The sequence below is a fragment of the Paramormyrops kingsleyae genome, chromosome 10, assembly GCF_048594095.1.
Source record: "Paramormyrops kingsleyae isolate MSU_618 chromosome 10, PKINGS_0.4, whole genome shotgun sequence".
Taxonomy (NCBI): domain Eukaryota; kingdom Metazoa; phylum Chordata; class Actinopteri; order Osteoglossiformes; family Mormyridae; genus Paramormyrops; species Paramormyrops kingsleyae.
Genome location: NC_132806.1, coordinates 7,691,379 through 7,794,410, shown reverse-complemented (window position 1 = coordinate 7,794,410; position 103,032 = coordinate 7,691,379). Strand labels below are relative to the sequence as shown.

At 44.9% G+C, this 103,032-nt stretch overlaps 4 protein-coding genes, 2 long non-coding RNA genes and 1 pseudogene across 15 annotated transcripts; 2 read left to right on the top strand and 5 right to left on the bottom strand.

The window, feature by feature from the left end:
• Positions 1–1,647: 1,647 nt before the first annotated feature.
• On the bottom strand, positions 1,648–2,929 carry LOC111838977 (uncharacterized). Its single transcript, XR_002837003.2, has 3 exons — positions 2,412–2,929; positions 2,051–2,167; positions 1,648–1,814 (listed from the first exon to the last, which is right to left on the bottom strand). It is a non-coding gene; the product is annotated as an uncharacterized lncRNA (long non-coding RNA).
• Positions 2,930–29,763: 26,834 nt separating this feature from the next.
• On the bottom strand, positions 29,764–32,299 carry LOC111838975 (sodium-coupled neutral amino acid transporter 3-like). Its single transcript, XM_072717100.1, has 9 exons — positions 32,293–32,299; positions 31,641–31,733; positions 31,428–31,509; positions 31,016–31,098; positions 30,791–30,849; positions 30,550–30,681; positions 30,372–30,451; positions 29,980–30,083; positions 29,764–29,885 (listed from the first exon to the last, which is right to left on the bottom strand). Exons 1-8 carry the CDS (start codon positions 32,297–32,299, stop codon positions 30,029–30,031), a joined length of 591 nt encoding a protein of 196 aa, XP_072573201.1. The 3' UTR covers positions 29,764–29,885; positions 29,980–30,028.
• Positions 32,300–38,480: 6,181 nt separating this feature from the next.
• On the bottom strand, positions 38,481–45,410 carry LOC111839487 (sodium-coupled neutral amino acid transporter 3-like; annotated as a pseudogene).
• A 1,560-nt stretch (positions 45,411–46,970) lies between these two features.
• Positions 46,971–55,325, bottom strand: LOC140593262 (uncharacterized). 2 transcript variants are annotated; one of them, XR_011993516.1, is made up of 9 exons: positions 55,169–55,325; positions 51,274–53,980; positions 50,910–51,160; positions 50,623–50,700; positions 50,368–50,436; positions 49,728–49,823; positions 48,639–48,829; positions 48,299–48,458; positions 46,971–47,357 (listed from the first exon to the last, which is right to left on the bottom strand). It is a non-coding gene; the product is annotated as an uncharacterized lncRNA (long non-coding RNA). The 2 variants fall into 2 exon arrangements; XR_011993515.1 differs by having other exon boundaries at positions 51,274–55,325.
• A 5,535-nt stretch (positions 55,326–60,860) lies between these two features.
• gpc2 (glypican 2) lies at positions 60,861–76,789 on the bottom strand. 6 transcript variants are annotated; one of them, XM_072717235.1, is made up of 13 exons: positions 76,454–76,584; positions 75,156–76,060; positions 74,891–75,085; positions 72,979–73,137; positions 72,507–72,641; positions 72,153–72,328; positions 68,122–68,202; positions 67,840–68,005; positions 67,540–67,670; positions 66,329–66,475; positions 65,782–65,918; positions 64,513–64,685; positions 60,861–64,351 (listed from the first exon to the last, which is right to left on the bottom strand). In XM_072717235.1, the coding sequence occupies exons 3-13, from the start codon at positions 75,060–75,062 to the stop codon at positions 64,077–64,079; spliced, it is 1,752 nt and encodes a 583-aa protein (XP_072573336.1). In that variant the 5' UTR covers positions 75,063–75,085; positions 75,156–76,060; positions 76,454–76,584; the 3' UTR covers positions 60,861–64,076. The 6 variants fall into 6 exon arrangements, with proteins under 6 accessions (XP_072573336.1, XP_072573335.1, XP_072573334.1 ...); XM_072717234.1 differs by having other exon boundaries at positions 74,891–75,118; positions 75,424–76,060; XM_072717233.1 differs by having other exon boundaries at positions 75,424–76,060.
• Positions 76,790–76,791: 2 nt separating this feature from the next.
• On the top strand, positions 76,792–91,086 carry LOC111839485 (cohesin subunit SA-3). Of its 3 annotated transcripts, none has more exons than XM_023803432.2 (31): positions 76,792–76,935; positions 77,501–77,576; positions 77,707–77,806; positions 78,063–78,233; positions 78,583–78,679; positions 81,006–81,082; positions 81,251–81,455; positions 81,696–81,847; positions 82,427–82,624; positions 82,707–82,805; positions 82,898–82,977; positions 83,067–83,174; positions 83,257–83,350; positions 83,442–83,556; positions 83,672–83,775; positions 83,909–84,001; positions 84,332–84,424; positions 84,533–84,733; positions 84,856–84,923; positions 84,992–85,079; positions 85,149–85,247; positions 85,340–85,432; positions 85,846–86,011; positions 86,840–86,979; positions 87,163–87,264; positions 87,538–87,686; positions 88,531–88,653; positions 88,920–89,095; positions 89,591–89,783; positions 90,406–90,507; positions 90,589–90,858. In XM_023803432.2, the coding sequence occupies exons 2-31, from the start codon at positions 77,545–77,547 to the stop codon at positions 90,779–90,781; spliced, it is 3,711 nt and encodes a 1,236-aa protein (XP_023659200.2). In that variant the 5' UTR covers positions 76,792–76,935; positions 77,501–77,544; the 3' UTR covers positions 90,782–90,858. The 3 variants fall into 3 exon arrangements, with proteins under 3 accessions (XP_023659200.2, XP_023659202.2, XP_023659201.2); XM_023803434.2 differs by lacking the exon at positions 76,792–76,935 and adding an exon at positions 90,865–91,086 and having other exon boundaries at positions 77,329–77,576; positions 90,589–90,661; XM_023803433.2 differs by lacking the exon at positions 76,792–76,935 and having other exon boundaries at positions 77,329–77,576; positions 85,170–85,247.
• A 1,678-nt stretch (positions 91,087–92,764) lies between these two features.
• mcm7 (minichromosome maintenance complex component 7) lies at positions 92,765–102,822 on the top strand. 2 transcript variants are annotated; one of them, XM_023803426.2, is made up of 15 exons: positions 92,765–93,015; positions 96,190–96,269; positions 96,586–96,750; positions 97,420–97,544; positions 97,728–97,908; positions 98,010–98,147; positions 98,409–98,558; positions 98,638–98,752; positions 98,848–98,979; positions 99,071–99,154; positions 99,724–99,935; positions 100,274–100,539; positions 100,725–100,893; positions 101,979–102,088; positions 102,180–102,822. In XM_023803426.2, the coding sequence occupies exons 1-15, from the start codon at positions 92,985–92,987 to the stop codon at positions 102,403–102,405; spliced, it is 2,184 nt and encodes a 727-aa protein (XP_023659194.1). In that variant the 5' UTR covers positions 92,765–92,984; the 3' UTR covers positions 102,406–102,822. The 2 variants fall into 2 exon arrangements, with proteins under 2 accessions (XP_023659194.1, XP_023659195.1); XM_023803427.2 differs by lacking the exon at positions 92,765–93,015 and adding an exon at positions 93,434–94,488.
• The last annotated feature ends 210 nt before the right edge of the window (positions 102,823–103,032 follow it).

Genomic DNA, 103,032 nt, shown 5'->3' with positions numbered 1-103,032 from the left:
GTACTGTACCATAGAAGTACGAGGTCGGGAGGGGGCGGCCGTGGGTTGGCCTCAGATCGCCCCACTGGAAGCCCGAAGTAGCGAGAATGTGGGAATCTATAAAAGAGCGCACCTCTACCTTTGCACAGTACTGATGCAATTAGGAAAATCAGTCACACTAAAAATGCTACAAAATAAACCACAAGTCATTCATAATGTTGCAAAAATGTAGTTTCACAGACATATTGTTAGATTTTTTTTAGATTTTTGTGAAATCGTTATGAATAACATAAAATCAAGGTGGATTTGTTCAGTTTTTACTCTTGACTGATTGTGTTGGGGGATAGGTAATGGCTCGAGTGGCAAATTTTTCGAGTGGAAAAAAGGAAAGAGAGGAGAAATGCGTGAAAGAAAGGTATTCAGCTCTGTCATCTCTTTGTGAGTATAATAGGTCTATTATGCATGCAACGAAACAAGCTAGTATAAAACGTAATATAACATGTTCGTTAGCCAATAGTTTCGGGGGGAGAAGGGGGTGGGAGACACACAATTTTTGTTGATGGGGGCAGGGGGTGAGCGCTGAACCCCAGGGTGCCATACAAGGTAGAACCACCACTGCCAGTAACTAACTACTGTATGCATAATTATAATATTAATTATGCTATAATTATCAAAATAAACTTGGGTCCTCTTCCAGGCAGGTTTGTAACAGTTCCAGTTGTTGTCCAATTTGTTTATTATTTCCCTAACAGTATAAATGGCCATTTTCAGGCGAGTAGCTATTTTTCATACCCATTCCCTGACTTATGAAGGTCAGCACACTTCTCCCTCATTTGGTTTGTATGTTCTCTTATCTTTCCTATGTTGATGGATAACTAAGGGAATTTGGCCTCTGTGTCACCTCATATGTGTACCTCTGTTAACCAGGAAGTCATGGATTACAACTAGAACGTTCCAATCAGCTAAAAAATGTACAATTTACAAGGGAAAGATGCTTCAGTCACATAGTGTTCACTATAATTTCCAGGGGTGCCAATAATCGTGGCACATGTGTTTTTGCTGAAAATAATTGTTTCTTGATGAAGGATTTGATTTTATTTGAATAAATTTATTTAAATGAAAGTTTGGATTTTTCTCTTTTTTTTCAAAGTGAGATTGTGATGTGCAGCGAGAATGGAGGAGGCAGACCCCAGAATGTGGAGGTAGACAGGTTTATTGAATAAACCGGGTGCAGACAAAACCAAGGGGGCAATCCAGAGACGTTGTCAGGTCACAGGCGGAGGTCGGTTACCGGGGAGATCAGTACTACACCGAGAGACAGGACTAGGTGACGACGGGAAGGGAGGAACAGGGCCAACGAGGAAACGGGGCAGGCAAGACAGGTGGGCAGGAGACAGCAGGCAAGATGAACCGTGAGAACAAAAGACAAAGAGAATGCTTAGCAAGGCTCATTTGGGAGTGGCAACAATACTTCACGATGAAGATCAGCTATGCTGATCTTAAATAATGAGCTGGTGATCGCCTGCCGGTGCTTGGTCCAGGATGAAGCTACTTCACCAACAGGTGGATTTTTACAAATCTTTACTTAGGGGTGCCAGGGTGCCAATGATTGTGGAGGGCACAGTGTATACTGTATTATACTTACTGTACCTAAATAAAGTTTCCAAACTCAGAGCCAGTGCAACCTGTATAAAATATTACAAAACGAAACATTACCAAATTCATATTATATTTTCGAAACTATTTATTGCCCTGCGTTGGGTTGATGCCCCATCCGGGTTTATTTCCTGCTTTGAACTCGTAGCCTCCGGGATAGACTCCAGGCCCCCACTACCCTGAATAGGAAACACAGTTTCTGAAAATGATCAAAATAATAAAATAATTTAAGACCAAATCTTTCTATGAAAGGATAAAAGATTTACCCATATACATGGAAACAAAGAGGAACTGTCAAGCAGAGCTACTCAATGACCAGTTGATTCCTGTTTGTAGATCTCTTACCCTTGTTTGCTTATACAACCTTATCATTTGCTTCATCTAATCGTAATCATAGCTCACATACTTCACATACCTCATAGGCAGTAGTGCAGCTCTTGTTACCATTGACTGCTTGGGGCCTGGCCTGCTGATGATGCGTGCAGAAAGCCTGTCCGCATTGGTCTGCACAGTTTGGGATGTGCAGTTTTTCCTGAGAGTGTGTTCTTGTTAATAAAGTTAAATTTTCCTTAATTCTATTGTCATGACAGAAGACTGAGCAACAAAAATGGACTCAGTCGAATTTTGAATTTTTAGAAATGACTACCTAAACAGTCCTACATGGTCTTTTACAGCAGGTCTCAGAATCTGCCTCCTGACTTGTCAATAGACTGCAGAGTTGCAGAAAAACTACCAGCACAACTTTAGTAGAAACTATGGTGATAATATTAATTTACCTGCTGTAACTTCCATGATGGGGATCTATGTGGGATGATTCATCTAGCCTCTAAAAGGAGTAAAGCAGGGTCCTAGGTATTTTAGCCTATTCATCACTGAATGAATAACCCTGTTATTTCCTCTTTCTAACTATATGCAGATTAACCTGTTATTCTCGTTTCCATGCCTGTAAACCCTAAACTCCTAAACTTCTGGATGTGTATTCCATATATACACTCACCTAAAGGATTATTAGGAACACATGTTCAATTTCTCATTAATGCAATTATCTAATCAACCAATCACATGGCAGTTGCTTCAATGCATTTAGGGGTGTGGTCCTGGTCAAGACAATCTCCTGAACTCCAAACTGAATGTCAGAATGGGAAAGAAAGGTGATTTAAGCAATTTTGAGCGTGGCATGGTTGTTGGTGCCAGACGGGCCGGTCTGAGTATTTCACAATCTGCTCAGTTACTGGGATTTTCACGCACAACCATTTCTAGGGTTTACAAAGAATGGTGTGCAAAGGGAAAAACATTCAGTATGCGGCAGTCCTGTGGGCGAAAATGCCTTGTTGATGCTAGAGGTCAGAGGAGAATGGGCCGACTGATTCAAGCTGATAGAAGAGCAACTTTGACTGAAATAACCACTCGTTACAACCGAGGTATGCAGCAAAGTATTTGTGAAGCCACAACACGCACAACCTTGAGGCGGATGGGCTACAACAGCAGAAGACCCCACCGGGTACCACTCATCTCCACTACAAATAGGAAAAAGAGGCTACAATTTGCACGAGCTCACCAAAATTGGACAGTTGAAGACTGGAAAAATGTTGCCTGGTCTGATGAGTCTCGATTTCTCTTGAGACATTCAAATGGTAGAGTCAGAATTTGGCGTAAACAGAATGAGAACATGGATCCATCATGCCTTGTTACCACTGTGCAGGCTGGTGGTGGTGGTGTAATGGTGTGGGGGATGTTTTCTTGGCACACTTTAGGCCCCTTAGTGCCAATTGGGCATCGTTTAAATGCCACGGCCTACCTGAGCATTGTTTCTGACCATGTCCATCCCTTTATGACCACCATGTACCCATCCTCTGATGGCTACTTCCAGCAGGATAATGCACCATGTCACAAAGCTCGAATCATTTCAAATTGGTTTCTTGAACATGACAATGAGTTCGCTGTACTAAAATGGCCCCCACAGTCACCAGATCTCAACCCAATAGAGCATCTTTGGGATGTGGTGGAACGGGAGCTTCGTGCCCTGGATGTGCATCCAACAAATCTCCATCAACTGCAAGATGCTATCCTATCAATATAGGCCAACATTTCTAAAGAATGCTTTCAGCACCTTGTTGAATCAATACCACGTAGAATTAAGGCAGTTCTGAAGGCGAAAGGGGGTCAAACACCGTATTAGTATGGTGTTCCTAATAATCCTTTAGGTGAGTGTATATACTGTATATTGTAAATGAAATTCAGTACTTTTAAGGTTTTATTTTGAGAATAGAAAATTAAATGCTTTTTAATACGTTCAAGACCCCGCGGGTACCCTGATTAAAATAGCAACATAACATTAATATGATACTACCAAATACTTTAAAATTTAAAAATCAGTGTGAGTAGATTCATCAAGTTGAATCTGACAGTGACATTTCCTTCATTTTTCCAGCGGCATCTGTTGTGGTTTTTTCTTCCCTGCCAATCAGGAGTCAAGAGCCGCTTCTGTAGATATTCAGAGTCAGCCATTATTGCAACAATGACGTTACAACCAAGGCCGGACACTTACAAGTGTGTCCGATACTGTTTTACACCAATTTTTATACATTTTCTTATTATGTAACAATACCTCGTCACTTAAGCATCATCATTCCCTCAACCATTCACCATCATTGTTTTCTCCCTTAGTCCACACTCCTATATGATAAGTTTGTCAATCATCTCTTTTACTGTTTGGTGCCTCGGCTGAACATAACGGTGGTGTGACCATCTGTACTCAGTTTTTTTAATACCCAGCCCCAGATCCTTCTCGGGTTGGGACGGGGGGTGCTGCGGTGGGGGGCGGTGGTGCTCCCCTCGGTGTTGGCGCCGCGTGTCCGGGCGTGCCTTGCCTGATGCCCGCTGCCCTGCAGCTACACCCCCCCCCCAGCCCGCATTCCCTACACCACACATAGGTAATGAGGGGTGATCAGCTATTCACCTTATTTTTGTGTACTGCTGTGTTAGAAATTTTGAACCTGGAAGCTGCCTGCTGCTCAGCACAGCCTTCTGCCAGACTCACGATTAAACCAGGTTTTGAAAATGCAGATTTGATTAAAAATGAAAAGTTGTCTCTTAATTTTTTCCATGGCTGTATATTATTATAATACAGTGGTGCCTGAAGTTCACGAACACAATCTATTCCAGGAAAGTGGTCGTGAACCAATTTGTACATGAAGCAAGGCATTTTTTCCCATAAGAAAGAACTGAATTTCAATGAATTTGTTCACAATCCTACCAAATAATAATTTTTGTTAATTAATTTTCTGGTTTTTGGAGTAAAAACTTTAAAGAAAAAATATAGTGTGGTGACGGGTGGACCGAGGCATCGTGGGAGCAGAGAGAGACATGTGGCCTGTACTGCAAAGTGGGGTTACTGGCTTATCGGGGTAACTTGTCGGATTTAAGGTACCGCAGCTTAAATGGGCTTCACGAAATACGTAAAGCAAAATTAGAATTAAATGAAATTATTAATAAAAGAACTCAATTCTTAGCACAAAGACTTCACTGGCAAAATTATGAACATGGTAACAAATCAGGGAAATTTCACCGCTTTATGCATTGCTAAGAAGACTGTCCTCATGAACTGGAAAAATAAAAATAATCTTAATATCACCAATATAGAGAGAGTTTGCTGGACCATATTAGTCTTGATACAGCTTCTGCCGCCACATTAGACCAATCTCTCTGGGCTCCTTTGATCAGCTCCATCACCTAGTGGCGGTGGGGGGTCGCAGGTTTGTCCCACTTCGGTCTTTGTTGTTGGTGTGGGGGGGGCATATGGGCTTGGGGCATCTGGGAGTTCCCTGGGGGGGGGGGGGTTCTGGGGGGTTCGGCGCTGGGACTGCGGTGGCTCTTGGGTGCAGCGCTGCTGGGGTAGCCTGTGCCGGCGGACGTAGGTTACCGGCCTGGCGGCCATGCTGCTCCTGGGTAGGTCTGGGGCGGGCTTGGGGTTCTGGGGGCGCTCTGCCTCTGGGCTGGGGTTCTGGCTGGGCTGGGGGGGCTTTAGCCCTGCTGGGTGTGTCGCCAGGATGTGGGTTGGCGTGTGCACTGGGGCCCGGCCCCAGCGCGGGAGCCTTCGGCGCGTCGGAGGGGCTGGGGGCCTCTTTAGCTGGCAGGGAGGTTGTTACCATCTGTCCGCAGGTGGTCCCTGCCTTAGGGGTATCCACTCTGCGGGGGTGGGGGGGGGGGGAATCCAATAGAGGAGGAGAATGGACCCAACCTGGGTGTGTATTGTCTTATGAAGTCTGGGAGTTGACTGAATGGTAGGGTGGGTGTAGTTTTCCTCTGTGGTGGGGTCTGGTTGGCTGCCCCGGGCTCTGTGGTGCCCGGTGGTGCCGCTGCTCTGGGCCCCGGTCTGGATGGGCCTGGGCCCCCCCGCCCTGGGTGGATTTCAGGGAATGGGGGTGCTTATGGGGGTCAGCGGGGGAGCTGGCTCCAGAGGGGGGGTACTTTGCCCCCCCCCCGATCCTTTCCTCCCCGTCCCTAAATGCTTCCCTCCTCCCGCTCCGTCACCCCAACACACATGTAGGGCTTTGAGGTGCAGGTGCGTCGCTGGGATGCAGGGGAGGTATTCCTCCTCTGTCCCCCCGTGACCACCTGTGTCTCAATCATACACCACAACTTAGACACTCTCATTACTTACTCTCTCATGACACATACATTTAGGGCCTTGGGGGTGGGCACACAAAATGGCGTCCAGAGGGCGGTCTGTTCACTCAGCCTTACCTCTGGTGCCAGTGCCCACTTCTCAATTTTAAGTTGCACATAGACATTGAGGGTTCTGGGGAGGGGCCGAGCTGACACCAGCTGCTGATTGGCAGAGGGTGGTTAGCACCATGCCCTTCCCCTGTTTTAAAGCACTTTAGAACAACACGCAGCAACACCACATATGAGCGGGCGGAGGGAAGCATGGGGTCTTTTCACACCCCCGTTCTCTGTTCGCTATCTGGAGCTGGGGGCTGAGAAGAGCTGGCTGTCCGGTCGGGGTCTGGGCTGGTGGGCTTCTCGACTGCTGCGGGGTCTTCTTGTCCCCACGCCAGAGGAAAAAAGAGATAAATCTTCGGGGTCTGGTGTTGGATTGCCCCTCTGGGGGTGGTGGTGCCTGAATCTCGGAGTATAGAGTATATATGGGGCGTGTGAGTGTGTGGACGGCGTTCATTTCTGTGTGTCTTCATGTTGGGCGAATGGGTGAATATTTGTTTATGTGTGCATGAGGGTGGGAACGTATGCTTGTGTATGTGTACGCCTGTTTGTCTATAAGCATGTGTCAGGTTGGGTCTTAGACTCCACCTGAAATAACATCTCGGGCTCTATTGCCCCCTGCCACACTCCCTGCCGGTGGATGAGGACCCCGGCTGCCGATGCGTTGGTGGTTCTCGATGTCCGTGGCTGGATGCTCTGGTGTGTGCTGGCTCACTCTCGGCGGTTGCCTGTCGGGGCCTGGTCCTTCCGGCTCTGTCGGGTCCCGGATGGGGGGTGGGGGGGCCCTTGGACCTCTGGGCCCGGGGTCCGGTCTGCCCTGGTGTGGTCGCCGCCATGGCCCTCTGGGGCTCCTGCGATGTGGCTGCAGGATGGCCCCCCTCCAGGAGCGCTCCTCTGCCCTTTTCTGGGTGGGGGCTGCAATTGTCCCTGCGGTGGTCCTCCTGGGGTTCCCGTGCCCAGGGGGACTCTGGATGTCTGGGGCCCGGGTCTCCTCCATGTCGGCTTCATGTCCTGGGTTGGCGGGGCTGTGGCTCCCCACACACACTACTAGACAGTTACATGGAGGAACCTTAGGAACACCAGCGCGCTGACACACACAGGTGTGCACACAGGTGCTCACGGACACGTGCTCACGGACACACACTGTCTTGATCGGCTGTTGCTTCTGGGCATGTGTTGTAATGCTGGTTGTGTGTGCTGTTCAACAACATTTACGTTTGATGGTCGTTGTAATTAGTACAGATGTTGTATGTAGTCTTTCTCTTTTCAGCAGACATGGAAGTAGATTATCTGTTTTGTTTTTTTCTTTTTTTTCCCCCTCTCTCTCCTTCCCCCTTCTTCTCCTTTGTTTCCCCCCCCCCTCCTTCTTTTGAGGAAGTAAATAAAAATATAAAATAAATAATAAAATACATAAATAAATAAATACAAATAAATTATTCCTCCGCAGAGGGGGGGGGGTGGAGGAGGGAATATAAAATAATAATAATAATAATAATAATAATAATAATAATAATAGTAATAATAATAAAAAATAAATGGGCTTCATATTTCTTCACTTACATTTTGCCCAGACTACCTTAAGGTCTGACAAGTTAACCCAATAAGCCAGTAACCCCGATTTGTAGTACAGGCCAATGGAGATTTGCTTGCCGGGCAAATCACGCTTTTTATTAACTTTTATTAAGTACTTAACCCTTGTATTTTTGTTGTTGTTAATGTTAACGGTTGCGTTTTCCTATTGTTGCACAGGTGTTTGCCCGTGTCTTGTGTGTACCCAGTCCAATCCTCGCGTGTATTTAGCGTATGTAAATCTTGCAGTTCAGCGTCTTACAACCTTGTGTTTCCCATCTGTGTATTTGGGTTCGGTGCTCATTGGGTGCCTGTTGTGGTTCTTCTATTTACAATTGCACGCCGGGCATGCTGGGACACGAGTGCCACACCACTGCTACACTAGTATAAAAAAAAGGAATCCGGTCGAGGAATCTGTTCATAAACTAAATTTTGTACCAATGCATTTTTTTCACAAAATTTTTGGTCGTGAACCAAATTATTCGTAGACCACAGCATTCATGAACCGCAGGCACCACTGTATATATTATACTGTATACATGTGTTGTTCCATTAAGCTAGATTCAACACAGGTGACATCTGTCTTATTAACACACCTCAGAGTTGAATCAATAGGCTTTAAAATTGATTGAAAAAAAAATGCTTTAATTAAGATAAGTACTGTGTCCTTGCAATCCTATGCCAGAATACATGCACTGGTTGCACTAGTTATGCTCTGGTGAAAGTGGGATAGAGAAGGGTGCAAAGGAGATGACTGAAAATATTTTGCCCTTGTTATGATGTACTTCCAACTGATGGAGACTGAATGCATCACTGGTAGGAAATTAAGGTAAAATTTTACTGGATGGCTGGCTTCACAAATGTCCTCGAGGCCATACTGATGAAAAATACAGAAACAAGAACAACACAACATTAACATGCAAGTTGTGTGTGATTGTGTGTAAAGAGAAAATGATGCACAATTTCATGCTCAAGCCATGACTCATTTATTCAGTGCAGTTCCACCTTGGCACAAAGACTTGAGGAAATACCTGACAAAGACACTTGCCTATCTGGTAACCATTTTGTGCTTTACATGGTGGATGTGTGGATTTCAGTGGTAGTGACTAGAAATTGCTTTGGAAAAATACAGAGCAGCCTATGCTGTAACGTATAAACTTGTTTGGACTTTGCAGGTGATTGTTCTTCTATCAGCAATGCATTCTAAACTTTCAGAAAACATTGCTTATATTGTTAACATCTTACTAATAGTACAAAGATAACACCATATTATAAAAAACGTTGCAAGGGTCGTTGAGCTGAACTATCCATGTTTAATTGAAAACACAAAGCCGAAAAATAATCCAGAAATCAAAATCAGGAAAAGCTAAAAAGTTGGAAAACCAAGTTGGGACAAATACAGAGCCAAAATCAGAATAAAATAAGCAAAGTCAGACAAAGGGTCTGAATACACATCAAGATCAGTACAGAACGAATGTCATAGGGAAACCACCTGGTATGTAGTGACTCACAATACCTCACCTCAGGGAAACCTGATGAATGGGTTTTTGTGGATGCACCCAGCAGCACTGTTGTGCAAGTTCACACTTAAGAGTTACCTCAAAGTTCAATTGGTGTTCATAGTTCACAATTTTGAATTTTGAACTATCCACAGTCCCAAAGATAAAGTAATTCACATTCATTTTTATGTTTTTTTTTAATGAGCTGCTCTGAGCTTCTGTTTTTCATTAACCATCTCCTCTCCATCCATCCCCAGCCCCCAATCACTGCCACTTCCAACTAAACAAATTACCACTACAGAATCACAGACAAATATTACTTTTAAAAGCAGAGAATAACCAACCTGGATAGGTTTTACCACTAAATGTATCATGAAGCAGAACAACTCTGTAGGAATCAGTATAACTGTAATTCAGCTCTATATAATTGTTTTATTATGCAGAAAGTGGAAAAAGCAATAGATCCACTGGTAGGCACATCCACTGACAGACAGGAAGTCCATGGTGGGACCTTTAATCCACTGCGGTATTGGTCACACATATCCATTATTTAAATCACACTTTGAGCAATGCTACGCAAGATATTGTAGAAGGAAAGAGAAATGCTAAGTACACTTTGGTGTTAATTGTTTAAATGAATTTAATTAATAGTTCTTCAAGAAGGATGGGAACCTTCTTGTTTGCTATGTTTAGAAGAAGAGTGGTTTTTGTTTACTATTGTTTGGCTGCTACAAAACACACCTCATGCTGATGTTACTGCTTTTGGTCAATAGTTAATGTATCATCAGACTCTTGTAGCACCTCCCAGAGGGCAGGAGGGAGAACAGTTTGGGGTGGGTGGGGTCTCTGCTGATGCTGAGACCTCTACGAAGGCACTGTTTGTGATAGATGTCTTTTATTGCAGGGAGCTCAGTACCGATGATGTGCTGGGCTGACCTGACGGCCCACTGCAGAGTCCTCCTCAGCCTCCTCAGAAAATGAAGGCATTGTTGTGCTTTTTTCACAAGGTAAAGATTCAATATTCTTTATTTGTCACATGCATAGGTATACAGGTACAACATGCAGTGAAATGTGTCCTGAACCGCTCTTTTTGACTGTGCATCTATTAGAATAATTTCAGAAGGAATAAGCAAGAATACAGTTACAAGGAATATGAAAAAAATACAATTTTTAAAAAAAAATAGAATATACACTCACCTAAAGGATTATTAGGAACACCATACTAATACGGTGTTTGACCCCCTTTCGCCTTCAGAACTGCCTTAATTCTACGTGGCATTGATTCAACAAGGTGCTGAAAGCATTCTTTAGAAATGTTGGCCCGTATTGATAGGATAGCATCTTGCAGTTGATGGAGATTTGTGGGATGCACATCCAGGGCATGAAGCTCCCGTTCCACCACATCCCAAAGATGCTCTATTGGGTTGAGATCTGGTGACTGTGGGGGGCATTTTAGTACAGTGAACTCATTGTCATGTTCAAGAAACCAATTTGAAATGATTCGAGCTTTGTGACATGGTGCATTATCCTGCTGGAAGTAACCATCAGAGGATGGGTACATGGTGGTCATAAAGGAATGGACATGGTCAGAAACAATGCTCAGGTAGGCCGTGGCATTTAAACGATGCCCAATTGGCACTAAGGGGCCTAAAGTGTACCAAGAAAACATCCCCCACACCATTACACCACCACCACCAGCCTGCACAGTGGTAACAAGGCATGATGGATCCATGTTCTCATTCTGTTTACGCCAAATTCTGACTCTACCATTTGAATGTCTCAACAGAAATCGAGACTCAGCAGACCAGGCAACATTTTTCCAGTCTTCAACTGTCCAATTTTGGTGAGCTCGTGCAAATTGTAGCCTCTTTTTCCTATTTGTAGTGGAGATTAGTGGTACCCGGTGGGGTCTTCTGCTGTTGTAGCCCATCCACCTCAAGGTTGTGCGTGTTGTGGCTTCACAAATGCTTTGCTGCATACCTCGGTTGTAACGAGTGGTTATTTCAGTCAAAGTTGCTCTTCTATCAGCTTGAATCAGTCGGCCCATTCTCCTCTGACCTCTAGCATCAACAAGGCATTTTCGCCCACAGGACTGCCGCATACTGGATGTTTTTCCCTTTGCACACCATTCTTTGTAAACCCTAGAAATGGTTGTGCGTGAAAATCCCAGTAACTGAGCAGATTGTGAAATACTCAGACCGGTCCGTCTGGCACCAACAACCATGCCACTCTCAAAATTGCTTAAATCACCTTTCTTTCCCATTCTGACATTCAGTTTGGAGTTCAGGAGATTGTCTTGACCAGGACCACACCCCTAAATGCATTGAAACAACTGCCATGTGATTGGTGGATTAGATAATTGCATTAATGAGAAATTGAACAGGTGTTACTAATAATCCTTTAGGTGAGTGTATATATATATATTTGAATATAATACAGATTTAAAACAGATTTACAGATGTGCAATATGCAGTTATAAAGTTAAAGTGCATTGTGCAATGACAGCATTACAGTATAAACAGTAAGAAACCTGAGTGACAGTGTAGCGGCATGAACAGTACAGTAATAATGACAGAAACAATATGGAGTGATGACAATGAGACCCTGAGAAGGTTGCTGTCCAGTGATCATGAACTGAATACTATACTATAATACTATAATAATATACAATAATACTATAATAATATACTATAATACTATTGGATACTATACTATCTACTATAGAGAGGGGGGGGTGTCCTGATTGAGGAGTTGAATGGTCTGAGGATAAAAACTTCTCCTGAGTCTTTCTGTCTTGGCCATGATGGTGCGGAACCTCCTGCCTGACTGTACCTGAAACAGTTAATTACCGGGATGAGACAAGTCTTTTACAATCCTTATAGCTCTGGATTTACATCTCCTGGTGTAAATGTCCTGCAATGAAGGGAGAGCTGACCTGCAGCAGCGTTCCACTGCATGGATTATTCTCTGAAGGGTTTTTTGGTCCAAAACGCAGCTGTTGCCGTACCAGGATGAGATGTTCTGTGAGGATGCTCTCCACAGCGCCAGAGTAGAAAGTCTTTTGGACAGCAGGGGAGACCCCAAACTTCCTCAGCTGTCTGAGGTGGTACAGCTGCTTTGCCTGAACGTGAGGTCCTCAGAGATGTAGACGCTCAGGTACTTGATTTTGCTCACACTCTCTACTAGAGCTCCATTGATGATGAGGGGCTTGTAATCACGCTACTGTCTCCTTCTGAAATCTACCACCAACTCCTTGTTCTTACTGATGTTCGGCTGGAGGCAGAATGATGTATTTGATGTGGGCCATGACCAGTCTCTCAAAGCACTTCATGGCAATTGGGGTGAGTGCTATAAGTCTGTAGTCATCCAGAAGAACTTGCCATTGTCTGAGCTTGTACAGTAAATTGAAACTAACAGAACAAAGAAAACAAGGTAAACATTGCGGAGTTCTAGCAGCCATAAAAGCCACTGCGTAGTACACACCGCCATCTTAGGGGAAAAAAAGGTCAAAGTCTTTGGTTCTAAAAACCTAAAAATATCTGACAAATTTTCATATTAAAACAGGGAAACTTTTTTTAATTCACTTGCATTTCTTTTTCATAGACGGTCTATATCCTTGTTGCTTTCAGCGCCCTTGTGCAAAAAGTAATCCATTTTATTTGTGATGTATCCATGCTCAGCTACATGATGGCTACTCAGTACTGCTCGAGGCTCAGTACTCTCGACTAATGATGGTTAAAATGACGCTTCATGAACCATTTGCTGTCTTTTCTGACCGCACTAAATGCTGCACTCTGTTAAAAAAAAGGGCTCAAAACATGCCCCAAAGCAAACCAAGAAGAAAATACAACAAATGGTTTGTGGAACGTCATTTTGTCCATCGCTCCTCCCAACAACCGACAATTAACAAGTTAGTGAGTTCCGCACATTCCAAATAAGTGTCAGTTTTTCTGGAATTATGGGGGTTTTAGTTACATTTGAAAAATTTATGCTGCAGTATCTTGTTAATGTTACCTCTGGACTGGGTTTGATTAGAGCTTCTTTCTTCTAAGTCATTAGAGTTAATGTTTCTTGTTTCAAGTTCACATGGTACTCTAGGTGTTTCTCCTCATCTTCCATCCAATTGAGCATAGTTGCCAAAATGTGTTCCTTTTTCTCAAGCAAGCCTTCCAGTCTTGTTCTCAGTGACTACATGGTATTTTGTATAAGGGGACACCATGTAATCTGGCCTTCTGTAGGAGTGGGCTTTGTGGACTTACCCAACAGACCATTCAGCAGGGTTGGGGCCATTCCAAAATGTATTCATCAATTCCAATCCAAATCAGGAAATGGAACTGGAGTTGATAGCAAGGATGAGAATGATTATTAGTGTCTCAAAAGAGATCATCTTGGGACTTATTTTTTAAGATAAACTAGATAATCCTGAATAGGATTAAAATGAAAATTACAACGCTTTCTAAATTTTGCTCCTCTGACTGACCAAAACTATTTTGTGTGCTTGGTTTTACTGTGGATTCTCCTGTGTCCTTCCACGGTCCAGAAACATGCAACTTAATTGGAGTGCCTAAATTTACCGTGTGTGTGTGACTGTGTGTGTGACTGTAGTTGCACCCTGCAATATTTCACTGATTCCTGCCTTGGCCCGGTTACAATGCATATATTGAGGGATTTCCCTAGTTAATTTGTAGTTATTTAATTATTTCCATTTAGTTCACTCATTTATACCTTTTATATTTCTTCCTTTTTATTTTTCTTTCTATCCTTGATTGTGGCGGTTTATGTAGGGGGCAAAGAGGACAATGTCGCGGAATCAGGTGCAGGTGATTCTTTAATAAATGAGCAAATAACTGTCTGAAGACCAGAAGGTTTTTACTGGCAGATGTATCGCTCAGGATAAACAGAAGGAGCAGGCTGGATCGTAGTCGTGGGACAGGCTGGGGTCGGGCGATGTACGTAGTTGGTGTTGAGGGCTGGGCAGGTCTCGTAGTCGGGGTACAGGCGGAGGTCAGGCGATTCACGACGGGCATCAAAGGGGCTGGACAGAAACTCGGGGTCAAAACGGCAGAACAACGGTCAAAGAACACGGAGAGACAAAAACTAGGAAAACGCTCAAACTCAGGAGTAAATCTTGAAGATCTCGCATCAGGGTGCAAGAACCGATAACTAAAATAGTCTCCCTAATCTAGAAATGATCTGTAACAGCTTGTGGTAGGTGGATGCAAAGAGAACCGGAGAAACCGGACAACCCGGTATAGCGGCGTAGACGCTACGGGGAAGGTAGAATCAGTTCTCATTTTGATTAGTTACAGCCTTATAGAATCATTCCCTTTATTTCCCCTTATAGAATTATTCCCTCAGCACTTAAGTGGTCCAATATAAACTACCATTTGTGTATTCCAGGGGTGGGTAATCTTATCGGCAAAGGGCCAGTGTGTATGCAGGTTTTTGAGATAACCTTTAGGTCAGCTGTTCAAGCTCAAGTGTGAGGACTCTTCTGCCAATCAGTAATCTAATTTGTGACCTAATTAGGGAGTTGCAGTGAAAACCAGCATACACACCGGCCCTTATCGGATAAGATTACCCAACCATGGTGTATTCCAACCAAAAAGCGGGTCGCAATCGGAGATACATTCATGGATGAACCACAGTTCATCCATGAATGTATCTCCAATTGCGACCCGCTTTACTTGCATGCTAATATGCAAGTAAGGCACACTGAAGGAACTACAATAGAAGCTGCATTAAAATGGACTATTTAGGGAACATAAGATTTTGGTTGGACTTTTATTTTTTCAAATATATAAATAATCAAGAAGTATGTACATGTCATGATCTGCTCGTTCGATCTTTGTGTGTGCCACGCCCACCTCATTACCTCATGTTGATTCCCGATTGTCATCACCTGTTGCCTATTGTTTTCTGCCTATCCTGTGTATTTAATCTGCGTCTGAGTCAGTATTCCCCAGTCCGGTCATTAACGTTGTGTTGCCGTGTAGTTTGGTCTGTCTTCGAATAGACCCTGTTTCTTGGATATCAGTGTGACCGATCCTGATTCCCCGCTCGCTCGCCCACACAGATCGTGACATGTACATCTTTCACATGGAATAAATAAATATAAAAAGTGATGCTCCAGTCCATCTGCATTCTCTTCACCTGAATGAAAACAAGCACACATAGACAGAATAGGTATGTTTTACTTAAATTACTAACACTGATAAAAATATTGACCTTAATCTACTTAAAAAAGGTAAGGCAACTTTTTGCATCAGATTATTGTGTAGATAAAGCAAGACTAATCTTTGTATAAGATACTTAATTTATTGTGTGTAAGACCTATGGTTTTAAAGTAAATCCAACTTGAATTTACTAAGTAAAATCAACGTTATTTTTCAAGTAAAGCCAACTTAGTTTATCAAATGAGTTAACTTAATTTTATGAGTAACATCTATTTAATAAAGCCAAGTTTTCTTTACTTGTAAAATTAAGTTGCAATTACTACCAAAACTCATTTCTTACATACAAAAAGTCAAGTAGTCTACACAAAGACTAGCTTTACTTTATCTACATAATAAAGTGATGCAAAAAGTTGCCTTACCTTTTTTAAGTAGATCAGATACAACAACTCAAATCATGTTTGGTTTACTCAAAAAGTATATGTCCTCTATCTGTGACAATCCCCATCACAAATCAATGTGCATGGAGCCAAGACTTGACCATAATGATAAATAACCAAGAGCTGCAACTATTAGTTGATTAATGAATTAGTTGCTAACAACAATTTGTATAATTTTCTTTGAGTCATATTTTGAAGAACAAAAATCAAATTATCTGATGTGAAAGTTTTAAATTGTGGACTGTTAACACCAAACAAGAGATACTGGGTTGCATCTTTGGCTTTGGCAAACCAGTGATTTATTTTCACCATTTTCTTACAAATTGATTTATCACACATACTATTAACGAGACCCACAAGAGTCAATCTCAGGTTTATTTATGCATCTAAACCCAAAACAAAACTTGTCAGTTAGCTCAAATAAAATAAAAGTTTTGACAATAAAAGAAAAAAATCTATTCCACAGAGCTATGAACACTGACTGAATGGATAATTGCTGTCAGTACAAGACATGCTATCAGAACAAAACTGACAGTTTTTCTTAGAGGTCAGAACACCATAACAGTAACGTTCATATTCACGGTTACAGATACTGTACACTGATGAGGCAAAAATCAAAGCAAAATCCAGCAGCTCTCAAAAATTAAATTAACAATACATAACAAAATAAGGCATGTGCCAGCATGCTCTTTTTAAATTAAATTTAATATTTTTCTGCATATTAGAGATACGAAAATAACAAAGGCACAGATCTTGCAATCCATCCCATAAAAAGTAAAAGTTGAGGTTTTACTAGGTGGCTGTGTGGTGCTGGTGTACTGGAGTGCAATATATGTTCTATTAGTTTTTATATTTTATCCCCATTAAATATGTTAATGGGTTGGACAAAAATACACACATTTCTGTTCAGTAGAATGCAACACAAATGTATGAGTTGTAAAAAAAAATAAAAAATTATATATATATATATATATATGTGCGCAACTTCTTGTCAGGCTCAAGAGTAAACAAACTAATTTTTGCCTCACATTCAATACTACAATTAACCAAGTGTTTGTATATACAGACCTTAATCCGTAGTTAGAATATCTTCATCCAGTTTAGAGACAGCTGATAAAGAAAAGTCATAGTTACTGACCATGGCAATTAACCAAAACCACACTATAATAAAACACCCAAAATCCATGACAACTAGCGACTGAACTTTACAGATTTGACCTAAATTTCATCATTAAACATCTTCCACATTTATCATTTCCGTAGTGTTACTTCTATATTTTCTGCAGAACATTCAGTAGCAAACTATCAGGTTGGAATAAATTATGGATTTACAGACCAGGCTATGAGGAATTCAGAGGCCTAGATGTAGACTGCAGTAGATTACAAACACAGTGTCACGCTCGTGGGTCAGCAGGCGGATAAACAGGCTCACGGAGTCGGAGGTTCGGGTAAACGAGACTTTAATGACGAGCAGGGTAGAAGAGAAGGGACAACACGTAACAACACTCAATGACCAACCCCGGAAACTGACACTGACAAGGACTAAATACGCTACACAAGCTAAGGAAAACGAGCAACAGGTGAGATCCATTCAGGGAAAAACACGAGGTAATGAGGGGGGCGTGGCACACATGAGGGTCGGACGGAGCCGGGTGTGACAGAACCCCCCCCCAAAGGCGCGCACACCGGGCGCGCCAGGGGAGAGGCGACGGACGAGACGAACCGGGAAAACAGGACCTGGAAAACAAAGCAGAACGTCAACCAAAAACAGGGAACAGAACGGAGACGCAGAACAAGAACAGGGACGAGAAGAAGGACAAGACACGACACAGAACCGGGAAGGCAGACAGGCAGACAAGGACGGGAGACACAGAAGGAGGGGAGAAAGGCGGAACAAAAGGGCCAGGCGTGAACGGAGGAGACAGAGAGGGACGAGGAACAAAGGCAGGAGGGACAGACGGGAACGGAGGAGGAACAAGGGGAGCACCAGGGAGCCCAGGCGGGCGACGGGCAGCGGCCGGAGGGGCCGCAGGGGAGAGGGAGGAGGGAGCAGGAGGGGACCACCCAGGGGCCAAGGGAACGGGGCGAGGGAGTGACGGAGGGGACACGGAGGGAGCAGAAGGGAACACCAGTGAAGGCAGGCAGGAGGGGGAAGCCGCGGCAGGCGGAGGCGCAACCGGAGCCGGCGAAGGCGCCGTCCGACGCTCAGCCGGAACAGGGGGGCCCGGAGGCGACCGACAAGGAGCCGGAGGCGCGACCGAGGACCGGCACCGCGGAACCAGGGGGGGACCCGGAGGCGACCGCCGACCCCGAGCCGGAGGAACCGCAGGCGGCCCCGGAGCCCCAGCCAAGGCGAGCGAGGGTGAGCCAGGGGGCAGGGCGGGCGGGAACCGGGCCCCACGCCTATGGCCCCGTCCCTTTCGGGACACTGACAGGCGGGGTCCTAAGGGGCGTGGGTCCCTGCAGGGAGAGGGATCTGGGGTCCATAGGACGGTCCCCGAGGGATCCCACTCAAGGTCCTCCTCGGGGACAGGAGTCTGAGTCTCGGGCGGGGCCACGGGCGTGGCCATAGCAGCAGGCGGAGCCGCCGCAAGCCGGCCTGGACCGCCTGGACAGGCAAGCAGGGCTGGACCGGCGAGCAGGGCTGGACCGGAAAGCAGGGCTGGACCGGAAAGCAGGGCTGGACCGGGGAGCTGCCAACACGGGATGCCGCGGGCAGAGCAGCGGCAGCAGCTGGCAATGCAGTCCCGGGCGCAGCCTCAGGCGGTGCAGCCAGAGGCAAGACGGGTGAGACGGGCAAGTCAGGTACGTGGCCAGCAGAGGGTGCTGCAGGCAGAGCAGGGACCCCTGCAGGCGCCTCGGGCGTACGGTCAGCAGGGGGCGCCTCAGCGGGCGCCACCAGCACGCGACCAGCAGGAAGTGCCGCAGCGGGCGTACGGTCAGCAGGGGGCGCCTCAGCGGGCGCTGCCAGCACGCAACCAGCAGGGAGTGCCGCAGTGGGCGTCACCATCACGCGGCCAGCAGGGGGCGCCGCAGCGGGCACCGCCATCACGCAGCCAGCAGGGGGCGTCGCAGCGGCCATCTCAGGCAGCTCAGGAGCCAGCAGGACCGGCAAGACCGGGAGTTCAGGAGCCGGCAGGACAGGCGAGACAGGTAGTTCAGGTGCCGGCAGGACAGGCGAGACAGGTAGTTCAGGTGCCGGCAGGACAGGCGAGACAGGTAGTTCAGGTGCCGGCAGGACAGGCGAGACCGGCAGTTCAGGTGCCGGCAGGACAGGCGAGACAGGCAGTTCAGGTGCCGGCAGGACGGGCGCCGCCGTCACATGGCCAGCAAGGGACACCTCGAAGGGCACCTTGGGTGTGCGGCCAGCAGGGGGCGCCTCGTCGGGCGCCGCAGTCACTTGGCCAGCAGGGGGCGCCGCAGCGGGCGCCGCCAGCACGCGGCCAGCAGGGGGCGCCGCCAGCACGCGGCCAGCAGGGGGCGCCACGGCGGGCACGTAGGCGTAGCGGTGGTAGCTGCCGGGACTGCAGGCGGGTCCGGCAGGACAAGCGGGTCAAGCAGGACAGGCGGGTCAAGCAGGACAGGCGGGTCAGGCGGTGCCACCGCTGGCAAAGCGGCGGAAGCTGCAGCAGGCGGCGCCGCTGGCAAAGCGGCGGCAGCTGCAGCAGGCGGCGGTGCAGCCGCGGGCTGATCGGCGGCAGCAGCAGCAACAGCAGGCGCTGTCACAAGCAGAGCGGCAACAGCAACAGTAGGCAGCGCAGCCGCGGGCAGAACGGCGGAAGCAGCAACAGCAGGCGGTGCAGCCGCGGCCAGGACGGTGGCAGCAGCAGCAGGCGGTGCAGCCGCGGGCAGAGAGGCTGCAGCTGTAGCAGGAACCGCAGGCTGGGTAGGCGGGTCAGGCAGGACAGGAGATGCCGCAGGCACGGCGGCGGCAGCAGCAGCAGGCAGCGCAGCCGCAGACAGAGCGGCGGCAGCAGCAGCAGGCAGCGCAGCAGCAGGCAGAGCGGCGGCAGCAGCAGCAGGCAGCGCAGCCGCAGGTAGAGCGGCGGCAGCAGCAGCAGGCAGCGCAGCCGCAGGTAGAGCGGCGGCAGCAGCAGCAGGCAGCGCAGCCGCAGGCAGATAGGCGGCCGCAGCAGCCAGTGTTGCTGACAAGTCCGAAGCAGCCAGGTCCGGAGCCAGCAGGTCCGGCATGGATACGCCGGGGTCCATCCCTGTAAGGACGGCATCCGCGGCGTTTTCCCAGGCGGGGAGAAGGGAGCATGCTCCCAAAGAGAGCGTCGGGGCGGTCGTCTTTCCTTTTCCCCGGCGTCTCGTCTTTCTCGGACGTACAGGGCTCTCTAGGACCCCGGGAGGGTCCCTCTCCTGGGTGCGTTGCCCATGCTGTTCTTCGGAGCGGGGGGGGTGAGCGGCCGAAGCCGCGTTACGCTCAGGTGTGCGTTGCTGACGAGACGATCGTAGCGGCGGTGGTGAAGCGGGACTCCTTCCCGGCTCGCTAGCGACCGGGATCAAGGCAGGCGGTGAGTCGGGAGGCGGCTCCCAGGGGGCGTACCCCAAGGGGCCAAGCCAGGCGGCCGCCCTCTTCCTCAGCTGCTTGAGGTGTTCTCCCACCTTGTCCTGCAGCTGTTCCTCGCCAAGCTCGTGCCTCTGTCTCAGGAGCGCCCAGCACTTCTTCACCAGAGGGCGGGCGATCGGGTCTCCCTGGAGCTCCAGCATGGTCGTCCACCATACTACCTCGTCGTCGAGGGGTATCTGCTCCCAGGCAACGCTGAGCGCTTTCGGAGGGTTGGTCATTCTGTCACGCTCGTGGGTCAGCAGGCGGATAAACAGGCTCACGGAGTCGGAGGTTCGGGTAAACGAGACTTTAATGACGAGCAGGGTAGAAGAGAAGGGACGACACGTAACAACACTCAATGACCAACCCCGGAAACTGACACTGACAAGGACTAAATACGCTACACAAGCTAAGGAAAACGAGCAACAGGTGAGATCCATTCAGGGAAAAACACGAGGTAATGAGGGGGGCGTGGCACACATGAGGGTCAGACGGAGCCGGGTGTGACACACAGCAGCAGCAGGTCTATGATACTTTATTTAAAATAAAAAAAAAAAAACTTAACTATAAAGTTCAAATAAAAAACACGCATAGCAGTGGTGCACAAGCAGCATTACTTTAAAAGAAAACGTTTTTTTCATTCATGCAGGAAGACATTATATTTGTTTCTCAATAGCTAAATGATAAAGACAGGTGATCTCTATGCTTGAACTTGGAAAAAAAACAGGACCAGTGCTCATCTGGTCTCTACTTAAAAGTTGCGGTAGATTTCTTTCTCTTGTTTTAAATTATTTGTGGATGTTTCTTTAATTTTTCACATGCGGGAGACGGTTAACGTACAGGTTTTATGGGCTACAAAAAGTAAAAAGCCCCCGGATCTTCTGTTCGGGAAATCTCCGGCATTCAGCTGTTACTTAACTGACAGTTGTTCGAAGAAATTAGCTCGTTAATAGAGGAAAAATGTCCCTAGTTACATGAAAACACGTTAAAAAAGACAAGCTACACCTTCCTTTTTTCAAAATAGTTACGCTCTTCATGAAATTCAATGCATTAATATCGGGCTGCGTGTAATTTCTGGAAGTTCTGTTGGCGGGCGTTCCGAGCCAGAGCATGAAAAAAAACTACATAAAACATTATTAAAGCTGAAAAAGACAGCACTATCTCACATAGACGCTTATTGGAAAACTTTATTCTTACCTTAAACTTCCGTGAACTCAAGCACGCGTCCAGCCTGCGGGAATGTGGCACTCGTGTTTCCCATGCAAGACCCAGAATGCATCAGGTGGCGCAATTACAGAACAACGTAAAATATTAAATTAAATAAACAAGCTTATTGTTTGTTGAGTGTTTGAACTTGCGAAGATCGACTGGGATAACCTAAAAACGCTTGTAAATGAAAAATCATACAATATATTGTAGTTTGAACAAATGCATATCAATTTCAAATGATTATTTTTTATGTAAAGATACAAACAAGGATTGTTATTGTTAATGTCACAGAGTTACTTTATGTCATATATACAAATGTTCAGCATCGCTTTTTTCAGTGAACATTTCAAGCAATATAGTGTGCAAGTTATATTTTCATTGCAGTAACAAAACAGATAGCTGTATGTTATGTATCACTGGCTGAAATTCTAATGGTAACTTACTAGCTAGCTAGGTTGTCATTTCAGCAATACATAACCAAACCATCGTTACAACACACATTCAACACACAAAACACAACTAAGCGTGTAAAGGTATACTATTTTGTTTGAGGGATTCTTGGATTCTGCCTGATTGTCCGTCTGCGTGTTGCCTGCCTGTCACGATCCGCTCCGTTCGATCCCGATGTGTGCCACGCCCCCTCATTATCCACGTGTGCTTCCCCGATCGTGCCCAGCTGTTCCTTGTTATTTCGGCTTGTCTTCTGTATTTAGTCCGTGTCTGAGTCAGTCTTCCCCAGATCCGTCATTAATGTTTGTTAATGTTTGTAGGTGTCTTGGTCCTGTCCACCCAAATAAACCCCGTTTGCCTGCAGTTTCGGCTTGCCTCGCCTGCTTCCTGGCTCGCTCGCTCGCCCGATACACAACAGAATGACGGATCTCCACGACAACACAGCGCGGCAGACCGAGCACCAGCGGCTCGGTCTTCTGCAGGAGGCTGTGTATTGGCGCTCCCAACCAGAGGTACTGGAGGATCCCCTCGCCCTGGAACTGGCCACCCGGGGCGCGGACCTCCTCATGAAGGAGCGCCCGCCCGGACAGCAGTACCCGCTCCAGCGGGCACGCAAATGCCTACGCCGCCTGCGTGAGCGTCTTACGCAGTTTAGAGACGAACGCGTTGCCTGGAGCCTGGGCGACGTGTTCGCGGCGGCTCCGCCTTCCGCCGCAAGCGGCAAGAAGAGTCGAAAGAAGAACAGGGTGCAGCAGGAAGAGGCTCCGACTCTCTTCCTGGGGGCCTGCTCCTTACTCCCCGCCTGGGAGGACCCCGCCGCTGCCCGCCTGATCAGCGTCCGCCCGGAGAAGCCGCCACCGATGGAGGCATACAACTACCGGCCGGCGCGCCTGGGTCAAGCCCTTAAAGGGACGGCGCCTACGCGCTAAGCACCACTCCTGCCTGCTCCGGATCTGTCCGATCCGGACCTGCATATTCCGGATCTGCCCGCGCCTGCTGCTGCCGCCGCCGATCTGCCCGCGGCTGCGCTGCCTGCTGCCGCCGCCGATCTGCCCGCGGCTGCGCTGCCTGCTGCTGATGCCGCCGATCTGCCCGCGGCTGCGCTGCCTGCTGCTGATGCCGCCGATCTGCCCGCGGCTGCGCTGCCTGCTGCTGATGCCGCCGCTCTGCCCGCGGCACCGCCTGCTGCTGCTGCTGCCACGCTGCCAGCAGCTCTGCTTGACCCGCCTGTCCTGCCTGCTGCAGCTTTTGCCGCTTTGCCCGCGGCACCGCTGGCTGCAGCTACTGCCGCTTTGCCCACGGCACCGCTGGCTGCAGCTACTGCCGCTTTGCCAGCGGCACCGCCTGTCCTGCCTGATCCGCCTGTCCAGCCTGATCCGCCTGTCCAGCCTGATCCGCCTGTCCTGCCTGCTCTGCCTGCAGTCCCTGCAGCTGCCACCACTCTAGCTGCGGCACCCGCCGCGGCGCCCCCTGCTGGCTGCGTGATGGCGGCACCCACAACGGTGCCCCCTGCTGGCTGGCCGCGTGATGGAGGTGCCCGCGACGGCGCCCCCTGCGGGCCACGTGACGGCGGCGCCCGTCCTGCCGGCACCTGAACTGCCTGTCTCGCCTGTCCTGCCGGCACCCGAACTGCCTGTCTCGCCTGTCCTGCCGGCACCCGAACTGCCTGTCTCGCCTGTCCTGCCGGCACCCGAACTGCCTGAGGTGGCGGCGGTTGCGCCCCCTGTTGGCCGTGTGATGGCGGCGCCCGCTGTGGCGCTCCCTGCTGGTCGCGTGCGGGTGGCGCCCGCCGAGGCGCCCCCTGCTGACCGGACGCCCGAAGCGCCTGCCCAGGCGTACCCTGCTGGTCGCACGCCTGCAGCTGGCTCCGCTCTTCCTGAGGTGCCCGCCGAGGCGCCTCCTGCTGGCTACACGCCCGCGGCCCCGTCCGAGGCCGCCGCCTCTCCCGTCCTGCCCGCGGCCCTGCCTGAGGCCGCCTCTCCCGTCATGCCCGCGGCCCTGTCCGAGGCTGCCTCTCCCGACCTGCCCGAGGTGGCCGCTCTGCCTGCGGCACCGCCTGCAGATCCGGCTGCCGCTCAGCCCAAGGTGCCTGCCGGGGCGCCCCCTGCTGGCCACGTGCTGGTGGTGCCTGCTGCGGCGCTCCCTGTTGGCCACGTGCTGGTGGTACCCACAGCTGTGTCTGAGGTCCCGGTGCTACCTCCGCCTGCACCCACGCCCGCCGAGGTGCCTGCTCTGCCTGCGGCACCTCCTGCTGGCCGCACGCCCAAGCCTGTCTCGCCTGACCTGCCCGTCTTGCCTGTCCGGCCAGCCCTGCACGCCCGCAGCGCCCCTTGCTGACCACTCGCCTGCCCTGTCTGGCCAGCCCTGCTCGCCGGTCCAGCCGGCCCAGCCCTGCTCGCCGGTCCAGCCGGCTCCGCCCGCTGCTACGGCCAGGCCCGTGGCCCCGCCTGAGGCCGCCGCTCTGCCCGCGGCTCTGACTGCCCCGCCTGTTGCCTCTTTAGAGGCCTTGACTTCTGTCCGCCCAGCACCGACCTCCCTCTTGACTCCCTCACCCTTGCCTCAGCAAGGCCGACACACCCCAGGACCGCGCCTGTCCGTTTCCCGTAAGGGACGGGGACACAGGCGTCGGGTCCTGGTCCCGCCTGCCCTAACCTCTGGCTCGCCCGTGCGCCCCCTGGCCGTGGCTCGGTGGCTGCCTGCGGGTCCTGCGGCTCCGGCTGCCGCCTCCGGGTCCCCCCGCTTCGGCTGGGCGTCGGACGGCGCCTTCCCTGGCTCCGGCTGCGCCTCTGCCTGCTGCGGCTTCCCCCTCCTGCCTGCCTGCGCCAGTGTTCCCTCCTGCTCCCTCCTTGTTTCCTTTGTCGGTCCCTACGTCTGTCTCCTTGTCCCCTGTGTGGTCCCCTCCTGCTCCGGCCTCCTTTCTGCCTGTGGCCCTTGTGGCTGCCTTCCCTCGCCCGCCTGGGTTCCCTCGAGCTCGCCCTGTTCTTCCTCCTCCCTTTGTTCCGTCTCCTCGTCCCTTTGTTCCTCCTGTCTCGGTTCCTCGTCCCTCTGTCTCCTCCGTCCCCTCCTGGTCCCTTTGTCCCTCCGGTTTTTGCTGCTCGTCCCTCTGTGCCTCCCGTGTTCACTCCCGTCCCTTTTGTTCCTACATTTTCTGTCCCCTCTCTGTCTCCTTTCTTTGTCTGCCTGTCCGCGTTCCCTGTCCTCTGTCAGGTCTTGTCGTTTTTCTGGTCCTTGTTCCTGTTCTGTGTCTCTGTCCTGTTTCCGGTGTCTCGTTGATGTTTTGCTTTTGTCTTCCAGGTCCTGTTCCCCGGTCTCGTCCGTCGCCTCCTCTCGGGCGCGCCCGGTGTGCGCGCCTTTGGGGGGGGGTTCTGTCACGATCCGCTCCGTTCGATCCCGATGTGTGCCACGCCCCCTCATTATCCACGTGTGCTTCCCCGATCGTGCCCAGCTGTTCCTTGTTATTTCGGCTTGTCTTCTGTATTTAGTCCGTGTCTGAGTCAGTCTTCCCCAGATCCGTCATTAATGTTTGTTAATGTTTGTAGGTGTCTTGGTCCTGTCCACCCAAATAAACCCCGTTTGCCTGCAGTTTCGGCTTGCCTCGCCTGCTTCCCGGCTCGCTCGCTCGCTCGCCCGATACACAACACTGCCTTACCTGTAATTAAACCCTGTATTCTCTGATACCCTGACGTCTGCGCCTTTGTCTCCGTTCTGTCCGAGCTCGGCACGACAATATTATTATGATTAAATGTATTAATGGCATATAATTAATATTAAAAAAAATTTGAAATCTTTATTTTTAAATGTATTTTATTATGTTACTATCTATAATTGTTAATGTATTTTACTGTCTAAACAGGCTATATGCATTCAGCTAGTGTAAACATGCACGATGCTAACACGGCGAATGTGAGGCTGAGACTAAAGCGTTACCTTTTGTTTCCGCTGAGAGACGTGCTGAGTGACTCATTCCCCTGCACGTACAAGTTATCTTAGGTCGATCACAGTTTGACTTCTGAGATTAAGATTGATCCATCCACCCATCCATTTTCTCCCGCTTATCCGAATTCGGGTCACGGAGGCAGCAGTCTCAGCAGGGAAACCCAGACTTCCCTCTCCCCGGCCACGTCATCCAGCTCCTCTGGGGGAATCCCGAGGCGTTCCCAGGCCAGCCGAGAGACATAGTCCCTCCAGCGTGTCCTGGGTCTTCCCCGGGGCCTCCTCCAGGTGGGACATGCCCGGAACACCTCACCAGGGAGGCGTCCAGGAGGCATCCTAATCAGATGCCTGAGCCACCTCATCTGGCTCCTCTCGATGTGGAGGAGCAGCGGCTCTACTCTGAGTCCCTCCCGAATGACCAAGCTCCTCACCCTATCTCTAAGGGAGAGCCCAGCCACCCTGCGGAGGAAACTCATTTCGGCCGCTTGCACTCGCGATCTCGTTCTTTCGGTCACTACCCACAGCTTGTGACCATAGGTGAGGGTACGAACGTAGATCGACTGGTAAATCGAGAGCTTTGCCTTTTGGCTCAGCTCCTTCTTTACCATGACAGACCGATGCAGCGCCTGCATCACTGCGGACGCCGCCGATCCGCATGTTGATCTCCCGCTCCATCGTCCCCCCACTCGTGAACAAGACCCCGAGGTACTTAAACTCCTCCACTTGGGGAAGGACCACATCCCTGACCCGGAGAGAGCATTCCAACCTTTTCCGGCTGAGGACAATGGTCTCAGATTTGGAGGTGCTGATTCTCATCCCAGCTGCTTCACACTCGGCTGCGAACTGTCCCAGTGAGAGCCGAAGGTCACGTTCCGATGAGGCCAACAGAACCACATCATCTGCAAAAAGCAGAGACCTGATCCTGATGTCACCAAACCGGACACCCTCAACGCCCTGGCTGCGCCTAGAAATTCTGTCCATAAAAACTATGAAAAGAATCGGTGACAAAGGGCAGCCCTGACGGAGTCCAACCCTCACCGGAAACAAGTCCGACTTATTGCCGCCCATGCGGACCAAGCTCTGGCACCGGTCATACAGGGACCAAACAGCCCTTAAAAGGAAGTCCGGCACCCCATACTCCCGGAGCACCCCCCACAGGACTCCCCGAGGGACACGGTTGAATGCCTTCTCCAAGTCCACAAAACACATGTAGACTGGTTGGGCAAACTCCCATGAACCCTCCAGAACTCTGCGGAGAGTATAGAGCTGGTCCACTGTTCCACGGCCGGGGCGAAAACCACACTGCTCCTCCTGAATCCGAGGTTCGACCCTCCTCTCCAGAACCCCCAAATAGACCTTACCCAGGAGGCTGAGGAGTGTGATCCCCCTATAGTTGGAGCACACCCTCTGGTCCCCCTTCTTAAAGAGGGGGACCACCACCCCAGTCTGCCAGTCCAGAGGCACTGCCCCCGATGTCCACGCAATGCTGCAGATGTGTGTCAGCCAGGACACCCCCACAGCATCCAGAGCCTTAAGGAACTCCGGGTGGATCTCATCCACCCCCGGGGCCCGGCCACTGAGGAGCTTTTTAACTACCTCAGCGACCTCCGCCCCAGAGATAGTCCCCATACTCTGCTTCCACATTGGAAGACGTGTTGGTGGGATTGAGGAAGTCTTCGAAGTACTCCCTCCACCGACCCAAAACGTCCCGAGTTGAGGTCAGCAGCACCCCATCCCCAGCATAAACAGTGTTGGTGTTGCACCGTTTTCCCGCCAGGAGCCGCCGGATGGTGGACCAGAATCGCCTCGAAGCTGTCCGGAAGTCATTTTCCATGGCCTCGCCAAATTCCTCCCATACCCGAGTTTTTGCCTCAGCGAACACCAAAGCCGCACCACGCTTGGCCTGCCGGTACCTGTCAGCTGCCTCTGGAGTCCCATTGGCTAAAAAAGCCCGGTAGGACTCCTTCTTCAGCTTGACGGCATCCCTCACCACTGGTGTCCACCAGCGGGTTCGGGGATTGCCGCCGCAACAGGCACCGACCACCTTACGGCCACAGCTCCGGTCAGCCGCCTCCACAATGGAGGCGCGGAACATGGCCCATTCGGACTCTATGTCCCCCGCCTCCCCTGGAACATGGGAGAAGTTCTGCCGGAGGTAGGAGTTGAAACTCCCTCTGACAGACGTTCCCAACAGACCCTCACTATATGCTTGGGCCTGCCAGGCCTGGCCGGCTTCCTCCCCCACCAGCGGAGCCAACCCACCACCAGGTAGTGATCAGTTGACAGCTCCGCCCCTCTCTTCACCCGAATGTCCAAGACATGCGGCCGCAAGTCCGATGACACAACTACAAAGTCGATCATCGAACTGCGGCCTAGGGTGTCCTGGTGCCAAGTGCACATATGAACACCCTTATGCCTGAACATGGTGTTCATTATGGACAATCTGTGACGAGCACAGAAGTCCAACAACAGAACACCACTTGGGTTCAAATCGGGGGGGCCGTTCCTCCCAATCACGCCACTCCAGGTCTCACTGTCATTGCCCACGTGGGCATTGAAGTCCCCCAGCAGAACAAGAGAGTCCCCGGGGGGAGCGCTCTCCAACACCCCTTCCAAGGACTCCAAAAAGGGTGGGTATTCTGAGCTGCCGTTTGGCGCATAAGCGCAAACAACAGTCAGGACCCGTCCCCCCACTCGAAGGCGAAGGGAGGCTACCCTCTCGTCTACTGCAGTAAACCCCAATGTACAGGCGCCCAGCCAGGGAGCAATAAGTATGCCCACCCCAGCTCGGCGCCTCTCCCCGTGAGCAACTCCAGAGTGGAAGAGGGTCCAACCCCCTTCGAGGAGACTGGTTCCAGAGCCCAAGCCGTGCGTCGAGGCGAGCCCAACTATATCTAGTCGGAACTTGGCAGCCTCGCGCACCAGCTCAGGCTCCTTCCCCACCAGAGAGGTGACATTCCATGTCCCTAGAGCTAGCTTCTGCAGCCGAGGATCGGACCGCCAAGGTCCCCGCCTTTGGCCACTGCCCAGCTCACAACGCACCCGACCCCTATGGCCCCTCCTACAGGTGGTGAGCCCATTGGAGGGGGGACCCACGTGCCTTGTTCGGGCTGTGCCCGACCAGGCCCCATGGGTGTAGGCCTGGCCACCAGGCGCTCGCCATCGAGCCCCACCCCCAGGTCTGGCTCCAGGAGGGGGCCCCGGTGACCCGCGTCCGGGCAAAGGAAATCATGAATCCATGTTTGTGTTCATCATAAGGGTCTGACGAGCCGCACTTTGTCTGGTTCCTCACCCAGGACCTGTTTGCCTTGGGTGACCCTACCAGGGGCATAAAGCCCCGGGCAACTTAGCTCCTGGGATCATTGGAACACGCAAACTCCTCCACCACGATAAGGTGTCGGCTCCCGGAGAGGCTGTGCTAGTCATTTTGAAAAGGACACAAACTTATAAAAAGACATACTGTACTTTATTTTTGCCAAAACAATTCCATGAACACATGAATATGTACATAATTACAGGGCTGAATTAAAACATGACATAGAGTGGCCTCTGCGATTGGCGTTGCGGAGGGGTGGAGAAGTGCTGTCCTGCCTTAAAATTAATGTCCACCAGCGCCTTGGGTTCCTGCAGACACCCAATCCATGATGATGAAAGAGATACTCATCACCATGAGGAGGAACCCTAAGCCTGTAAAACAGGCAGCCTGACACGGAGAGAGAGAAGAAAATGAGAAAAACATCTTAGTGCAATTGATTACACACTTGAAGCAAGGTCTACTCTTGGGGAAAAGGATATACCTGAATCTTTGTTTTGGATTTCAAGGGTTCCAGATCCACCGGGACAATTCTAATATAGAATAATCCCGGTAATATAAAAATCAGGCTCGGCGCTGATGTGGCCCCTGGAAAGTAAGACACATGGATTTGGTCAGGTGAGGAGGGTTGTCTGTCTGAATAAACATCCATCAGTTCATGGGAAACTTTCTAGACGTGTTTCAACTTGGTGTCTGGAAAGCTGACCTATGACTCCAAAAATGTCTTTTATGTTGGGTACAAAGATGACCAGAGTGTTAACCAGGACTAGCAGGCCGAAGGCAACACTGCTGTGACACACCCAGTTAAAAGGCCTGTTAGGGACCATGGGAGCTGGAGCAGTAGTGGGTATAGTGGGTTTTAGTTGATGGACTCACTTCCGCAGTTCTGTGTAGATGGGCAGAACTACTGGCTGGCAGACAAAGGCAAACGCCAAAATTGGGACGGTATATGCTGTCTGTAACTCAAAGACACAGGGGAAAGGACATAGGTTCAGCAGGTATTCCAGGCTCTGCATTCAACCTGAAAGCATGGCAACAGAATAAACTGCCTGACCCTTGTGTTAAGGGTGACCAATTTGGCCCCGCACACGTCATCTTCCGTGGTGCCGTTGTTTATATCCCCTGATGCTTGACTCGGGTCATGGTTATTAAGTGGACACCCAATGGTTAACTTCTTGTAGATTACCTACAAAACAAGACAGAACTGTGTCCCATGCTTGCTCAGGCCTTCTTTGGCTTCTGGTGTACATAAAGGAAATCTTAAATTCCCCCTAGTACCCCCCTCCCCTACTTACAGAGATGAGGAAGAACACCATGCAAGTCAAAGAGAACCCACTGGTGTAGCCAATGTAGCCTGTAGTTCTGTTAGGATAAAACAAAAGTAAAATAAAGATGAATTAATCGAGTTCAGAAAAATTTTATAATACCAGCTTGTCTGCAGTACCCTTCAATACTAACACAGAAGACTGGTAGTTTCATATCAATGTGGGGAGGAACCAGTGTAGGGGGAGTAGACTCACCAAGCTGCCGCATGAGGGCAAGAGGTAAGATTATTGTCAGGCTGACAATAATCACCAGGTATTCCCCTTTCAGATACCACTCTCTGTGAACAAGACAGATAGTGCATCAGGCAAGAAGCCTCAGAATCCTAAACCAGGCTGAACCACCCTCATTGGCTCTTAGTGAAATGTCATAGCAGCAGTTGAATAGGGTTCAGCTTGTAAGCAAGGCTGTTCAATGGTGCTACATAATTGCATGAGATTAAAGTTAGTTATATTAGGTTAGTTGGCTGGAAATAAATTGAACCAAGTGAATATGAAAGAAAAAATAATTCTGTAAATCAGAGGATTTCCGTATTTTGGGATTATTAAAGGATCCTTATTGCTTAACCACTACTGAACACCCACTAGGCCAGTGTGTTCCAGCACTCACCGGGAGTCAGATGTGGTTCCCAGGAAGACTTCAATTATCAACGGCAGCTCTGACTTCACAATGAATAGGTAGCTGGCCATGGCTGGAGACAAAAAGAGCAACAGCTCTGAAAATCATAACAGAAACTGGCTCTCTTTTCAGTGTATATGCTCCAGGCTATGCCTGATTTACAAATATCGTCTACAGCGGTCTCCTGACGCTCCTCCGACTCACCTCCGATGTTATTTAATGTGATTATGGAAGCTGACAGCACTTTTCCTGGAGTGCCGAAGGCCCGATTGCCCAGCCCTTCATAGGCACGGATCCCTGTGAGTCAGAGAAACCACAGGACACAGGTTACTAACAAGTCATTGAAAATGAATTGTAGATAAACAATGTCTGCATGAGGACCATTTACACCATGTATGTCAGCCACACGTTTCCAAATATAGCAGTACATTATCCTTGAGGCACAGAGCAGAGCGATTAACTGGTCATCTATGCTACTCTTATTAAATGTGGAAAAAGTGGATCTTTAAGTGAAAAATGGAATATTGTTAAGCATCAAACCTTTCCCCAATATAACAGTCAATTTCAGCAGAACCGCAAGTGAAATAATGTCAAATTTCATTTTAATACTTACATATCCTCCTAAAATGTTGAGATTCAGAGGGAAAACTGAAATCAAGGATTTAGCCAAATTTAGCTTGCCTGCAGAGGAAGGGTAGTTGTTTGAGGCAAAAACATTAAAAACATGCAAGAAATGACTATTAAGTCAGCAAGAAACAAACCAATAGCATTCAGTAACATGTAATATAATAATAATAATATAAATTGCAATTCTAGCTAGTGTAGTTTATAGTGCATGACACTTTTACAAACTTACAATCCATGTTTTTCCACAAGATTACCAATGCTGACAGTGATGATCTTTTCCCTTCATTCTGTACTGTCTATATAGATAGTGACAAGCACGGTTTTGGTCAGTTGTGCACCCAAGTTGATCTTCAGATTGGTCCATGTGACTGAATGATAAACACAGCAAAATTAGATCGTTAGCCATGTAAGAGATGAAAAAAAAAAAATACTCCGCCTCATGATGCGCCGAATATATAATTCTAACAAACTCTTAACTCATACCAAACTAAATGCTAATAAAATGGCTCTGAACTACATAAAACATCTTACAATTTAAATTTCCATTTTGCAAGGTGAGCAACAATACTTAAAAACGTACTTCGCGCCGTTTTTGGCCCATGCAGTAAATTAGCTGTCTCGGCCATTTTGAAATTGTTAGCAGTAATTTGTATGCTTGTATATATGATACCTAGCCGGCATCAATGGCGCCAAAATATTTTAATATAGAGTAAAATACAGGGCCTGTTCTATTATGAACCGAACTAAACCTGTTATTTTATCATCTAAATATGTTAAGAAACGAAAATAACGTTCTCCAAGAATCTTGTAAGCAGTCAAACAGGCGCGAAACCTCTCCCTCTCACAAACGTCTTCCAACAATTTTTTTTTTTTTAAATGTAAAAATCTTCCAGTATGCTTTTCGCACATGGTCCAGATTCACTGCACATTCTTAATACATTCATGCACGGCATCAACTTGAACGAACAACGCTCCATAGGTTTTGACTTAGTGACTTAAAATTCAAATATTTGAAAAGGTTAATAATTACGTGGTACATTTCCAACGACACGGGTATTGTGTAAATAATTAAATAATACAACGCAACCTATTCAATGACAAAAATATTCCGCCTGCAGATAACTTTTATGAAGAGAGCCAACTTACATGGAATTAATTACCATTTAAAAGTCTTGCGGCTTTCTCCATTACTCAGATATACATAATCAGTTTCACAACGGAAAGTTCAAATTGGGAACTGCGTTAACAGCGCAGTAATAACCACCTTAAAAACGAAGTTTTGCTTACATCGTCTAGGAGAAACGGAAACGTTCAGCGGCCACTGACTTGCGGATTTTTAGCGATTCGCATAGTTAAATTATTACGATGGAAAATATAATCCTCTCCTGGAGCCGACACCTTATCGTGGTGGAGGGGTTTGCGTGTTCCAATGATCCCAGGAGCTAAGTTGCCTGGGGCTTTATGCCCCTGGTAGGGTCACCCAAGGCAAACAGGTCCTGGGTGAGGAACCAGACGAAGTGCGGCTCAAAAGACCCCTCATGAAGAAAAATATAATGGATTCACGTTTTCCCTTGCCCGGACGCGGGTCACCGGGGCCCCCCCCTGGAGCCAGGCCTGGGGGTGGGGCTCGATGGCGAGCGCCTGGTGGCCAGGCCTACACCCATGGGGCCTGGTCGGGCACAGCCCGAACAAGGCACGTGGGTCCCCCTTCCAATGGGCTCACCACCTGTAGGAGGGGCCATAGGGGTCGGGTGCAATGTGAGTTGGGCAGTGGCCGAAGGCGGGGACCTTGGCGATCCGATCCTCGGCTACAGAAGCTAGCTCTAGGGACATGGAATGTCACCTCTCTGGTGGGGAAGGAGCCTGAGCTGGTGCGCGAGGCTGTGATGTTCCGACTAGATGTAGTCGGGCTCACCTCGACGCACGGCCTGGGCTCTGGAACCAGTCTCCTCGAAGGGGGCTGGACCCTCTTCCACTCTGGAGTTGCCCACGGGGAGAGGCGCCGAGCTGGGGTGGGCTTACTTATTGCCCCCTGGCTGGGCGCCTGTACATTGGGGTTTACCGCGGTGGACGAGAGGGTAGCCTCCCTTCGCCTTCGGGTGGGGGGACGGGTCCTGACTGTTGTTTGCGCTTATGCGCCAAATGGCAGTTCAGAATACCCACCCTTTTTGGAGTCCTTGGAAGGGGTGTTGGAGAGCGCTCCTCCCGGGGACTCTCTCGTTCTGCTGGGGGACTTCAATGCTCACGTGGGCAATGACAGTGAGACCTGGAGGGGCGTGATTGGGAGGAACGGCCCCCCCGATCTGAACCCGAGTGGTGTTTTATTATTGGACTTCTGTGCCCATCACGGATTGTCCATAATGAACACCATGTTCAAGCATAAGGGTGTCCATATGTGCACTTGGCACCAGGACACCATAGGCCGCAGTTCGATGATCGACTTTGTGGTCGTGTCATCGGACTTGCGGCCGCATGTATTGGACACTCGGGTGAGGAGAGGGGCGGAGCTGTCAACCGATCACCACCTGGTGGTGGGTTGGCTCCGCTGGTGGGGGAGGAAGCCGGTCAGACCTGGCAGACCCAAGCGTATAGTGCGGGTCTGCTGGGAACGTCTGGCGGAATCCCCTGTCAGGGGGAGTTTCAACTCCTACCTCCGGCAGAACTTCGCCCATGTCCCGGGGGAGGCGGGGGACATTGAGTCCGAATGGGTCATGTTCCGCGCCTCCATTGTCGAGGCGGCTGACCGGAGCTGTGGCCGTAAGGTGGTTGGTGCTTGTCGCGGCGGCAATCCCCGAACCCGCTGGTGGACACCGGCGGTGAGGGATGCCGTCAAGCTGAAGAAGGAGTCCTATCGGGCCTTTTTGGCCTGTGGGACTCTGGGAGCAGCTGATGAGTACCGGCGGGCCAAGCGGAACGCGGCTTCGGCGGTTGCTGAGGCAAAAACTCGGGTATGGGAGGAGTTTGGCGAGGCCATGGAGAACGACTTCCGTACGGCTTCGAGGAGATTCTGGTCCACCATCCGGCGTCTCAGGGCGGGAAAGCGGTGCAGCATCAACACTATTTATGGTGGGGATGGTGCACTGCTGACCTCAGCTCGGGATGTTGTGGGTCGGTGGAAGGAATACTTCGAAGACCTCCTCAATCCCACCGACACGCCTTCCAATGAGGAAGCAGAGTCTGGGGACTTGGGGGTGGACTCGCCTATCTCTGGGGCAGAGGTCGCTGAGGTGGTTAAAAAGCTCCTCGGTGGCCGGGCCCCGGGGGTGGATGAGATCCGCCCGGAGTTCCTCAAGGCTCTGGATGTTGCGGGGCTGTCTTGGTTGACACGCATCTGCGGCATCGCGTGGACATCGGGGGCGGTGCCTCTGGATTGGCAGACCGGGGTGGTGGTCCCCCTCTTCAAGAAAGGGGACCGGAGGGTGTGTTCCAACTATAGGGGGATCACACTCCTCAGCCTCCCTGGTAAGGTCTATTCGGGGGTGCTGGAGAGGAGGGTCCGTCGGATAGTCGAACCTCGGATTCAGGAGGAGCTGTGTTGTTTTCGGCCTGGCCGTGGAACAGTGGACCAGCTCTATACTCTCCGCAGAGTCCTTGAGGGTGCGTGGGAGTTTGCCCAACCAGTCTACATGTGCTTTGTGGACTTGGAGAAGGCATTCGACCGCGTCCCTCGGGGAGTTCTCCGGGAGTATGGGGTGCCGGGCTGCCTTATAAGGGCTGTTCAGTCCCTGTACAACCGGTGTCAGAGCTTGGTCCGCATTGCCGGCAGTAAGTCGGACTCGTTCCCGGTGAGGGTTGGACTCCGCCAGGGCTGCCCTTTATCACCGATTCTGTTCATAACTTTTATGGACAGAATTTCTAGGCGCAGCCGGGGCGTTGAGAGTGTCCGGTTTGGTGACCTCAGGATTGGGTCTCTGCTTTTTGCAGATGATGTGGTTCTGTTGGCTTCATCAGACCGCGACCTTCGGCTCTCACTGGAGCAGTTCGCAGCCGAGTGTGAAGCTGCTGGAATGAAAATCAGCACCTCCAAATCCGAGACCATGGTCCTCAGCCGGAAAAGGGTGGAGTGCTCTCTCCGGGTCAGGGAGGAGGTCCTTCCCCAAGTGGAGGAGTTTAAGTATCTCGGGGTCTTGTTCACGAGTGAGGGAAGGATGGAGCGGGAGATCGACAGGCGGATCGGTGCGGCATCAGCAGTGATGCGGGCGCTGCATCGGTCTGTCGTGGTGAAGAAGGAGCTGAGCCAAAAGGCAAAGCTCTCGATTTACCAGTCGATCTACGTTCCTACCCTCACCTATGGTCACGAGCTTTGGGTAGTGACCGAAAGAACGAGATCGCGAGTGCAAGCGGCCGAAATGAGTTTTCTCCGCAGGGTGGCTGGGCTCTCCCTTAGAGATAGGGTGAGGAGCTCAGTCATTCGGGAGAGACTCAGAGTAGAGTCGCTGCTCCTCCGCATTGAGAGGAGCCAGATGAGGTGGCTCGGGCATCTGCTTAGGATGCCTCCTGGACGCCTCCCTGGTGAGGTGTTCCGGGCATGTCCCACTGGGAGGAGGCCCCGGGGAAGACCCAGGACACGCTGGAGGGACTATGTCTCTCGGCTGGCCTGGGAACGCCTCGGGATTCCCCCAGAGGAGCTGGAGGAAGTGGCTGGGGAGAGGGAAGTCTGGGTTTCCCTGCTGAGGCTACTGCCCCCGCGACCCGACCTCGGATAAGCGGAAGTTAATGGATGGATGGATGGATGGATGGAAAATATAATATTTTATGTACGACCGTATACAATAAAGTGAGACTATTGGCTGGCTGATGTTCAGCTAAATCAAGTAGATGATGCAATTAAAAAAAAAAAAGCTGACACTATAAGTATGTAAAACAGATCAATCTACACATATTGTGTTGAATATATGCTGCTATAACAAATTCACAGGTTGTGTTCCTTTTAAAACTACACATGATTATGTGTAAAACTCTTGCATTCTTCCAACAGTTTTATTTGACATCGACACAAAATGTGTAAACCGAAGCACTACACGTACATAATTTGTGTAATTTTACTGCACATTCTTTCTAAAAGTCCAGGGATCCAACATTCACATTCACCTTCAAAAGCGATACGTGCGGCAATCGAATGTTCTACAAATGTATTTATTTATGTGCATTTGTGCTGAACGAGAAATGATCGGGCATTTTAACCTTTATAATATGCTTCATTTGCGGTATAAAGGTTAAAATGTACTGTGACGTACTTATATTTGCGCTGTCGCGACAATCGATTGCTGCACGTATATTAATTGCTTTTAAAGGTGATTTAGTACATATTTTTTTAAACTTCACCAGTCGTATTAAAGTGCATTGCAGGGCCGGTGTTCCGGGCAATTCGGTTTCCCTATGTTTCCCCTGTCGCGCGCTGATTTGTACACGGTTTCGCTGTTGTTTTCATGTCTTTTTACGAAGCTCTTGAGGTAAACAAGTCATATATTTTAAAACATCACATGCCTTTTCGATGTTTTTTGTTTTTACAGATAATACATGAAAGTATTTAATTTGCTGGATAGAGATATTTCTTGATGAAAACGGTATAGTATTGCTTATAAGACTATATTATGTGTGACGATCTACTGTATTCACATGTAATAATATACCTGAGTGATTTTCAGACATCACAAACATATTTGCCTAAATATTAGGCGAAACTATTTCCTGACATCCAGGATATTTGGTTCCCTCCTGTTAAAACAGGTATACATCAACTCTGGGCCTCGGTACTAATAGCAATACAGTATTCACATGTAATAATGTACCTGAGTGATTTTCAGACATTTCACATACCTCTTTGCTTTAATATTAGGGGAAACATTATTTCCTGATAGACAGGGGAAACATAGGGAAACTGAATTGCCCGGAACACCGGTACTTTGAGAACAGCCGCAAGAAGATACATAACAAACATGGCAAACACAGAGATGTAAAGGACCCAGATCCTGTAGTGTGGTGGGAAAGCAACGCAGGATATATAGTGCCCAGGAGCTACAGATGTTCTCGGTCGAGCCCATCCTCGAACCCAGAACCAAGAGCTAGGAGCCTCGTTTATAAAGACTTTGTATGAACAAAATGGCTGGGAAAGTCATATACACATTAATTTGAATATTTTCAGACTCAAAAGGGCACAACATAAAGGCACCCGCTTGATCATCGCCTTCCATCCTGTACTAACCTCGGTTTTTGAACTTTGAAACTTTTACTTTCACACTGACTAATACTGGACAATAGTAAAATGCTTCTTCAGTTTTTGCAGTCTATGCCAGTCATTTTGAAAAGGACACAAACTTATAAAAAGACATACTTTATTTCTACAAAAACAATTTCATGAACAAATGAATATAAACATATTTACAGGTTAAGTTAAAAACATGGCATAGAGTGAAATTAATGTCCACCAGCGCCTTGGGTTCCTGCAGACACCCAATCCATGATGATGAAAGAGATACTCATCACCATGAGCAGGAACCCTAAGCCTGTAAAACAGGCAGCCTGACACGGAAAGGAGAGAGAGAAGAAAATGAGAAAAACATCTTAGTGTAATTGATTACACACTTGAAGCAAGGCCTACTCTTGGGGAAAAGGATGTACCTGAATCTTTGTTCTGGATTTCAAGGGTTCCAGATCCACCGGGACAATTCTAATATAGAATAATCCCGGTAATATAAAAATCAGGCTCGGCGCTGATGTGGCCCCTGGAAAGTAAGAGACATGGATTTGGTCAGGTGAGGAGGGTTGTCTGTCTGAATAAACATCCCTCAGTTCATGGGAAACTTCTAGACGTGTTTCAACTTGGTGTCTGGAAAGCTGATGAAGAGCCAAAACTGACCTATGACTCCAAAGATGTCCTTAATGTTGGGTACAAAGATGACCAGAGTGTTAACCAGGACTAGCAGGCCGAAGGCAACACTGCTGTGACGCACCCAGTTAAATGGTCTGTTAGGGACCAGGAGTTGGAGCAGGGCAGTCCGAATCTGCGGAGAGGTTCAGCGAGGAGAGTCAATACCGTGACCTTGTCCACACTTCTTATAGCATACACAATGCAGAGGAGGGAAGGGGCTTACCAGGAAGATGACCACGGGCACGGTGAGGATCACGTCCACCAGCAGAGCCAAACGCACGGCCAGTATCAGGTGGTCTGCACTGCTGACTTTCTGGTAGGAGTGGAGCAGCTCCGACTCCACCTCATCTGTGCACAAAACCAACCAAGCCGGGATATTAAAGAGTCCAAAACCAGAGCATCTCTGTCATCTTACATGTTCTCTAATGCACTTACTGTATTATCATTTGTGCAAGGCTACATAATGCGTACATAATGCCCTTCCCTTCCCCTTACCATAGAAAGTCAGGCAGCCAAAGACAGCCGCAAGAAGATACATGACAAGCATGGCAAACACAGATGTTAGCCACTGTCTGCATGCGCTTCTTTGTCGGCCTAGTGAAGAAAGGCAGAGATGGAGAGATGCAGAAATCGTTAATGACTAAAATTTGTCAATGAAGTATACTCCTACATACAAATCTAACAGCAGCTCAATGACATTCATGCAATATGATGTCATTATAGTATCTAAATGATATATTTCACAATTTTATAGGTTTTCATAGAAAACAAAGTGAAACTGTTCAATTAAGACTAATTAAAAAGCATTAATCTTAATATAGTGGGTTTTAGTTGATGGACTCATTTCCGCAGTTCTGTATAGATGGGCAGAACTACTGGCTGGCAGACAAAGGCAAACGCCAAAATTGGGACGGTATATGCTGTCTGTAACCCAAAGACACAGGGGTAAGGACATAGGTACAGTAGGTATTCCAGGCTCTGCATTCAACCTGAAAGCATGGCAACAGAATAAACTGCCTGACCCTTGTGTTCAGGGTGACCAATTTGGCCCCGCACACGTCATCTTCCGTGGTGCTGTTGCTCATATTTCCTGAGGCTTGACTCGGGTCATGGTTTTTCAGAGGACACCCAATGGTGAACTTCTTCTAGATTACCTACAAAACAAGACAGAACTGTGTCCCATGCTTGCTCAGGCCTTCTTTGGCTTCTGGTGTCCATAAAGGAAATCTTAAATTACCCCTAATACCCCCCTCCCCTACTTACAGAGATAAGGAAGAACACCATGCAGGTCAAAGAAAAGCCACTGGTGTAGCCAAGGTAGCCTGTAGTTCCGTTAGGATAAAACAAAAGTAAAATAAAGATGAATTAATCGAGTTCAGGAAATGTTTTAATACCAGCTTGTCTGCAGTACCCTTCAATACTGACACAGAAGACTGGTAGTTTCATATCAATGTGGGGAGGAACCAGTGTAGGGGGAGTAGACTCACCAAGCTGCCGCATGAGGGCAAGAGGGGATGATTATTGTCAGGCTGACAATAATCACCAGGTATTCCCCTTTCAGATACCACTCTCTGTGAACAAGACAGATAGTGCATCAGGCAAGAAGCCTCAGAATCCTAAACCAGGCTGAACCACCCTCATTGGCTCTTACTGAAATGCCATAGCAGCAGTTGAATAGGGTTCAGCTTGTAAGCAAGGCTGTTCAATGGTGCTATATACACTCACCTAAAGGATTATTAGGAACACCTGTTCAATTTCTCATTAATGCAATTATCTAATCAACCAATCACATGGCATTTGCTTCAATGCATTTAGGAAAGCTGATGTCCTGGTCAAGACAATCTCCTGAACTCCAAACTGAATGTCAGAATGGGAAAGAAAGGTGATTTAAGCAATTTTAAGCGTGGCATGGTTGTTGGTGCCAGACGGGCCGGTCTGAGTATTTCACAATCTGCTCAGTTACTGGGATTTTCACGCACAACCATTTCTAGGGTTTACAAAGAATGGTGTGCAAAGGGAAAAACATTCAGTATGCGGCAGTCCTGTGGGCGAAAATGCCTTGTTGATGCTAGAGGTCAGAGGAGAATGGGCCGACTGATTCAAGCTGATAGAAGAGCAACTTTGACTGAAATAACCACTCGTTACAACCAAGGTATGCAGCAAAGCATTTGTGAAGCCACAACACACACAACCTTGAGGCGGATGGGCTACAACAGCAGAAGACCCCACCGGGTACCACTCATCTCCACTACAAATAGGAAAAAGAGGCTACAATTTGCACAAGCTCACCAAAATTGGACAGTTGAAGACTGGAAAAATGTTGCCTGGTCTGATGAGTCTCGATTTCTGTTGAGACATTCAAATGGTAGAGTCAGAATTTGGCGTAAACAGAATGAGAACATGGATCCATCATGCCTTGTTACCACTGTGCAGGCTGGTGGTGGTGGTGTAATGGTGTGGGGAATGTTTTCTTGGCACACTTTAGGCCCCTTAGTGCCAATTGGGCATCGTTTAAATGCCACGGCCTACCTGAGCATTGTTTCTGACCATGTCCATCCCTTTATGACCACCATGTACCCATCCTCTGATGGCTACTTCCAGCAGGATAATGCACCATGTCACAAAGCTCGAATCATTTCAAATTGGTTTCTTGAACATGACAATGAGTTCACTGTACTAAAATGGCCCCCACAGTCACCAGATCTCAACCCAATAGAGCATCTTTGGGATGTGGTGGAACGGGAGCTTCGTGCCCTGGATGTGCATCCCACAAATCTCCATCAACTGCAAGATGCTATCCTATCAATATGGGCCAACATTTCTAAAGAATGCTTTCAACCTTGTTGAATCAATGCCACGTAGAATTAAGGCAGTTCTGAAGGCGAAAGGGGGTCAAACACCGTATTAGTATGGTGTTCCTAATAATCCTTTAGGTGAGTGTAATTGCATGAGATTAAAGTTAGTTATATTAGGTTAGTTGGCTGGAAGTAAATTGAACCAAGTGAATATGAAAGAAAAAATTATTCTGTAAATCAGAGGATTTCCGTATTTTGGGATTATTAAAGGATCCTTATTGCTTAACCACTACTGAACACCCACTGGGCCAGTGTGTTCCAGCACTCACCGGGAGTCAGATGTGGTTCCCAGGAAGGCTTCAAATATCAACGGCAGCTCTGACTTCACAATGAATAGGTAGCTGGCCATGGCTGGAGACAAAAAGGGCAACAGCTCTGAAAATCATAACAGAAACTGACTCTCTTTTCAGTGTATATACTCCAGGCTATGCCTGATTTACAAATATCGTCTACAGCGGTCTCCAGACGCTCCTCCCACTTCTGCCGACTCACCTCCGATATTGTTCAATGTAATCATGGAAGCTGTCAGCACTTTTCCTGTAGTGCCGAAGGCCCGATTGCCCAGCCCTTCATAGGCACGGATCCCTGTGAGTCGGAGAAACCACAGGACACAGGTTACTAACAAGTAATTGAAAATGAATTGTAGATAAACAATCTGTGCATGAGGACCATGTATACCATGTATGTCAGCCACATGTTTCCAAATACAGCAGTACATTATCCTTGAGGCACAGAGCAGAGAGATTAACTGGTCATCTATGCTACTCTTATTAAATGAAGCCTGGTTAAAAAGTGTATGCATTTTAGCCAGCCAGGCAGGGTTTGTGATATAATGCATGAGATGAGCAGCTTACCTACAATATCGGCGCTTCTCAGGAGAAGGTGGATGGAGTAAGCTGACAGGATGGCCATGAAAGTCAGCAGGATCCTGTAGAGCATAGACAGGCATGGATAGACTGCACACACCATGTAGTGCTAATTCCACAGCCCTCTGCCTTTCCTTTGGATACTCTATTATGTCCGTCTAATAAGTATGGGTTGTTATATAACGGAAACAGGACAACCAACGTTACGTTTTAGAGCCATTTAATCAACACTTGCTAGCGCCTACATCCGCATCATGTCACTAATCCAGGAACACAATCCATGGTACCTCCATGGCTCAAACTCCTATTACATTACAATGGGGGAAATCAATCTTCAAAACCCAGAGTGAGTGGGACAGATGTGTACTCTTAATGGCATCTTGTTTTGCCTCCTTGCCTTTGATGTTTGATCACTTCTATTTGGGCTAATCCAGGATTTAAAAGTTTATTACATTAATGTAGGCAAAAACACTCCATACCTTTATAAGTGAACTACGAACAGTAAATGGAAGTCAGAGATATGTGCTACTACACAAATCTTCCCTTGACTACTGATAGCAGTAGACCTGCTCCTTTCCAATGTGCCTGTGTTTGTGTGTGAGTGAAAAACTTTTAAGCTGGTTTACTCAACACAAAGAGGATGATGCCAGTGTTGGCCATGGCGTATGCCAGGCCCAGGATGCCACTTCCCATGATGGCATTGCTGACATTAAATATGGACATTCCCATGGAGGACTTTCCAGCAAACTGCATTGGGACAAAGAAACCAAATTTACATCTGGAGAATTCTAAAATGCTTATTTCTTTTGCTTTATTTTGTATGACTGTCAAACAGGGGTAGAATTATTTTGTTCGGGGGGCACAGCAATGTTTGCCTTTTATCCCCTCAAATATAGGAGGGCACTAAGGCATTTTCCCGTAGGTTCGGAGGGCACCAAGGCAATCAAGAATTACTGGCCAGGGCACTGAGGCAAAAAGGTATATAGCCGGATGCATGAAATATTTAACATTCTGACATTTTCAAGGGCAATAAATGCATTAGCACCCTGTGAAATAGTGTTAGACTAGCTATTGAAAAAAAGATGCTGTTGCCTTCATTCACCTACTCAGTAATGACAAAATGTTTTATGAAAAAAAACAGAACCAGCTATTGTCAGTGATAAAAACTTTAATTTAATGAACATTTTTTTACTGAGACATTGAACACAAACATGACTAACAGAACTTCAAAATAATGCATGAGTGACCATATTCAAGCCAACTAACTAACACTCGCCAACTGTCCACAGTCACTCAAACGCTGTCCCGAGACACTCAAACACTGTCGCGAGCCACTCGCTAACTGTCCCGCCCAGTGCCGCGAGCCACTACGAACTGTCCCGTGACAGCAGCTGCAGGACAGTACAGTTTATGCTCTAACTCCTTCTCCGTTTTCACTTCAATTCAATGCACATCTGGTATCAATTATTTCAATCTTCTATGAATTATTACAGTCTATTATAAATTATTACAACGTCAAGTAATAACAGATAATTTCCATAACAATAGATGCGGTTTTTCACCCGATCTTTCGTAGGCATTTTAATTGGAACTTTGTGGCCTTATAACAGGTCCTTAACATGTATTTGTCGATGTAAATCGATGATTGTTCACGTGCCAAAAATACCCCCAATACAGCCTCACTTTCAAAAGAACTTCTAAGCCTTCTCACCCTCCCTATTCTATGAACATGTTGCTATTAGTTTCGGAGGGAGGTAAGCATCGGCTAGAATAGCCGCTCTGAATAATTTAACCATGGAGGCGTGGCTAACGTAAAATTATGGGATGCGCTTATCAACCCAGATATCATGGACATGGCGAACTTGTTCTTGATTTCATAAGTTTATTGACTTTATTATGATCTAAACATACACAATAGGGCACAAAGGCAACTGAGGAAGAGGGCACTGCAAGTATCTGCCGGTGTTCTGTCGAGTTGAGCTACTTTGTCGAGTTAGGCTACCGTAGTGCTAATCGATAACCCTAACCCTAACTCTTACCCTAACCCTAACCCTAACCACCCAAAAACCCCTAAAACCCTTACCTTAACCCTAACCCTAACCCCTAAAACCTAACCCTAAGTCCAAGACGGTGGAACTGCACATGCGCCGAAAGGCTCGATAGCACGTTTCAATAGGTAGCTCAACTCGTCAGAACACCGGCAAGAACTTGTAAATATTCAGGGCAGCACGGCAAATTGCTAAGGCACGGCGGCTTTTGATTCGATCTCTGGTCAAAACTATGATCTCTTTTTTAACAGTAATATCCAAATAATCTGATCATTCCCGATAGATTGTTCTGTAAGGAGATACAACTCTTTCCTCTTTTTCTTCTGGACACCTATACTCACGTCAGCAAACTTGCTCTGGGATTGCTCTTCTGACTTATTAGGTGGGCTCTCCTCACCACTTTCTGGCATAGCTTCAGCATCATCAGGCCTTGGTGAAAAAAAATCACATCAAATTCACCTGTTCTGCTGTAGTTTTCAAAGACATTTATTTATTTAACTCATGTCAATAATATTATTATAATGTTTTCAAACTTCCGATACAACCCTGTAGATTATTATTGACACCCCCCCCCCCCCCACCACACACATATATACACACACACACACCAGTATCATCATTTTATCACTAGGCTAAACTCACCCATCGTCCAAGTCAATTGTTACAAATTCAGGGCCATAGATGTCAATGGAAGTTTCCATTTCCATTTCGGTGGTGATAGGGCAAGGGATGTCGACCAAAGTGCTTTCCAGTTCCATTTTACTGTTGGAAATATTTCACAATTTTACTGTTGGAAAACATGCCTTCTTTATCTCTCTCACACACAAAAAAACACTGCAAAAAACCCAAGACAGGCAGGTTTTCTCAGCCAGTTCTTGGTCATTATAGTTCCAACATTTCATTACTAGTTCAAAAACATAGAATTTACATGTGCGGATAGAAGAAACAGTTTTGTCTGAAGGATTTACAAAATTGATTATCATTACACGTAACAAAACAGGTCACTTGAATGGCGAGGAGTGACAGCATTCACAAATATTTCCATTCATTTATCCATATATACAGATGGCATCATTTGAACCATACTTCACAATCTAACAGTACATCAAACTTGTATTCCTCAGATGCATGTTGTGGTTGATATTTTTTTTATCTCTCTCTCACACTCACAAAAACGCACATTTTCCTGAGTTCAATAAAGATGCAGCTGAGCCAAGTACCTGATGTAACACTTAGATGCTATTTTCTGGGCATTCAGTCAGTTGCAGTCACACAGTTACACAGGATGTTTCAACATTTCTTCAAACATCTGGTCTACAATTTTGATGGTCATGCAATTTTTGAATAGTCTCCTTTTAAAAATGACCCACCTGGCAAATGTAGTAAAGGTTTCCTGAAGATAAGTATGCTTTTTTAAATGATCTTAATCACAGAAGTTTATACTCAGTGGTCAAGAGGCTCCAAAAAGCAAACTGCAAATGAACGATTAATTGATCACGGCAAATTGCGAATAATCAAAACGGCGGATGTCAAATGCGCGAATGCGAAGGGATTACTGTATACATGTATTAAAGCATAAATTGTTTATAGGTTTCACTTGTGTAATAAATTATGGCAACACATACTATTTATCGATCTTTTAATTGCTTGAGTGAAACTTGTACATTTGTTTGTTTCTCTTTTTTTTGGTTCATGGGTTTTTCAGATACTTTTGTGACGGGTCTTTTGTGACGGGTCTTCTCCATACATGTAAATGACAACCCAGATAGCAAAATTATGCTGGCTCTGAGGTGGGCCACATACTGTAGTTTCTTCTGGCCCACTACCCGCCTGGGTCCTCGGCCCAGAATTGGCGTTTGTACAGCATCCCGACTTATTTTCAAAAGCTGGCCCAAATCTGGCCCACATACTGCACAACAATCAGAATGAGAGTCTGGCCCAAGTGTGGCACAGGCACTACAAAATGACTTATTCTTTAAGGTACGGCCCAGGTCTGGCCCACATACTGCACGCCAGTTAGAATGGGGGTGTGGCCCAGACACTACAAAATGACTTTTTCTTAAAGGTACAGTACAGATCTGGGCTTTGTGTAAGATATCATATTGTAAAGTAGCTTGGCCCAGGTCTGACCCACATATTATGTAAAGGTACAGCTATTTAATTGCCAGAACTCAGAGCTGACTGAATTAATGATCAAACTACAAATTGCAGTACTTCAAATTACATAGAAATACACTTAGCATTACAGTGAAGAAAAAACAAAACAATACGTTTCCAAATGGTTTTATTTTTGAAACATCAGGCAAATTCAGAAAACAATTCAGAACAGCAAAGCACATGGTATGAAAAATGTTTCACAAAATTGAAAAATTTGCATTTGTTTATCCTAAATTTTAATGAATATTAGAGAAAAAATTAAGGACTAGTGTGTAAATATTTGTATAGGCACAGTATACTGACACACATCTGACATATACTGGTGAGCGAAAGAGGGTGGGTGGTTGAGTGAACAAGAGAGAAATCTTATGAGTCTGTTTTTTGCCGCCGTTTTCTGCCTCCCTCTCGATCTAAAGCAAGCTGGAGCCATCTTTTCATGACAGATTCCACATCATGATCTGTCGCTTTGGACATCAGTGGATTTTTTCGAACTGCAGCTAAAATGGCAGACAGTAACAGATATGTCTCAAAATACATACAATATTGAGATTTTAAAACAAATTCATGCCAGTTTAAAAATAATCCATAAATAGACATAGGTTTTAAGATGTATCTTTTCTATGCAGCAACACCAGTCACGAAAATATGTAAATTTAGTTTTTCAACATATCCAAAAATTCACCTAGTATTAAGCTCTTATTTATTTAATGATTTTTATACTTGGTGACAAAACAGTTAAGCACCCAGTTGAAGTGGTGGAAATAAATCTGCACATGGTGAAAGGTCATGTGACTGTATTGCAATGATTATATCATACATTCAAATCAAGCCATTACTTCTGGGTGCTTAACTTTTTTTTGTCACTGAGTGAATTATAGATGTTAAGTTATTAGCGACGTTAAGTCATGTTTTATGGAACACCATAATACTCAAAATGAAATAAATAAATTTATATGTGTATATAAATACATACATAAATATCTCAATAAATAAAATAATTACATCGTCCAAAGCTTTTCAAAGTATTTTCTATATCTGCTAGGCTGAATAATGGATCACAAAGGATTAGCAAATCACAAGCTCAGTCCCATCCCCCTCAAAGTGATTGACAGAGTGCACCATTATTCTGAAAAGAAGCACTATGAAATAAAAAGCTGGTTTGGAAAAACGTCATTCAGAAATACATCATTGTGAAAAGTCTAACTTTATTGTGAAATATAATTTTAATTATGTAAGTAATCACTTTTGCATTATATTATGAAATGTAATTCCATTTATTGAATTATTGTTAAATAAAATGACACATTTAATTATTGAAATATTTCTTTGCATATTTATTTGTTTATTTGAGTATTCTGGTGTTCCATACATTTTATCCTTCTCAACGACCACCTTGTCCAGCTAATGACCCATATGATATATTTGCATAAATATTTACCAATCATCACATCCTTCAATCGCAGTGTTGCAAATGATGTCTTCCCGTTCAGCCCCTTCCAATTCATGTTTCTAGCAAGGCTATTGGAAATTGTTCTCCCCATTAGCCGCCAGACTGCATCCTTTATGTCACACCCTCCAATAAGACTTAAGTGATTCATCTACGAGAAACACAAAAAAATTTAGTCACAAATTACCAAACTTTACGGCTGATGGAACAGGACACGTTCACTTTGCATATTTTAAAAAAAGTTATTCATAAAGTCCAAAAGTGGCTGTTAAACTTTAAAATAGTGACCACAGAAAGTGGTATTCCCCGCTTAAGATATATAAAAACTTACCAATTTCTCTTTGAATTCTCCATTATCAAGTTGTATTTCTACATTTTGTAGTGCTTGTTTATCACGCACCGGCAGAAGCCCTTCTTCAATTTGACAATCCTGGGTGTTTTGCTGTGCTTGAAGAAGATGCAAAATAAATGTCTGTTGCTCAAGAATCATTTCTTGCTTTGTTAGGACTTCCCGAATTAGTGCTGAAACACATAGAGAGACATTTGCAATGTTATAGTAAGTTTGATCGATAGCAAGATTTTATCAGATGTTGACAATGACAATTATTTTTCCAGTAGTCAGTAGCCATACCAGGTGATATTTGCCAGTGTCAGCTGGCAGCTAATGTACACCCTGTGATGTGATATTTAGTCAATCATAAACCCTACTCTTCACTTTATAAAGAAAGTAACATTAAATGTCCTGACCAAGTTTTGAAGGTATTCTCATGTATCTGAATTCTTTGCAAAGATACAGACAGCAACCGGTAAGAGAGTCAACAGGGTGCTAACAAATGAAATATTTACCGACACATGAAATCCACATTGGAAACACAAGAAATGAATGAACAATCAGTATGTATACTGTGCATGTATAAATGGGGTTGTGCAAAGGAAAGTAGTATTTGAGTAATTGACTATTTAGCTAGTTGTGTGTATGCATGTTGAAAATAACATGCACGCACACACACACGCACACACACACACGTAGGGTAAACATATCCTTATGGGGACCGCTAATTCATTCCAATGGGAAAAATGCTAATGCTAACTATGACAACCTTAACCCCTACCCTGCCCTAACCATAACCATAAGTAACAAAACAAAATACAAGAGTTTTTGCATTTTTAGTTTTTTCATAGAAGTCACCGATTTTTATAAAATAGAGTTTTCCCTTATGGGGACCAGGAAACCGGTCCCCATAAGGGAAAAAAAATGGATATTTATCACGTTATGGGGACATTGTGTCCCCATAAGGATAGGTAAACCCGCTCACACACACACACACACACAGAATAAATTCACCCGGAGGTGTGAAAACTATTTCCATTGAACAAAATTTATAAATAAATTATTAAATTACACATTTATGGAACTTGCCTTCAGATGAAGTTTGATTGCTCCGAACTCTAGGTGGCTGTTGTAAAAATTGTTGCTGGGTAAATGAATTAGCACTACCTTGAGGAAATTGGGGTACTAGAGGGAAGAGGAAAAAAGACCAGAAGACATTTTTAACGTAATTTATTTTTGATTCATCTGCATCAGTGAACTACATCCAAGGTCAACTGCATTGCTAATGTTTAATTATTAGAAAGCTGCTACATTCAATTATTGTAGAAGACCGATTGATTAGCTTGTATAACAATGCTTGCAATCCAATCAATGTACCTCAACCTCAGAAACCCAATATACAATTTGCCATCAATGACAACCATGATGTAAATGTTACTAAAACATAATTATTTCAGGTACCACAGCAACTCTCAAACACGTTTACCACATCCACAACACAAATTTTGTGATTTCTATACTTTCAGAATTAAATCCAGCACTTAGAAAAGTGTGTACTGCAAAGAATACCCACTAGTGTTATATTTATACTTAGAACAAGGTTCAGGAATGAGTACCAAAGCAGTGTAGAAATGGCAACCAATGTAGAAATACTAATATATTTTTGCTGACAATGCCCACCCTTAAAAAACTTTCATTTCTAATAGGAAATTGCTCACGTGTTACTTGCCTTCAGCAGGAGTCCTTTGCAGCTGTGATGGTGTCCAAGGTTTTGCATGGTCTTGGTGAAACTGACTGACTAAAGGCAAAAACAATGGCCCTGTTACACAGTGTTAGTGATGACAAATGAAAAGATAACATCACAGCACAATAAATGCTCTTTCTAATGTAACACTGGCTAATTATGCTATTCTATACATCAAATTTTAGTTTGCAGATAACACATCCTTTTGAGAAGTAACACTCATGAATATATGAATATTACCTTCAGATGGTATCCAGGACTTCTGAACTTTTGAAGGCTCTGGATGAGGTGGTGGTGGGGAAAACAAGTCTGCACGGTCTTAAGAAAAACAAAGCACAAGGGGGAATGACAATTCCATAACTTAAGTGACATAATGAACTGGTGGAAATTCTTCAATGTATACTTCTGGATAATCAAAAAAATCTGCTTAAGAAAATAAACAGAAAAGCAGGGGGAAATGCATCTACATATGGGAAGTGCCGAGCCATACAGGGTCTTGTACTGGTCACTAAACTCCTGTTACTGACTTTTGTTTAGGTCATGCTCTCCACGTAGGGCATCTATAGGTTGCCACATCGTTTCCAGAGGGAGGGGTGGATTCTTCAGCCAGGGAAAAGTACTGCGACTTCCAGTATTAGCATTTTGCAAGGGTGTTAAAATTTTAACTTGGCTGATTGGTGGGGCCTCCGGTAAACATCTGTCACTCTGCTGCAGTCCTGCTTCTTCTTCACTCTCACTTGAAGCACCATTAGCGGCATCTATAAGTCTGCTACTTGGCCTTAAGAAAAAAAAAACATTTTGATCAACATTATAAAACATTTGAAATAAACCATTTTTTCTTGAAGCAATTAAAAAATTAAGAAACATAAATACTGAAAGCCGTATACATACATTTTTCGCCTTTTCTTTTTCCCAGGCTCTTCAGCTTCTGACTGGAGGTCTGAACGCTGTTCAGCTTCCCGTAATTTTCGTCTCCCTTCCTCATAACTCTCTGTTATAAACATCACTCTGACTTCCCACTGTATCCAGCTGTGGTCTGGAGTCACCTGATGCTTAATTGCTGAATCCAACTGCTTTCCTTTATAGGGGGGCCAGTGGCAGACACCATCTCTCACCCACACACCAGGGACCAATTCTACCTCATTTGTCTCCTTAAACTCCACGATTTTGAACATAGCTGTTGATAATAAACAAAATATACTCAGTGACAAAAAAAGTTAAGCACCCAGACGGAGTGGTGGAAATGAATCTGGACGTGGTGAAAGGTCATTTGACTGTGTTGCAATGATTATAATATCAGATCACACAGACATCAGAACACTGCTGGTCCTATGGCTGGTCTGCACGTGTACCAAATTACATCCAAATCCATTACCTCTGGGTACTTAACTTTTTTTTTCCACTGAGTGCACAATAAATAAAACACAAAAGCTTCCCTTGTAGCCTAACAGCAAATATCAATGCACTACAAATCTTAACAAACCAGCATAAACTCTACATAATTTGGAGTGTCTTCAAACTACAAACCCCAAATTTTAGTTTGTCATTAACTACACACATTCATATGGAAGTCTTGTAGTTGGAACCTTAGTTGTTGCCAGAATTCCACCTGCTCAAATGCAGGAGGGGCACTGCAACAAATTTGCCTTTGTATGGCAATCTGACATATTTATCTACATTAAGTTCAGCTGTTTTGAGAGTCAATGATAGATTGTCTACCACATAGATCCCAAGTTCACACGAATTTATAGGATACTCATAAAATGATTTCTTCTCCTGATATTCCTTAAAGACAACATAAACTTTGCCTTGTGACTGCAAAATGTTCACAACCAACGCAATGCAATTATCAATCTTAACAAAGTTATCTCCGTGTTTAGACACATTTAATGTTGTATTATCTAGGACAATTTCTTTAAACTGACGAACTTGGTGAAACTGAAAAGAAGACGGAATAGGGCCATCTTTGTGTTCTTTTTTCAACATCTGTTTTCCATGTGCTAATTCATCATCTGTTGGGCAATTGTTTATTTCTGAAATTCTGCGTATGACCTGTGACAATGGATGATGTGGGGTTCTAATCATTTTCTTAATCTGCCCTAAGTAGTTCTCGTAAGGAAATCCTGAAATTAAATCCAGATTTCCATGCAATTTCACATCTTCACTTAGATGAGTCAGGCCATGAACATTATAAACTACATGTTCAGGACCATACAACTGACTGAAGTGCTCCACGAACGACACCAGGAGATGGTGGGCAAAATCATTCAGAGCCTGACATAACACTGGACTTGAAAGTATAAAAATGGCAACTGATAACAACATAAAATTTTTGTACACTGGCAAGGAGAGCACATCAGAAAGAACCACAGGACCAGTATACAACAAGAATTGTCTTAATTCTGTTGCCTTCCATCTTAGCCTCTCTGACAATCTCCTAGGTTTCCGAGCAAAGTCTACAGGAATGTAATCTTTCATACTAATGAGTGAATTTGAGATTAGTTCGCTCCGATGAGAAGTAACTCGACAACAGAGAGGTCCTACAGTCAGCCACAAATCTAACAATTTTCGCATTACCCCAAGGCAGACCAAGTGCATATAATCGTGTGGAAAACATGACACCATTCCAATAGATACCTCCTTTAAAGGTGAGCTTTGGACATGGTGACCCTCATCAGACAAGCTGATAAACGAGGAATCAGTTCTACGTGGACTATTTACCTCAGGAAATGTCATTCTGTGCTTTACATAAACACCTTCTTGGATGCATTTGTCACAACCAGAGTAACCAGTATGAGACTTAATTCCTTTGATATATGCCCTAGCTGGAGCATCACATACAACAGATGAGACAGTTAGAAATAAATGTTTTCCACTGATCAGGAACCCCTTGCTTAGCTCCTGAAGTTCATGAACAAGGTCACTCAAATAGTCACATAGGGAATTTGGTTTTGAAGTTCCGCAGAAAAGCGCAATGACAACTGGTTTCTTCATGCAACCCCGAAGCATCCCTAGGATTGGCCAGAACTGAACACAAGAACTTTTAAAGAGTGGCAAACCATCAAAATTGAGCTGTAATGAAAAAACATGTCTCTCAGTAACTTTCGACCACATCCTCTCCATTGTTTTGCCAAAGCTATTTAAAATGCCAAAATAATAGTAATGACCGCCAGCCACATTCTGCACACTATACAAGGTTTTTGTTTTGAGTAGGGTCCTGGCATCCTTGGGTAGATATGGGTGGTGTATTCTGAGAATTCCCAGAAGGGCAGACAAAGCAACTAAAGATACACCAAACCGGACAGCCCAGTCACTCAGTGCGCCCACCAATGACAAACTGTCCATATCACCACCTGCATAATCATCCTCACATTCCCCTGAGGTCTCCCCCTCACTCTCTGATTGACTGGGATAGAAAGGATAGGCTTGATCTACACTGGTATCACCAATTGTATGATAATCTTCCATCACAGTCTCAGTGCCCTCTGTATCCTCACTCACAAGCGATGCCAAAAACATGTTCACTTTTTTCACAGCTTTTTTCCTAACCTTACGTCTATCCATATTTAAAGTACCTTATATGTTGTGTGGGTTACTTCTGTGAAAAAAAAGAAAAAGAAAAATGAGGGGAAATAAAACACATTTGCCTTTAGATGTTTTTATATTATATTTACCTGATTGGATTCATATACAAAAATATGTGGATCGCTTATCTCTATACAAATTAATCCAATCAATCCTGTACACTACTACCATAATGCATTCGTGGACAGTTTTGTGTCCAGGGAGTCAGGGTGTGGCTGTTTATGTGATCCTGCTATGCCATACTAAGAAGTGCTATAAATTCCATGTTTGCAAAAACCATTCTACCTCCCCACTGACAACTGCAACTACAGGTATCCCCCGTTTAACGTCAGCATTACGCTCTCTGTAAAACAGGACGTTAGACGATTTGGACCTAGATCGAATATTAGCATAATCATTTAGAAAATACAGTAATGTATGCATAAGCAATTCACATAAAAATCCGTAACAATTAATAAGTAAAATGTGGTTAACTACAGTTCATTACAGTATTATAACATTATACGTCAGGCAGTGCTGTAGAGTGCAGTGTCTGCATTGGCTACCTACTGCCTGCCCGCGCGTTTTTAAAAAACAGCGGCCGCTACATTTGACATTAAAACGCAGATATAATTTTTTATTGTAATTTTAGGCCACGGTTGTTAACGCGAATAGACGATAAGTGGGGGGGGTACCTGTTCTAAGAGCTACACTTCAGCCTTAATAATTTTTATTGCATATATTAATCTTAATCCACATATCCCAAAATAACGGTATTGGTGGCGAAAAGTTACCACAACAGAAACAATACCCTAATGTTTATTTGCAGCTTTTCTAACGTTTCTCGGCCGGTAGAATACTTTTATCTCGACAACAGGGTTCCCAAACTAGTCCTTATAATATTACATATTACGTTTCTCATACTATTACGGTGACAAATCCGTGATACATCGAAAACTGATGTTTGGATATACGGTTATCATATCGTGATTTTTTTCATACTGTTGGAGCTGTAAATATATACAGAGTGGCGCTTCAGCAATGTATTAGCCCAGATAAATCACAGTTAGTTGTAATGGCATGGGACATGCATTTTTCCCCACATTTTTTTGTACTCGCCGGTCGTTGTAATTATATTCGCCTCAGGTACGTGGGCCACAGCAATTATTAAAGTTATATCGTATGATAAATTCATATTAACATTTTGAAATAAAATACTTACCGCTCCCGTCATGCGACTACTACAAAATGAGCGCAAACCCATTGTTTCATGACGTCTTGGCGGACTTTACAGCCAATCAGGACACTGGAAAATTCAGCTTATGACCAAAGTCCCTGCTCCATTTGATTCAAGGGTAAGCGCACCGGGAAAACGGCGCTAAAACAGCAAACCGGCAACAGATATATTTAAATCTATATATAATTTTAAAATGTTTCTGCCCATTTATTGTTTACCTTTTATTAGTACTTTGCCCCAGTGTTTTTACATTGCAGTTTGAATATATATTTAAATATATGAATATTTAGTTTATATGTTCCTCAAAGAAAAGAAAATGAAGCATAGGCTATATGAAGACAATTTGACAATGTGTAAAATGTGGAGAAAATAGTTATTGTAATATTTTTACAGCGCTAAACAGTACAATTAAATTAGAGAAAACCGTCCACCTGTGAGTCAAGAACTGTCATTCTTTTTCCCCCGTGTAAAAAATATTCAGGGGAGTTAGGCCAAGAAAAAAATCGCAATGGTATTAACGGGAAGCACAAAGGCGCTGGATTTAAAAGAACCTATAAAGAATGGGAAGTCTGATACATATTTCACCTAGGCAGATGCCGAGGCATGTATAAAACTTACTGTCAACCGTTCAAAAAAGAGCAAATGTAGCAAAACTAGATTCGTTGAGCGCCTAAAACCGACAACAGAAGCAGGCAGAGAACGGCGCTCAGCCGACGCCGGCCCACATGAACAGAGTCGTGGGTCAGCCAGAATCGGCTGCCGGGCTCGGCACTGTCCCGGCATCATATCATACTGCCATGAAATAAAAAAGGATCGGCGGAACTGTGCTCAGCCACTGCTGGACCACATGAACAAAGCCGTGTGTGAGCCAGAATCGGCTGCCGGGCTCGGCACTGTGTCTCTACCGTCATCTCCTACCGCATCGACAGTAAGCCGACAGTGCCGACACTCAGCCAGAATCGGCCCGACTATCCATGCTATCTGGGAAGATGAGTCACGGAGCCAGAGAGCACTCTAAACCTGGATGAGGTTCAAAAACACCATCCCTAAAATGTGCCATACCTGCTGTAACATATTTTATAAGCATGAACAAAATGGAGTCAGTCTTCAAACACTTTAATAAAAATCTTATGATTATGGAGATATTACTGTGATCATTATCATGATATTCATTTTGCCCATATCATCCACCCCCTATTGGCTATTCATAGTTTTGAATCACTTGACTAGGTCAGAGACCTGGGGGGTATTCCACGAAGCAGGATTAAGGGAAAGTCTGACTTATTTCGACAAGTCAGTCTTATTTAAGTGAGAGTTCCGTTCCATCAACGTCCATTCCCGCTAAGTTACCATGGTAATTTATACCTGCGAAAAAGCCTGCTCCGCACCAGACTAATCTCGTCTCGCTTAGTTAAGCGTTGTCTCGAAGAACGTCCGACGTGTGGGAACAGATTCCCAAAAGATCGTTCCCACGGACGGAATTCCGCGATCTTACTACTAATGTCATGTAATATGTTGAATTATGTGTCCTCATCTGACATATTTGACATTATCTGATTAACAAAATAATTAAATCTGTAAGGTGTACCAAAATGACATGATTTTGTTTGAGTTAGCGGGAGACTGAGTCTTGTTTAATCGTATATAAAAAAACTAACAGTGCTATGAGTAAAAACAAGACGAGAAAGCAGAGAATAAAAACCATCTTTTCGGAAGTAATCCTCTGCGTGATACTTCCATAATATGGAGAACAGAGTGTACTGTAGATTGCTACAATATCAATATAATAATTAAAGCCTATAAAATCACGTCTCAGCATTCCAATAAATTCCAAGATAAAAGCGTACACGTATTAAAGGTCAAACATGAAATCCAATGTCTGAAATTGGAAAAAAATCCATCCATCCATTGTCCAACCTGCTTATCCTACTGGGTCGTGGGGGGTCCAGAGCCTATCCCAGAAGCAATGGGCACGAGGCAGGGAACAACCCTGAATGGGGGGCCAGCCCATTGCAGGGCACACTCACACACCATTCACTCACACATGCACACCTAAGGGCAATTTAGCAACTCCAATTAGCCTCAGCATGTCTTTGGACTGAGTGGGGAAAACAGAGCACCCCGAGGAAACCCCACGACGACATTGGGAGAACATGCAAACTCCACACACATGTGACCCAAGCGGAGACTCAAACCCAGGTCCCAGAGGTGTGAGGCAACAGTGCTAACCACTGCACCACCAATCCATTGAAATATAAAAATATTTTGCTGTTCATATTTTCTTTAGTCACAGTATTTGAGAGTTCATTATTAAGAGAGTTATTTGGGAAGATTCCAATAGGAATGCTCCCTATGTAAACACTTCTTGGGCGATCATTACTTTTATCTTAATCCATCTGACTTGAATAATCTGATAAAAATTTAACTAGGGAATTCAGATCACTTGAGTAAATAAGAAACTTCACAGAGGCATGTTTCCCTGCTTGAAAAAAACAAAAACAAAACAATAGAAGCCCAATAGAAATAGTAGTATGTTTTGGGCATTTTTCCAATAGGATTTAACACCAATAAAATCCATCACATACCAGTATACACCATTAAAACCAATGCAATTCCCATTATAACCATTAAATCCATTACTTATTTTCTATTGTGTTTTGGGCAGGGATCTATTGTTTTTTTTTTGTTTTTTTTCAAGCAGGGAAACATGCCTCTGTGAAGTTTCTTATTTACTCAAGTGATCTGAATTTCCTAGTTCAATTTTTATCAGATTATTCAAGTCAGCCTATGTGTTTCTATGATGCTTCAAAAACATTATTTCTCTGTTCACGCTCCACTTCATCTGTCAATGAATTCAACGATCTTATCAGATGTCCAGCCGCCATGTTTCAAACGATCTAAACGTAACACGCTTCCGCCAATCCCCGCCTTGACGCAATGATTGCCGTAGGGTGGGCGTGGTCAGTTCGGGATGCATTTTCAAAGCCGCATTGAATTTTGCTACAAATATCCCACGGCGTCATGATGAAAATGCAATCGTAAGTGTCCTAACTGTTTGTCTAAATGCATTTAGGACAAATAACATTTAAATGATAATTTTGCTACTGTTTCTGCTTGGACGGACACGTTACACATATCAAATCAATTTGGGTTATACATTTTCTTTTAAATTTTGCTATTTATAAAGCATTAAAATAGAATGCACTTTACAACTTAAGACTACTGTTGGAAATGGCAAATGTAAATAATATAATTTAATTTTCAATTTCATTCTGCACCAAATTTTGCACGTGTGGAGGTGATGGAAAATGTAAATTTAAATACAGAATTACATTGCCATTTTGAATATTGCGTTGCCATTTTGAATATTGCATTGTCATATTGTATATTGTATTGCCATTTTGCATATTGCATTGCAAATTGAATTTTGCTACACATATGCTTCCATACACCAGGGGTAGCCAATCTTATCCGCAAAGGGCCGGTGTGTATGCGGGTTTTCGCTGCAACTCCCTAATTAGATTACTAATTAGAAGACTGATTGGCTGAAAGAGTCCTCACACCTGGGTTTGGACAGCTGACCTACAGGTTATCCCAAAAACCTGCATACACACCGGCCCTTTGCGGATAAGATTGGCTACCCCTGCCCTACACATACCGCTGACTCATTAAGACAGTTAAGACAACCTTTTGTGGCTTGCGTTGGTGCAAATTCCCCTTTCCGCTGTCAAAATAGCAAAAGGGATTTGGACACGCCCATAAGTGTAAGTTACGCCTTGCATTAGATCATAAAAATAGAGCCCCATGTGTTGTTGCTGCTGAACACTGGAGGTAGAGTTGCCACCCATCCCATATATTATGAGATTGTCCCATTTTGAAAAATAACATCCAGTACAGTGGTACCTCAGTACTCGAACTCAGATTTCATAAAAGTCGAACCAACCAGTTTGAAGAAAAATTACCTAGAATTTGATCTGAATCTCAGAAGTTGAACCGTGAACGCTAACCTAAGAACTTGTACACGCGGGGAAATGAGTCACACTGCATGTCTCTCAGTGGAAACTAAGGGTGACGCTTCAGTCGCTGTGATAGCATTGTTTGTTGGTGATTTTAATTGAAAATATCACCCCAGCGCATGCTGAAGGTCACAGCCTGATGATGCCGACAGGACCACATCATCTGCAAAAAGCAAAGATGCAATCCAGAGGCCCCTGAACTGGTCCCCCTCCGGCTCTTGGCTACCCCTAGAGATTCTGTCCAAAAAAGTTTTGAACAGGCTCCGCCAGAGCTGCCTAACACCCACCAGGAATGAGTGACTTACTGCTTGCATTTTGAACCAAGCTTTTGCTCCGTTTGAGCTTGATGGCTCGCAACAATGGACCCCCCCCCCCTAGGGACATGGTCATATGCCTTTTCCAAATCAAGAACACAAATGTAGGCTGGTTGGGCAAACTCCCCCAAACCCTCCAGTAACCTTGTGAGGGTGAAAAGTTGATCCAGTGTTTCGTGACCAGGACAATCCTCATTGTTCCTCCTCAATCTGAAGTTCGACCAGTGGACGGACCCTCCTCTCCAGTACCCTGGCATAGACTTTTCCAGGGAGGCTGAAGAGTGTGATCACCCTGAAGCTGGAACACATTCTCCGGTCCCCTTTCTTAAACATTAGGACCACCCCCCCAATCTGCCAATCCAAAGGCACTGTAATTGATTTAATCGTGAATGAAATAACAGCAGTGAAAGCACTGATGGCATTTAGAGGTTATGTTCCAATGGCTGTTCCAGAGAAATCTCTAGACCTGCTCCACACATGATCACCAAAGGAGGCATGTGGCTTCCTTCCTGAAACACTGGTCAGTCCAGCATTTAGGGTCACTCCCTCCTCATGTGTCACCAAAGGCATCTGCCACAAGTCAAGTGGCTTTTATTGTAATTTCAATCATATACGGTGATACAGTACATAGTGAAATCAGACAACATTCCTCCTAACACTACATCAACCCAGGACTACATAAAGTGCAAGTGTGCAAAATGTGCAAACATTGCAAAAACCCATACTGGATGAGTAAAAGTACTGGGTGTTTTTCACTAACCTGATTTATAAAAAACATTTTTTAAAGATTCTAAATTACCAACATAAATTAAACTGATTATTGAAATAGGTATTTAAAATAAATTACCTGATTCTTCAATGCAACTGTCATAGTGTTTGCTGCTGTGTATTCTGTCACACAAGCTGACCCTGAAATATCTCTTCATGCATTTCCTCATGAAGCCAGCAGGGGGCAACTGCAGCATTACTAAATGCTAAATAAAGCACAATGCTAAATACTCTAAAGCACAAATTGGACTTTTCCACTGCTGTGAATCTGTCCCAAGAGGAGGAAGATGAACCTCTGTCTCAGTGTTAGTGATTGTAAGGCCATTTTCTCTGCAATTTGGCTCAGTAATACAGCTGGTTCTACAAGTCGTTGAAGGTGAAGATGCTGGAATGGAAGGGCGTTTTCCTGTTATACATATATTATGTTTGAGGTGAGACTCCTTAAAAGTATCAAACAGTTTTGAAAGTACTGATTCCCAGTTCTGATTTCCAAAGTGAGTAGCAAATCATTAAACATTTGTTTTGCTTTTCAGCTGAACTACATAAATCACTCCTACCAATAAGCACAAATAGGAGCAGTAAAGCTTAGAAAGTTTTTTTTTAATACTGGAATCACAAACACAACTGACAGAAAGCAGTTTTTTTTTTAAACACTTTTTTTTACAAAACATCTGCAAGGCTTTGCTATTATACTTGTGTATTTCCTAAAATTCTGGATCCCAAAATGTTTGGTGAAAGAGTTTGTAGAAGGAAGGCATTCATTTATCATCAATTTATCATCATAAATTGTCAGATTCAAAGCCTACTCCTCCCAAAATGGCATTCATTTGACACCACACATACAAGCTTAGTTTTGTAAAAACATAACTATTCCTAACACAATGATATGCGGTCCAATCATTACACCTGCACTATTGGACTGCATATCACAGAGCTCCAAGGTTCCACATGAACATTAAACTCAGGAATAGACTTTACACTGTGCTTTTCCACACCAGGCCCTGTAGCTTCCAGTGCATTTTGATTAGCACTTAAGTGACCCCTGAAACACAAGCTGTGGTAACTCTGTGCCCTATTAATTACATCAGTGGAGTAAAAATACAGGAGGGACAGGGTTTAGTCCCTCTGTTTCACATACAAGCTATGAAATGAACTGTAAACAGGGAGAAGTTTTAATGCAACTTAAATGCAGCAATTGAAATTGACTTCCATCTCCTGACTACAAACAACAAACACGCATACAAACATCAAACACGGATGGATGATAAAAATGAAAACTTGTCTTCATCCTTCCTCACGGCCCTTTGGCTTGGATTTCCACAGTGTAATGAACTTCATCAGGTTACTTCCAGTGTCCCAGGAGGCTTTTAAGGCTTCCAGTTTGTGACTTCACATTTCAGTAGAATGACTGAGAGACTCCATGTAGCCATCCAAGATTCAAACCAGCAATGTTCTGGCCAAGTTGGTAAAATCCCCCCCAGCCCAATTATGTGGGTTCAGCCCTATACCCTATCTCTGATGTGTTGTTGGAACTACTCCTAGAAATGAATTTTAATAAATAAATAATTATTAAAAACAATCTGGGATTCTGTGTACATCTGATTGTACCAACCAACCCAATGTAATAAAATTTTTAGCCCTAAAAAAAGTTTGTTTTTTGTTTTTTTACTTTTCTATAAAGAAATTTCTAGGAGGTACGATCAATTGTCATAATAAATAGTTATATCGTAGAAATTAAACATGTAATACATACTGAACACATTCTATCTTTGCATTTGAGCCCTACTAATATATATTTATATATTTCTTTTTTTTCATATGAAGTGAAACCTACCCAGAAGATTTAGTTTTGGGCACAGATTCCCCCTTATCTTAGGTATACAACCAGCTCCCACATGCACCACAAGTATCACAAACAATACACATCACTTGCTACTATAAAACGGAGCAGTGTTTCATTAAATGAGATGAAGAGTCTTTCCATTCTATTTCTGTCCACATCACCTTGTCATGAGCTGCTTGCCATTCCTAGCACCATGTCCCTCTGGTTCAACAATACTGAACCTCAAACTTAAAAAAAAAAAAAAAAAAAACATTTTTTTACATTCAACACTAACATAGGTAGATGAGGCACGTGCCATGATGTTCATTCAGTCTGAAGGATTCTAGTCCAGAGGCCCTTTTACCTTGTGATCTAGGGGAATTCTATTTGGTGATTTTCAATATTTTTCTTCTTTAATAACCAGGGGGAAAGTCACACACTTACCCAGAGGGTATACCAGGCATGTCCTTCACAGGTGTACTGCACCTGCCCCCATTTGTTCTTGACCAATAAGGCTTCTCCTCTATCACATTTGGGTAACCAATCCCAGAGCAGTTTACTGCACAATAATGGAATTCAGTAAACAATTCATACAAAATACCTAAAACCCTGAATACAACAAAATGCTAATACATTACTTGAATTAGATAAATTAGTTGAAGACAAAAAAATGTGACAGTTATGTTTTGAAACATTCACATTGATAACTGACCTGCATAAATAAGTGAGACGGACATGCTGTAAAGGCACTTTCCCCTCTGAAGTTTCCAGAACATTCTAGATGACAACAGTCATTAAACTGTCTGAATAAGACCTCACTATGCAAATTGCTGGATTGGGCTTCAAAAGGAAATATTACATAAAATATTGCATCAAAATTTGCCAATTACATGTAGTGTACATGCAGTGTAAAATTAAAGATCTAAGAAACTGCTTGGCAGACATCCATGCCCCGGATTTACAGCTTACTTTGTCATACTTTTACACAGCTATACACAGAAGCACTTTTAGTGAAGGAATTCAGGCGATGTTCTAAGTTTTCCCCATCAGGAATTCACTAAATAAATTAAATTTTCTAAAATTTAAATCGCTAACCTACCGCACCTGTTACATACTATGTACTCTGTACATAATTATAGTTAAAATGAAAATGAGAATTGCTTTACTAAACGGTTGCATGTAAAAACATTTTCTTTCATATTCTGGTGTAAATTGCTGTACAGCAGCGTTGTTATATTGTCATGGCAGATGGAGGTACTGTGTAAGGTTACAGGAGAAACAGGTCTCAAGTCTCTTACAGATCAGTGTGCTTAAAGGGACTCCATTAGAGAAGAAGTGATTGTGATTAGCGTGATGCTAACAATGACTTCAGAGGAGAAGTGGATGTGCTTTTTATAACACTAACATTTTCTCACAGGAAGGAGAGGTTGTGCTTACTGCAATGCTAACAGCCCTCTTGAAGATGAGTTGCACGTGCTTTTTAAGATGCTAACAGTGTTCCCACAGGAAGAGAAGGCTGTGTTTAGCGTGATGCTAATAGGCCTCTCACAGGAAAGGGGTAATATGTTTAGCGATAAGGTTTCCAGAGCTCTGACAGGAAGGTAAGCATGTCCTTTTTGGAATGCTACCCAGTGCTAGTATTGATTGACGGAAGACCACTCAATAAGTAAAAAAAATTAAAAATAAAAATAAAAAATAGTCGCTTCAGTCTTTTGTTATGCTGTTAAAACATTTTTGTTATTGTTATTCTTTCATTTTTTTTCTTGCAAACAGCTTTTGGTCTTAGTAAAAATTGGTAAAAGGATGTAAATTTCAGCAACCGTCCCCACGAAATATGGCACATTCGGCACAATTCACCCCGAGAATGTCACTAACATTTAGCTTTACATGGAAAAACAGTGACTATGTTTCTTTCTTCAAATCAATTTACATATACCAAGTCAAATGTAAGTGTTACTGTGTAGTAATAGATCTCACCAGATGGGGGCAGCACATATGGCCAGGAGGAGAAAGACAGTGATGGAGTGAGATGCAGACAGCTGGTTGACGCCTGATGTAATGCGATTCCCATGGCCCTGATTGGGCCTGGTCCACTTAGCTCCAGTCCTGTCCCTGACACGGGGAGGTTTATTTGGACTGGGTGGGTTGCGGGCAGGTTTACTATAAGGTGGAGAGGGAGGCCCAGAACCAGGCTCATCGCTATACCTGTCCCCACCATCTCCACCCCCTGACCCACTCCCTTCTTCACCTGTAGCAAGGGAGAGAGGGAGGTCAAAGGTTAAACTGAGTGTGTTTTCCAAGGTTGACATACATGCATTTGTGTTTGCAATGGTCATACATGGATGCATCTGCAAAGCTGAAGCATGTTTATGTGTGTTTAGGGTTTGGGTTTGTGGATGTATTACTCACTATCCATAAAATCACTGTCCTGTCCAGCCTGGGCCTGTCTTAGCCTGTTGGTAGCAACACGGAGTTCCATAATCAGCTGCCGTGTCCTCACATCTGGTCGCGCAATATCCACTTCTACCTCCGGGTTGTTAATCTGACTGACCAGCCCATCCCTGGTCACATCTGGGAGGTACCTGTGAAAACACCTCATGCTTTAAAAGTCTCACTCACAAGCACATCCAAGAATCATGAATAGTGAAGCCAAAGGAACATTGGACCTTAAAATGTGTAAGTAATAGAGGTGGAAATCATTGGCACCAAGGAAATTCGATTCAATTAATGATTGAGGGAACGATTTGATGCATCGGAAATAACCAATATGTCATCTCTAAGGCTAACATTACTTTTTACTTAGCTAGCTAATTAGCTACCTCAGAGTCTTGATCATGGCCACAATAGCTTGAAAAAAGAATGACTTTTTGAGCTGCAAAACAGAGGCATTCAATAATTATTATTATTATTATCATTAATTATCATTAATCATCATCATCATCATCATCATCATTATTATTATTAACCTTTATTGTCCCTCATGAGGAAATTCTTTTTACGCCTCCCTCAATGAGCCACACGCTGCCCCCCAAATGCAATCATAAGGTAAAGATTCTTAACAAAGCATTCTGTGGTACAAAACAAGGGCGAGCTTCCCAATGCATTGTAGTACAAAGATCAAATAGCTCTTCCCTTATGAAGATTAATGAACCTTTCCCTGACATCCTACTTTTTGGAAATTCACGTGCTACTGTGTCTGTGACTGCAGCATGTGTATGCCAGGGCATGCAGTATGGAAGTAGGAGTATCTTTATTTTACCACCAAGAATCAATTTTGAAAGAAACCTTATGAGCCTCCTAATGAAGTTCACTACACTGTGAAATTCGAAAAAAAAGAGGATGACAGATTGAGGCATTGAATCTCCAGATTATTAATCAATTTATCACGATGCATCAAGACATCTTTATACCCTTAGTAGGTAAGTGGAAGAAAGAAGGGAACATTGTCTTAATGCAGTGTTTTCCAATCAGGTCCTTTGGGACCCACAGACAGTCCATGTTTTTGCTCCCTCCCAGCTCCCTATCCAAAGCAAAAATGTGGACTGTCTGTGGGTCCCGGACGACCAGGCTGGGAAACACTGCCTTTATGTGAGACTAACCTCCCTATGCTGAGGTCTTTTTCTTTGCTCTTTCCTTCTCCCCTATTTACTATCTCTTCTCCTCCACTGTCTTTCTTACCGTCCTCTTGCCTGCCCATTCCAGCATTTGTCCTCATTTGTTACATCAGCAGCCAGGTTGTCATCGTTGCAGAGTGTGTGTGGAAGTGACACCCAGAAGCCCTTCATAGGACGCAGGCGTTCTTTCAGGTCCAGTACCTAGGGCGGGGGGTTACACAGATGTGATTCAAGGGCGGAGGGTAGGAAAGACCGCATTAAATTAATGGCACCTGATAAGTGCATGGGGGAAACTAGCAGCACTGCAAAAGTATTGTAAAAGCATGGACTAGAGTACACGATAATCAAAAATTGTCATCCACCATATGTAATTCTAATAAAAAAAGAAGATTAAAAGCAACCTAATAACGCCAAGATATTTTAGGTAGACCACTGCTTACAGAATTGGAGTTCGCTTAAACCAGTGAGCCTAAGGCCTAAGACCCCTTAAAACCGCTGCACCTCAATGTGAGACTTCTTCATACGGCTACAGGGAAAAAACAGTATTATGAGTGCATAAACAAATTACTCATATAAGATTAAAGTAAAAGGAAGTGTGGCCTTTTCCTCACCAGACGGTCCAGGTTGGTGCCAGCAGCCGTAGTGGGTTTCTCTTCAGGGCTATATGTGCGAAATGGCCTCCTATTGCCCCCTTGCTCCCTGGGGGAGCGCCGTGACCGGCTGGGGGCGGGACGGGGGCTGCCACATCCCTGGAACACCTGGAGAAAGAGGAGACCAAGCCACGGTGCCCATTGTATGTTATCCATTGATAGGGTCTACAAGACACTCTAGTGAAGTCGTATTTCATTCTACAAACAAGATAATCAGCGTCCACGCACAAGGTGAATATTTAATTTGCTGTGGTTCTCACAGGAATATTCAGCATCCAAGACTTCACAGTCATCTGCCTCCATGTCACCAATCACCACTTTGCATTGTTCCACACCTCACTTCCTTTTCCTCGTCCCACATCCTCATTCCCTTATAATCAGAATTTTCGTAACACTTTACTTGATGGGGCACAAATAATATAGTATTATGTTATTACTTATGTATTAACTACAAACTAAGTCTTACATACTGATCACTTGCTCATTCATCATTAATGAATCTTGACATCTTATCTCAAGTAATTACTGTATTTGTTACTATATCTGTTATTTCAGTAATGCTTTACATTAAATGGAACCACATAATACCTTTATAATGCATTCGTAGAACATTCATTGCACCTTCATAATGCATTCATAGAACATTCATAAGCAGCGTGTAAGTATACCTTAACGTCATATGATAATAAACATTATAATCGTATAATTGTATAATGTTTGCTATTAATGTATATGAAAGCTGCTAAGGTATACTTATGTGCTGGTAATTAATGTTATATGAATGCATAATTAATGCATTATGAAGGTGCAGTTAATATAAAGCATTACCATTAATTCTTTAAACCTTTGTAAACTACAGGAGGAACAAACAACAACATACGTTACACTGATCTCATGTTTGTTCTTCATGAATGAATCACGGTACATCTTTTTTCTCAAATATTTCCTACTATATCTCTTAATTCTGTAAAACAATGAAAGGAACAAGTAACGCAAAACACAAGTAAAATACTGAACAAGTGAACCACGGAAGGAACAAATGAAAGAAGTACTATGGAACTACTTAAGGAAGAAGTAATGAATAATACAAGTGAAACACTGATCTCACGTTTGTCTGTTTTGCCCACTCTCTCGACTCAGTGCCTGTTACGATCCAGTCTAGGGTTGCTCACCTTGGTGGAGGTGGTGACACTGTTCTCCTGCATGTGCATTATGGCCTCAGAAACCTTGACTGCAATGGAATCAGCTGCCAACTCCATGTTGAATGGCCCCTCTAGCTTCTCTGATACTTGGAGCAGAGCATCTGAGGGTAGTAGGTGGGGTTGACAGGGAGAGGTGAGGTAAGAAAGACCCTGGAAATGGAAAAACTTGTATCCAGAGTTCAACAAAAATGCATTTAGGCAAAAATGAAATGCATTAGTAAGGAAGCTCTTGAGACTACAGGCCAAATGAGGGACCATCTAGACACTCACCAATGAAGTTGTTCCATTCACTGTCCAGGTCAGCCTGGTTAGCCAAACAACCTTTCATCACATTGAGGCAGAATGAGTGGCATGGGCGCAGGGTGGGCATGCCGCGGCACAAAGGGCAGTACCACTGTCGCATTAGGGCCCGAAGACACTCTCCACCCACGTTCAGCTACAGGGTCAAGTCAGCAGGAGATAGTGGACACAGGTCAACATTAAATCCAAAAAAGGTCAAAAGTAGGTACTGGGAAGAGACACAGATATGCAAGTATGTACACACATATTCACCTTTGATGCCTTGTTAATAATGTCACGTCCTGTAGCCAGTCCCTGAACTAGTGCCCTGGCAGCTATGAATGCCCTTGACACCTGAGAGAAAAGAGGTGAGAGGAGTTCAGTTAAAGTTATGAGAAAATGACTGTGTGTACATAGTCTATGCTGGTAAAATAAGTGAACCTCTACAGTGCCTGACAAAAGTCTTGTCACTTAACCAAGTTGTAGGAACAACAAATAATAACTTGACCTGTAGTTAATCAGTTGGAATCAGAAATGGCTTATAAGAAAAGGCAAAGCCCTCTAGATTATGCTTATTATACCAAAATAAAGTTTTGCATCATTCATTGAGTTTTGTCATGGAATTAGGACAAAAGTCTTGTCATATACAAAAATAATGTAGAAATTATACATAGACTTAATTTAGAATACACAAACATGCTACAATAACATCAGAACATAAAGTCATGGTGCCTTGGAAAAAAAAATTAATAATGTGTATGACTCCCATGAGTTTGGAGGACCACATCCATACGTCTTGGCAATGACTGAAATAACTTGTTGATGAAGTCATCTGGAATGGCAAAGAAAGCAGTTTTGCAGGACTCCAGGGTTTGTCTAGATTCTTTGGTTTCGTCTTCCAAGCCTCCTCCTTCATCTTACCCCAGACATGCTCAATAATGTTCATGTCTGGTGACTGGGCTGGCCAATCCTGGAGCACCTTGATCCTCTTCAGTTTCAGGAACTTCAATGTGGAGGCTGAAGTATGAGAAGGAGCGCCATCCTTCTGCAGAATTTGCCCTCTCTTATGGTTTGGAATATAATGGGTAGCAAGAATATCTTGATACTTCAGGCTGTTGATGTTGCCATCCACTCTGCAGATCTCTCGAACACCTCCATGCTGGATGTAACCCCAAACCATGATTTTTCCTCCACCAAACTTGACTGTTTTCTGGGTTCATGCGGGTTCCAACAGGTCTCCTGGAGTATTTGCGGCATTTGGTATGTAGTTCAATGGATGATTCATCAGAAAAATCAACCTTCTGCCACTTTGCCTCTGTCCATCCTTGCTGCAAGCTGTGGGCCTTGGCAAATTCAACATGCTTTTTTTGTTGCGTTCTCGTTAATGCTGGTTTCTGAGCACTAATTTGGCCATGGAGACCACTGCGTGCGAGAATTCAAGAAACCGTTCTTGTAGACACAGCGGTTTCTGGTGACCAGTTCTGATGTAGTTCTGCTGCAGTTGAAAAAGGGTTGGCCCTGGACTTTCGAAGCAACAAACGTACCTCTCAAAGAGTTGTCTTACGGGGTCTGCCTGACCTGGGCTTGTCATGAACATCACCAGTTTCTTCATATCTTTTTTTAATCCTCTCTACTTGACGTTTGGATACATTAACGATGTCTGTCACCTCAGCAGCAGACTTGGTCTGTGGTTGAATCTTTGGCATGTTGTCAGAAGTCAGGTTGCACTTCAAGTGAAGGTCTGGTGTGCTGGGGATCTTTTTATACACACCTGGGATTATGTTAATTAAAATATTTGTCACAGGTGAACCTCTAATCTGTGATTGGTTGAATCATGAAAAGACATGACAAGACTTTTGTCCTTGCAAAAAACAGGTGTTATGGACTTTAACAAGCTGTGAACATCAGGACACTTTTTGACTGTTTCATTTTGCACCCAGTTATTAATGTGAAAGCCCTTGGCATTAAATTGATCCATTCATTGTAACAATTGATTGATTAAAAATAAAGTTATATGCCTTTAAGTTACTATGTCCTTATGTGACAAGACTTTTGTCAGGCACTGTACAATGGGTTTTAGGTGCCCTGCCATCCCCTCCAAGATCCACAAAGTCTGGCCATTATTAGATTTGGTTCTTCCTAAAAGAGAGCTGTTAGAACTGAAATATGCATGGATGAAAGCTAATGTCAGAAAAGTTGTTGAGGCTCATAACACAAGGAAGGGTTATGAAAAGTTTTTTTTAAAACTTGGGCTTTCATCAGTCTACAGTCAAGCAGAGAGTTTACAAAACTATTGCTACTCTGCCTAATAATAGGTATCCTGCAAAGATTACTGCAAGGGCAAAATGTACAATCAAGCAAGTGACAAAAAACCCTAGAGTGACCACTACAGATCTGCAGGCAACCCTTACACTACCTAACATCCATGTTGATGAGTTTATAAAAAGAAAATCACTAAACAAGACTGGTGTTTATGGGAGAAAGATGTGAAGAAAACCACTGCTCTTAAGTGCATCAGAAACTGCTCAGGCCCTCTGAGATGTCTTTTAATTGACAGTCTTCTCTCACGAAGAACAGGTAAACACAAAAGAGTGGGCAAGTCACATTCATACTCAAATTGACTGGAACACCTTAATCCAGCTACCCTCTTTGAAAGGTCACTATCCAGTGGGGTTTATATACTTTTCCCATCAATGCCCTTGATTGTTTAATCTACTAATAAAGATATGCCAAGTCAAATTGTGTGTGCTGTTTGTGAAATATAACTGTATGTATTTTGACTTAGATCAGGTCCCATTTTACCTACCATTTATACAGAAATTAACAATCAGAAATTCAGGGTCAACACCCCATTTTTTAACACAAATGTATCATATTTGTATTCCTTGCAGGGCTGCCAACTCTCCCACATTGACTGTCAGACCAATCTCATGCTCTCATGCTAAGCTTGTAATTTCTCCTGTGAATTTTAGAATCCTATCCAACTGTTATATCAATTAGTGGTGAGATGAGTATCCAGTTGAAATGAGAATCTGGTACTAATAATGTGTTCTTTCTGAAACCAATTGTCATCCGATCATTGCTGATTAATATCCGTTTCTATCTTCAACATTTCTTTCCATTTTATCATTGGATTTCAGGGAAGCAATGATATCACTGACTGCTACACATACTGTTCCTCCCACATAACCATTAACTGCATGATATTCTTCATGACCTAAACCAGTCACTCATGCACATGAGAAGGGGAAAGTTTCCCAGACAAAGAGTGATATTTTAGTGTTTGACCTGCATTACATGTGTAAACTCTGTTCTGTTGTGTGCTGTATTATGTTGTGCTTAAATAGCTGATTTGCTTTGCATAGATACACATTTCTTTTTCCTGGTTCATGCTGTGTTTACTCGTTCTCCCTTGCATGGATTTAAAAAAAATTCTGTTTTCTATCTGGTAGGCTTACTTTTGCTAGCAAGGTTAAAGTAAGTCATCTAGCGTTTTTGGCAAGCTAGTTAATTGGCATTTAGCAGTCAATGTTGCTCTCTCCCACACACACATACATGTTTGCATTCATATCTTTGTAGGGTCCATCCATTAATTTCTATGGGAAAAACCCTAATTCCAACAATAACAACCTTAACCTCTACCTAGCCCTAACCTTAACCATAAGTAACCAAACAAAATACAAGTTTTTTGATTGCAGTCACAGGTTTTTCTAAAATTGAGTTTCCCCTTATGGGAACCAAAAAAATGGTACCCACAAAGTTCAAAATGACATGTGGTCCCCACAATGTAATATGTACTTAACACACACACACACACGCAGTCACACACATACCACTACATCCTACTAATAATTCAATTAAAATCAGTTTCAAGGTACCATTCCAAAACGTAAATTTAGTTCATATCATACCTGTCATATATTTAGTTACTATCATATCTATTATACATTGGAGAATCCCATGAAAGAAAAAACACCATAGGGTTTGGCAATATCTAATTCGGTATGGTATTTGGTATTTTGAACTGGGGGGGGGGCGTCAAAATACTGAAGTACACTGTAATATTGCCCTCTCTATTCTCCACAAAAAATATTATGGTTCATATATAGCTTCTCTGCAGCATGTATGACTATGGTTCCTTTGCATATTCAAAATTGACTTGCCCTTTTGTCAGCAAACAAGCTGCTTCTTTAAGACACCTGACTGATAAGTTTAATTTCCACCGAATAATAAATATTATATCCTTAGCTCTGCTTACCTGGTGCCGCTCTACCTGCCTTAGGTTTACATGTTATCATTCTCACCTGTATTCGCAGTTTGCGAGGAAGGTCCCCGAATGGCTGCAGTTGCTCTGCATGCTTGCTGACACACTCCAGGTACTCCTCACTGAACTGATACTGGGGGTTCACCAGAGAGAAGACCCTCTCCACCAGCCGGGACCAGAACTCTGCCAGAACTTCCCCAAGGCTCACACTGCCACCTGCAGGCACAAAGAGGGAATTATTACATATATTCAAACAGGACATTTGCCTTACATTCAAAAGTCACAACATAACACAGAGTTTGTCTCAATTGCTTCTGTTTACAGTTTGCAGTTCAGCTACACAGTCTAAAAATAAATGGATGGATGGATGACCATGTAACCACTGGGTCCTGACCAGTGTAGTATCGACGGAGCTCAGCAAAAAGGTCGTGGAAGACACGGGCATTCTGGGTGTACAGTTTTCCGTAGGTTTTGGTGAACATCTGATTCATGGACTTCTCTGCCAGGTCAATGAGCTCCCGGAAGAACTCTGCGATAGGAAAATATGAAAAATAAAGAAACTATTCCCATATCAGGAAGACAATGAAGGCAATGGTTTCGGTACAGCAGCTGATAATTTGATGTGAATTTGCATAGTCCAGACTGTAAACTGATTGTATACAATGCTAACAAATACAAAAAAAAAAATACAATTTACCCAAGAAAATGCTTAAAAGAAATTCCAACTTGCATGTAAATTATTTCAATAGAGGTGTAGAGGTGTTATACCTGAGTTTTGGTAAAACAAAATGTATGATTACAGCATTTTGCAGAGGCATCATTCTCCCTCACACCCTTAAAGGCACAATCATCTTCAGGTCACCCACCATCAAACTTGCGATGTCTCTGCATGAAGGTGGTGAGTAGGAACTGGCTGGTGTCATCAATGGCCTTCAGGAAGTCACTCTCACTCTGCCGAGCAAGCACCTCCTCCATCACGCTGGAGCAGCATGTGTAGTCCTGGGGACAGAGGCGCAGGTGCTCCCCTACACCAATCATAGAAATGAGCGCTCAGACTCCAGCCAGTCACAGGAAACTAGGTTTATCCCAAACAAGAACATTGACACAAATGTGTTGAACCTCATCTCAGCAGAAAAAGACCTCTCCGGGACTAGACTAACAAGTGATCATGCAGACAATATCAGTACTGAATGACAACTGTGTCAACCAATAGAAAATGCTGTAAATGTAAATGTAAAATCAGAATTAAAAAGCAATCAATGCCTGGTGACAAAAAGGATGCTGTGTGTTTGTTTTCTACTCACTATAGGTAAACAACAGGCCATCAATGAGAATTTGAAAGGGACCAAAAACATTTACAGATCATACCAGTTCAAAGTGGTAAGTAGATAACTGTGGTTAAAGCATTTTAATCTTGGGACAGTAGATTCATCATGTGATTAAAACACCATTAGTTATATTGTCCCAGGAATAGAAGCGTTTGGTCCCCTTCAATTGTATGCTTAGCATGAACATCTGTTTTAATGGATAAAAGATATAAAGTGCTTGTGATAATAATGTATGCAAGACAATGAAATTAAAGTTAAACAATACCATTGGTTTCATAAAGAACTCTAATGAATCCTTAATATTCATATCCATTTTTTTCTGAATTAAAAAAATATGTCCCAGAAAAACTGCAGGTGAAAATACTTGCAACTGGAAATATCTAATCCCAATAACTTCAATTACAAAACCACTGCAGGATCCCCCTTATATTATATGTAAACTTAACATGTGATATACCTCAATCAACACATACATATGCACTAAGTATATACTGTTTGATATGTTGTTTTTTGGTCATTTGTATTATTTTTAATATATTTATTTTCAGCAGCTATGTACTGTCATCCAAAACCCTGGCCTCCTTCCCATTTCCCCTCTTCCCTTTGTCCTTTTCTCCCTCTGAATCATCCCCCTCTCCATTTCCATTTCTAAACTCTTCATCATCCCTCTCTCGCAGCCATCTGCTGCCCTGGCCCACGGGACACACTGCCAATGTTTGAACACCAATGCACACAAAAACACAGTGATGGAAACATTCAGTCACCCACACACCTGACATCCACCTAAGCTTGTCTCAAATACACAAGACATGGTCTCTTTGGCCTCCCCTGATGTACATATATTTCAGATGTTGAGAAATGCATACTCTCATGCACATGTATAGGGGCCCAAATAGATATGCTGAAACCTTATGGAAGAAAATAAAATATCCATCAGTGGCTACCAGTGTTTAGATCACCCAGGGTTTTTTCTATGCTTACAAAACGATCTGCCCGTTTAACAATTAAACGAACACTGCAAATGACATACAGCCATGAAAACACTCTACCCTTTTCTGTTAGTGCAGGTGAGTGGCCAGGTTGCATGATCTAATCTTTATTGTGCAGACAAAGAAAGGTATTTCACCTGTACTTTTTATCCTTGCCATACATAAAATAATGCTTAAAAATCACACTAAATCCATAATCACGGGTAAGTTTCTGTCATAGCAGATATGTGGGCTGAGCTCGGAGACAGTAAGTAAGCTGACATCCAGACGAACGACACAAAGAAATCACCGCTTCCACAGTGCCGCTTTGTTTAAAAGTCACCGTTGGAGACACAAGCGTTCCGCTACACCAACTGAGCGTTCATTTCTTTCAGGATAATGGTAAAGCTGCACATAATCAAGAGATCATCTGTGCAGTTATTTGTTTATTACATGTTTATCCTAGTCCTTGTCAGTCTTACCCGAGATCTGTGTCAGCGGCGCCGTGTTCAGACTGTACCCCTTGTCTGCGTAGACCTGCCGACTCTCACCGCAACTCCGTCCCGCCGATGCGGCTCTGCAGTCAGTTTCCAGCGGACCAAACACACAAAGCCACACGATCGGGGTCCATGCGAGGGACAGTCGGCGAATCATTCTCGCCTGGCAATCCGAAGCGGCTGCGAAGCGGATTCTCAGTTTCAAAACAGCCGCTTATCAGATACAACCGAGAGAAGGAACGAGTCTTACTTCAAGTCTGAAGGAAGCAAAGTGCTTAAATGAGTAATAAATCAATGATGATTAGTTTTCAGTATATTCTTCGTGCAATTTCATCCCCTTTCTTTAAATGCCTTCTATTAAAAAGACTTTTACCCCGATGCATATATAATGTTATTATTTCCAGTTGGTTTCTTTGTTACAAAATATTGCATATAGCCATGTGACTGAATGAAACAGCGATCGCGTCTCTGATGTATGCGGCCGCTGTTCCCTCTGGCTTTCCAATGGGGAGACCTACCTCGGAACAATGAGCCCGCACCACGAAAACCCTGAAGGGTGAGGTGTGGAAGTACTGTAGGATCGAGTCAGCTCCTCCAGGTCCTAAAGTTGCCGCCGCCCCCTGATTCGTTATAGTTGCCCTTCAGACGCTCACACTCAGCCCAATCCATCCACAGGCAACGACCCTTTTGTTTTGTTTCCACACTAAGAATGCAATCTGTTTCTACATTTTAACCTATATAAAACACTATATACCACAAAGCTTCATTCATGAGGAACATCAATGAATTACAATTCAGCGTGGCACGAGTCTATGGAACAAGCAAGCAATTGAATGCCCCGCTGTAATAATTCATAGACTGTTTTGCAATAATTAAAGTAAGTATATTATTTATGATCATGAAATGATTGCTTGGCCTTGAAATAACCACCCCTTATCAATATACATTGGCTGTATTTACGGATCAGTTTAAATAAGATCTCCAAAATAACGTTATGAGATTAATTGTTTTAAATTATCTCTGCTCTGTGGAGACTGTCAATAACTTTAATTTTCCAGGTTAGGATATATAAGGTCTCTGTGAAAAACAGCTGCAACATTGCCGTGTCGTTCCCTCAGGCCTTCGATCACAACTGAAATCCACACCAGAATCGATCTAGGGAGGAGACAGAGAGCTAAGGGCAGAAGGTGGGGCCGGATGTATCTCTAAATGATTGTCTGCACAATCATTTCACACTAAAATAATTAGGCTAAAGGGTAAGCAAGAAATATATGATATAGCACGACCGTCTTCAGAAGCTTCAATTATTATTATTTTTTTTGCCATAATTACATTATTACAGAAGTTACTGCTTTATGATGTTTCGTTCAGTGTTGGTACCTTGCAGCTTAAGGGCTATGTATTCGATATGTGGAGAATAAATACTAGCGATAAGTGTTGAAAATGTCATTTGATACCATATGGTATGTAAACTATATATTTTAATGTCTTTTAGCCCCAATACATGACATTTTTGGTTAATGTATCTTACATTTAGCGCATACCAACCTTACATTTTTCTTCATGAAAACAACATAATTCAACGAAAAGTATGTTCTGCTTTTCTAAAGAAAAGTACTAAAATTTTAAAAGTATGCTTCACTTTGCTTATCTCCATCATTAGAGATATCTTACGATAGCTAAAGAAGAGCCAATCACTGTCCAATCCTTACCGAGATGGCAGCTAACGAAGAGCCAATCATTGTCCAATCCTTACCGAGACGGCAGCTAACGAAGAGCTAATCGTTGTCCAATCCTTATCGAGATGGCAGCTAACGAAGGGCCAACCACTGTCTAATCCTTATCGAGCTGAAGACTGGCGAAGAGCCAATTACAGTAATAACTGTTTTACTGGTGTAGTTTTTCGCGCCTAAATTGTAAACTCCTGGGTGGTGTCTGTTCATTCTGAGGAAAAGTAGAAAACCGTTCCAGTTCTATAATTAGTTGTGATTGTGATACAGACCGCAGTCTGCACGGAGTAATATCCAAAGGTAACTCAAGAAAGGTCATTTATGCTTTATTTAATATAATCATAGTTCACTAACTTAGATCATAAATCTGCCTATTTCATCTTGCGGGATAGGCTCCTCAATCATTATTTCCCTTCGTCTTTTTCCATAATTGTGTGTTTAGTGTTGTTGTGTCTTGCACTTTCCTATATGAGAATTAATTCCCAGAGCCAAGGTTCGAACAAACAGGTTCCTTTTATTAGTTTTGCAATACGCTAGACAGAGGACAGATGTAACAATTAAACTAGTTCTCTCTTCTCGGCACCCCGTTATTCTCGTCTTTTCTGTTGGCGGGCAACCCTATATATCACCCCATTTCAACCAATTACCAAACAGGTCAGAGGTCAACAAATTAACAGTTTTTTTCTATTTAAAAATCCCCCCTCCTTTTATTTTAATCTTATGTGTGTGTGTACACATACACCACAAGTGTAGTTTGACCAAAGCAGTAATTCTGATTTTGAAGTCTCGCAGTTTGCATAAGCTTAAATATAAATGGTATATGGTTAATAATGATCTGTCCGTCATCTGTATTATGACTTCTCAGATCTGAGTTTTCGTTGCCAAATTCAGTAGCTGAAAAGATTGTGGATGAGTCGATCAGCAGAGATGGACTACAACAGGTACTAACTTTGGCATTTGGATACTTTGATCAGTATTGCTGTATAGGTGTAATTAAGGTGCTCATGACCGAACAGATACGTGTCATTCCAAGTTGCATAACCATCTCAACGTGTTGCTGCCCCCTCCCAGTTCGGAGGAGTTCAGCGATCTCTCCGATTCAGGGAGCGACTTCAAGGACCGGATCCGGGCGAGAAAACGGGGAGCCAGATCAGTGGCTATAGGAGCACCGGTAGGCCCGCCCATCCTCCAACAGTAACAAATAACCACCGTTATTTAATTATAAATCATAGCATTGTCTTTGTCCCACTTCAGTAAAGAACATGTGCTGAGGTATATCTGAGCTTGTGAAGTTTTTTCCTAAGCAGAATATATGTTTCACTTATGCCACTTTTGTCCTTAATTTACATTCACTTGTCGAGGATTAAATCATTTTTAGAGAGAAGGTGGTTTGATAAGTGTCCCCCTCCTATCGTTCTGGTCTTTAGCCCCGTAAGCAGCCCGTACGAATGGTCACTAGACGATTCCCTGGCATCCAAAAGACTTCCACTCCAGTTGGGAACATAAGTGCTGTCAGCCAAGTGCAACATCTGCACAGGAGTGCGGTGCACACAGGATACCTGTACGAGGCTGTGCAGTCCGGTCGCAGCGCCGTGGTGGTGAGTGGGTCTGAGAGTAGTATGGATGAGCACAGTATGAAAGTGCAGTGTGAACTGAAAGAGCAGTGAGAGGTTTGGCAGGAAGGCTGGGTACACACAGGTCTTCTGGGATTCCCCACATTACTCAGAATTTCCTGCTTGTCAAAACTTAGTCTAAAATGTCACCCTACTTACACCTAGAGGAATAAATCGTCCAAATAATAGCTTACCTTTAACACAGTTTTTATTGTTGAACATTAGACAATACAGAACAGGCATTCAGTGAAGGCTGATGGGGAAAGTTTTAAGGTGAAATGGTATTTTGAGTAATCATAGGTTTTGATCAGGGTACTGCTCTTCTTCCTTCCAGACGGTGGTGGATGAATGGCTAGAGAGCTACAAAAAGGACAGGGAAGCGGGACTTGTGGAGCTTATGAACTTCATCATGCAGTGCTGTGGCTGCAGAGGTCAGAGATGACCACAGGAGGGTGCAGGGGTCACATGATCACAAACTGCAACATGGAGGAGTGGCTAACTGCTGCTAGCCTCATAGCATGAGAACACTATTGTGCACTTGGGAAGTGTTACTCAGTCAGTCAGATACCTTGTTATGTACACTGAAGTGCAGTGTAAATCATTGGCACCAAGGATTTGATACAATTATTGAAGGAATGGTTTGATGCAATTCCATAATGATTCAGATAATCAATTATTTTGATCAGCTATATTCAAACCTTTTTCAGAGACACCAATGTAAAATTGTAAAAAGACCAACCACTGAACTGTACAGAAAAAATGAAACACATTTAAAGGAGTACTGCCTTATGTGTCTTTATCTGTGGTTCTGCTAACTTTGTATGGACTTTATTATTTGTAACCCACAGAAGACAATCCACAAATAGATATATTTTAAATTTGTGTTGTGCAAAATCATATCCACATAAATATGGAGCTACGTGTACACATGAAACGTGTTTTGCACATTTGTGGATCACTTCCTGTGTATTTGTGTATCACATGACATTTGTGACTTCACTCCTATTCATTTGTGGATTTTTGTCCAATTTGCACCACAGCTGATCTGTAAAAATATCCACATATATGAGGTGCAGTTATCAGGAAGAAGGCTAAAATAAGAGTTGATAGCTAAGCTTCATGAAATGGCCTTGCTACCATGAGTGTAAATAAAAAAATCCAGTGTTTGATTAGAAATTGAAATATCAAAAATTTTTCCCAGACAATGTTGTCATGCAGCCCCCCCTACTACAGTGCACAGATGTGAAACCTCTCTGCTTCTTTAGTGCTGTGTTTGTGCCACAGAAATCATCATTCTATCTCTCTCAATTTTTGAGTTGGTATGGTAATACATAATCATGCTTCATCTGAATATATAAGTATTTTACACAACTCAAATTGAAAAAAATACATATGAAATAGCATGTGAAATATTTGTGGATTACGGTACATATTTGTGGATTGTATTCAGTGGGTTACAAATAATAAAGTCCTATAAAATCTTCCATAACTTTGAAAATTGATGAAGTGTAAATATCAATCAAGATTGACACCTTGGACAATATCTTGATTTTTAACAAATATTGGCAGGTACTGATATGTTAACCAATATGTTGTACATCTGTATATCAATACTACTCTATGTAGCTAGCTAGTTGGCTACCTCAGGGTTTTGACTATTGCTTCTATAGATTTTAAAAAGATCAACATTTTTGTGCTGCAAAACAGAGGGCTTTCCCAAAAGCATTGTAGGGCCAAGATTATGTTAACCTTTGGAAGAGCACTTTGCACCACAACATAGGCACATGTTTCCCAAAAGCATCATATCTGAAAAATCAAGTTGTGATTCCTTTATGAATATTAATGAGCCTTCCCCTGCCATCCTATGTTTCGGAAATCTGCGTGCCAGCACTGCTGCACGAGAATTCACAGCCTGGAATTCTGACTTTACAGATTGATAGTCAATAACTGATTCATCATGATGCATCGATGCAACTTGACATACCCAGTGGTGAAATATGTTTGCCTGGTTGGCAGTTGTGGGTGTGGACACCGGAAGGTGATCAGGTATGAGTATATGTGACCAGAAAGTTGTGGGTTAAACTTCCAATAAAAGAGGCTGCAGTTGGGTGAGATGCACTTCCTAAATTGCATTTATGTACCTATCTACATAAATAAAATAACAAGAAGAATTGGTCTCGCTAAGATGCTATGGTAATCAAATGAATAATAGAGCAGAGAATAAATAATTGATTATTTATGTGGAGGCAAGGTCAGTACAGAAGTATGTGCGCGGTGGTAGCTACAGATGGTGAAGGCTCAGCTGCTTAGTGAGATGGCAGCGGGTTGATTTATGTGCGGGGAGTGGCACGGCCCCTGGATGGGTGGGGGGCAGGAGGAGGGCAGGATGTGGGACACCACGCGTTGAAAGGGGATTTCGTTTGCGAGACAGAGTCTGAAAGATAACGATGAAATGAGCAGATGGGTTATCTATATTGTATGTCTTCAGGATTAATTCATTTCTTTCAAGCCATACAAGGCCTGACTTCTCCAATTTGGTATTTTGGAAGTTGAGTGGGAGGATTGTCAAGGGTTTAACATAATCCTTGTTCAGTGGTGATGGTAAAAATTAAAGATGCTGTTTGCTGACCTGGCTGTGTGCTTTGCCTGCTTTTCAGATGTACCATTCTGCAGGCACCTTGGGTGATGATTTAGATTAATGGTAGGTTTCTGTGTGCCCTGAGTGCCATCAGACTGATGTATGTGTTTACATTTCAGGGGTGGTCACCAGGGAGATGCTGAACAGCATGCAGAACGCTGAGATTATCAGCAGGCTGACTAAAGAGTTCAATGAGGTAAAAGTGGGTGTGTCAAAGGACAAATCGAGGAGTGTCCAGACAAACAGCAAATTGGCTCCATCCTGTGTTTGATTTGGAAATAGTATTTTGGATCAGGTCTAGGAGATAACGTGATGTGCATTGTAGCTAAGTTTTCAGTACTCCCTTGGTCTGTGACCCCACCAGGATTCGACCAGGTACCCCCTGTCATCCCCCGGCCCAGCATGGCGTCGGTTCCGTGCCAGCCTGTGCGAGTTCCTTCATCTGTTAGTGAAACGCTGTCAGAACAGCCTTCTGTACGACGAGTACCTCTTCTCCTCAATACTGGCGTTGTTGACCGGCATGTCCGACTCACAGGTCCGTGCCTTCCGGCACACAAGCACATTCATGGGTATGTCTCCGTAGCAAGATGGGTGCTGTTTTTATGATCCATACCCTGCTTTGCTCCTTCTGAGATGTGCGTGATGGTGAATCACAGTCTCCTATTAAATTGTCACCATGTCTGTCTAGGAAGATCAAAAAAAAAATCTTTCTTTAACTTTTTACACATTTTTGTTTTGGTCATGTTTGTTGTTAATTACATTACAATATATGTGTGTGGCACATGTGTATGTGTGAATGCTCCCTCAAGCCATGAAGCTGATGACAGCTCTGGTCGAGGTGGCCGTGGACATGACCGCTCGGACGGAGACGACGCGGCAGCGGTATGAGGCAGAGAAGAGCAAGGAGCCGGAGAGGAGAACCCATGGGAGAGTGGAGGAGCTACACTCCATCTACACTGAGGTATTGATCTCCAACCGGCCGGTTGGCCCCTACACTTTGGGGGCGGGGGTAGGGTTCCACCTATCGGTCTCCCGCTATACATTGGGGGGGTCGGTCTCCACCTGCCAGTCTCCCTCTATGCACAGGTGGGGATCGGTCTCCACCTGCCAGTTTTCCCCCTACACAAAAGGGTCGGTCTCCACCTGATGGTCTCCCCTTAGACACTGGGGTCGGTCTCCACCTGCCAGTCTCCCACTACACACGCCGGGGGGGGGAATGTCTGACTCCACTGTCCAGTCTCCATCTGTATACATGCACATGTCCTGTAACATATACCCACTGAATCATGCTGTCCTTTTGCAGTACTAGTGCATTAGCGCCTCTGTTTTTCACACTAAGCCTGTCACTCACTGAATTCCAGCATTTTCACCGCGTTGATCGCCTTCTGTCTCTGACTCCCCACCAACCCTCATACTAAACAAACATACCAGGCGCTTTATCTCTCTGCAGTGAAGTTCTGTTTAAACACAGCAGCAACAACACAGTGTCTCTTTTTGTCTGTCCATGTGCCATGTCTGTCTGTTGCCGTCCGCGTTTTAGCTCCTGGAACAGCAGGCAGAGTTGCAGAGCATGATGAACACAGCCCTAAAGGGCGTGTTTGTGCACCGGTACCGGGACCGCATTGCTGAGATCCGGGCACTCTGCATGGAGGAGCTGGGAGTGTGGCTGAAGGGGAACCCAGCCACCTTCCTCAATGATGGCTACCTTAAGTACCTGGGCTGGACCATGCACGACAAGGTATCTGCTCCCCGCAGGTGTTCGGCTCATGCATCTGCATACATGGCAAGAACTGACTGTGCGTCGTCCCCACCCCACCCAGCATCCGATTGTAAGGAGACAATGTATACACGCATTGCAAGGCCTATATGCCGAGAAGGACTTTATAGGACGCCTCGAGCTCTTCACCGTCAGGTTTATGGTACGTGATGAAGGTCACTTGCCACCGTTGGGGTCCAAGCGGCCACCAGTTCCACACTGGGATATAGTGCTTTGTGTTTTGTGCGTATTTAGGAACGGATGCTCTGCATGACGCTGGACAAAGACAGCGACGTCGCCGTGGAGGCTGTCACGCTCCTGCTGCTGGTCTCCCGGTGAGTATGGTGTGTGTGTGTGTGTGTGTGTGTGTGTGTGTGTGTGTAGAGAGAGAGTGGGTGTGGTGTCATGCCCCATGTGTTTTCAGGAACACGGAGGAGGGCCTGTCTGAGGCGGACTGTGAGCGTTTGTACCCCCTGGTGTTCGCCTCGCACAGGGGGCTGGCCTGTGCCGCCGGGGCTTTCCTCTACCACAGGTGAACGCTTGACTCTTGTCGGCCAACCTCCAGCACAGGCGAGCAGAGCTGAGGATTTTCCTTCACTTGTATATGTCTCTAGGTTGTGCAGCGAGGTCGACAAAGATGCTCAGGATACAAGGGAACACACAGTCACCTTCCACCGATTCCTCATCTCCTTCTTCATTCACACTGAGGTGCTGATCCTGGTGTTCGCCTCCAGTTTGGGGCATTGTGGTCAGTGGCATAGGGGCTCTGCAAGGGGCCTTTATTCCATGTCCTTCCCAGTTCCACGAGCATGCAGCATACCTGGTGGACAGCCTATGGCAGTGTGCAGGGGCAGAGCTCAGGGATTGGGAGAGCATGACATCACTGCTACTGCAGGAGAATGGGCAAGATGCTGGTGAGGGGGTTCGTGCATTCGCCTGTTTTGTTTTTTTCGGGGTGGGACGTTGGGGGTGAGTCATAAGCACTGACAAGGGATCATCTGGCTTTTTCCCCGCTCATATTTCCCTTAGGGCTGGAGGATGAGGAAGAGGGGGCCCTAATCGAGCTGATGATGTCTGCCATGCGGCAGGCAGCTGAGGGCTGCCCTCCAGTGGGGAGAGGCCCTTTGAAGAAGGTCTGGGAGTTTATGGCTGAGCTCCACGTTTGGCCATTGCTGCAGTATATCCCACTCTGCTGATGTTACATCAGGGTGCTTTGTGCTGCTTTCTGAAAGTGTGTGTGTGTGTTTATGCATCTGTGTGGATCAGGTGGTCAGCAGGAAGGACCAGAAGGTACAGGCACAGGACAGACAACGTCTCACCAACCATTTCATATTGGTGTTACCACAGTTACTGGCCAAGGTGAACACAGTTACACCCGCACACACTAAACTCCAGGACAGCTGGTTCCTGTCTGCTCCCAGGTTTGCATGGGTTTCTTCTGGATATCTGATTGCAAGCAACCTTCAGTGTGCGAACATCTGACAGCCCTGTGATGGATTGGCACCCTGTCTGGGATGTCCCCTAGATGATGTAACAATATGTTGGAAAAGTAATGTGGGTAATTTGTGAGTTTAGTATGTCGTCTCTTGTAATGTTGTCTGTTACAGTGAGGTTGCATGTACACAGGCACACATCAATCTGCACAATTTGCTCTGCTGACATCCGTTGTCTCCCACTGCTGTGCCTCAGTACTCACCAGATGTCCAGAAGATGACCAGCCTACTCAGAGCTCCCTTGTACTTCAACCTAGAGATCTACAGCAGCAACCGTCGTATGGGGAAGGTTGAGCAGCTGTGCTTTGAATAGTATACTTAAAGTTATCCCGCGTGTGATCTGAAGTCAAGGTCACTTGTTTATGTTTTCCTCCTTTACTCGACCATTGCTTCCCAGTATCTGGACCTGCTACTCTTCCAATTGTGTGGAATTGTGAAGAAGCACCAGGCAGACGGTGTCCTGGGGGCATGTGCTCGTGTGGCGTGTGTCCTGAGCTCCGAAATGTGCACCTTCTCCAGCCGAGCGGACCTGGCCGTCAGCCAGCTGCTGGACGACCTTGTGGACCAATTCACATCTGGCCTTAGTGAGATGCTGCAGGTAGAAATCTCTGTCACACTCGCATACATGGACATGCTCCATCTGGGGGGTCTGGCGATCTTTAGACCCTGCTTGGCCTGCCTCACTCTGTCCCTTCCTGTTAAACTGTCCATCTCTCACAGGACCCTGTAGATGAAGATGATGTGTACAGCATGACTACCACCTTGAATAGGATAGTGGCATTCAGCAGGTGTGTGTCATTTCCCTCTGCAAGAGGTTTTCCTGTGTGTAGTTTTGTAGCATTTATTTCTCCCATAGTGCAAAGGACCTAACAGGATGGCAGCTGTTTGAGCCCTGCCTCCAGATCTTGAAGAGTGGGGTGGAGTCCAGGCAGCCTGTTAGAGAGGTGAATCTCAGCCCCTCCCACACACGCATACACACACAGGGTTAGGGGTTACCGCATTTGAAAGGCTAGTGTGTCGTCTTTGTACTTCAGCTGATGGTCCCCGCTCTGAAGTGTGCTGGTAGTCACCTGCTCTGGGAGAACCTGAAGTTGAAGTCCTCACCCACCGAGGTGCTGTGAACATGCAAACCTCACTCACTTTTGCTCTTTTCTCATTCCTTTAGACCTTTTTCTCCTTACTCTCTCTGACTGTCCCTTTTCAGGCAGCAGGGCAGAAGCTAAAACAAGATGTTCAGTCTCTGTTCAGAGTCTGTCAAGCCTGCTTATCTGTGACTGAGGCAGAACTACGAGACCAGGTGTGTGTGTGTGTGTGTGTGTGTTTGCATAGATCACATTTGAGGACCAAATTGTAGTAGAACCTGAAATTTCCCTACTTTTGGGGACATCTTTTAAGGTCCCCATTTGGATAACCTCAGTTTTATAAAAATCTGTGAGTGCAATCAAAAAAATAAAAATTCCAAAAGTCTTGTATTTGGGTTGGTTACTTATGGTTAAGGTTAGGGATGGGTAGAGGTTAAGGGTGTCGTGATTGGGATTAGGGTTTTTCCCATAGAAATGAATGGACGGTCCCCATTTAGATAGGAAGACCCAACTTGTGTGTGTGTGTGTGTGTGTGTGTGAGTGAGTGAGTGAGTGTGCGCTTGTGTGTGTGTGTGTGTGTGTGTGTGTTGGGTGGCTAACCCACAGGCACGCATGCTTCCTGTTCCAGGCCTTCCTGTGGCTTTGCGACCTGCTGGTAGTGTTCAGCGTGAAGGCTGTCCATGGAGACCCCATGCTTCAGACACTGGCCAGCCCCCCCAGCGTGTCACTCCAAGCCGAGATGGCGTCTTTCCTCATTGACTACATCTTTGCTGAGTCTGACAATGCCCAATGTGGTGAGATGTCTGGCCTTCCCTGCTGCTTGTGTTGGGGTGGACAGTTGCTGGTGTGTATCTCTCCTTCTGTTGGTGTTTGTTTTGCTGGGGGAAGGGGGCAGGTGTAACCAACTTCTTCCCTGCCTGATCTACTGCAGGGTGTCCTCCCTGTTTCTTAAGACTTTACTTGTTTGTATTTTAACCAGTCCGCACCCACATACACCAGCTCCATGGAAGCAAAAGCTCTGATCCCCTTTGCCTGGCAGGATCAAGACATTCCAGCTATGCCAAGGGTCCCAGAACATAAACCTGCCTCTCGTCACTTTTGTACCATCTACACACCTTATATTTCAAAGTGTTGCTTTAACAGTCTCAACCTGCACCCACATAAAGCTGTAGATTACATATGACTCAGCTATGCTTGATCTCCTCAGACTCGGGCTAGGGAAATGATTAGGTTCTTATTAATTTTGCCTCCTGAGATTAATGGAAAACTGAATACTACTAGTCCAATAGATGGCTGACCTGAGATCACAAGTATCAGACCAGATAAACAGCTAGGGTGCAGCTGTGGGATTAACTGAAAATCTGAAATAGTGTAAACACAAAGCCAGGTTGAGACACTTGGTTTAGTCACTAGACTAGTCCTGTGTACTGTAACCTACACTTAGGAAAATACAGTGCCAGTGAATATGTACCCTTGTCAGTGTGTATTAAAAATAAGCTGTAGGTTCAAGTCTCATAAACGGATAAAATATGTTTGGGTCTGAAAAACTAGACACCCATCTGTGAGTAGCTGAAGACGACAACTCTTCCCCACAGTCGTCTTTCCCTGCCGCACTCCTTCAGGTGACGACGAGGAGGTGGTTCTTGGGAAGATCGCAGTCCTGCAGAGGTGTCGGAACCAGCTGGCTGGATACTGCAAACTGGTGATCTTCGGCATCCTGGATCTCAGCGCCGCCTCTGACGTATTCAAACATTACAACAAGGTGAAGGGAGGAAAGGGGAGAGAGGGATGTGAGGATGAGAAGGAAGAGTGGAGTGTGAGATATTAAGCATGGTGAAGGTGTATATGTTGGGGGGGCTCTCTGAGCATGAGGGGTGTGTGAAGGAACTGGAGAGGGACAGATGGAGCAAGACGTGCTGTAGGCTGACTTCCTGTCTTGTGGTAGTTCTATAAGGACTATGGTGACATCATCAAAGAGACACTGAGTAGAATGAAGATCATCAGCCCAGTACAGAGCGCCAAAACCCTGTGTCTCAGTCTGCGTCAGGTGTGTGTGTTATATACCCCATGGGGACATCTTCCCTCAAAAACGCACACGATAAACCCTGAAAATGTATATTGTGGAGATGTAAAATACCCCATATGTGAAATAGTCGCTGTAATCAACTGTGAGAAAATTAAGTTTTTTGGGGGGAGGTTTTGGGATGCATTTCAAATATTAAAGGCAGTTTTCATGCCCTGTGAGGTAAATGAAAGTGTCTGTATGCACATGTATTGAACAGCAGTGGTATCTCCTCTGTGCCGCTGTCCTCCTCCCCAGCTGTACTCAGAGCTGCCCTGGGAGCTGGGTGAGGAGGGGGTGTATGCTAGCCCAGAGTTCAAGGAGATGCGAGAGCTGGCCCGCCGCTTGGCTATGACCTTTGGCATCGACCTGCACCTCGTCCGCAAACCACTGGTGTCCCTGCACAAGTCAGTGCCTCAGAGATTTTCCATTTTTATTTAGCTTTTCCTGAACTGATTCTGTCTTACTCCCTTTCCCATATACACACACACACACACGTTTGTTCTTTTTCTGTGTCAGCTGCTACTAAAGCCCTTTGCACATATGCATATTGAAAGAGGATTATGTGTGGCTATGGCCACCTTCCGTATTACCTTTTTAAAGTTATCTTATGCTTAGAGCAATATTTTCAAAGCACTACATTTATGTGACAGCCAATCCTCACTTATCCAAAAGCTGAGCTTAGTTTTCTTTATTCTGAAAATAAATTACTGTGTGTTCATTCCCCCTTCATGTTCCTATTGCCAAAGTTGGTTTAGCTTAAAAAAAAAAAAAAACATTAGCACCAGCAAAAAAAGAAAAAAGAAATGAACATCTGAAGGGAATAAAATTAGCTGTCTGGTTTTGCTCTAGCCACTACTAATGAAACACTATGTATTATCACAAGGCGATGCTTTAAATTAGTGCTAGGGGAGTTAACTCAGCCAGTCAGTGTTTTATTTATCATATGTCACCATATATTTTATATTCTTCTCTGTAAACTGAGTATAAATATTAACATTCTCCATACCTTTCCTGTTTTACAGTATATCACCTAAGCTTAACTTTAGTTCCTTTATTGGCAGGCTTACCTCATATTTAAATAGACTTCACCTTCAACATTCCAGCATTCGTTACTGTTCAGTCTGACCTGACAATTTCTTGATTGTTCAGTGGTATCGCTCTGCTCAAACTTTTAATTGAAACGTAACACTTTATGTAGCTAGAGACGTGTAAGTTGCCATCTGTGTGAGGCTGAGCCTCTCTCCGCAGGGATGGCATCCAGTTCTCGTTGCAGGGTGTCGGGGAGACGGACAAGCTCCCCCGCAACCTGTTCTTCTTGGAGATCCTCAGTGAGTTCAGTTATAAACTCCTCCCTCCGGACCGAGCCCAACTGTGAGTATATTACACACAAACTCATTAGTAACAACAGAACTCCAGAAAGATTTCTTAATTTTTATTTTCTGTGGTGGAAAAATCTGCACACTGTAACACAAGCATACACATGCTTGTGAATGAAAGCATTGTTATGCCCGCTTACAGAAAGTGAAAAGCATGATGTAATATGCTTATTAGTTAGTATACTATATAGTATGCTAGTATACTATATTAGTATGCAACCCCCCCACCTCATCCTTCTGAAGACTCTTCCTCGCTCCTAGTTCTGGATTTCTAGAAAGCTTGGCCCCTATGCCACTGCCTGCCTGGCCACCCCTCATGCTGTACCAGCGTTCCCTGCAGACGGCTGCAAGGCTTCGCACCCCTGCCCAGTCCCCGCAGGACATGCCCATGTCCAAACGCCGGAGGACCGAACAAGCCAAGCGTGCAGATAAAGAAGGTCTTTTCATGGGGGGGATGCTAATGTGAAAGAGTAGATGAGTAACGTTTACTCCTGAGGGTGATTTAGTTACGAGTAATATCTACTCAGAGGAAAAGCGTTCTGTACCCAGAGTTCAAATGAACATCATTTTTAGCTTTGAGCTAAATGTGGATCATGTGCATTTAATAATTTGTCAGACGTGTAACCCTTTTCCTGGTTTAAATCATGGTTCCAGGACAAGTCAACTTCTTCAAAACAAAGTTTTATTTTGTGTAACATTTAGTACAAACATCCATCCATCCATCTTCATTTAGCAGGTGAATGGGATATACAGAATGCTGTTCCATATCCAGGCACATACTCAGTCACAAACTCCTATACACAGTCATACTATATGGTCAATTAAGAGATGCCAGTTCACCTAAATGGAAAAAAAAAAAAAGTCCTATAAATGCTGACTGATTATTCCAAGTGATCACTCAAGCTGCTGACTAATAAAACTCCATCCACCAGGCGCTCTCTCTAGCGTGTCAGAAAAGTCCCTAAATGGCAGCAGCAAGCTGACCAGCCCGTCCCTGACTTCCACGGCACGGAAGGGGGCGCCTGCGAGATCGCCGGTGGCCTGCAAGGACCCCAGTTTGACGCTGAGCGTGTCCAGTGACGAGCTGGTCTCTGAACCCTGGTGCCAGGGCGACCCCATGGAGAGGTGTGCACCAGCCTGCCTTTCGCTGTGTAAACTTAACTGATGACTCTGCCTACGATAGTGGCACAGGGATGCGACGTCTGATCTGTCTTCATCATCTGCCTGACACTGCACAGTGTTTAAAGGGGCTACTGGCCTTGTTTGATGTCTGGTATAATACTACAAAGCTGGTTCTGCTATCCCTAGTTATTGTCTGCTTAACTGATTCCTGTGAGCCCTTTGATTTCAATGATGATTTGGCTGTTGCTTATTGCCACACCCTGTGTGTGTGGTGGGGGGGGGGGGGCAGTCATGTGTATATTACATTGTGGGCACCAAATGTCCCACAATGAGAGAACCTGCATTTTGAAGTTCTGGGGACCATTTTTTCAGTCCCCACAAGGGACTGTCACTCCAAAATGTGTCACTCCAATCAAAGAACTAAAAATGCCAAAATACTTTTTTCTTGGTTATTTATGGTTGAGATTAGAGCTGGGTAGAAAGGTTAAAGTTGTCATTATTGGGATTACAGTTTTGCTCATAGAAATGGACGGTCCCCACAAAGATATGAATAAAAAACCTGTATGTGGCACATGATACCATCCTTTCGGGTCATGGCTCTGTGTGTGTTTTCTCCCCTCTGCAGCCTGCCCCCCAACAGAGAAGCCTTGCGCCGACACCAACGGCCAGTTTTTCTCCCCCCAAGCACCCCCTCGTCAAACAGTGACCTGGATTCTCAACTTAATGTGTGAGTGTGTGTATGTGTGCGTGCATGCATACATATGCGTCTGCATCAGTGCTTCATGTTGCGTTTTTTGGCTCTTGGAAGGTTAACGCTTATCGAGGAAGAGGACGAAGAGGAGGATGACTTGAAAATTGTGGATTTAGACACACTCACTCTGGTGAGCTATACTTACCTTTCCATACACTGCCCTCTTCAAACTGACCTACCTCATGTATGCTTCCCTCGTGTGCTGTATCCTACAAGCCAGATTCTAATGTTTTATCCTATGGGGGGCTAATCCAGGTAATTCTGATAATGCCTGTTTAATTTTTCAATAAGAAATTAACCAAAATAAAAGGACCATTTTCTCTTCATGCTTAGCCTTCTAGTAAAAACTCGGTCAGCTTTCTGGAGGAGCTGTTTAACTGAGAAGCAGGAGGACAAAAGAGGAATGAATGAGCTCTCCAATGTTGTCAACTGTTGTTTTCTTCAGCATTTTCTTCCCCGTAATGCAGTTTATGTGATTGTTCCATTATTAATCCTGTTCATACTTCGTCTCTTTGTTCTAACAAATGGAATGTTTATAAATGTCTTTTCGATGCAGTTGCCTGTTTTGTGTGCTTTCTTTATGGGTAAGGAACAGTAGAATTCCACAGAATAGGAATTTTCAGGAGCCCTGTGGCATGAAAGGATGTCATGCTGAGGTCAAAGCTTCTCAGTGTTGGTGTATCAAATTCACAGTAAATACACAGTAAATAGTGTGTGTATTCTGACAAGGGGCTTATGTGCTAAAAATTTTACATTAACATAAAAATTAATTAGTTAGTTTTGCGCCCTAAAGTAATATAATAGGCAACAGGGTGGGCAGCAGGTTGCAGATATGAACTTTGCAGGCTGGGTGGAGCCCTGCTGTAGTGTGCCTAAGTAGGTAGTTATATAGGATAATCCCTGTTAATCTTTGAGGTGGTACAACAGTTACAACCTCAATCATGGAAAACTAAGAACATTCCAGCTCCGAAAATTCAGAAGTTGTCTATACAATATTTACTTGCATCGTGTGATTTCTAATTTGATATTTTCCCATTGAAATTCAATATGTACAAAGAAGAATGCTTATTTAGTTAATTTTCTTAGCCACAAAATTATACTCCCGGGCACAGTTAATGACAGACTCCTTTCAATATTTAGGATTTTAATATGATGTATTGTCCTTTTTAATTTGTAAACAGTAGAAACCAGCCTGGTACATAGTACTTTTCATGTTGTCCAAAACTGATAACATCCATTTGTGATGATCTGGAAGGCTTCCAAACATGAGGGCCATGGAGCAGGGGATGGCAGGCCTCAGCGGCCAGAGAAAACAGCTTTTATTCCACCTGCACTTTTAATTAATTAGCTCTGGAACAGCTGTGGGCTAAAATAATTTGCATAAATTAAGGAAGAATATACACTCCATACTATATCAGTCTATACATTTGTATTTGATAAAAACAATAGTGAAAATACAGAAATATCCATAGATGCATTTATTCTAATTAAGCATTTATTTGGTTCTATTTAAAAATTAAATAGTATTATATACAGTCATTGATGCTTGTGTAATGCAGGGTCATGGCATCCCCCAAACCTATGCCAGCAAAAACTGGGCAGAAGATAGCAGGGAACATTCACACCCCAGAATCAAGTCCAAATCCTAATGAGACCATTGTGTCCACCCTCAGTTTAATTTGATCTAAAACCAATGATTATTCTCTCCAACTCAATTAAGAGCTAGAAATGAAGAGAACAGTGCACACTAAAATTCATATTACTGCAGGGCTTCTGCAGAAAATAAACACAGATAGAACACAGTCCTATTCATGCTGGCATTTGTCAGAGGAGAAGGGTACAGTGCCCTTCGTTTGCATATAACCAGTTTCCTGAAAGCAAGTAAGAAAAGTCCTGGAGTCAGGTTAAAATAAAAAAAACTGAATTTTAAAAGACCTCACATTTTACTCCATACAACTGGCTTTTTACAGAAACAGCTGAACAATTAACGTGCATAAAGGATTCCGCTGCAATGTACGAAACATCGGCCAGTGAACGCGATTTTCAGGTGTTTTGAACGTCCTACTGGTAACTTCCTATCTCTCTCCCCCATTGAAGAATCCGTAACTATCTGCCCCCTAAAAAACGCCCTGCGTTTTTTTCGCGCCGGTGGCCCTCCATATATCTTTCTATTGGCTAGAAAAAAGCATGTGATTAAGTTACTCTGTTGGAGTTTTCGCGCCACCACCAGAGCTCCGCCCAAAATGCCAAATGCTATTTTCTCATTGGGAGCGCAAGAAGCTGAACGCGCGCCTGTTTTCACGGCTGGTTCCGGAGGTGCCTTAATAGTTACAAGTTAGAATTAAGACAGTTTTGAGATACTGTAGCGTTTAAATATCTGGAGAAAAAACTCTACAGCCTGCTTGGACAAATACTCCTAATTTGCATTTAGTTGCTTTTTGTTTGAAGGGAATATGGCTCCGAAAGACTACCTTGCTGAGAAGGGTATGTTACTTTCTGTAACTTGTCTGTACAGATGTAAACCAAATATTTAAAACGTAAGCTGCAACATGGTTGTGTGAGCTATCTATGCTAGAACTCGGGATCAGTAAATTAAAATCTTTACTTCTAATAACACCCAGCATAAACTTGTAGTTTATTTTTATTAGCTACATCATTTAGAGACACATATAGTTACTTGTTCAAAGTATTTCGACAACCTATACCAGTCAGGTGTCGCGGGGTTTCTAGTGTATTGTTAATTTCCTTTGTGGGCAGTGCTGCGCTTTAAACTTGTAATTTAAAATAATAATCATTTGTGACTAGTTAATTCACCAACTAACAATATCGTTTCGATTTAGTCTGTGTGACCCGGATGTAGCCCGCAGACAAAGAAGCACACTCTAGCAGCACGTGGCTATAGGGGGAGGGGCGAATAACTTCAACCGCGCTAACTAGTTTTCTGATAGTTTCGCGTAAGTTTACTGTATCGTGTTCGAAGGGTCGGGTAGGTTAGATGTCACTCCCAATGCAAGTACCCAGCTTTGTTGAGCCATTTGTATAACGAGCCAGACTATGCAGTTTTAGTCTGCTACACAAACTGGTCCAAGTCTTAAATTGATTGTGTAGGATATTAATTTGTGGAACTAACTCGTTATAAAACGTGCATGGGTATGCGTCGTCATTATTTTCGAAGCTACGTAGGTGGTAGCAATTAAGATTTATATAAGGAATGCAAAATAAGTACATGGTGTCATTTCTATGTCAGATTGATTATGGATATTAACATTGGTTTTGAATTACATAGGTCTTAAGGGTGACTCTCTCATTGCGATTGTTGGTGAAAATTGCTTTTCGAGACGATTGTTGTGAAGTATTTGCCGAAGAGTCTCTTTGGACGGTAATTTCTTATGCTTTTTACGGGAACATCACGTCTGGTGTCCTGGAAGTCCGCAGGTCCAGTCCACCTTATCACTGTACCGCAAAGTGCAGTCGCAGATTACTAGCAGTGTTTCTGATGCAACCACGCCCCGCTGTCCAGTTCCTCACAGTGACATTACATGCTGGATTGCAAAAACAAAACGCACATTATCAGTGTGTAAAGTCGGCTTCCATGGAAATGATAGGCATATGGGCGAAATCGCGCCGTGTCCTGAGTGGCGCAGCATGTTGGCGTCGCAGGCGGGACCACGTTCATCCTGAGCGCAGCGCTTAAAGTACCTTTACACGTACCACGGACACAATTTCTATTTTAAATTAAATTAAAATTGCTCCATCGCGCAATCGTGTATACTTTATGCGAATTACAGTTGAATCCATAGAGGTTCAGGGAATAAGTGAGGACTATTTGTCCAGCGGAGGGATAGCGGTATCCCTGCTAGGTGTGTGTGAGGAGGGGGAGTTGGAGAGGTTCAGGAGCCATGTGCTTCTTTGTTTACAAAAACAACGATGGACGGTGAACTGGAATAGGGAAGCGAGGTAATAATATAGGTGGAGGATTAGGGTGAAGAGTGTGCGGGGGCTGCTGTACTGAAGTAGATTGTGCACGTAACGCGTTTCTTACCGATCGGGCGATTCCGTCTAAACATCATAGATTTGTTTGTCCCTTGGTGGGGGAAGCGGGGTACAGCGTGTCCTGCGTAAAGCCGCGGGCTACATCCACACGCGATCTTTTGCTCATTCGCCGGGATTTAATTAATTAGTATTATTTTGCTGTTTAATTGCGCCTCTCTAAGTCATTACGAATGCAGTGATTGTATGATATGTGTAGCAAAGAGCGATGATCTTGGTTTGGTACCCAACAAAAGGATTCGGAAATCGCAGGGACGCTGTCATTGAATGCAGCTAGCTCAGTTATCCAGGCAACAGCGTTGTTAGTGCTGTATTTCACTTGGCTAAGTTTTTTTTTTCTCTCTCTCTCGTTCCTTCGTTACTTAATTTGATTTCGTTTTTTTCTGATTTTCTCTTGCTGACTTAAGTAGCACTGCTTAGCACAGTTTTTAGAGGGCTTTGTTTTAAAACGGTTGCTGAAGTGGGCACCCTCCGAAGGATTTAATCGGAAATCCTGGCGAATTTATCAGCATTGGGACCCACATCGAATAGAACTGAATTATATAAAGAGTTTTTATTTGGATATACGCAGAAATGCTTCTGATAGTAACACAGACAAATTCAGTGTTTTAAAAATAATGTTCACAGGCCCTGGGAATAAGATTGTTCTGCCTTCGTGGGGTGAGGGGGGCGACGTCCGAGGGTTTGTGTGTCACGTGGTCCCGGATTTGTTTACAAGCTGATTTAAGTGCTGCTGCCCGGAACTGAAACCAATCGTGCTATCCTGTGCATGTGGTCGTATTTTTCCAGATGTTCGGGTTAATCTTGCAATGTTGGTATCACCTCTGTAATTTAATTTAAAAAGTATACACTGTCACCAGAAGACCAGCATTTTAATCTGGTATACTGCCATTGCTTTTAGGTTTCAAATGCTTAATTGCCTTGATTAGGCTGTTTTATTCTGTAGCACTTTGTCTGGCTATAATACATGCACACAGGTGTTTTGTGCTCATCAAAAGCTTCACATTAGATTTAAAAACGAACTGATCTTTCACTGGGCCTCTGATCCTTTAATCTAGCTATTTCACCTTTGTTCCCATCTGGCATTTGTTACATTCGTTGAATAAAAGGTATTTCTTGCAGGTGTCTGTAAGTTTAATGTGTCTATAATCTGGAAAAGGCATCTCAATGTATTGTTTGAAAACTCACAGATGAAAACCTATACTTTGAAATTTGTGGCCTATCCAGGCTGAGACTTATTCCTAAGAAGGAAGTTGCTGAAGGCGTTGACTTCTCCCAGTTCAAAATGCTAAATCTTCTGCATTCTGTCTTGATTTGCATGTGTGTTTTAGAACTGAATTTGTCCAATACATTCATCAAATGCAGCATTGTGTGTTTTAGAAATAATCACATATGACCTGGTAAAACAGTACAATGGTTTACTATAGGAAGTGTTCAAGTACTTCTTAAAATGCACTATTTCTAGTTGTTTTGATTATGCGTAAAGGTGACTTTGGGCAAAGAACATTTTCATGAACTTCTCTGGCTAGCTCCTCTACTGTGTAATTGTCTCCCAGTTGCTGTAGTATTTTACTTAATGTGGTGTTTCTCCATCTTAACATGCCTTAGAGAAGTGCAAGAAGTTCCTGCAAGAGTTTTACAGTGAAGATGATTCTGGGAAGAAGGTCTTCAAATATGGTGCCCAGCTGGTGAGCACTGGTTTTTGTCACTTCTTGGATTTGCTCTGTTACAGGGCTTGGGAAAATTGGGCTGAGACAGCATCTCATTTTAGGTAATATATTTTAGGAGTTTTAGGTAAAAGTTCATAAAAAAGTTCAGAATGTATCAGAGTACAGAAAAGTGACCCACATAATGGGTTTCAGTATTGGGGTGATGTTAGCGATAACATGTTTGTTAGTCTTAAACACTAGTATGGCAGACTCAACCATAAGAGGCACTGCAGGTGAGAGCTGAGTGACAGCGTGTGTACAAATGTGACACCCCCCCCACCCCCACCCCCACCAGGTGGCACTGGCACACCGTGAGCAGGTGGCACTGCATGTGGACCTGGACGACGTGGCGGAAGAGGACCCTGAGCTGGTGGAGAGCGTGTGTGAGAACACAAAGCGATACGTGGGACTTTTTGCAGACTCCATCCAGGAGTTACTGCCTGAGTACAGGGAGAAGGAGGTAAGGGCACTACCATGATGTGTTGGGCACTACCATGATGTGTTACACACATTACAGAAACGGCGTTCCTGCCCAGCCAGTACATCATGTTGAACAACTGAGTGAAAATGGGTATCGAATGGGTGTTGGCATCAAAAACTGTTCTGAATTCTTAACATGGGTGTGTGAAATTAGGGGATCTGGATTTTTTTCTTGCCCCCTAGCCCACGTGCTCTGGAAAATACCACTGGTGCATCACCACTTGTACCTCCTGGTTACAGACTGTTTCTTTCCCCAGGTTATCAGGCTGCTAAATCCGTGGCCTACATCTATACCCTCCATTACATTATGCCATTGTTAACGGGTGCAGATTGAATATTATCTGCACCTAATGGTTTTTTTATTCTGTGGTGCATTTGCCATATTGTGTATATTTCTTAATTGTTTTGCTATATTTCTACATTGCACTGTTTGTCCTGTCCACCACTGCCCTACCCTGCAACTATAGTGTAAGAACTTTGTGCCCCCCTGCCCTTACATGCATGCTGGGATACATTTATAGTGAAATAAAGCCTTTTCCTGTTCCTTCCACTGTCCTGTGCCTAAGCCATGTGTAGTACTGGATGATTTGTCTGTCACTCTACTCTACTTGTGTTCTACTGAGTCCCTAAACCCCTGCGATTTTCCCAGGTGGTGGCGAAGGACTCATTGGATGTGTACATAGAGCATCGCCTGATGCTGGAGCAGAGAGGCCGTGACCCCAATGACACGCGTGACCCCCGGAATCAGTACCCGGCAGAGCTCATGCGCAGATTGTGAGTTGCTGGGACCTGTAAATTTACAATTTGCTTTTCAATCTGAAACTTTGAAATGACAAAGCAAGGTTAAGTCTTGTATGTATTTAAGTATGGGTTTTAAGTTTTCAAATTTGTGAGTTTGTGACAAATTAGTGATTTTTTTTTAATTATTATTATTCTCGTTCCTGTCTCTCCTTCCAGTGAGATGTACTTCAAGCCCCCCAGTACAGCAAAGCCAAAGGTGGTGAGGGAGGTGCGGGCAGACAGCATTGGGAAGCTGGTGACCGTGCGAGGCATCGTGACCCGTGCCACGGAGGTCAAGCCCATGATGGCAGTCGCCACCTACACCTGTGACCAGTGCGGTGCTGAGACCTACCAGCCGGTGGGTGGAGCTGTCAATCGAGGCTCCGCTTCATACATTTAAGGCATTCCCAACATGCCCACATGCTGAGCCTTTCCCCCCCTAATTTTTCGCCCCTTCAGATACAGTCCCCCTCCTTCATGCCCCTCATCATGTGTCCAAGCCAGGAGTGCGTTACCAACAAGTCTGGGGGGCGCCTCTATCTCCAGACCCGGGGGTCCAAGTTTGTCAAGTTTCAGGAGCTGAAGATACAGGAACACGTACGAGAAGTTGCCATGTTAAAGAGACGCGCGTGTGTGTGAAATAGGCACAATGCCAGCTCTTTTCAGGCGTGCATATATATATTTATATATATACATATATATTTAATATAATACATATATATTTAATATATATATACATATTAAAAAAAAAAATTTTTGGAGGCATTGTCTCAGGATTAAATGGTGGACAGGTGGATGTTATATGTCTTTGCTGTGAGCAGGGCTGTAATGTAATCTCTGCTGTCTTTGCCGGTGCAGAGCGACCAGGTGCCCGTGGGTAACATCCCCCGTAGCATGACGATCTACGCACGGGGCGAGAACACCCGCATCACCCAGCCCGGCGACCACGTGTCTGTGACGGGCGTCTTCCTCCCCCTGCTCCGTACTGGCTTCCGACAGGCTGTGCAGGTAAGTGTGCAGCTGCTGCTGTCGTGTCGCGGGGCTGCCCCAGGTGTGGGCAGGGGTGACATTTCGTCTCCATTCCCAGGGCCTGCTGTCAGAGACGTACCTGGAAGCCCACTGCATCACGTTGCTGAATAAGACAGAGGACGATGAGCTCGGGGTCGAGGAGCTAAGTGAAGAGGAATTGCGGCAGATCACAGGTATGGGGGACAGGATGTGATTGGAGACTCACCGACTGCTGTGGAGTCGAGGAAGATATTCTGTTTAATCTGATGCAACTCATCTCGTCACATAGAGGAGGACTTCTATGAGAAACTGGCAGGATCAATCGCCCCTGAGATCTTTGGCCATGAGGATGTGAAGAAGGCACTGCTCTTGCTGCTGGTCGGGGGGGTGCAGCAGGCCCCCCAGGGTATGAAGATAAGGGGTACGTTTGGCTGTGATCAGTGTGGATGCTGGTCAGCCATGTGATGTGAAAGTGAGTGTGGTTCTCATCACCATGTCTGCCTTTTGCCCAGGGAACATCAACATATGCTTGATGGGTGACCCAGGTGTGGCGAAGTCCCAGCTGCTCTCCTACATCGACCGCCTGGCCCCACGCAGTGAGTGCCCTCGCCCTGCTGCTAGGCATCCAGGAGGTTTTTCTGTAGTCAATGTGTCTACAACAGATGAACAGTGAAGGTTTTTGATTTCCTATTCAGAATTTGGCTCCGTTGCCTAAAAGTTGATATGTAGTCATAGTTTTATATTGATCAAAGTGATACTGCCAGATGGTTCCCAGAAGCAGAGTCATAATTTCTGCGCTTCTAGTAACCATTACAGGACTCGGTGTACTACAGTTACATTATTCAGCAGATATTTTTGTGTGAAATAAAGTACATGTGAGGATCATACAGCAAAATGACCTAGCATCCCTCAAGCAGTTTGTGTTAAGGGCCTTGGTCACGCGTCCAACTGCCAGACATGGGACTTGAACCTAGAGTCATCTGGATATGGGCACAGATGCCTGTTCAGCTGATGTACGCATGGTTCTTCAGTGTAGCCAGGACAAATCTAGGTCCAGGTCCCAGATGAGAGGCTTGCTTTGCTGTTTGAGTGGTCTGCAGACCCAGAGAGTATGCACATCCCTGTCTCAGGCAGTTTTAAAAAGATATTTCCCCTTCACTTTCAGGCCAGTATACGACAGGCCGTGGTTCCTCTGGAGTGGGGTTGACGGCAGCTGTGATGCGTGACCCCCTCACTGGGGAAATGACCCTTGAGGGTGGGGCTTTGGTGTTGGCTGACCTGGGCGTGTGCTGCATTGATGAGTTTGACAAGATGGCCGATGCTGACCGCACAGCCATCCATGAGGTCATGGAGCAGCAGACCATCTCCATCGCCAAGGTTTTCCTTTGCAATTTATCTAGAGATCTTAAGGTTGAAGACATTGTAATGAGAATGGCTTTAGTGGAGAACCTGGGGGATATTCCACAAAGCAGGAATTCTTGCTTAGTTGGATAATATGTTGGATTTAAGCTCATCTGGGCTAATTGGTCTTCATCTTGATTCTCTTCTATTTACCTCAGACATAAAATCCAACAAGTCATCCAGCTAAGCAAGAAATCGTGCTTCGTGGAACACCTGCCTGGTGTGTCTGTGATTGTGTTTTTGTGGTTTTATTTTTTATTTTTTTTGGAAAGTGTTAGCCTAGTTGCTCAATTGCTTTATGCTGCCCCCTACAGGCGGGTATAATGACATCCCTGAATGCTCGTTGCTCCATCCTGGCAGCGGCCAACCCCGCCTACGGGCGCTACAACCCACGCAAGAGCGTGGAGCAGAACATCCAGTTGCCAGCAGCATTGTTGTCCCGCTTTGACCTCCTGTGGCTCATCCAGGACAGGCCCGACGCAGACGGTGATCTGCGGCTCGCCCAACACATCACATACGTGCACCAGCACTGCCGGCAGCCGCCCACGCACTTTACTCCCATCAACATGAAACTCATGAGGTAACAGCTGGGGTCTCCCTCTGTCTTATCAAAGTACTTCTGTTCTTGCCTGTGGGCAGCAGGTGGGGACCTGCTTGAATCACCTTTTTTTTGGTTTCCAGTCATTCTCTAGCTGTGTAAATGCCTGTGGCTTGCATGGGGTTTGCAGTGCCCCTTCTCGGCGTAACGCAGATGTTCCTTGCCAGGCGCTACATCAGCCTGTGCCAGCGCCGGCAGCCTGTGGTACCCGAGTCTCTGGCCGACTACATTACCGCTGCCTACGTGGAGATGAGGAAGGAGGCACGGGTCAGCAAGGACACCACTTTCACCTCTGCCCGCACCCTGCTGTCCATCCTGCGCCTCTCCACAGCCCTGGTGAGATCCCCCATCCTGCTGGTGCACTCGCCTGCCGGCTAACCGCAGAGATTCAAGCTGTAGGGTCCCTGCCTCACCTTTGTGGCCTGTCCTGTGTGCGTTAAAGTGCTTACAGTGCAAGTAGTGGTGCTTGCCGGCCTACTGCATTGCGAGCACTTTTTTCCCACGCAAGACTCCCCCTGCCAGCATCGTCTGCCCCCCCCAGGATACACACTGACATAAACGAGGCCTCTGGGTGTCCAAAGTGCTGTTTTTGCAGGTAGCTCATTCTCCAACCCTACTGCAAAAACAGCACTTCACGACACGTGGACTGCGCTTCGCTTCGCTTCACTGACTTGCCTGTGTACACTTTTGCTTTCCTCACTTCTCATTTGTACCTTGACAACTCAGATTCATGTAATGCCTTGTGCAGATTGCATACGGGACTTGCTTGGAAATTTCCAAGAACTACATTGGCGACCACAAGGGGGCACTGTGCCCTACCTGAAGAAGGACCCTTCAGACCAACACTGGATCTTTCAGTCCATTGTTACTGCTGTTACATGGATGTAGGCCATGTTTCCCCTCAGGCTGCTGCATGGCTTTTACTGTCCAGTCTTCCTGTGGTGGTACCCCTGGCCAGTGACCTTTGGCTGGTCCCAGTCAGCTTTGCAGGGTAGGCAGTCAGCTTGTGCATGCCAGGACCGCTGTGCAAACCCATGCAAAACTGACCGTGGCTGTAGCTAATAGTCTTCAGTGTAGGTCCTCTAACTGGTCAGGGCTGCCTTGGAAGGAAATGGCCTTTTTCAAAATATCCAAGAGATAAGTTTGCTTGTAAACAAAGTGGATTTGAAGGTCTGAGTTCAAGCCAGCGACATGTTTGACCTCAGCCTAAGGAAGAGACTAGCTGGTGTTGAGAGGCGGAGACTCGGGCAATTGCCAACAGTCCCAGAGGGCATTGCACTTGTCTCGGTCTGACAGTGCCGGCACAGCGCGACTGCTGAGGTGTGCAGGCTCATCATCCTTTAGATGTCGTGATCTGCCCATGAGCCTTAATCTACACGCAGCCTCTGTTTTGAGCCTGTATGTACTGTGCCTCAATCAAGGCCCGCCTGCGGCTTGTGGACACAGTGGAGAAGGAGGATGTGAACGAGGCCATGCGGCTCATGGAGATGTCCAAGGACTCACTTCAGGCAGAGAAGTCCAATGCTACAAGGTTAGCATGTGTGTCTTAAGTAAACTGTGTCATTTGTGGAATTCATGCCTTTGCTGACCCGTTTGAAGCCTATGTCGTGTTCTTCCCCTAGAAACCAGCGGCCTGCAGATGTCATCTTCTCCCTCGTGCGTGAGTTGGCAAGCGAGGCCGGGCGGGGGCGAGCCGGGGCGGGCGGGGTGGTGCGGCTGGCCGACGCCGAGCAGCGATGCGTATCCCGTGGCTTCACCCCCGCCCAGTTCCAGGCGGCGCTCGATGAGTATGAGGAGCTTAACGTGTGGCAGGTCAATCAGGCCCGCACCAGGATCACATTTGTCTAGGGATCAGGGTTGGGTCCTCATTAGGAGGATGCAAATAAGTGTCACCTGGGGGTTCTGAGGGACTGTTAGTGTGTCGCTGTCTTCATGTGTAAATAGTTAAAAAAAAAAAAAAAAAAAAGTTCATGTGTGCAGTACTGTGCCTTTTTCCACATATTCAGTGATTTTGATTGAGACAGTGATGGCTTAATTTAAAACTTGCATTCCCTGGCTGTTAAACGTAATAAACCCTTGCATTTTTTGGAGAGGAAAGTATGCAGTGGAGTTTTAGACCTGTATAAAGGGGCATGTGGTGGTTAGTTGGTGGGAGTTGTTGATGGGGAAAAGGCATTTGGGGAAACTTGTGTATGTGTGAAACCGTCCTCTATGCTGCTTCTGTAGTTTTGCAAATTTTTAAAAATAAATACCTATTAAAATTTTGCTTGTATTCCATCTTTTGATTGCAGTCACTGATAGGTATTACACATTGAGATTACAAATGAGTGTCCTCTTTCAGGCACACCCTTTCCAAACAACAGGAAAGGGGCAGATCTGATTAATTTCTGTTCTGACTGGGGGGCGTCAAGCAATATTTTACCCAAGTTTCAGTCACTCTAAGTAGTCTTTATTAGCATGATGAATAATGTAAAC

Bases quoted from the DNA above. Each gene is read 5' to 3' on its own strand.
- LOC111838975 (XM_072717100.1), bottom strand. The intron at 30,850-31,015 runs GTGAGTCTACTC...ACAGAACTACAG, and splicing joins TGCCCTCATGCGGCAGCTTG to GCTACATTGGCTACACCAGT. The intron at 30,452-30,549 runs GTCAGGCAGTTT...TTTGAGTTACAG, and splicing joins TGGTCACCCTTAACACAAGG to ACAGCATATACCGTCCCAAT.
- gpc2 (XM_072717230.1), bottom strand. From the start codon at position 75,062: ATGATTCGCCGACTGTCCCTCGCATGGACCCCGATCGTGTGGCTTTGT. The intron at 72,642-72,978 runs GTGGGTGACCTG...TTCCTATCGCAG, and splicing joins GAGACATCGCAAGTTTGATG to AGTTCTTCCGGGAGCTCATT. The intron at 67,671-67,839 runs GTGAGTGTCTAG...TACTACCCTCAG, and splicing joins TGAATGGAACAACTTCATTG to ATGCTCTGCTCCAAGTATCA.
- LOC111839485 (XM_023803432.2), top strand. From the start codon at position 77,545: ATGAGTCGATCAGCAGAGATGGACTACAACAG. The intron at 77,577-77,706 runs GTACTAACTTTG...GCCCCCTCCCAG, and splicing joins GCAGAGATGGACTACAACAG to TTCGGAGGAGTTCAGCGATC. The intron at 81,456-81,695 runs GTATGTCTCCGT...TGCTCCCTCAAG, and splicing joins GCACACAAGCACATTCATGG to CCATGAAGCTGATGACAGCT.
- mcm7 (XM_023803426.2), top strand. From the start codon at position 92,985: ATGGCTCCGAAAGACTACCTTGCTGAGAAGG. The intron at 98,753-98,847 runs GTATGGGGGACA...CTCGTCACATAG, and splicing joins GGAATTGCGGCAGATCACAG to AGGAGGACTTCTATGAGAAA. The intron at 102,089-102,179 runs GTTAGCATGTGT...TTCTTCCCCTAG, and splicing joins GAGAAGTCCAATGCTACAAG to AAACCAGCGGCCTGCAGATG.